The following is a 144,179-nucleotide window of genomic DNA, read 5'->3' as shown; positions in this document are numbered from 1 at the left end:
CTTAATGACTACTGAGGTCACTGATACGGACTACCTGGCAGTAGGTGGCAGCACAATGCACCTGATATGAAAAACGTATGTTTTTGGGGGTGTCCGAATACTTTTGATAACATAGCGTATGACCACCTACCTAATAGCTCTGTGTCCACCTTTGGCATGGATAACAACGGCGACTTGTGACATGGAAGCAGTGAGGCCTTGGTGGATCGCTGGAGGGAGTTGAGGCCGCATCTGGACACACAAGGCCGGCCGAAGTGGCCGAGCGGTTCCAGGCGCTACAGTCTGGAACCGTGCGACCGCTACGGTCGCAGGTTCGAATCTTGCCTCGTGCATGGATGTGTGTGATATCCTTAGGTTAGTTAGGTTTAAGTAGTTCTAAGTTGTAGGGGACTGATGACCTCAGATTTTAAGTCCCATAGTGCTCAGAGCCATTTGAACCATTTGAAGTTCCACCACATTTCGGCACCTGTCCTGTTTTACGGGTCTGCTCAGGCTACGACGGCCGTCATCTGTAATGAGGGGTGGCCGCCCAGCCCCACGATGTCTGGACGTCGTTTCACTTCGGTTTCGCCAAGAGTTGAAGACTCTCACAATGGCGCTCCTCGAACAGCTGACAAGTCGTACAGTTTCAGAAATGCCACGATAACCCGCCCTCAGGAAGGTCGCTCGCTTTGCCCATTCTGCTCACAGATACAACACTCACTGACACTACATCACCGTGCATGTGTCTGACTAGCCACGTCAAGCTGCTATTGTCTGGAAGGATTTATATTGGTAGTAGCTCGGTGGTCACAATGTTCTGGCTGAACGGTGTATACGGCATTTGTGTTTTACACCTTACAGACGTAATTCGGGCACTGCTATTGCGTTTGCTCTCAGTTTGTAGTATACTGAGCTACCGTGATAGTGAAATATCGAAGTCTCCTTGGCTGCAACTACGTGCCTTGAAGTTCCACTGCGATACGAACGAACTTACCTGACCAGCTGAAAATGAAGATAGTACTATCACTGCTTGAAAGCTAAACGTATTTCGTTCGAGTGCGTAGTTCTTAAGTGAATACTTTCAAAAATTTGAATAAAGATCTAAGGAGGTAAGAATTATGTGAATACTGATTATATAAATTGTTCAAAAAATTGATACAAAATCTTACATTTCACGTGTCTCACGGCCGACAACGTGACTTTACATAACCATACGTCTACATCTACATGATTACTTTTCACAATTAAGTACCTGGTAGAGTGTTCATTTCCTCACCATACCAATCTTGAGCAGCGCGCGGGAAAAATCACCGCTCGAATACTTCCCGTGCAAGTTCTGATTTCTCTTATTTTATTGTTATAATCATTTCTCTCCATGTAGGTCAGCGCCAGCAAAATATTTTTCCATTCGAAGAAGAAAGCTGGTGATTGAAATTTCTTGGAATTGGTCGTGCCACAACGAAAAATGCCCTTGTTTTTATGATTACCACCTCACTTGGCTTACATATCCGTGGCACTCTCTCCCCTGTTTCGCAATGATACAAAACGAGCTGCCCTTCTTTGATGTCCTGCGCCAATCCTATCTGTACAGATCCCAAATCGCGCAGCAATATTTGAGAAAAAGACGGAAAAGCGTAGTGCAGACAGTCCCTCTTACTAAATATTCTGCGAATAAATTGCAGCATTATTTACGTGATCGTTCCAAGTTAAGTTATTCGTAACAGTGATCCCTCAGTATTTAGTTGAATTCACAGCGTTTAGATTTGTGTGATTTATCTCTTAACCGAAATTTAGCGGATTCCTTTTAGTAGTCATGAAGATGACCACATAATTTTTATTATTAACGGTCAATTACCACTTTTTGCATCATGCAGATATATTTTCTAAGTCAATTTGTTGTAGATTCTGATTATCTGATCACCTTGGAAGACGATAAATGACAACATCATCTGCAAACAATCTAAGACGGCTGCTCATATTGTCTCCTAAATCATTTATATAGATCAGGAACAGCAAAGGGCCTATAACAGTTCCTTGGAGAACGCCAGGTAATATTTGTGTTTTGCTCGACGAATTTCCATGAGTTGTACGAATTGTGACCTTTCTGATAGGAAATCACGAATCCAGTCGGACAACTGAAAACATACCCTATAGGCAGGAGTTTGATTAGGAGTCGCTTCTTAGGAATGGCGTCAAAATCCTTCTGGAAACCTAAGAAAATGGAATCAATTTGAAATTCCCTATCGATAGCATTCAGTCATTATTTCGTGCGGATAAAGAGCTATTTGTGTTTCACAAGAACGATATTTTCTCAATTCGAATGGGCTGTTTGTCAATATTTTTTTCTTCGAGGTAATTCATGACGTACTAATGTATGTTCCAAAATCGTACTGCAAGTCGGTGTTAGTGATATGGGTCTTCAGTTCAGCGGATTACTCCTATATCCTTCTTGAATATTAGTGTTACCTGGGGAACGTTCTAATCTTTAGGTACGGATCTTTCGGCGAGCGAGCGGTTATATATGATTGCCAAATATGGAGCTATTGTATTAGATAGAGATTCAGCGATCACAGGCGCTGCAGACCACACGCTGCTTCCATAAACTGCCTCCATTCCTTCCTGTTTTGTGGCCGTTTCCTCCAGGTGTCTTCAATCCTCAGAGCTGCAAGGTCCTTCGCCAGGTCGTCCATCCAGCGCTGCCTCGGTCGTCCAATGGGGCGTTTGGTGTTTGGTTTCCCCACTAGCACCATCATCGCCTGTCTTCCATCTGGCATACGGGCTACATGGCCCACCTGTTGTATTCTTTTGTTCTTTATCTACTGTAGGATAGTTGGTTGTGGCATCAGAAGGTAGATTTCTTCGTTTTTCTCCTCCATCCTCCGTTATCTAAAACTGTTCCCCATATTTTCCTCATTACTCTTCTTTCAAATATTAATAGTTTTTCCCTTTCTCGCTTAGTCATGCTCCATGTTTCTGAACCGTACATTATTGCTGGACATATCACTGTGTTTTAGATTTTCATCTTAGTGTTTACTGCGATCGATTTAGAGCCAAGCGTCCCTCTGAATGAATGCATGCATTTCGTTCCCACTGTTACTCTTTCCTTGATGTCCATTTTTATGTTGTTGTCCGTGGTAAACCAAGATCCCAAGTATCTGAACTGGTCTACTCTCTTGAACCTCTTGCCATCTATCTCAAGAAATTGTACCTGCTCTTCGCTTCTTCCTAATTGCATGAACTCTGCTTTGTCTCAATTCACTTTGAGCCCTACTTTCTGTGCATGATTGTCCATTTTCTGGTTCATTTCTTTCAACTCGTGCTTTGATTCACTTAATATTACTATGTCATCTGCATATGCGAGACAACTGAAGTCGTATATCTCTACTCCATCCCACTCCTGTTGCCTACACTCTATTGTATTAGCATACTTGAAAGGAACCTAAACGGCATACAATTTGTTTCCGAGGCCTTGCTTTGTTAAGTGAATTAAGCTACTTCGGTATACCGAGGATATCTACGGCTAATCTACTCAGTGTGACAGTTGTTATTGATTCGAATTCTGGAATATTTACTTCGTCTTCTATGGTGAAGGAATTTTGGGAAATTATGTTTAGTGCAAGTCTCACACTGAAGTTACTAAATGTTGCTACTGAAAGACCGTTTTAAACGTAATAGAGTGAAGGGTAAACCTCTCTCAAAGTGTTATTTTTTATGTTGTTTGCTGTATAATGTTAATTATTATTGTATTTATTAACAAATATAAAATTAGATGAATATGATTTACGGAATTCTATAAATTCATCTTTTAGTGTCTATGTTAAAAGCATTGGTTTTTGGGGTCGGTTATTATCGTCAGTCGGTATTTAGACATCGGTGGTGAAATGAAAATCAGCGTAGTTTACCAACATCAGAAATCCCTAGTATGAAGTGGTCAAAGATGGAAAATTAGCTCTGTTGTGTAAGCATAAAAATGGGACACATCTGTAGCAAAGTTGTAGGAACCGTTGTGGGATTCATTTGAAGTGAATCCCCTAAATACAGCATGAATTATCTACGACTTGCACTCCTGTATTTGTTGAACAGTTGAAGATGTTAGAACGACGTTTCTGGCAAATGGTAATCGGCAGAGCGGTACGTAATTCTGTTGCATGATTAATACTTTTAACTCTTGTATCAACCGATTGGACTTTTCTTCGTAGTAGTGCGGCTGAGTGCCGGACGCACTGCAAGCAACACAGATACGATCTCATGTAGCCACCAGCGAACTTTTCACGACTTAAAAGTGGAAAGAGAAGGGACGGTGTTTTTAACAAGATCCATGAAGAGACTACTCTGCGCAAAACGTAGAAAACTGTGTTGCAAAGACAACACACCAGATGGTATGGATGATAATTAGAAAACAGAGTGTGAACGTGTAGTTTTGCAGCGCCTTTGAAAGAATGGGACGCTTCCGATGGTTGACTTCACAATAACTAAATATTTACACAAAATAAGAACTGCTGGGAATGGCTATTGTAAACAAACTGGAAGCTAGAAAGAAAAACTCGACTGTACTAGTGAGGACCCTCTTCATTGGCCACAGAGCGAGGTAGAAACAGTGTGTGACGCCTTTTTCAAGACTGGTTAACAGCCTGAGGTAAACGCCAGTGAAGGGGGTCCAGTGCCTTCTAAGGAATGCTTTTACCAGTCGGAATATCTGTAGTACAGCCAATCTCAACAGGGTAAAGAACGCAAAACACCGAGAAAAGGATTTTCCTTTTGGTAAACGTTTGGTAGAAATTTACTTCATCTCTCGATCTGCGGGAGCTTCCACCATCAGACTTCACCTAACACGACCTGCGACACCACCAGACTCCATCTCCAAGCAGATAAGCTGAGAGAGAAAGAATTTGGGGATGACTTGAATTTAGCCGCTGGCGAGGGTCGATGGTGTGCCGTCATTCACTGCTTCGGCGGCCGCTTCTGCCTCCACCTACAATTCGACATGGTGAGATCGCGCCGCGATCGCGAGATGATGCATGGGGACAGAATAGCCATTTTTACAGAATTTCAGTAACTTCAAGTTTCTTGTTTTCTAATGGCCATTTGCTTCCAACTCTCGCCATAAATTCAACATCTTCCCTTTTCTAGCACCATCCGTCTGTTATACTAACATCATGACAATCACGTTACAGCTTCGTGACTAGAATTGTTTCATTTTATATGACTATTACAGTCATACCCCAGACCCTTTCCCAGATGTTTGCATTTATTCTCCTACTGTTTGCTGTACCCACAACTTTTAAAGTTTGCCATTTTCATTGTTGTAATTATTCATTATTTTTATAATGGCGTGTTATTTTGTTTCAGTGTTAAAAGTGGTCTTTCTTTCATCATCTTAAAAACTTCAAACCAAAAATCCAAGCTCCCTGCAATTTCACTTTTCAAATTAGTCGTACCAATTTTATTTACATTATCAGCTTTCATCGTGTGATTCAATTTCAGCATTTAGTCTCCTCTTCGGAAATTGTCCCCAGCATTACTCATACTCGATACCAGAACCATCACTTATTCGCACAGACGTAACAGTTTTGCGAAGAATAGCTTCGAACTATTCCCACAAAGCCTGACGCAAGAGCACTGCCCAGCTTACGTTTTGACTCCTTCTTTAAAAAGAGATCTGAGATAACGAATTATCAACAGTGAATGTACGAGGGCATGCTGAAAAGTAATGCCTTCAAATTTTTTTATTCTGCTCCCAATATCGGTTGAGATATTACAAGTCATGGTTATTACTTGCTCGATTTCCTCGCTTCACTGGCGGTAGTTGCACAATACTGCCGATAGGGGGCCAGAATTGTAGCATGTAATATGGCGGTATGTCGGTGCGTCAGCAACAGCGTGCTATATTCTAGTTTCTAGTCGCAGAAGATTTCGTCCGCACATGTAGCACCCTCTTCTTCAGCATGACAATGCCAGACCACACACTAGCGCTGCGACATTTGCAAGAATCAGACGCCTCGGGTCCACTGTTCTAACATTCTGCGTGGTGTCTGTTTGTTCTAAGTCGTGTCTCCCTTTCGCGCAACGACGCTCTGAGCGTGTTTTTTAGGGAATTGACTATTTTGAACCTGGGACCTGTTGCTGGTAAGGAGACGCCAGACCACACATAACATGTAGAGTTCAGAAGAGTTCAGTGAGACTAGCGATGATATAATCAAATACTTAATGATTTCAGTGTCAGCTCCACTGCACTCCCTGTAAAAGAATCTTAATACTAACTAAATTTAGTGGAAGGGGTTCAAGGCTTTCCTATTTTTAGTTAGCTGGTAAAATAACGTCGAAAAAGCAGTTAAGTATACCATTGGAAATTTTATTCTACTCACAAAACTTTGTTTATAAATTGCACTATTGATAAAAGGAAATGTTTTAATGCAGGATGATAAAAACCAACTGCGTTCAACAAAAATGTGAACGAATAATCCCTGAATGGGTTTTCAAGTTTTCCAAGATAGAAGGATGACCTATGCCATATCACATCTATAATCTAGGTTTAAATTAAGTTTCACAAAAGAGAAAACTATCAAAATGGTCTACAGTGACCCTCAATTATCTTTAATTACTTATTTAACTTATCGTAAATTACAGTGGCTGATGTGGCTTCTCAAAAATTATATAACAGAAAAAATCATCGCGTTTCAGATTTTAACTTACGTAGCAAATGTGAATTCCATGAGCTTTAATTGACGATCGCCACTAGAATTACGCAAAAAAGGGGGTGTAACAGATGAAACTTCTGCAGTTCTGAGTGGAGCTTTATGCGCTGTTATGCGGCATCGCATGCGTTCATTACCTTGTCGTTGGTTAGGCAGCGTCAGGGGGCGGCGGGCAGCGCAGCTCCACACCTCGCCGTCTCGGAAGCAACAACTCTCCTAACTTCTCCTTACTACAATTTACCGAAGTTGGTTTAAAAAAGCTATCTGGCTGTGTTTTCAACTGATCAATCAGGGTCTCAATGTTAACATTAAGCTCTACCTACAAAAATTCTGTCTATCCAATGAGAAACGTTATACTTTTCGTGGTGGGGTAATGTTTTTAATGTTTGCAACGTAACAGAAACGCGAAAAAGTCTTACGCTAAAACTTGCAGCTTGTGTGGTCCTTTTAGTGTTATTGTAAGATCTATACTGTTCTTCTGCAGGGCTCTATCTTTTAACATGGGCTGGGGGGTAGTCCTGGCGGTCAGCTGGCAACGTGGGTGTCCGTCCCTTATCGTAGGGCTTCCTAGCCTACACGATTCTGCTCTCGGCTTCTGTTCTCGTTTCTCCCCTCGTAACTGCGTCTGTTTCACGGTGGGAAGGTATGACGTGCATTTAGGCTTCCTTGTGTTAATCTGTGGTATTCCATTTGCTCACTCGTGGATCGTATTACTTTGGTTAATTTAATGTCAGGATTTATTCGGAGCTATGTGACATACTGCCGGATTTGCTTACCATGTCAGGGTTTTCATGGAAGGTGTTGGATTTGCCAGACACCTTACACTGTCTTAGATCATCTTCCATACAGTCCCGACCAGACCACATCCGATTTTCGTCTGTTTCCAAAACTTAAATATTACTTTCGAGAACTTCACGTTAACATTGGCGAAGCGGTGTAAGCAGAGATGAAGTTGTTGCTCCGTTAACAAAGTCCAACACTCTCTAGTGACGGTATCAACAAACTGAACACTCGCTGGGAGAAACGTGTTCGTCGCCACGCTGACCATGTTGAGAAGTAAGTGGGTAGTCACGAAGACTAAAGATGTAGAAAGTTAATCGAGTCTGTTTTCTTTAAAAATCTTCAAGGGTTTTCGCAAATAAAATTCTGTGGCATTACTGTCCAGCACGGCCTCGTACAATATCAGAGCACTCCTATACAGGTAACTTGTTAAATCTGCAACACCTTATCGTATTTAATATTGGTTAAAATATCGATACGAATGCAGTGATAAATTATGAAATACTTTGCCTTGGCAAGATCCGGCTACGGGTTTATATTCTTGCAATTGCAAACATGCATTTAATGCATATGATGTGCATATTCAAGCGCATTTTGTTCAGTTTTTACTTTGACGTTTTACAGTGATTTTAATTTTTGTGAATTTTTAGCCCTTGTGTTCCCATGTTAATCAAGTTCAACAACGTGTTATAAACATGATTTGTTTGTGAAGAGATCCAGTAATATGAAACATAGAAATAAAATCTTCAACAGCCAAGATGATTAATTATAATGTTATTATTGATGACCAGTTTCGTCAGATCTAAGTTTCTATCATAGGCTCTCATGCAAATACGGCACAGTACATCTCCATCATATGTAATATACACTACTGGCCATTAAAATTGCTACACCAAGCAGAAATGCAGATAATAAACGGGTGTTCATTGGACAAATGCATTATACTAGAACTGACGTGTGATTACATTTTCACGCAGTTTGGGTGCACAGATCCCGAGAAATCAGTACCCAGAACAACTACCTCTGGCCGTAATAACGGCCTTGATACGCCTAGGCATTGAGTCAAACAGAGCTTGGATGGTGTGTACAGGTACAGCTGCCCATGCAGCTTCAACACGATACCACAGTTCATCAAGAGTAGTGACTGGCTTATTGTGACGAGCCAGTTGATCGGCCACCATTGACCAGACGTTTTCAGTTGGTGAGAGATCTGGAGAATGTGCTGGTCAGGGCAGCAGTCGAACATTTTCTGTATCCAGAAAGGCCCGTACAGGACCAGCAAAATGCGGTCGTGCGTTATCCTGCTGAAATGTAGGGTTTCTCAGGGATCGAATGAAGGGTAGAGCTACGGGTCGTAACACATCTGACATGTAATGTCCACTGTTCAAAGTGCCGTCAATGCGAACAAGAGGTGACTGAGACCTGTAACCAATGGCACCCCATAGCATCACGCCGGGTGATACGCAACTATGGCGATGACGAATACACGCTTCCAATGTGCGTTCACCGCGATGTCGCCAAACACGGATGAGACCATCATGATGCCTGGATTCATCCGAAATAATGACTTTTGCCATTCGTGTACCCAGGTTCGTCGTTGAGTACACCATCGCAGGCGCTCCTGTCTGTGATGCAGCGTCAAGAGTAACCGCAGCCATGGTCTTCGGACTGATATTCCATGCTGCTGCAAACGTCGTCGAACTCTTCGTGCAGGCGATTATTGTCTTGCAAACGTCCCCATCTGTTGACTCAGGGATCGAGACGTGGCTGCACGATCCGTTACAGCTTTTCGGATAAGATGCCTGTCATCTGGACTGCTAGTGATACGAGGCCGTTGGGATCCAGCACGGCGTTCCGTATTACCCTCCTGAACCCACCGACCCATATTCTGCTAACAGCCATTGGATCTCGTCCAACGCGAGCAGCAATGTCGTGATACGATAAACCGCAATCGCAATAGGCTACAATCCTACCTTTCTCAAAGTCGGAAACTTGATGGTACGCATTTCTCCTCCTTACGCGAGGCATCAAAACGACGTTTCAGCAGCCAACGCCGGTCAACTGCTGTTTGTGTATGAGAAATCAGTTGGAATCTTTCCTCATGTCAGCACGTTGTAGTGTAGTCACCGACGCCAACTTTGTGTGGTTCAAATGGCTCTGAGCACTAGAACGTAGAACTACTTAAACCTAACTAACCTAAGGACATCACACAACACCCAGTCATCACGAGGCAGAGAAAATCCCTGACCCCGCCGGGAATAGAACCCGGGAACCCGGGCGTGGGAAGCGAGAACGCTACCGCATTAGCACGAGCTGCGGACATCCTTGTGTGAATGCTCTGAAAAGCTAATCATCTGCATATCACAGCATCTTCTTCCTGTCGGTTAAATTTCGCGTCTGTATTACGTCATCTTCGTGGTGTAGCAATTTTAATGGCCAGTAGTGTATATAGTGGGTAAACGCGGATAAAAAATTGATCATACAGAAAAGCCAATTAATCATTCATTTAAAAATATAGAATATTTACATATATTTCTTCTCAGAGAATATCGGCTTCTTCTTAGAAATGTTCACCAACAGATACGATGTTGTTATTTTTTCAGCTGTTGCTAGCTTTTGTTGTCATAGGTTAAATCACGCTTTTGTCGCGAGCCATTGACAATGTTGCGACCTACTTAGTCAGGAGGAGAGGGAGAGTGGGAGTGGAGTCGTAGAATTGGTCAAATTGAAGTGACGCTATATGTCTTGACTAAATCCTGTACTTAGACTGGAACAGTTGCTGATATGTTTAACGATGTGCAGTAGGCTCCTGCTTTAATATCCCAAATTTTTTAAATGATGTGTTCATTTAGCGATCAGAAGAGAGTTTAACAACACTAATACATTTTTATTCATCGTATGTGACTAGAAATAGCGAAATCAATATTTTTTTGTGAATTGTCCTTGTCCGGATTCCTACCTGAAACACTCGCAGTGTGGTCTACGCCGAGGCGTTTGCCAGGAGAGTGTTGCGCTCCAGGTCAACCACTTAAACAGAGTCCTGTTGGCACGTGTGTTGTATTACTTCATATAGTTGTGATTACGTACTCTTTACCGGCGTAATAAGTCTTGAAAGTCTCTTCGGGTTTGCTGCCGGATCCTAAAATCGACTCAATATTTCGGCGATCCAACTGGTCGCCATCTTCAGGAAAATGCTGCTTCTGCTGATGAGTCCCTCTGAGAACTGACACCAGGTTGCAAATCGACGTCCGATATAGGCACCATTCAGTACAGGGCGCATGCGCCGCCCATCTCCCTGTCTTCCAAGACAGGGAGGTGGCGCCGCCCTTAGTGAAACACTGCTGGCAACGATATATCGTAATCAAGGCCGCACCGAAGAACGTTCAGTTTTGATACGAGATAATACAGGATTCCACGTCTTGCTAAGAGGAAACCCATTGCCTCTGTTGATTAAATTATCAGCCAACCTAATTTCAATCGCCTCTTTATAGACACTGTTCCAAAAACCGGAAATGTTGGCAACTACCACAGTTTCATCAAATTTCATACGTGTCCCTCATTTAGGCAGTGTTCTGTTACTGCCGATTTTTCCGGCTGTTGTAGCCTCGTATGACGGCGATGTTCCACACACCTGTGATGCACTGCTCGAATCAAACGGCCAATGTAAGCTTCCCCACATTAACACGGAAGTTTGTACACCCCGGGTTTCCTAAGCCCCAAGTCATCTTTCACAGAGCCAAGCAGTGCCCTAATCTTAGAAGGTTGACGGAACACACTTTTAATGTCAAAATTCCTTAAAATTCGTCCAATCTTAAACGATAAGCCACCAGCATAAGGAAGAAAGGCCACCGATCTATGTTCTTCGTACACCTCCGGAGATTGTCCAAACTCCATAACCCGACGAATCTGCTTCTCGGTGTATCCATTTTCCTTAAAAACAGCCATCAAATGCTCAAGTTCTTGGGTTAAGCTGTCTGCGTCGGAAATGGCATAAGCTCTCCGTACCAAAGTCCTAAGGACGCCACTGAGTTGGTGTGGTGGATAACGACTCTTAGGATGCAGATACCAATCTCTGTGTGTCGGCTTTCGGTGAACACTGTGTCCCAAGGTACTATCTGGTTTTTTATAAACCATCACGTCTGAAAATGGAAGCATCCCATCATTTTCAACCTCCACAGTAAATTTGATTCGGGGATGAAGACAGTTGAAGTGGTCCAAAAATCTGTTAAGAGCATCACGTCCATGCGGCCAGACGAAGAAGGTATCATCCACGTATCTCCAGAAGCACGTTGGTTGCAAAGCTGAAGTCCTCAGTGCCATGTCCTCGAAGTCCTCCATAAATAAATTGGCGACTATGGGTGACAAAGGACTACCCATAGCCACTCCGTCATACTGTTCAAAAATGTTACCGTTAAATAAAAAATACGTGGACGTTAGCAGAAGCAGTATTTTCCTGAAGATGGCGACCAGCTGGATCGCCGAAATATCGAGTCAAGGAGTCAAGTTGATTTTAGGATCTGGCAGCAAACCCGAAGAGACTTTCAAGACTTCATATAGTTTACTACGTGTTCGTACTCGGCACGGATCGATCGCTCGATTGCGACAGTCGTTCGGAAACTCTGACGGTTCACCACGCTAGGTGCTTTCATCCTCTCGTGGGCAGGCGATTCAAGATTGTTAGCGAAGGCGGAAAGAACACTTGGGGGTGCGAGGACGGTCTGCCGCCATTCGGCCCTGACGTATTACACTCTGCCCCGGCGGGAGGACACCTGATATGTGCGAGGACGTTGTTTAGGCCAATTGTGGAGCGATGGTACACTCAGGGAATTTGCCTGAGTGGAGCATTTGGAGGCCTTGAGTGCCCCATCGCTATTGATTCAACAAATATTTTGGTGAGCTTATTATTGTAAACTGTGTGCTTGGCCCTGTAACGTCGTGGTACTACGACCAGTTTTACCTCAACCATATTGCTGTGTTTGTGTTCTGTCGGGCTTCATTCCAAAAGGAGTGAATCTATTTCAGTGGTGAAGCTTACTTTAGTAAGAACTGACCCTTTCAATGCAATTATTATGGACAATTATTTGTAAAACGATTTATGGGATTGAAATTTTGTCTTGTCTGCTATTTAAAACCAGTGAAATTATTTTAACAGGAGCTGCCCTATTCACTGCAATTATCCCAGGAAACCATTTGTAAAACATTTTTTGACATTGACAGTTCGTATGGTCTGCTAATAAAAATAGCGAAATTTATGTTACTAGGAACTATTCCTTTCAGCGTAATTATTACGGGCAATCATTCGGTAAAATAATTTTGGGGTGTCGAAGCATTTGTCTCGTCACCAACTACTGTAGCTGTGGTCTTACTCATTTGCTAAGGATTGTATACCCCATTGTAATTCTGAGTTGCATGTTTTAAAAGTTCGATTACTACCATATGTAGTAATTGGGCACTTGTTTTGCTAGTTTATGTTGGGGTTGCAAGTACCATAATATGTCCTTCTTTTATTGTAAAAACAGTGCACTGTTATTAGTTTTTCAGATTAGTGTGTCGTTTGTTGTAGTTGATCTTGCATAGGACCCGCCCATCTACCAGTACGACCGTAGGTGAAGAGTTGCTCCGACCATCCCCTCCGTTGATTTATCACCGCCAGTAGCGGTATTTGAATTCTATTCAAATAAATTCGCTTTATTCTAAACTTACGTCATCAACGGGTGCAAAGTATTTTTTTGTGCATTTACTGTCGGCTTGGGATGAGTACCATTGGCATTGAATTTTATGTCCATAGACAGGTCAAGATATTTTGAAGCCTATAAAAAAACTGAATTTTCTCTCTTCGGCAAAGTTTTATAGCTAAAATGCAGGTTTCGGCAATCTGAGAAATTTTTCTTTTAAGAAATCTGTAAAAAAAAAAAAATAAGGTGGGACAAAGAATTTGTGTTGATGTTCTACTGAATAAAACAACATTGGTGCTCTCAACTATGAGCGCTGTTCCATGTTGTTGGGCCCCGTCCTACCACTCATCAGCGTATAAGGCTACTTAAAGGGTGTGAAAGAACATTACAGGCGTTTATCAATACACTATGTGATCAGAAGCATCCGGACACCCCCAAAAACATACGTTTTTCGTATTAGGTGCATTGTGCTGCCACCTACAGCCAGAGACCGCCGACAGTTGAGGAGGGTCGTAACGTGTAATAGGCAGACATCTATCCAGACCATCACTCAAGAATTCCATACTGCATCAGGATCCACTGCAAGTACTATGACAGTTAGCCGGGATGTGAGAAAACTTCGATTTCTTTGTCGAGTAGCTGCTCATAAGCCACACATCACGCCGGGAAATATAAAACGACGCCTCGCTTGGTGTAAGGAGCGTAAACATTGGACGACTGAACAGTGGAAAAACTTTGTGTGGAGTGACGAATCACGGTACACAATGTGGTGATCAGATGGCAGGGTGTGGGTACGGCGAATGACCAGTGAACGTCATCTGCCAGCGAGTATAGTGCCAACAGTAAAATTCGGAGGCTGTGGTGTTATGGTGCGGTCGTGTTTTTCTTGGAGGGGGCTTGCACCCCTTGTTGTTTTGCGTGGCACTATCACAAAAATAGGCCGACATTGATGTTTTAAGCACCTTCTTGCTTCCCACTGTTGAAGAGCAATTCGGGGATGGCGATCGCATCTTTCCACACGATTGACCACCTGTTCATAATGCACGGCCTGTGGCGGAGTGGTTACACGACAATAACATCCCTGTAACTGACTGGCCTGCACAGAGTCCTGAACTGAATCCTATTGAACTCCTTTGGGATGTTTTGGAACGCCGACTTCGTGCCAGGCCTCACCGACCGAAATCGATATCTCTCCTCAGTGCAGCATTCCGTGAAGAATGGGCTGCCGTTTCCCAACACAACTTCCAGCACCTGATTGAACGTACGCCTGCGAGAGTGGAAGCTGTAATCAAGGCTAAAGGTTGGCCAACACCATACTGAATTCCAGAATTACCGATGGAGGGCGCCACGAACTTGTAAGTCATTTTCAGACAGATGTCCGGATACTTTTGATCACATAGTGTACGTAATACGACTGATCAGCCAAGGCATCCTTTTTCCTTCGGTGTACTTGCCAAACTGTGAGATGGAGGAGATTGTTGCAATCGAGATAGCCGTCGGCATGAAACAACGCACATCGCTGCACGAACAGCACACGATCCTTATAATCGGCACTTTTGGTGACGATCTACTGGTGAAGAGACCGATTCAGTCCATTGCAGTCAGAGCTGCGTTTACCGCCCCCTACTACACCTTCTGGCACTACAGAGACTTCTTTCTGTCTGGAGATGATTTTTTGTTACTGTTGTTAGGGGTCTACTTGTACGTGGATTTTGTAATATAATTTTGTAATATGAGACGATTGTCATATGCAGAAGAGATTGTACTTTTGACACCATTGGACCAAAGATGTTGCCTGAGTGGCAGAATCGATTGTAAGCAGGTGGGTGCGGAGCGCAGTAGCAGTTGCCGTTGCACTCTGTCGTAGGTAGGATACAAGACTTAAAGCTTGTGGCTATCTGGGAGAGCTTAGTTGTTGGTGTATGGGCGAATGATACCGTTTATACTCACACAGAGCCAGTAAATGTTAGGTCGTAGTTATTTCTATAAAAGTGTAAAGTGTGTTATTAATTTGTGACTCTGTAAGATTATCAGGAATTGAAGTGATACTGATCGTTAAGAAATACTAAGCATTGGCCATGGTAATTATAGAAGAGTAATAAATTTATTCTGTAACTCAAAGTTAGAGCAACTGGAACAAATTTCTAAGGTAATGAAATTTTGTATATTTGGTTTTAAGTGTGCAGCAACGCAATGTGGATTTCGTTAATTTTTGCTGTGATGACCCTTGAATGTTGGAACCAAGTATTTTCCAACAGATTTCATGTATATGTTGATTAGGTATACCTGATTTGTAATATTTTGTGTGTTTTGTAATCCTGATACAGGGAAGTTAAATTTTGGAATCTATTTTCCAAACGATGCCAGACTTTTCGTTATGTAACAATCCAAGTGTTTTAAATTACGACAGTGAGAATTGTGGAACAGTTGAGAAGTTCATTGAATTTGATGTTAAAGTAAAATGTTTCATATCAGATTTTTGTGAAGATGACACGTTATTTAGAATACAATTTTCAAACTGAAGCGTTAGGTCATAGCATATCCCACTATCAGCGCCTAATCCTCTTTCATCTCGTGTTTATTTAAATCCAATGAACATTTTTTAAAGAAATGATTTTTCATTCAGAGTCAGAAAAATATTAATGTGCCAGAATCAGAAAAGTATTAATGTTGTAACAGTTCCAATGCGGGCAGCATTGTACAGAACAGAGCCAGTATCGTGTATTTTCACTGAAGGTTATTCATTTATCAGCCATTCTACCGATATTATTTGTATGAAGTTATTTTATGGCCGGCATTGCACTTCACCGTGCCAAGATGGCATATTTTGTGTGCCTAATGTGGAGAGAACACAATACCAAGATTACATTCGTAGCGACTCTAGAACTAAGGAAAATTTATTTCGTAGTTTATTTGTATAGGGAATTTTATCAGTTTATTGTATAGGGCCATAGAATACGGTGCTTACGAGACTGGATAAATTTCAGAGGGATTGATTTCATTGTAGGCACTGCATATTGGTTTTCCAGAGTAAGTTGTTTAATTTCTTTGGATTACAGTCAAACTGATTGAGCACACCATCTGCTCAACAACATATCACTCAGTAAATTGGCGTGACACAAACATTACGCATTTCATATTCATTGGCAAACAAAAACACAAAACTTTTTTTATGAAATGTGGTGTTTCAAATTGTATTCGCCTCCGTAGCCGATGTCACTTACACATGCCTGTTCTATGGCGGGAGATTCGGAGATGCCCGCTTCGAATGGCATGGAAGAAATTTTCACCGGTAGCTGTTGGTGAGTCTTCCTCGTAATATGACCGTCGTCTACGAAACATTTCCGTTCCTGAAGTTTCGTGCAGTGCTGTGCTGCACATCTTCAAAGGTAACCTGGTTCCTCTGAGTCTTGCCGACAGACGGGGCGGACGTCATAGAGCGACATAAATACTGTAGAAAAGTAACGTCGTCGGCGTTTACACGTGATCGGCCGAAATAATACTGGTCAGATGTAACCAGTGATGTCTATACATCTGGACGTCGAACTCCAGCTGTGTGAACGTGCCGGCCAACGCTGCTCGTATTTCGTTTCTTCCCTAATTACAAAAAGGCTGCCACGAAAAGTCACGAGAACGCAAAATCAAAATACTTTACGTTATGCTCCCACGTGAGCCTATTACATCGCTTTTCGGCAATAAAGTTCAAAGCCAGAAGTAAGTAAAGTGTTCTTTATCAAGTAGAGACAAACGGATATTTGATTTTCTAACTGCAACATGACGGATTACGCAGATGACAAGTGTTTTCTGGCACGGCGAAGTTCCATTCTCTGGGTTCAGAGTTTTACATCTAGGTAGTATAGAGTACATTGAATGTAGCAATTAGCTGTCATTGCCGCCTGTCAAAGATAAAAATGACGTTTCGGTAGAGCCACTATTCGTGTATCACTACGTTTCATGCGTCTTTATTTTCCGTTAACATTAACCCGCTGTCCATATATTTTGAAGCCTTGTTTATATATCCGTGGTTAATAATTCTCCTTTGCGGATAAAGTTTTGGTTTCGGGAAACTTCACTTCATTATATCCTGTCTGCAGAGCATGCTCTGCTACAGGTGATTTTTCTAGTCTACTAATTGGCAAACACTTTTGTATTCCTTCAGCCGTGCATTCAAAGTTCTGTTGGTAGTTCCGCTGTAGATTTTCACCTCAAGTACACGGAATTTTATACACTCCGCATGCCGACAGATGAGGGCGTTTATTCTTTACAGATCAGAGTGCTCTCCATTTTTTTTAGTTGATCTAAAAATCAGTCTGATGTTATGTTTCTGTAAAATCATTACGATCTGATCAGTTACTTCTACATCTACATCTATACTCCGCGAGCCACCTTACGGTGTGTGGCGGAGGGTACTTATTGTACCACTATCTGATCCCCCCTTCCGTGTTCCATTCACGAATTGTGCGTGGGAAGAACGACTGCTTGTAAGTCTCCGTATTTGCTCTAATTTCTCGGATCTTTTCGTTGTGATCATTACGCGAGATATATGTGGGCGGTAGTACTATGTTGCCCATCTCTTCCCGGAATGTGCTCTCTCGTAATTTCGATAATAAACCTCTCCGTATTGCGTAACGCCTTTCTTGAAGTGTCCGCCACTGGAGCTTGTTCAGCATCTCCGTAACGCTCTCGCGCTGACTAAATGTCCCCGTGACGAATCGCGCTGCTTTTCGCTGGATCATGTCTATCTCTTCTATTAATCCAACCTGGTAAGGGTCCCATACTGATGAGCAATACTCAAGAATCGGACGAACAAGCGTTTTGTAAGCTACTTCTTTCGTCGATGAGTCACATTTTCTTAGAATTCTTCCTATGAATCTCAACCTGGCGCCTGCTTTTCCCACTATTTGTTTTATGTGATCATTCCACTTCAGATCGCTCCGGATAGTAACTCCTAAGTATTTTACGGTCGTTACCGCTTCCAATGATTTACCACCTATGGCATAATCGTACTGGAATGGATTTCTGCCCCTATGTATGCGCATTATATTACATTTATCTACGTTTAGGGAAAGCTGCCAGCTGTCGCACCATGCATTAATCCTCTGCAGGTCTTCCTGGAGTACGTACGAGTCTTCTGATGTTGCTACTTTCTTGTAGACAACCGTGTCATCTGCAAATAGCCTCACGGAGCTACCGATGTTGTCAACTAAGTCATTTATGTATATTGTAAACAATAAAGGTCCTATCACGCTTCCTTGCGGTACTCCCGAAATTACCTCTACATCTGCAGATTTTGAACCGTTAAGAATGACATGTTGTGTTCTTTCTTCTAGGAAATCCTGAATCCAATCACAAACCTGGTCCGATATTCCGTAAGCTCGTATTTTTTTCACTAAACGTAAGTGCGGAACCGTATCAAATGCCTTCCTGAAGTCCAGGAATACGGCATCAATCTGCTCGCCAGTGTCTACGGCACTGTGAATTTCTTGGGCAAATAGGGCGAGCTGAGTTTCACATGATCTCTGTTTGCGGAATCCATGTTGGTTATGATGAAGGAGATTTGTATTATCTAAGAACGTCATAATACGAGAACACAAAACATGTTCCATTATTCTACAACAGATTGACGTAAGCGAAATAGGCCTATAATTATTCGCATCTGATTTATGACCCTTGTTTAATAAACGTGAGAGAAACTTACGGAGCAAAAGGATGTCTCCTCGGAAAGATTTATGACTTGTTTAATAAACGTGAGAGAAACTTACGGAGCAAAAGGATGTCTCCTCGGAAAGATGGGACACGATTGCTTTACGTCTCACATCAGGACTCAAACGCCCTCAACTGTCGGCGAAAGAGCTGAAAATAGAAGTTCACCAATAAAACCTAAACCTAATATCTGCCACTAATCATGAATATTCCCCGTAACATAGCTTACGACCGTTAACTTTGCTGAATAAAATGCACAGAGCACAATGAAGCGACGCTGACATGGCTGGATAAATGAAATCAAGTCGCACTTTCAAGAACTAAGTCGAAAAACACAAATAGTCTACACAAACTAAATTTAGCCTCGTATTCCCTTTATAGTTGAATTTAATCACTACATGAATTGCATCCGTTATCAAGCAAATTCCAATCCCAAAGAAAGCAGGGGTTGACCGAAGTATCAGTTTAATAAGCCACAGCTGCAAAATACTAACACGAATTCTTTACAGACGAATGGAAAAACTGGTAGAAGCCGACCTCGGGGACGATCAGTCTGGATTCTGTAGAAATGTTGGAACACGTGAGGCAATACTGACGCTACGACTTATCTTAGAAAATACATCAATTGAAGGCAAACCCACGTCTCTAGCGTTTGTAGACTTAGAGAAAGCTTTTGACAATGTTGACTGGAATACTCTCTTTCAAATTCTGAAGGTGGCATGGGTAAAATACAGGGAGCGAAAGGCTATTTACAATTTGTACAGAAACCAGATGGCAGTTATAAGAGTCGAAGGACATGAAAGGGAAGCAGTGGTTGGGAAGGGAGTGAGACAGGGTTGTAGCCTCTCCCCGATGTTGTTCAATCTGTATATTGAGCAAGCAGTAAAGGAAACAAAAGAAAAATTCGGAATAGGTATTAAAATCCATGGAGAAGAAATAAAAACTTTGAGGTTCGCCGATGACATTGCAATTCTGTCAGAGACAGCAAAGGACTTGGAAGAGCAGCTGAATCGAATGGACAGTGTCTTGAAAGGAGGATATAACATGAACATCAACAAAAGCAAAAGGAGGATAATGAAATGTAGTCGAATTAAATCTGGTAATGCTGAGGGAATTAGATTAGGAAATGAGACGCTTAAAGTAGTAAATGAGTTTTACTATTTGGGGAGCAAATTAACTGAAGATGGTCGAAGTAGAGAGGACATAAAATGTAGACTGGCAATAGCAAGGAAGGCGTTTCTGAAGAAGAGAAATTTGTTAACATCGAGTATGGATTTAGGTGTCAGGAAGTCTTTTCTGAATGTATTTGTATGGAGTGTAGCAGTGTATGGAAGTGAAACGTGAACAATAAATAGTTTAGACAAAAAGAGAATAGAAGCTTTCGAAATGTGGTGCTACAGAAGAATGCTGAAGATTAGATGGGTAGATCACATAACTAATCAGGAGGTATTGAATATAACTGGGGAGAAGAGAATTTTGTGGCACAACTTGACTAGAAGAAGGGATCGGTTGGTAGGACATATTCTGAGGCATCAAGGGATCACCAATTTAGTATTGGAGGGCAGCGCGGAGGGTAAAAATCGTTGAGGGAGACCAAGCGGTGAATAAACAGATTCAGAAGGATGTAGGTTCCAGTAGGTACTGGGAGATGAAGAAGCTTGCACAGGATAGAGTAGCATGGAGAGGTGGATCAAACCAGTCCCTGGACTGAAGACCACATCAACAACATCAAGCAAAACCTCTAACTGGTATCCCGAGTTTTATCGCAAGTGCGCTCCTCGCCACGGGTTGAGCCAACGAGAATTTTCCAGCACTTCGACACGCTCTGATCTGGCACCTCACGCCTGCAGGGGGAGGTACGGAGGCCCAGCCAGTCGTACAGAAGCGACACCGCGGCGCCCGGTTCCCTCTCCAATCGGAGAATCTTAAACATGCCAGTGGCCGGACCAGTTCATATTAGAAAATTTTGAACAAACACTCCGTGAAATTTTCCACTTCTCGCGTGTTGGTCTACCCTACGGATCGCTAGTCGAACTACCTGAAAAGACTAGGACAACTATTGTCTCCAACGTGGTCGCGCCACAACCCAAGTGTGAAAACTAAGAATTCAACAGATGTTACCAACGAAAACAAGAAAGCAGTGCCAACGCAAAACAAGTACTCGAACAACCTAGGCAATGTGCAGAGCGGTGCTGTGGTCCGTGTGACTATGGCGCCTGCTCAACGAAGCTACCAGGTGTTAAGTGCGGGAAGCACCTACCAGGTGCATGCAGCCTTTGATATGAAAGGAACACTGACTGGACCTACTCGCTGTAGAAAACCGTTCCTGTGCCCTGACGTTCTTGTCTCATTACCATCGAGTGATCTAATGTGTTGAGGTTGTTTGTTCGACTTTTGTTTCCTGGCTCCTTTTGAGTTCGCAGTTACTTGCAGATGATTTAACACATCGTCGGTCCGGTGAACCTCGCTAGCTGCGTGGAAATGCTGGTGCCCTTGGTTATTATACAGAAAACAGTTGGTGCCGTTAGATTAAAAAAGGTTCATTGTCTCAACAGCTTATGTCACGGTGGCTGCAGTGTTCCTGTTACTTGTGTTCAATTACAACTCAATTATTTGACAGATCGTGAGCAATATAGCATAACCTTCATTTGCACTGGTAATTGGTAACAGAGTGTTGATAAATGCTGAAGGTTGTTTGGTGAATGTACAATTTTGTGAAGAGTTTAATGTCACTTGTTTTCTGGTATTATTATCCATGCCTAGATATTAGAGAATTGATAGATTATGTTTCAAGCATGCTGTATTATCAAAGAGGTTATTACACTACTGGTCACTAAAATTGCTACACCAAGAAGAAATGCAGATGAGGAACGGGAATTCATTGGATAAATATATTATACTAGAACTGACATGTGATTACATTTTCACGCAATTTGGGTGCATAGATCCTGAGAAATCAGCACCCAGAACAACCACCTCTGGCCGTAATAAGGGCCTTGATACGCCTGGGCATTGAGTCCAACAGAGCTTTGATGGCGTGTACAGGTACAGCTGCCCATGCAGCTTCAACACGATACCACAGTTCATCAAGAGTAGTGACTGGCGTGTTGAGACGAGTCAGTTGCTCGGCCACCATTGACGAGACGTTTTCAATTGGTGAGAGATCTGGAGAATGTGCAGGCCAGGGCAGCAGTCAAACATTTTCTGTATCCAGAAAGGCCCGTACAAAACCTGCAACATGCGGTCGTGCATTATCCAGCTGAAATGTAGAGTTTCGCAGGCATCGAATGAACGGTAGAGCCACGGGTCGTAACACATCTGAAATGTAACGTCCACTGTTCAAAGTGCCGTCAGTGCGAACAAGAGGTGACCGAGACGTGTCACCAATGGCACCCCGTAACACCACGCCGGGTAATACGCCAGTATGGCGATGACGAATACACGCTTCCAATGTGCGTTCACCGCGATGTCGCCAAACACGGATGCGACAATCATGATGCTTTAAACAGAACCTGGATTCATCCGGAAAAAATCACGTTTTGCCGTTCGTGCACCCAGATTCGTCGTTGAGTACACCATCGCAGACGCTCCTGTCTGTGATGCAGCTTCAAGGGTAACTGCAGCCATGGTCTCCGAGCTGATAGTCCATGCTGCTGCAAACGTCATCGAATTGTTCGTACAGATGGTTGTTGTCTTGCAAACGTCCCTATCTGTTGACTCAGGAATCGAGGCGTGGCTGCACGATCCATTGCAGCCATGGGGATATGATGCCTGTCATTTCGACTGCTAGTGGTACGAGGCCGTTGGGATCCAGCACGGCATTCCGTATTACCCTCCTGAACCCACCGATTCCGTATTCTGCTAACAGTCATTGGATCTCGACCAACGCGAGCAGCAATGCCACGATACTATCAACCACATTCGCGTTACGCTACAATCCGACCTTTATCATAGTCGGAAACGTGATGGTACGCATTTCTCCTCCTTACGCGAGGCATCACAACAACGTTTCACTAGACAACGCCGGTCAACTGCTGTTTGTGTATGAGAAATCGGTTGGAAACTTTCCTCATTTCAGCACGTTGTAGGTGTCGCCACCGGCGCCAACCTTGTGTGAATGCTCTGTAAAGCTAATCATTTGCATATCACAGCAGCTTCTTCCTGTCGGTTAAATGTCGTGTCTGTAGCATGTCATCTTCGTGGTGCGTAATTTTAATGGTCAGTAGTGTATTATTGTTACAGTGCTTATCATAAATTTTATTCAACTTGTGTACCTGTATCTGTCGTGCAAATTGCAGAGCCACAGCTATGCAACTGTTTAAAACTATGTTTGACTTTAAATTGTGATAGTGTCAAGAGAAGATAAGAGTTTTCTGGTTAGGAACATTGCAGGTTTTTTTTTTTTTAGAAAATCTTTTGCTGTAATAAAATTGAATTAGCAATGTGCTTTTGATGAAATTCAACTTGGAAGAATTGTAGCACACCCACCCTGACCTAGCTCTTCCACTCATTTAACCTGTTCCACTACGGTAGCTGAGTGTGGTGGTCATCAGCAAAGCTCTACTGATCTCACAGTTGCACATGCACTGCCATTTAATTACGTAAATCACATGCATTTACATCACAGATCTACCCGTGATTATGGGTAACATGAGATGCTGAAATGCAATAAAACGAAGTAAAAGTTAGTAAAGTTGGTTCTCCATGCATTGCTTCTCCCAGACGTGAAATATGAGACGCAAAAGGCTGAAAACCAATCTCCTAAATGTGGTGAATCCTCGTTAATCATTACAAATAATAAGCTCACGAAAGATGTCTGAGACATTCATTTCAAAATTATTTTGTAAGAGAAGGTTTGAGGCTAACCGAAACCATTGAAAGTTCATAATATAGTAATTTTTCTCCTTCAATTTATATTTTGTAGAAATGATTTGTCAAATTTATGCGGCACCGCGATAGTGTCCAAAATGATTCCCGTGAAAACGTCCGAAAACTTCAACCACACCAGAATAATCGAAAAGTGCATGATATGATCATGGCAGAACGGCGTTCGAAGATGCATAAAATTTCAAAGATTGTAGTGATTTCCAAAGAACGTGTCGGCTAAATTTTACTTGAGGAATTGGAGATAAGAAGCATTTGTGCAAGGTGGGTGCCTCAGCTGCTCACGGCGGACCAGAGACGAATGATGATGGAGGCGTTTCTGTACAAACTAGAGCTATTTTCTATGACAGTATGTGGCAATAGAACAACATTCATAACAGTGGACAGAAAATAATTCTTCAGCTCTAAAGAAAGACGAAGATGTAGGTGAAAAAATTCGCGAAAATACACCAGATTTGCGTAAGGAACAAAAACTCATCTGTCATCGAGACAGTGCACCTGCCAAGAAAAGTATCTTGGCAGTCGGAGATTGAGGGATATGTTCCAAAGCGTTAGAACATCAACCCCCCTACCCTGATTCTTCGCAGACTCAAAGCATTTCTTGCTGGTCAGCATTTTTTGTTCAGCCGAACTACTGTAGCTGTAGACGCGTTTTTGCAGCACTTACAGAGTAATACAACAGATATTGATTAACGTCGCTGAATCACGGCTACACGAAGAGTAGTAATTGGGGAGGTGGGGCATACGAGAAAATACAAGGATACATATAAGCCAATGAAACTTTTATTGTTTAAGAGATAACTGAGCCAAATTTTACACATGTTTTCATTATGTTATTGCCTATAATCCGTACTTTTTCACTTGTTTTGTCACTGGTTTGATCAATACGTTGTTGTATACTTCTAGAATATATACTATCAGATGAGGAACATTATCTCAAAGGTGCTTTTCTTTTCACTTTCAAAATTTGGTTCTTAGATTACATAAATTAATATTTGTACTCGTTTTTTAATATCAGTCTTAGAACTCTCGTAAGATTTTTTTAAATTTAAATATATGATACATAGTAACTTTTATTTCACAAAAATTTAAATAAATGTCAAAGCAATGCACTGGTTCACCAAAGAAATGAAAATTGCAGAAAATGCATGAAAAATATTTTACTAGCATTTACGCTAGAAACAAATACCTTAATCTTGGCTATAACCATACGTTTAGTCTTTTTTGGCTTCACATAGCTCTTTTCTTCTGGTCTGCTCCTTCTGGCGTCCCCTTTCGGCAATATTCTTTACTGACATTTCAGAACTATTCAATACGCACATCACCATTCTTCTTCAGTAAGTTTTCAGTGAACCAACTTGCGTCAAGTACTAGTCTCATAAGGGTCCTTCCCGTGTTACCATCGTTGAACACCAGAGAAGTACCGTATGAGGCAGCTTTAAGAATAGCAGATGAGCAAAATATAGTCTTCGGGCGTCTCTTCTAAATGCTATTACCACAGCTTGCGTTCCGGTTTTGTGTAACACCATGAGCGCATATCGTAAATAAATCTTAGTTAATCGTGTCGTAAATAGGCTCATAGATTTCTGCAGTCTGCAGATGTCTTCTCTGATGGCAGTAAATAAAAAAATATTACAAACGAGAACAGAGACGTGTAGTAAAGGGAACGTGGCTCCGTGCACTGGTTGAAACAAGATACCTGTTACATATATTGTAGCACTAATTAAACTCTGAAGATTAGAGTCAACATTTCTAACACGATATTGAACTATCTGGTGGCAAAAATATTTCAACCGTTTTGACCAATTTTACATATATTTCCCCCTTAAAGGAAACTGTACTGAATACTACGTTTGTGTGAACATAAATTTTGATTTTGACTACCAACTCGCAAATTATTCGACCACCCTCATACAACGGCGTGACATCACAATGACGTAACACCTACTATTTCAGCCCCCGCGGTGGCAGTAGCTTTCTCCCTCCAACGAAACAGCCGCCTGTAAATAAAGTGTTCATCATTAAACACGGAATTTGTTGTGTTCTGCACATCAGCTGTGTCAATAATCACTCCATCTATGGTGTACACCATATCAGTGGAACCGCGGGGAATTAGAGTCGTTTCGACTTTTTGGATTGAGACATTATGGAGTCATCAGTTACAGTGGTAACTGTTTGAAGAAACACCCAAGTTTGAAGCCATGTGTACAGATGTAAGCAACACGTTCGTTTTGCAGAATGCGGTGTTGTTGGTGGCACAGCTTAGAGAAACCCCCAATTCACACAAATACCTGTTCTTCAGGCAACAACACCATTTTTTAGTGGTTAAATTTCATAATTTGTCGTTCCGAACCTACTCTTACTCGTGGTATTACTGTGGGGAATCTCGAGACCGACAATTGCAAAACTACTCACGTAGCATCTAGTACCTATTATTTACGGCATGCAGTAGAGGTCTGTACTACTGATTGCTTGTGCTTTCAACAGTGCCGCAGGATGGCTACCCGACTGCAGTAGAGTTCCTGATTTATGTGCTCCAATAGCACTGTTGCGCTTATCGGTAAGGGTGACCGCTTGTCACGTGGCAGCTTCGAGTAATTTATACAGCGTGCAGCGCAGCGCCAATGTGGAAATGTTGTTGTTCCCTAGACCTTGACTATAAACGACTGTCAGTCGACTTGTTTAGTTGTCTCAGTGACGGCGCGCTTTTTTTACAGTAAGCAATCATTAGTTACCTGCCAAGAAAGCCTGGACGACTTTGTCACTACACCAATTGGTACAATCAAAGGGGATTTGCATAAAGTAAAGGTTACGTGAAGAAGACAGAAAATACTCTCGGTATTCGAATAACGCAAGAGAGCACAAGACTGTAAGGTCTACGAAAAGAAAAAAAAATGGAAATTCTACCCCAATCGCGTGATCTCGCTCTCTCAGGTTTCCTCTTCTTTCTAAAGCTCAAAACATAAAGTTTTCCTTTAAATATATGCAGACTGACATACGAAGGAGGTTTTGTGTACGCAGGGTGACTCTGGTAAGTGAGGACAAACTACAGGAAAACATCCGTGAGAGAATGAGCACAAAATGTGATAGGGACATATGGCCGTAAATGAGTTCCAAGGGAGGTATACCCACTTGAAGGTGCAGATAAAAGATCCTTAAGAGTAAACCGGTGTCAGAACTAGGAGGGAAGGGGGGCGGTTGGCTTTGGAAAAACCAGCAGACCGTGTCGAACATTCTCCACAACCGCCGCTATTCGTGGTCACTCACAACGCATGCAGCCATTATTACCTATTGACTTGCGTCAGTGGCGACGGTTTCGCCGCAACTCCAGAAGGAAGCGAAGCTTGACCGCTGCCGGTACATATCATACATATTATAAAAAATGTCCCCTGCCGCATTTTTTCCTTCTGTTTATGAAGGCTGCACTCGAGAACTACTGTGTTTGGTACAGTTTTCGCTAATAGACAGACTGGTTCTCGAGGAAGCTTTGTGTGTATACTTTATTACTACTAAGCCGTACAAACCGTTCGTACGTAAATACACTCCTGGAAATGGAAAAAAGAACACATTGACACCGGTGTGTCAGACCCACCATACTTGCTCCGGACACTGCGAGAGGGCTGTACAAGCAATGATCACACGCACGGCACAGCGGACACACCAGGAACCGCGGTGTTGGCCGTCGAATGGCGCTAGCTGCGCAGCATTTGTGCACCGCCGCCGTCAGTGTCAGCCAGTTTGCCGTGGCATACGGAGCTCCATCGCAGTCTTTAACACTGGTAGCATGCCGCGACAGCGTGGACGTGAACCGTATGTGCAGTTGACGGACTTTGAGCGAGGGCGTATAGTGGGCATGCGGGAGGCCGGGTGGACGTACCGCCGAATTGCTCAACACGTGGGGCGTGAGGTCTCCACAGTACATCGATGTTGTCGCCAGTGGTCGGCGGAAGGTGCACGTGCCCGTCGACCTGGGACCGGACCGCAGCGACGCACGGATGCACGCCAAGACCGTAGGATCCTACGCAGTGCCGTAGGGGACCGTACCGCCACTTCCCAGCAAATTAGGGACACTGTTGCTCCTGGGGTATCGGCGAGGACCATTCGCAACCGTATCCATGAAGCTGGGCTACGGTCCCGCACACCGTTAGGCCGTCTTCCGCTCACGCCCCAACATCGTGCAGCCCGCCTCCAGTGGTGTCGCGACAGGCGTGAATGGAGGGACGAATGGAGACGTGTCGTCTTCAGCGATGAGAGTCGCTTCTGCCTTGGTGCCAATGATGGTCGTATGCGTGTTTGGCGCCGTGCAGGTGAGCGCCACGATCAGGACTGCATACGACTGAGGCACACAGGGCCAACACCCGGCATCATGGTGTGGGGAGCGATCTCCTACACTGGCCGTACACCACTGGTGATCGTCGAGGGGGCACTGAATAGTGCACGGTACATCCAAACCGTCATCGAACCCATCGTTCTACCATTCCTAGACCGGCAAGGGAACTTGCTGGTCCAACAGGACAATGCACGTCCACATGTATCCCGTGCCACCCAACGTGCTCTAGAAGGTGTAAGTCAACTACCCTGGCCAGCAAGATCTCAGGATCTGTCTCCCATTGAGCATGTTTGGGACTGGATGAAGCGTCGTCTCACGCGGTCTGCACGTCCAGCACGAACGCTGGTCCAACTGAGGCGCCAGGTGGAAATGGCATGGCAAGCCGTTCCACAGGACTACATCCAGCATCTCTACGATCGTCTCCATGGGAGAATAGCAGCCTGCATTGCTGCGAAAGGTGGATATACACTGTACTAGTGCCGACATTGTGCATGCTCTGTTGCCTGTGTCTATGTGCCTGTGGTTCTGTCAGTGTGATCATGTGATGTATCTGACCCCAGGAATGTGTCAATAAAGTTTCCCCTTCCTGGGACAACGAATTCACGGTGTTCTTATTTCAATTTCCAGGAGTGTATATGGACAATGGAGAACGCGAGTCTGATTCCCATAACTGCCAATGATTCTTCCTTGGTGGGTGGACTGGTATAGGATACACTGAGCATCATGATGTCAGTTGAGGGGTTACTTGAATGGGCCTTCAAGGCCTGGACAAAGACATCGTTAACAGTATCTAGTGAAACATCCAGCTAGTGAGGAGAAATCGAGTTGAAACGTCATGGGTTGGGAAGGTACGTGATGTTATTTCAGTGACTAAAATGTTTTACCAAGTTTGAAAAGAAACTGGCTGCTGATCCCACATGTCAATATAACGTTGAACCCGCTCTGCCTTTCATAGGTGCACAGATTCGTTTGGAAACGGTGTTATAAGGCCATGATACCTTATCGTGAAGTAAGCTGGTCCACCACTCTTGTAAACGGTCCACTATATCTTGGATAGTGGCATTGCTTCACACCCGAGGTGGTCCCATGTATGTTCTATTGGGGACAGATCTAGCTTCTTGTTGATCAAGGGAGTACCTCAATATAAACCAGACAATTCATGAAACGACATCTGCGGACGAGCATCGTCCTGTTGAAAAATGACATGTCGATACTGTGGTATGAGAGGTAAGACATGAGGGTGCTGGATGTCCGTGATGTACGGTTGTATTACGAGAGTTCCATCAGTCACTACCTGCTGTGACATGAGGTCGTACCAGACGGCTCTCCACACGATGACGTCTGGAGTGACACCGGAGTGACACCGCTGCGTCTCCCTAAAGCATTGGAAGAATGGGACCTCCTTCCCGACGTGTGCAGTGCACGACCGTATTTCGTGGCTGAACACAGTCAGATGCATTAATCAGTAATGCATACTTCCTGGCCGCAGCGCCACTCCAAACGCAGTCGTTCGTGTTTTTGCTTACAAAAATTACGATAATTTCCTATTCTGGCTGCTGGTAGTCTCCATTCAATGGTGCAGAGCGTCGCAGGGAGCACATTACTTGTTCTCGGATGGCAGGTGCACTATGTGAAGGGGTCACGACGTGCCTGGTGCACAATGTGCCGATCCTTCTCTATCCAAAAAAGGCAACGAAATAAAATGCATTTCGTGCTAGCAAGGCTTCAGCTGCTGAACCAAGCATAAGCAAGTCTGGAACCGCGAATGGCCACTACAACAGATTTTGCAATATATGGTGCGTCTCACCATGCCATTGTAACCATAGAATGTCAGACAATTCCAGTAACAAGAAGCTAGGATAAGGGTAGCATGAAATGTTCACGCTTCTTGTCGTACCAGGACTCGGCAACGGTGTACGCTGTTGCCTACCACAGTTACGAGCTCGGCAATGAGAGGCTATACGAGCAAGTGCAGTATTTGTTATATATAAAATAAATAAATTAATAATAACATGCGCAACTATATCTCTTTACGAGCTCAACACTGAGGCGCCAAGAGAGTTCAATGCTCGTTAGACATCACACAAGAAATTAAAATTAATATCTGCCAACAAATCTGAACGTTCTGAAGTGTGGACATCCGTTTTTCAACGGAAATACCTTCATAGGAAGACAACAAAATAAATGTGCAAATGACTTTATTATATTTATTACTTAAGAGTTGGATAATCAGGATAACCTGGAGAAAAATTAGGTTTGGAAATGTAGGACTAATTATTTGCTTAAAGCTACATCTAAACCACAATCAAAGTGACTTATAATGAGTTATTAACGAAAGGAGCATTAATTATCCTAAAATTTACAGCAAAGGGTGGCTCACAAGAAGGTCAAATGATTTATGAGTGTACCGCTAAGACCTCGGAGGCTACCTCAAAACTTGTGGATAACTGCTTGGAAAACACGATAACATCTCCTAACCTGAGCATCTCGGAAATGAGAACCAGACGGATTAGAGATCCATGAAACGGTGCAATTAATGAGGTAACACAAGTTGCGTAGCAGATCACGAAAATTGTGAGCTGCTCAGAAAGCAGTTAGAGCAAATTCGAAGTGCAAAATGTCTTCTCGTGACTGGGTAGAAGACCTCCACATGTTTGTCACACTTCGCTCCACTAGTTTCCACAAAAATAGTGACCAGCGAAAAATTACCTAAATTCAAATAAATGTAGGAGAATTATTTTTTTTAGTCATCAGTGTTCTCGCTGGTTTGATGCGGCTCGACATGAATTTCTCTCCTGTGCCAACCTCTTCACCTCAGAGCAGCACTTGTAACCTGCGTCCTCAATTGTTCCCATCTCTGTCTTCCTCTGCAGTTTTTGCCCTCTACAGCTCCCTCTAGTACTATGGAAGTCATTCCCTGATGTCTTAACAGATGTCCTATCATCCTGTCTCTTCTCCTTGGTAGTGTTTTCCGCAGATTTCTTTCCTCGTCAATCCTACGCGGATACTCCTCATTTCTTACCTTATCAGTCCACCTACTTTTCAATATTCGTCTGTAGCACTACATCTCAAATGCTTCGACTCTCTTCTGTTCCCGTTTTCCCACAATCCAGGTTTCACTACCATACAATGCAGTGCTCCAAACGTATATTCTCAGATATTCCTTCCTCAAAATTACGGGCTATGTTTGATACAAGTAGACTTCTCTTGGCCAGGAATGCCCTTTTTGCCAGTGCTAGACTGCTTTCGATGTCCTCCGTGCACCGACCGTCATTGGTCATTTCGCAGCCTAGGTAGCAGAATTCCTTGACTTCATTTACTTCATGACCATCAGTCCTAATGTTAAGTTTCTCACTGTTCTCATTTCTGCTACTTCTCATTACTTTCGTCTTTCTTCGATTCACTCTCAGTTCATATTCGACTTTTCTTTCCTTTCGGCAGATTATGTAACTCTTCTTCACTTTCATTCAGGACACCAATGTCATCAGCGAATCATGTCGCTTACCTCTATTTTTCTCAGGATTTCGAACATCTGGCAGCATTTCACTTTGTCGAACACTTTTTCCAGGTCGACAAATCCTATGAACGTGTCTTCATTTTTCTTTAGTCTTGCTTCCATTGTCAACCGCAATGTCAGAATTGCATCCCTGGTGCATTTACTTTTCCTAAAGCCAAACTGACCGTTATTTACAAAATCCTCAATTTTCTTTTTCATTCTTCTGTATGTTATTCTTGTGAGCAGCTTCGATGCATGAGCTGTTAAGCTGATTGCGCGATAATTCTCGTAATTGTCAGCTCTTCCAGTCTTCGGAATTGTGTGGACGATATTCTTCCGAAAGTCAGATGGTACGTCACCAGACTCTTGTATTCTACGCACCAACGGGAACAGTCGTTTTGTTGCCACTCCCCCCAACGATTTTAGAAATTCTGATGGAATGTTATCTACCTCTTCTGCCTTATTTGATCGTAAGTCCTCCAAAGCTCTCTTAAATTTAGATTCTAATATTGGATCCCCTATCTCTTCTAAATCGACCCCTGTTTGTTATTCTATCACATCAGAAAATCTTCCCACTCATAGAGACCTTCAATGTACTCTTCCCCATCCGTTCTCTCCTCTGCATTTAACAGCGGAATTTTCGTTGCGCTCTTAATGTTACCACCCTTGCTTTTAATTTCGCCGAACGTTCTTTTGACTTTCCTATACGCTGTGTCAGTCCTTCTGACAATCATTTCTTTTTAGATTTCTTCACTTTTTTTATGCAGGTATTTCGTCTTAGGTTCTCTGCACTTCCTATTTATTTCATTCCTGTATTTCCTGTTCTTTCTTATATCATCAATCAACTGAAGTACTTCTTCTGTTACCCATGGTTTCTTCGCAATTACCTTCTTTGTAGATTCTGTAATTGCCGTTTTGAGTGATATCCATTCCTCTTCAACTGTACTGCCTACTGAGCTATTCCTTATTGCAGTGTCTAAGGCCTTAGAGAATTCAAGCGTATCTCGTCATTCCTCTTACTTCTGTATCCTACTTCTTTGCATATGGATTCTTCCTGACTAATCTCTTATACTTTAGCCTACTCTTCATCGCTACTAAATTGTGATCTGCGTCTATATCCACTCCTGAGTACGCCTTACAATCTAGTATCTGATTTCGAAATCCCTGACTGACCATGATGTAATCTACCTGAAATCTTTCTGAATCATCCGGCCTTTTCCAAGTATATCGTCTTCTCTTGTGTTTCTTGAACAGGGTATTTGCTTTACTAGCTGAATTTTTTTACAGAATTTAATTAGTCTCTCTCCTCTCATTTCTTGTCCCAAGCCCATATTCACCTGTAACCTGTTCTTCTACTCCTTCCCCTACAACTGCATTCCAGTCCCCCATGACTATTAGATTTTCATCTCGATTTACATACAGCATTACCCTTTCAGTACCCTTATATTCTTTCTCTATCTCTTCATCTTCAGCTTGTGAAGTCGGCACGTATACCTGAACTATCGTTGTCGGTGTTGGCTTGCTGTCGATTCTGATAAGAACAAGCGTATCACTGAGCTATTGGCAGTAACGCACTTTCTGCCTTCCTATGCATAATGAATCCTACTTCTGCTGTACCATTTTCTGCTGCTGTTGATATTGCTCTATACTGATCTGTCCAGAAATACTTGTCTTCTTTCCATTTCACTTCACTGACCCCTATTATAGTTTGAGCTTTGCATTTCCCTTTTCAGATTTTCTAGCTTCCCTACCACGTTCAAGCTTCAGACATTCTACGACCCGACTCGTAGAATGTTATCCTTTCGTTGATTGTTCAGTCTTTTTCTCATGGTCACCTCCCCTTTGGCAGGCCCCTTCCGGAGATCCGAATGGGGGACTATTCCGAAATCTTTTGCCAATGGAGTGATCACCATGACACTGTTTCAATTAAAGGCCACATTTCCTGTGGAACACGTTATGTGTCTTTAATGCAGTGGTTTCTATAGTCTGCGGTATCTTCATGCTCTTGATCATTGCTGATACTTCCGCATGTCTACATCTACATGGTTACTCTACAATTCACACTTAAGTGCCTGGCAGAGCTTTTATCGAACCATTTTCATACTACTTCTCTACCATTCCACTCTCGAATGGCGCGTGGGAAAAAGGAACACCTAAATCTTTCCGTTCGAACTCTGATTTCTCTTATTTTATGATGATGACCATTTCTTCCTACTTAGGTGGGTGTCAACAAAATGTTTACGCATTCGGAAGAGGAAGTTGGTGATTGAAATTACGTAAATAGATCTCGCCACAAAGAAAACCGCCTTTGTTTCAGTGACCCCAACTCGCGTATCATATCAGTGGCATTCTCACCGCTACTGCGCGATAACACGAAACGAGCTGCCCTTCTTTGCACTTTTTCGATGTCCTGCGTCAATCCTACCTGGTAAGGATCCCATACCGCGCATCAATATTCCAGCAGAGTACGGACAAGTGTAGTGCAGGCTGTCTCAAATGGTTCAAATGGCTCTGAGCACTACGAGACTTAACTTCTGAGGTCATGAAACATGCTGCATAGAAAATTCGCAAAATCCATTTTGTATTTAGGGTGATGTCGGATGATTTCGTGTTGTTCTAGTAGATGATGCCAATAGTCCATGCCATACATCACGGTCCGCGAGAGCAGGTAGTGCGATGCGTGTCCTGCAGTCCAGCGGATTGCCGACGTTTTCTGTGAGAGGGAAAAGACAGCGTCTGGCAGAAATAAAGAGCCCGTCATGCGTCGGAGGAATGCCTTGGCGGGTTGCGTCAGCCGCCAAACATCCTTTGCCTCACCACGCTGCAGAGAATGTTCGTCGGTGTCCAGCATGCCGATTATAAGGCAGAGCGGGTAATCTACCATGTGAATCTCATACAGTCGTCGGCGGTTCACTATCTTGCGGTCCATTAATGTATACCGAGACGATCTCTCTGCCGTTGTAAGGAGAGGCGTATGGACAGCTCGCCAAATCTGTCGCCAATCCCTCGTTGTGTGTTTAAGTTCGACAGCATTGTTGCCAAGATGAGGCCTCAAATATCAATATATCCCGCTGGTAGTGGGGATCCTTGTAGAAGGTATGATGTCACCGCCAGACACCACACTTTCTAGGTGGTAGCCTTTAAATCGGCCGCGGTCCGTTAGTATACGTCGGACCCGCGTGTCGCCACTATCAGTGATTGCAGACCGAGCGCCGCCACACGGCAGGTCTAGAGAAACTTCCCAGCACTCGCCCCAGTTGTACAACCGACTTTGCTAGCGATGGTTCACTGACAAAATACGCTCTCATTTGCCGAGACGATAGTTAGCATAGCCTTCAGCTACGTCATTTGCTACGACCTAGCAAGGCGCCATTACCAGTTACTATTGATACTGAGTCATGTACAGTCAAGAGCGACGCTCATCATTAATGGATTAAAGTTAAGTATTCCACCAGCTACGTCCGTTTTTTCTAAATTCTAATTTCCTTGTCCTGTTCCAGACCTCACGCCAGCCTGCGTGAGGTAAAACGCGTGCCTTCGGCTTCCTCTAAAATCACGGTGTTGGCTCTCCTGCCAACCCACAACAGAAGGTATCTGTAACTGAACGCAACTAAAATAAACAAAGAATCGCGCGACGTGAGAAAAAGAAGGCGATATTGTGGCTACCGCCACCGACGGTTGAAAGGACGTGGGAAGGAGCACGTCCAGGATCGCCGACTTGTTGGCGTGTTGCCGTTGGTTCCATGTCCGTAGCGTCGCTCGCTGGTATAGAACTAGAGCCTTGTTCTACACATCCTCCACAATGGTGTGGGAGAGTCTCGTATTTGACCTTAAACGCCGGCCGCGGTGGTCTAGTGGTTCTAGGCGCGCAGTCCGGAACCGCGGGACTGCTACGGTCGCAGGTTCGAATCCTGCCTCGGGCATGGATGTGTGTGATGTCCTTAGGTTAGTTAGGTTTAAGTAGTTCTAAGTTCTAGGGGACTGATGACCACAGAAGTTAAGTCCCATAGTGCTCAGAGCCATTTTTTTTTGACCTTAAACAACATCCCCTGACTGACATAGTATCCAAAGGCCACCATTAACCTGTCAGTAATATCATGTGGCATTGCCAGTACCTGTGCCAGGTGCGCCAGTCACGAGGTCAGATGAACATTAGTCTATTCTACCCTTTGAAGAAGGTCGTGGGTTCAGAGGGAGTTGTAGCGTATGTGCAGTCGGACATGCTGAAGCAGACGTAGGTAGTTCGCCGCCGCTGATTGCGGTAGCGATCGGGTGAACAGTACTCCTAAGCATCGCAAGATGTTCACCGTCGTAAACGGACTGCGCAGAACGTCCAGCCCCCGTCCGCTGTGCATAATCTTAGTGCTATTCATGTTGACTCTGCTACCCGCCTCTACGTAGTAAGAACGGCAACCACCTTACGTACTTCGTTCTCCGACCGACGAGCATCATCCAGTCGTCGGCATGTGCACGACACGTGAAGGATCTCGCACGGAGTCGGACGCCTGTAAGAGTCCGCCTAAGAGTCTACATCAATGGTTCAAGCACTATTGCAAACAGCACCATCGACAAGGGACATCCTTGCGTAACTGAGCTGCAAATAAGAATCGTTCCTATCTGCCTGCGATTGACTCTCACCGTCGAAGGAGCGCCACGAAGGAGGCGCATAAAGACGGTAACAAAATTCTGTTGTATCGCCATGCGTCGCATGGTCGAGTCAAGGAAATCGCGGTTGATCCTGCCAAAGGCCCTATCAAAATCCACTGATACGAACGCAAGCGACAAGCTTAAATCAGGGAAATGAAGTCGCGGTATTCGCCTAGGATAGAATGGATGTTGCTCCGAATCTCTAGACAAACCTGGTCTGGTGGTAGTGCCTTGGATATCACAGTATTCCCCTAGACCACCTGATGTACGAATTTAGGGTTACCCTGCCGAAATTTCCCACGCGTAGCGTCCATGAAAGAGGTTGAGGTGTATGCTTTAGCTGGTACTAGTGTCCCCGCCCTTCACACCACGGCAGCCAAGCATATCGACTTATTTGAGTCGATGACAACGGGTGGAATAAAAGACAGCCAATTCTCTCACGTTGCACGGCGTAGCTGCGGCGGCGCTTTCTTACAAGGAAATCCTTGAGCGCGAGGGCGCATGTTCAATCTTTAGCAAGGCTCATTTGAATGTGTTCTGTTTGCAATTATGACAGGAAAATAGTAGGTACTATTGACTCACCATGTGCATCAAAGAGGGTCACAGAAAATGGTTGGTTCATTTCGAGGAGGGGACACACAGCGAGGTCATCGGTCCCATCGGGTTAGGCAAGGATGCGGAGGGAAGTCAGCCGTGCCCTTTCAAAGGAACCATCCCCGAATTTGCCTGAAGCGATTTAGGGAAATCACGGAAACTATAAATCGCGATGGCCGGATGCGGGATTCAACCGTCGTCCTCACGAATGCGAGTCCAGAGTGCTAACCACTGCGCCACCTCGCTCGGTCGGACGTGCAGAGATCAACCTTCTACGGGATGTACGGTCTATGTTTCACATTTCATAAAACGGACATCGGCGACATTCGAGAAATGTTCAAAACAAACTATTAACTTGCACTACGCACACTGAATGACGAATGGCATGCCACAGTTATCACAAAGATTCGCACAATCAAAATCGAAGGCGAACTCCTTGGGAGTTACAAACCGTGCAGGACGTTCAGATAGTTAATCACTCTTAAAAATCGATATGGTATCATATTGGTGTATGGGGGTGATGATGATGGATTGTGATGACATGCAACCGATCGCGAAAGAGTCCGTCGTGGAGTTAAACTGGCTATCCTTTTAAGCGTAGCCCCATATAGCGCGACAATACGATTTATGGGCACGGGAAAAACAAATATCCAGAGGCTGAATTTTCCCATTTGTTCTAGGTGGTATCAACTGTAATGTCAGGTACCTTTCGGGAGTGATATTTTGCTCTAAAGTAATATGAATTTAATACGCAGAATCAACCAAAAACAGTCTATTTCCACCATCTATTGGCCAAAAGCAGACCTCATACCATACTTGTAGTTCTTTTACGCCCATTTCTCCACTCTTGCTTGCTGTGACGTAAGTATTCCCTACTGCCCTTGCAAGACAGCCCACGCGAGAAAGAATCGTAGGGGGAAAACACCTCCAGCTTCTCGCAGAACAATAAAAAACTTCCCATCCAATTTACCATCCAGATTAACAGTCAGCATAATTGTATACGGATGCGTTAAGGCATTGTGTTCGTTGTTCTTCACACAAGTCTCTTGGTGCCTTAATTTGATTGGTTCATTTCACGTGCATTTCTTTCTCAAATCCTGATTGTTCGGAGTTGAAAACAAATTCCTTACTGAACGATGGGTCAAGTTTGTTTATCTGATCTACAAATTCACTGGCCGATTCCTCAATTTTCTGTGCATCGTGAAGTCACGCTTTGTTTGAAATTTTGTTACCTTACATCTTTTCAATTCTGCAGCACTGTTTGAAGTTACGCAACCATCCAAAGCTTCACTGGAAATCGCAGTATTGTATGTCGCTTACAGTTTGATGTGTGTAACGTAGTACGTCACTATCAAGCACATTCTATAAAATGTATCGAACAATCTTGAAACGTGCAAACATCGGTTTTTGTAACAAGTGTGCCTTGTCCTCCCTTGAATATCCGTAGTTTTTCGTATGCACTACACGGTCGTATTGCTGCGAACTTAGTCGAAATCTGTTCATAATTTTTTTAAACTATGCTCCAAATGTTTTTCCGTGTACGTAAGTATGTTTAGCAGGCGCTCCTTGGACAACAATTGTCCTTTACTACGCTCCTTTAGAAAACGGATTTGTGTCTCCCTGACCGACGAGGATCATGAACTACATGACTCGACACCTGTTTCAGTATCACTTTCACTTGCTAAGCACGTATCGTCGTCATTGTTCTCCTTACCTACAGTGCCCGCACACTCGCGCGCACACGACACCAAATACTCCACAGAATCATCTTGTAGAAACGCTAATATTTCATCTGCCACTAATTTCTCTGTGAAATTCCTTGGGTTCCTTTCTGACGAACTGTTATTGAAGGTAAAATGCAATGTTTGCTTTGTTATCGTTGCCATTGCTCTACTGTGTATCGACAGCAATAGCACTGCAACATTGTTGTGATTTACTCGTAAACTGAGCAGTGTAACTGCACTCGCGATTGGATACCTCCAGTCCCGTCTCCTGACGCCATTAGCAGCCAATATTGTGGTGCCATGGTAGAAAATAAGTGGGGTGTCGAACGTCGTAAACATTAATGACCTTTTGCGACTTCGCAGTCAAGTGGTTCCTTGTCTAATGTACCTACAGGAAGGTGCCATAAAAGCGAACACCGCATTTTACGACAAAAGCACGTGGGTGGCCGAGCTCGCGGACTTTTGCAAAACACAGTCACCTGGGAAGCTGCACTGGTATCCAAAATTAAAGCAACAAACCATTATTTCCCCCTCCTGCGTCTAATTCATGATATAATCAAGCAACAGATATTATCGTTTTCTGCAGAGAGGATGGCATTCAGGTCACCAGACAACCACACCAACAATAGTGTCAGGGCACCTATCAGACATCAGACGGGATAGTGTTCGCCAGGTAGTCCCACATCCACAATAACTGTATACACACTCCAGACGGTACAGGATGGCGCAGAGAAGCACCTAGAAGGCGCTCTGCGGTGGAGGGCCATGGGAAGAATGGAAGCAGGACAGTCGCAAACTGATGTGGCCCGATGGCTTATTGTGAATCGTTCCGTTGTTTTTCGGATGTGGCGATAGTTTATAGAGATCGAAACATCCCGAAGACCAGGGCGGGACCCACCACGTCTAATATCAGAAAGAGAGAATAGTAATTTGGCTGTAGTGGCACGTCAGTACCGCCTTTGTACTGAACGGCAACTGGCATCTGCCCCTTCAGCATCCACTGGACGTGTTATAGCGAGGCAAACGGTTTACGGAAGGCTACGGCCGAGTGGTCTTTATTGTCAGAGACCTGCTGCATCTATGAGCCGTCTTCGCAGAAGGGAACATCTACAGTGGAGCCGTCAACATGCCACCTGGAGGGTCGAACAGTGGGCCAATGTTCTTTTAATAGATGAGTCTAGATTTGGTCTGGGCAGTGATTATCGACGGATTCGCATCTGGAGGGAACGGGGAACATGATTTCCGGACCTAGCCGGAAAGAGACTAATATCGAGAGCGACTCCTAATGGTGTGGCCTTGGATTGTGTTGACCACTCGAACACCTCTTCGTGAAATTGTACGGTTAAATCAGCAATGTTTAACTGCCGTCAGGAGTCGTGACGAGATCCTGGGACCTTATGTGTAGTTGTTGCGAGGTGCTGTGGGCACAGACCGTATTGCTGGACGATAATGCTCGGTCTGAAAGAGCAAGCGTGTTTGATGTTCTCTTGGAAACTGAAGATATTGCACCCGTGGCGTGGCCTGCTTGCTCTGCCGATTTGAATCCCGTAAAGCACGTCTGGTATACACTAGGTACACAGGTTGCATCGCGTCAGCATCCACCACGCACTCTCCAGGGCTGGCGAGCAGCGCTGCAGGAAGAATGGGCGTTATTACCTCAACATGAGATTGATGACATCATTCACAGCATGCCTCATTGCTGTCAGGCCTGTATTTGTGCCAGAGGTTATTCCATTTCATACTGAGCGCATTAACCAATTGTCGGATTATGTGTGTAAATCCGTTAAGTTGGAAAAAACGAAGAACATTTTTGTCTACCGTTATGCGTCGTTGTTTACGTTCTGTAGTCCTTGTTTTGTTTCTGCTTTGCTATCACCTGATTATACTGTTCTGTTGCAAAATAAACGCGATCGTGCAAAATTTCGGTTCGTTACTTTAAATTTGGACATCGGTGTATTTCCTGTACACAGAGAGCCCAGCGACTAACCACCAAGAGCAGAAATGCACAATTGGATTTGCTCGTCTCTTCCTGAACTAACAAGCCTCATACTCTCCTCCAGCACAGGGAAAGTAAAGAAATACAAAACAATCAAAAGCTCCATAGCGATATGTGAGTGTAAAGTTGCAACTGCCTTCTACTAAGTACTGGTCGACACGCTGTTGTGATAGGGAAGCTAATCATTTGACAGCTACAACACGGCTATGTTGCCCCGGTGCCACTCGCAACCGTTAAAGCACTCGAGGGCGCTTAAAGTTAAGCTGTCCACAACCTGACTGTTATTTTTAAACACCACAGTGCTTTACTAGGCATGGTTTAACTGGGCTTTGTATGCCGTCGCCTTCTTTCAACCTTTGAAATTTCTAAGCCAGTTATTATGGAAAGACGCAGTTGAAAGTGGAGCGTGACCATGCCGTAACTTACCATTTTCATACACCAGTATACAGACCATCTCCAGTAGCGAAAGAAGTTCCAAGAACTTTTGATTTGAAGTCTGACAGTTGCCCACTTTCACGATTGTAAACCGTGGCACGTCGAGGAATGCATACACAATGGATGGTCCATTTCAGTATATTTTACACATTGCTTTTCAGTCTTCTCAGTCGTTTTCCTTTCGTCTGTCGTGTAGATGAAACAGTCTTCCTATCGGCTGTGGTTGCTTGATTTTCAGGTAATCGTCACAGCCCCTGTGTCACGTTGCCGGTGATTGTAAACTGTCTGCAAAAAATAATAGAATAACCAGAACACATGGTCAGATGTCGATGTAACATACATATACATTCCACCGGTCGATGTACAAATAATCAGAGTTGCTGTTCGCTAATATTGTTCGTGTTTAGTGATAGTACAAGGTCTGGTAGATTATATAAAGTGGCCTGAATAACGTCAAATTTTGAATGACCTCTGTGAAGGACGATAAGATTGCATGCACTCGTGAAGAGACAACGTTATTGGCACCTGACAAGAGTTCAAAGGGACCTCTGTGGGCCCATTTGTTTGGCTTGCAAATAGTGCGATATTTGTGGGGCATTCGGATGTGATAGTGGCCCAGTGTTAGACTGCTTGGGAAGATGAGAGCAAGCATATTCCGTCATTAAGGTATCAGTCGAGAACGTTTGACCACGACAAAGGAGGACTGCCATTTTGTGCATCAAGCACATCGCAATCCTTTCAAATCTGCGCCTGCCAACCTAGAACAAGAAACGGACTCTTTGCAATGTTTTGAGTCATTCCGCAGCATTGGTTGGGGACTAGCAGCACCCTGGCTGGGGAACTACAGTTCCATACCGTTAATGACAAACACTAACGGCTGCATTTGGAGTGGTGCCGTGTCTGGAAAGCATGGACTGTTGATGACTGGAGTTCAGAGGTTGCTCGCGCTTCTGTGCTACCTAGGACGGCCATCGTCTCTGATTATGGCGGCGATCTGGCGAGAGGCTCCGCTCTTCAGATGTTCTGGAGAGGCAATTTAGTGTTACTCTCGGTGCCGTCGTATGGGGACCCCAGTCATATTTCAGGTCATGGATGGCAGTGATTGAGGGAACTCTGACGGCAAAGCGGTACGTGACGGTCATCTCGTGTCATGAGTTACCTCTCATATGAGAGTATTATGACACCATTTTTTATCAGGACAGTTATCGCCCATTCGCGATACTTGTGTCTATAAGCTGTCTGCGTGAGTGTAGATACCTTCATGTCCAAAAGATCTAGCCACAACTGAACTTGTACGTGACCAGCTTCCCGCGCCCGGGATCCCGGGTTCGATTCCCGGCGGGGTCAGGGATTTTCTCTGCCTCGTGATGACTGGGTGTTGTGTGATGTCCTTAGGTTAGTTAGGTTTAAGTAGTTCTAAGTTCTAGGGGACTGATGACCATAGCTGTTAAGTCCCATAGTGCTCAGAGCCATTTGAACCATTTGAACGTGACCAGCTCGGATATTATCTCTGTCCCAGTGTCAGTATCAGGGATATCAGGGGCCAGTTACAACAGCTATGAGTCAGCTATGCTCAGGAGAATATACAGCGGCTTTATGACACCCTTCCGATGCCGATTCATGTCATAAACTCAGGCCAAAGGGGGATGCAGAATCATACAGATAAGTAGGCTCATTCTGACAAGTTATTTGTAAATGTATTTCGATTTTGTAATCAATGAAATAACACCACATATCCTCTCAGTGTGGGGTTGATAGTCCCCCATCGGGCGCCTCCCCAGGTGGCGGATAGGGGAAAGCCTCTCAGATATGGCTGGCGCCGGGGAAATGAAATACCCGGGGTGGACCAAAACTAGCAAAACTAGCAACGTGGTGACGTCTGTACTCTAGTGGAGCGGCCTACCAAAGGCGTCTGTATTGCATGTCAGGGGCGGCCTGGAAATTATATCGCCAATCCGTTCTGAAGCAAGCATGGCGATTATGCTTCTCACCTTCGAGTTTTGTTGTGCGACATTAATATTAAATTTTCCGGAGTAATAGCTCCACAGTCTGATTTTCGGGTGGGAGCAACTTTCATGTCCCAAACACCAAGAGATGCTGAGAAGAAGATACAGACTCTTCAAGTCTGTACATATAACTGTCACTCTCTAATAGGCAACGACAGACTAGAAGAGATCGAGAAAGAGCTTACAAAAATCAACTGGAATATTGTTGGTTTAAGCGAAGTGCGCCGAAAAGGGGAAGACTGTCTCCGTTTGCACTCTGGCAACTTGTTTTACTTTTGTGGCGACCCAGAAGGAAAACCCAATGGAGTTGGGTTCTTAATCAACAAGAATATTGCTGATAGAGTATCTGTCTTAGAAGGAACTTCCAACAGGACAGCTCGAATGGTCCTGAAGGTGTCGAATAGGTATAAAATACAGATTGTTCAGGTGTACGCTCGCACCTCAAGACACCCTGACGGAGAAATTGAATCCTTTTACGAAAGTCTGGAAAGCACCTGTAAAAAAGGTAGCGATTGTCACTTCCAGATGGTCATTGGCGATTTCAATGCAAACAAGGCGACACAGTGGTGGGCAACTATGGGAGTGACGACCGAAACGATAGAGGTGAGAGATTAGTCCAATTCGCTGAGTACACCAATATGTTCATCATGAATACGTTCTTTAGGAAGCACCCTGACAGAAAATGGACTTGGAGGAGCCCAAATTTCAGTGTCAAAAATGTGATAGACTTTATTCTGTCAAACATTCCGCAGATTGTAAAAGACGTATCAGTGCTAAATCAGTTCAACACTGGCAGTGATCACCGTCTTGTGAAAGCAAGGGTTGAACTCAATGTAAGAAATGAAGGGAATAAACTTATGAAAGGGAAGAGAAGGGTAATCAACCTCAAAAACCTGGAAGAACATTTCTCGAAATTCCAAGAAGTCCTCCAAGGCAAGTTCCACGTAAATAAAGATGGTGATTTGGATTGTTTCAAGTGCACAAGAAGTCGGTGGCCTATGCCAAAAAAATAAACAACCAAAGAAATTCAGCGCCAAAACTGAAACCCTTTTACAACAGAGGAGAGAAACGAAAATCCAAACCGATCGTAACATGGTAGCGTATTCCGAACTATGTAAGGCAGTGCGAAGAGAAATGAAAACTGACATACAGAAATTCACTGAAGACACCTTACGAGCAAGCTTGGAGAACAAGACAAGCTTAAAGTCAGCCAAACGCAAACTCAGAATCGGTAAAAAGCAGATTATCGCACTAGATGGAAATGACAGTCGAATCACCGAAAAGGAGGAGGTTTTGAAGTTCATCAGAGACTTTTATAGCAATTTGTATAGCAATCCAAGGGAAAATTTGAGTGTATCTAAATTAAATGATGTACCTAGTGTACCAGATATACTCCCATCGGAAGTCAAGTGTGCTCTAGATAGCATGAACAGTACCGGGTGATGATGAGCTCAGTGTTGACATCCTCAAACTGGCAGGAGAGGTAACAATAAATCACTTGGCACAAGTATTTACTTCCTGCCTGCACTATGCTTCAATCACACTATCGTGGACCAAGGCTAAGATTATTTTGATACACAAGAAAGGAAGTATTCACAATATTAAAAACTACCGTCCTATCAGCTTGCTCTCAATTTCGTACAAAATTTTCACAAAGATCTTGTTAAACCGAATTAGTTCCACCCTAGACTCAGCCCAACCTATAGAACAAGCAGGATTCCGAAGCAATTTTAACACTATTGACCACATTCTGACCGTTAGTGAAGTGATAAGCAGAGCGAATGAATACCAACTGCTTCTCTGCATTTCCTTTGTTGACTTTGAAAAGGCATTTGAGTCCGTTAGCCATGTAGCTGTCCTCCAAGCTTTTAGTGAGCAAGGAGTGGGAGCAGCATACATTGAAGTGCTCAGGAAAATCTATGACAATTCTTCAGCTTATGTTAACATCGGCGAATCTACTCAAGAATTCCGCATCATGAGGGGTGTCAAGCAAGGCGATCCCATCTCCCCAAAACTGTTCACTGCTGTATTGGAAATGGCTATGTCAAAGCTGAGCTGGAAAGGCAAGGGAATTATAATTACTGGAAGAAGGCTTACCAACTTGAGATTTGATTATGATATTCCCTTACTGGCCAAAGACTTCGCAGAGCTCCAAAACTTAGTTACAGATCTTGCATCGGAATGTCAGCTGGTTGGCTTGAACATGAACCTTTCCAAAACAAAAGCAATGTCCAACAAATGAGTCCCAGCTGGAGATGTGAAAGTCAAGGACAGTCTATTAGCAGAGGTCAGTGAATATGTCGACCTTGGCCAGATTATAAATATGAAGGGAGACATAAGGCCAGAAATCTATCGACGCATCAAGCTTGGCTGGCAAGCATTTGGGAAGAATTCAACAGTATTCAGATCAAAAATGCCAGTAAATCTGAAGAAAGCAGTATTTGATCAATGCATTCTTCCTGTGATGACATATGGCTGCGAGACATGGAAACTGAACTCATTTACAAAAGGGAAACTTAGGACAGCACAGAGAGCCATGGAGAGATAAATGCTGGGCTATACAAGAAAGGATAGGAAAAGGGCAGATGACATCCGGTCTGTGACGAAGGTTAACGACATCTTAGAGATAGTAGGTTCCTTGAAATGGCAATGGGATGGCCACGTCTCAAGAAGAAAAGACAACAGATGGACGCAGCTAGTACTGGAGTGGAGTCCGAGAGAGCACTGGAGGCCTAGAGGAAGACCACCAGACAGATGGGACAAAGACATCAAGAAGATTGCTGGTGACACCTGGCAGAGAACTGCCCAAGACCGTCCCACTTGGAGAAGACTGCTGAAAGCCTACCTGAATCCACGACTAGAAGAGACCACATCATTGAATGATTGAATTGGCTGATGATGATGATGATGATCCTCTCAACCTGTGAAGTTCGATTTCCTGTCCTTCTCCCATTATGAATGTTTTACTTCTTTTGTCAGGCAGTATATTTCACACAAATTGAACTTGAACGGATTATTATGTCGTATCCGTATCTGCCAAACAGCCGAAAACAAGATACACGTTTACGAGAAGAGTTTGACCTAACTAATGTCCGTGCTTGGTCGATGGTTGATCCACTTATTAAAACGCTGTGTAGTAGTGACACAGTGAAAGAGAACCCAACTTTACCGCCCCTTTACATATAGAAAGAGAATTTTACATAATTTTTAATTATCTCCTAGAGCATTTTGTTGACAGTACGAGATTGCCAGTTACTTCCCATACATTACGAATATTGCGGTCTATTATGAAACTGGAGATTTCAAAATGGAAAACTGTACACCCCACTTACTACTCTGTACTATAGACTGCGATCCACAATTCAGCATGCAAAACAGTACCAGAGTAATCTTCTCCTTTAGTTAGTTTCGAATAAGGGAAGGCACCATTAATACCTGAGACATACATCACAGTTGGGTAAAAGCTGTGACCAGAATGCGAGTTACTGATGCAGTGAGTTATTATACCAACATCACCATCATCTGAAATTTGACTAGCATTCCTGTTTGTGTACGACGTCGTACGTTATAGCCTCCAGACATACGTATACATATAGCTCCTAAATAATTTTTCTCATCCAACGACCAGCTATTTGGTCGTCATCTTGGAAGCCAGCAAAGAATTCCTTAGAACATCTTCCAATCATTCGCCTGGCTGACTGTCCCACCCATTACAACTTCATTGTAACTACAGTCACGTCGACGTTTCCATCTGAGTTCGCTTCTTGATCCACATGAAGGTTTTCCTGTTTGTAGTAGTATTTGATAATACCCATTTCTTTGTTAATCGCCTAGTAACCATTAGTTTAAAAGCTCATTTGTTACTGTCATATGTCAAAACTGGCAATACATAATAATAGTAAACTTTTCTTTGCACATGCATCTAAAATGCGACTTTTGGAAACACTAACCGGGTTGACAAATCCACGGTGTGCATTTGTAGTTTTCCATTGGATTTGTACCTGAACATCGAATATACACTATGTGACCAAAAGTATCCGGACACCCCGAAAAACATACGTTTTTCATATTAGGTGCGTTGTGATGACACCTACTGCCATGTACTCCATATCAGCGACCTCAGTAGTCAATAGACATCATGAGAGGGCAGAATGGGGCGCTCCGTGGAATTCACGTATTTCGATCGTGACCAGGTGATTAGGTGTCATTTGTGTCATACGTCTGTACGCGAGATTTCCACGCTCCTAAACATCCCTAGATCCACTATTTCCGATGTGATAGTGAAATGGAAGCGTGAAGGGACACGTACACCACAAAAGCGTACAGGCCGACCTCGTCTGTTGACTGACAGAGACCGCCGACAGTTGAAGAGGGTTGTTATGTCTAATAGGCAAACATCTATCCAGATCATCACACAGGAATTCCCAACTACATCAGGATCCCTATGACAGTTAGGCTGGAGGTGAGAAAACTTGGATTTCTTGGTCTAGTGGCTGCTCGTAAGCCACACACCACGCCGGTATGAGCCAAACGACGCCTCTCTTGGTGTAAGGAGCGTAAACATTGGACGATTGAACAGTGGAAAAACGTTGTGTGGAGTGATGAATCACGTACACATCGTAGCGATCCGATACCAGGGTGAGGGTATGACGAAAGCCCGGTGAACGTGATCTGCTAGCGTGTGTAGTGCCAACAGTAAAATTAGGAGGCAATGGTTTTATGGTGTGGTCGTGTTTTTCATGTAGGGGGCTTGCACCCTTTGTTTTTTTGCGTGGCACTATCACAGCACAGCCCTACATTTATGTTTTAACCACCTTCTTGCTTTCCACTGTTGAAGAGGAATTCGGAGATGGCGACTGCATCTTTCAACACGATAGAGCACCTGTTCATAATGCACGGCCTGTGGCGAAGTGGTTACACGACAATAACATACCTGTAATGGACTGGCCTGCACAGAGCCCTGACTTGAATCCTATACAAGACCTTTGGTATATTTTGGAAGGCCGACTTCGTGCCAGACCTTATCGACCGACATCGATAACTCTCCTCAGTGCAGCACTGCGTGAAGAATGGGCTGCCATTCGCCAAGAAACATGGCAGCACCTGATTGAACGTGTGCCTGCGAGAGTGGAAGCTGTCATCAAGGCTAAGGGTGGGCCAACACCATACTGAATTCCAGCATTACCGATGGAGTGCGTCGCGAATTTGTAGGTGATTTTCAGCCAGGCGTCCGGATACATGTGATCACACAGTGTATGTATCCAAAAGCCCTAAATAAGAAAATTCGTCAACCAGTTTTTTGTCTTCATTATTAATTTCTAGTTTTTCCTTTTCGCTGTAATTTATTTCCACTATAAGCAGGCACTAGAGTTCATCCACATAACATAGTTCACATAGAGGGTCTTCAACAAAGGACTCTCTGATTTTAAAATAAAATCACGTGAAAACAAAGGTCGATAGCAGAATCCAACAAATGGCACATTCTTTGTGGAAGAGGTACAAATTTTATAATTTCGATGTAGTAGTTAGAAAAGCTGCTTACAGATGTCGCTGTAATCGCAATACGTGTTGTCGATTATTAGTACTTCGAAACGTGAAGGGACGTTTGCGTACCGAAGGGAAAGTTTGAAATCATCTATTCCACTGAAAAAAAATGAGTTTATAGTACTAGAATATTACAGGTTAGTACACAGTATTACGACAGCAAGTCACAGTTTTCAGACACTATTTAATGTTGCTAAACGCCTCTATGTGAAAACCTTTAGAAAGCTCTTCCCGAAATTCGAACCGACAGGATGTAAGGCTGATTATCTAGTATGAAACTCTAGCTACACATTAAAATGTCGCTAGAGTTTTTGGACTGTGCAGCAACAACCATGGAAGCCTGCCTGAAGAGTTCCAGCAGACTGGTTGGAAGTGTTACAGCAAACGCACGATACTGAGAAACAGTCTACACACTTTCCACCCAGTATTCAAAGTAACAATACAAGCTGTGCGACAAAGGACTGATTTTGCAAACCAGATTCTCACAATAGCTTTACGAAAGTTTCGATGTTGGCTGCATCTGGTTCACAGATAAAGCACCCTTCCATCAGAACTGTTTCGTGAATAAACGAAACTGCTGATCTTGGCGTTCCCAGAATCCCAGTTTGTGTGACGCGAAACCACTACATCCTCCCCAAGTTGTTGTTTTGGCAGCGGTGCACAGCAAAGACATTATCGACCCTTTTCCAGTTCGAGAATTTATAACTAGTGAACATCACGTAGCAGTTTTGGAACAATGTGTCACCACCAAGTGTTGGAGGATCGACTACGCCCAGAATTGTTCATACGACTACATCGCACCTAAGTGTTTCGCTTTCTTGATGATGACTTCGATAATAGAGCCATTGCTTTGGATTTTTCCATTTTACTGGTGAAAGCACGGATTGGTCTCCATGTACATCCGATCTGACTCCTGTGGGACAGATTGAAATGCAACGGCTGCCGCAACTGTTCCAGCACGCTGGACCAGTCTGAACAGTCAGTCGGTATGGAAAGTGAATACATTTCCATTGAGCTACTGCAAGAGTTGATGATATATTTCAGTGTTCGTACCCTTCTACTGCGGACGGTGGGCATTTAGAAAAGACTGTGATGTGATTTCAAAAGCTGCTTGCAGAGGACAAATTTATTTATGCAGGCAGATACGAACTGTAGAGCGTACTACGTCATCTTTTAGCAGCTTTTGTAACTACTGTTTCGAAATGTCTTTATAAAATTCTTGCTACTTTCATATTAAACATACCGTTTTTGCATTCTGCTTTCAATTTTTTTGTTCGTATTATTTTATTTTGAAAACAGAGGGTCCTTTGAACTTCTTACACGCTCCATTAATATATTAATATGTATATTTTTTCGCTTTGATCAGTTTAACAAACGAGAAGCTTCCTGTAAGACCGACGAGAATAGCTTTGGTGGTATGGACTCCTCTTGCCAGAATTCTCTTTCAGTTCTCATTTTCTCACTTGTTGATGCTAACGTGTTATATATATTTTTCTGTATAGTAAGAAATGTTGAACCTTTTCCTCAGTTCTGAAGTGCTGTTGCGACAGATTTTATTGAAAGATAGTGAGAAGCCTTATGAAACGCTAGAAATTACAACCTTTATTCAGAGTTCACAAATGGACAATTGTGGTACAAACATATCTTAAGTCAGCTTGTTCCTTTACCTGATCAAGATCTTTCGTTTTTTTCTGTGTGATAACTGACTAATTCAGAGAATATCTTATACATGATACGGGCAACGTAAACTGGAACGATCGCAAAACTAATGTCAAGGAAGGCAGGTACCGGACTGAGATTTGCTGGAAGAGTCTTCCGGAAGTGTAGTCGACGCACGAAGGACGTAGCTTAGAAAACCCTCGTTCTGTCTATACCTGAATATCTACCGTCAGTCAGGAATCCGTACCAGCTATGACTGGTAGAGTGAATAGGGATGACCCTAAAAAGAGCAGGACCTTATCTTACCGGTTCATTTAGTAAACACGGACGTTTTACGGAGACAGCCAGCCAACTGCGGTGGCACACACTGGTAGAGAGGCGTTGTGCTTCATGATACGGTCTGCTATTAAGATTCCAAAGAGAGTACGTTCCTAGATGAGTCAACCAATGTACTGCTTCCTCCTGTGTATAACTCACGAAACGACAATGAAGAGAGATCACACCCCACGCAGAGGGTTACTAAAAATCTTTCTTCCCGCGGACCTTTAACACCTCCGAAGAGCCAATGGAGCAAGTGGCGGTGGTAGGCAAGTTCCCTCCGTGGATGCTCACAATTATAAGTTTGTAGCTTTCTATGTCTTGTATAGTTCCTTTCTTCCGAAGTAGAACAATTACAGCATTGTTCCAGTTTTGTGGAATTTTCTTCCCCATACATACCGCGACGTGTCCCTTGTTTTGAGGGATACTGTTTTATAAATTTTATTTTTGTTGGGAACAAGCAGATAGCCGAAGTCAATGCGCTGCATTAAGCAGTGCTACAGAGTATAGCCATCAGTGAACAGGGAGCGGGTTCCCGTGGAGGCAGAGGTAGCAGCCGGACCCTTTGACGCGATGATGAGTCACGAGAGTGGAGAGATGAGCGCAAACGTGGAGAACGGATCTTACTTGACAGTCAAGGTTTGGAGGAACCACTGGAGTTATGACGTGAGGCGCCGATTTTACTTTATTAAATATCAATGATTAAAGTCGTCTTTTGGCATAACTGTACCAGTAGGAGTCTACAGGTCATCAGAGCTTTGTCACAGCATTAACACTATGCAGTAAACTAGTAACTTCAGTAAACAAGTGATATTGTTAACCCACAGAAGATGTAAAATGGGATGCAAAGTGTTACGCAGTAAGAAAGTGGTTTCACCTGCGCACCAAGCTGTTCATCTGGCGACAGTGCGTTCTCTGAGCCTACTGATACGTTACGGTTACCGATGGAATGCAGACACTGTTCATATATTTTATTCGGCTATACCGTGCTGTTGGAACTTATTAACGTTGTGAAAGGAACCGTTTCAAAATACTAAGCTGTAATCATTTTACAGTGTTTGAAAATAAACTCATTTTAATGGCATCCCGCGACTCATTTAATAGAATCTGGCTACCTGTAGCACGAATTAGAATCAGAGGTAGCCTATTTGCATCTTATGAAGAAAACAATGCGCTACCAGATTTGCTTTTGGGGACGTCATCTGCGAGAGCTACACAGAGTACAGATAGGAGCAGCCAGTAGTGGTTAGGCTTTAGCCATATACTGTACGTCACCTTTACCAGTTTGCGGTTGAACTGAGAAATTTCTATAGGGGTTCAAATACGCAGGGGGAGTTTGCTATACCCTGTAGAGTTTTATAACTTTGTTCTGTATTTGTTTCTCTACAACTATGACCGTAAGAGGGTGTTTTGAAATGTAAGCTACACATTATTATGGGAGTCCAGCTACTTTTTTTTAAATACTGCACTACACTTCAGAGTGCCACATGTACATGACACTATTTTCAAGCATAGCCATCAAGTTACTGTAAACAAATGTTCGTAACGATATGCGTTTACCTCTATGACAGAAATCTGGTACTTAGTCACGGAGCTGCTCGACAACCGCTATGTGAACGTCCTCATCATTGGAAAATCTGTCCCCCAGATGTTCCTTCAGCTTGCCGTTCAGGTGGAAATCGCATCGTGCAAGAACTGGACTTCTCAAGTATCTGCTGCTTTCTTCATATTTCTGGCACCATTCCACTATTGTTGAACGTGACATTGGAAAAAATGTTCAAATGTGTGTGAAATCTTATGGGACTTAACTGCTAAGGTCATCAGACCCTAAGCTTAGACACTATGTAAGACATCATGGTCTCCTAACCTTCATTGCTTACATATTCCGCCCTCATAATCATTTTCTGCACATCAAGACGCTTCATTCGAACCCGAACTCCATAACATAAAGTCAATGTTGTGTGAATTCATGTAAACGATATACAAATAACAAGTGCGCACCAGGGTTGAAATACTCGAGGTTGGCGTGCACACACACATTCCAGACATGACAGTCACAGGAGCTTTTAGTTCAAGAGAGCCAGACCACACACCGGGAGGCCGGTCCCTTCAGAGGACGAGTCAACCTCGGCAGACAGCATGTGCCTGAGTGATAGGGGAACAACCCCATAATCGGCTTAAAAGCAAATTCCGCTACATTGTGTGGGAGCGTCTAACCTATGCATTCTATACACATAGCACGCAGTTTCAGAGATTTTCATAGGGAGACAGCAATCGCCAAACGCCGATACTACAGATTTCTGGATTGGTCGCCTAAAACGAAAGGTCATCCTCCCGGTTTAGAAGAGCAATGCTGATTGGCGGACGATATTTCTGACGCCTTGAGCTGAAGGAGTAATGGAAGAGACCAAAAGATATACCCCTTCACGTCTGGCATGGAGAGGCGCCGTTCCATTGTCGCTCCTGGAGCGAGGAACAAGTCTCTCCTCAGTACTTCACTGGGAGAGCACCTCAGCTTGCATGCACGCACATTCATTGACCAGTTTCAAGTAGGCTTACCAAACCACTGGAGTGTAGCTCACAAAATTGACGTCATTTGTGCACTCATGTTAGGGACAGTAGCAGAGGTGATGCAAAAGATTGCAGCTACCTGTATGTCTTACCTACAGTTCAGAACAGCATTTCTCGAAAGATATTGGTCAAAGGAGGCGCAAAACAAAATTAAATACGAGTTACTTCAGATGGCACCATATGAAAACTCAGGAGAGAAAAGCATGGTAAAATTCTTTGCTAAAATGGACAAAAAGAATCAATGCCTAGGCAAACCATACACTAACAGAGAGCTGATACGTCTATGTAGAATGAAGTTACCGGTAAAGTATCAACAGGCGACAGTAGGAAAAAAATGAAAATACTGAAGAATTCAAAGAGGTTTTAAGGGAACTTGAATTTATGTTTAAAGAAGATGAGGTAAAAGAAAAAAGGAAGGAAAGGGAATAGCAAAAGGACAGGACTAGGAATGAATATTCCAATAATCATAATCATAATCCTAACACTAATAATTTCAGGCAATTTAACAGACAAGGACAGTGGCACAATGGAGACAATTGCCATAGAAACGATAACCAGAATAATTGGTACCGAAATAGGAACAGTAATGGACACTCATACAGTGGCGGATATGGATTTAGGAATCAAAATGCCAATGGTCAAGGGTACTTTGAAAGAGGTCATGATGTTAGAAACAGCAACAGGCGAGACCAGCGCGCGAATAATTACTGAGGAAATTATGGTCCACAAAGACAAGAACAACACAGAAAAGAGAAACCAGATGTGAAGTTAGGCCACCGAATACTGAATAACGTAAAGATTGACGTGAAAAATCTGGGAGAGGTTAGGCAAACTAACGTCCACCCTATCTCATACTAACCACTAAATAAAAGTTAATTTAAGACTCAACAAAATAACACATTAATTAAAAGAAAAAGAGACACAATACACACTAACAATCTCTTTTAGTATCAAGTACACTACAACATGCACACAAACAATGAATGGTAAACGACAATTAAAAGAACGAAGAAGTGGTAAGACACAATTAAAGTAAAGAAAAGAAATCATATATATACAATAATTTTTGCCACTATCAGAAAATTTTTTGCATTATACAAAATCAGTGTTTTTTTGGAAATAACAAATATATGTAAAACAAAAATTGTAAATATTTCCACGCATCAGAGGGGCATCGCCACCAGCACCAATCACCAGCTCCCTTAACACCAGATGCTTCGAGATAGCTACAGAGAGGGTAGAGACATGTTGAGAAACCACTTAGGGCAATAACAACAACATTAAGACCAACGCCACACTGGAAATGCAGTTTGGAACCAGGTTAGACTTCAGGAGGACAACACGCAGCACGGAAATTTCGTATGTCACAACACTGCTACACAACAGAAGAGCGTGGGGAGAATCATAATATGATGAGACGACAATGAAGGTACAAAAAATTACTAAGATCTACAAACTCATCAAGTAACAGTTGGAAAGGCAGTCAGATCCTACAAATCCTATACCACTTCTACCCTAAAATTCACATATTCCTAGCCCAAGAAGAACAGAAGAATGCAAGAAAGAAGAGAAGAACAGAAGATGCAAGATGAAGAAGGGCAGAAGACAGCAAGATACCTTTCTTTCCTATCCTACAAAGCAAATTGCTTCAAACTTCTTTCCATGAACTTTGAGGCATAGCAACTACAACAACCACCTCTCCAAAAATAAACCTTGAATCGTCAAACAAATACAAGTGAACAGCAAACGGAATATTAAGTAGTACCAACCAACATTATCTAGAAATAGATTCAGTAAAATGAACAGTATTCTCCCTACCACATCATCAAATTGCCATACCGAACCAGGTGTGAAGTACCAAGACATCACAGCACAATGTTGGGTGACGATCGTCAGTAGTCAACTACAATCATCGAACTGCCATACCGTCCCATGTGTGACAGCAAAGGAGTACCAAGACATCACTGTTTATGCAGTAAACCACAGTCATCATCATCGGTTAAAAGTACCACTCCATGATGACAATGTCAACAAATAAGACCTGGCATCGCATGCTAGAGTGCTTCTCTCATGATTTGTGACACCCATACAAATGAGTTGACGCCTTCCAGTAGTTTAGTGGGGATCATTGAGCACAGAAACTGACGCAGCAAAAAAGGAAAAAACTCATAAAACACAAATGTATTAAGAAAATGATATATTTGTAAAAGTACCTTTTCCTTTCTTGTAAAAGTAATTATTTTTATTATGTATGTAAAGTCCACAATTTATAGATACCTTAAACGTTTTGTAAAGAAACTTAGTATAGTTATATAATCTCACAAACTTATGGAAAGTCTATTTATTTCTTTTATATGTAAAATTAGATAAGGATTTATGCAGGAATTTTCTTCTTTAAGTAATATTCAAAAACACCTTTTTGGGGTAATAATATTAATACCTAGGATAGAATTAAGAGGAAACACTCCTTCATTCTTACAAAAACAAACAAAAAAAACAGTGACACATAAAGAAAAAGATAATGCCTAAATAAATAAAACAAACACAACAGAGCTTTTGCGAACATTTACACGAAGCTTAACTAAAGGAAAGACATAACCAAACTAAAACATAATACACTGTACACTAACGACTTTAGAAAAATTAATATTATAAAAACAATTTTTGGAAATGAAAAAGAAAAACAGAGACACGTACTGACAATGACAAAGAATAACAACCTTTGTAAAGTCTATATTTGCCTAACAACAAAACATAAATTGTAGAATTAAAAAATAGAAACAATAGCTATAAAGAAATCATTAGAAATAAAATTGTTAAGTATGGCTCAGAAAAGTTTATTGGAAAATCAAAAAGAACAATTTTTGCCTGACTTTGTCAATGTTTTCCTCGGCATTGACAAACCCCAGAAAAATATTTTGTCAGAAGGAGGGAGGTATGTAAGATGTCGTGGTCACCTGACCATCATTGCTTACATATTCCGCCCTCACAATCATATTCTGCACTTCAAGTAAATATTGTATGAATTCATGTAAATGATGTGCAAATAACAAGTGCGCACTAGGGTTGAAATACTCGAGGCTGGCATACACACATACATTCCAGACACGACGGTCACAAGAGCTTTTAGTTCAAGAGCGGCAGACCACACACTGGGAGGCCGGTCCCTTCAGAGGACGAGTCAACCTCGGCCGCCCATGGAGCAGACAGTGTGTGCCACAGTGAAATGGGGAACGACCCATGTTTGGCTTAAAAGCAAATTCCACTACATTGTGTGGGAGAGTCCAACCCACACATTCTTTACACATAGCATGCAGTTTCAGAGATTTTCACAGGGAGACAGCAAACGCCAAACGCTGATACTACAGATTTCTGGATTGGTCGCCTTAAACGAAACGTCATTCTCCCGTTTTAGAAGAGCAACGCTGATTGGCAGACGATATTTCCTGCGCCTTGAGCTGAAGGAGTAATGGAAGAGACCGAAAGATATACCCCTTCACGTCTGGCATGGAGAGGTATCGTTCCATTGTCGCTCTTGGAGCGAGGAACAAGTCTCTCCTGAGTACTTCACTGGGAGAGCACCTCTGTCGAGAGTGAATCGAAGTGCGGCTCTATATTGAGTCCTTGCAATTGAGCGTTGTTCACTGTGTTGGCCGACACACTTATTGCGCGGTGTGAATGGACAGAGTTATAGTTAAACGCCTGTGAGCGAATTTTTGAGTGGCATCGCGGTGGACTGGTTATCTGACCGGTGTACCATGCCAATAGTTAGACTAAGAGCGAATAGGAATCCTTGACTTCATCAAGGCGTAGGGAGAGTTTCATTGGCGATGGTCAATCCAGATAGAATGAGAGTTATCTTATTTGTCAGCAGCGAGCCGTGCAGACAGCAGTCATCGCAGCTTACGGTATTGTGCGCTACAGCTATTGCGAGCCCCATATTTCCTCCACAACTGTACACTTCACTGCATTTCACACGCGACAGCCTCGATTGTACCTACCAACATTCTAAAGGATAATTATTCAAGTTGAATAGGCGCGCCTCTCAGCCATTCTGCCAAGTGAATAACAATCTTAAACTTCGTATAGAAATTTCATTAGCGAATCCTATCCTTGAGAGGTAACTTCACTTTCCGAAAAGAAACAGGATATAACTTGTTCAATTCATAACTAAAAGTGCCATTGTCATTTCTCAGAATTTTTGCAAAATAAATAACAATTTTCGTTAGTTTCATGTTTTTCTTACACTAACTAACACTACTCCAGTACCAAAGTGTTCCACTAGTTACGTAAGAAATGTTGTGAATTTTTGTGTCATTTCCTTAGAGCGGACGACTCCAGAAGATATTAATTGCTGAAAGTTTTTCGGGCATTTCTCTTTAGAACGTTAGGAGCGTCTGTCTGACTTCTGTAGTAGTGTGGGGTTGGAAATTGCATCTTGCAGGAGCCACAGGGTAAAGGGTACATCTCAGATTAATCCGTTGCGCAGAATAACAGAATATTAGATCAACCCCCCGTTCAGCACAGAACTACTTAACCTAAATTATCCTAAGGACAAACACACACATCCATGCCCGAGGGAGGACTCGAACCTCCGCCGGGACCAGCCGCACTGTCCATGACGGCAGCGCCTTAGATCGCTCGGCTAATCCGCGCAGCGTGACATTGCATTTGATCCATACACGGCCAGAATTTCGGGGTGAATCTATGTATAATCTAGATGTTTTGTCCACAAGAATCGTAATGTCCTGCGTACTCACCTTTGGAGTATGTCTGCAGTACACGCCCCATTTCATTCGCCCACTTTTGACGCACCTGTTATCCGTGACGCAGTAGATCCGTGTCGGATGAAACACTGATCCTGTACTCCCTTCTGACAATGTGCAATGCTTCTCATACAATGGTCTTGGCGCGGGACGACTTGTGTAACTCATTTTCTTAAGTCCCTACGTATCTATTGAAACACTATAATTTCCAGGCGTCTTTCTCTCCTGGATTTCTCAAATGACTTAATATAAGTCAGCGTCCATCGTCTACAGAATGTCGTTATTTTCGCCGTTCAGAATCTGGGTTTCTGATGCAGAATGTCGTTATTTTCGCCGTTCAAAATCTGGGTTTCTCATGCATTTCAACTGACTGAATAGTGTATGAAATCTCCGAATGCTTGCACAGTTTTATTCTGTTTTAATTACTGTACCATCTACTACAAAACGCACACACACGTTCAAGTTTTCTCAAAGGAGAAAACTTTGTACGATATAGGTTGAATAGATAACTTGCACGGGTCGTACAACGGAAAATTGGAATTTTTCTAAAGAATCTCTTACGAAAATGGAATACAACACATTCTTCTCGATTCCACTTTCAAACAATTCTTGAAGGTGGGTGCGTAACCTGCTACGTACTGCTGCCTGGATTTCATCATTAGCGGTCCTTAAGCCGCTAAGCGCTCCTTTCAGTGGTTTAAAAGTGCAATAATCTGGATGTGCCAGATCCAGTGTATACGTGGAGCAGGGAGAGCAGGTGAATTTCAGTTCTCCCTGCACACAACCATGCGCCTTTCTTTCATTTCTGATGTCAAATGTTTTCGTCCTGCCTCGCACACACTTTCTTGAACATCAGTACGTCTTGAAGAATATGGAGCTCATTCGACACTTACTTCTATCGTTGGTGCAATGTCTCACTGTAATACGCCTGTCTTCCCTTATTAACTCATCAACTCTCGCAATGTTTATTTTATTCGTTTATTTCTTAGTTTTAAAATTATATGCACCTAGGTGTACTGAACATTTAATATTCGGTGACAAGTCACATGTAAATATATTCAAGATTTTGGTTTTGACCCATTCTCCACCGACAAGGGCAATTTCATTTGGGTTCTGTGTAGTGTACAATAGCACATCTGCTCTCAATTTGCAAATATTTATTGTGTACTCTTGTTTTCTGACATGTTTCACGTCCCAAAGGATCTCTTCACAATGGATCAATAGGAAGGAAAAGTACAACTAATCTAATCTCCCCAGACGTGGCGTCCTGGGCGTGGCAAATCTTCAACACTTCTTACACCCAATATGAACATACCTGCCAACTTGTACACTTGTGACCGACTCAAACAACTTTCATCATATTGCATTGCTTTCGACGTTGAATTTCGATGGACTTCAACCCTTCAACTAACAAAAGTCTTAATGACAGTCCGATACTCCTCGTTGATCCTTACCTGCAAGGGTGCTGCCCTCTTGTTTCATTGATTCACAGCATCCCGTTCGCGAGGCAGGCGCGTCAACGCAGTCTGATAATAGTTCTAGGATACAACTAAAAAATAAGAAAGAAGCACAAACTTTGTCGAACTTTTGCATTTTTATACTTTTCCGTTTATTTATTGAATGGACCTGTACTATCGTGGTTTATTGAATGTTCAAATGGCTCTGAGCACTATGGGACCTAACATATGAGGTCATCAGTTCCCTAGAACTTAAATCTAAGTAACCTAAGGACATCGCACACACCCATGCCCGAGGGAGGATTCGAACCTGCGACCGTAGCGGTGGTGCGGTTCCAGACTGAAGTGCCTAGAACCGCTCGGTCACAGCGGGCGGCTGTGGTGTTTTATTTTGGTGTGAAGATCAGTACGACATTAGAACACTGTATACACTCTATCCCGTATCACGGATGATGCGCGAGAATTTACGTGATATTTAGAAAACAGTAGAGGAGAGGTGCTGGTGGAACTAAATCTGTGATAGGTATGTGAATGGATATCGCTGTCCGTAAAAGCACTACCCGCGAAAGAAAAGATTCCAGGACCGACAAACAGTTTTATTCTGCCAGTGAGTTTCAAAACAAGCATTCTCCTCGGCAGAGTGAAAGATTCATCCTGGGAAGATTTTTTATCATATTCTATCGCAAAGACATTTCTAAAACGGGAAACTCCCTATCGCACCTCCTTCAGATGTAGTGGTAAGACGGCCCGGTGGACAGCACGTCAAAACCTTAACACAGATCAAGCTTGAAAACAGGAGGACGGTGTACTGAACTGTAAGAAAAAGGAAAACACAAACAGTGAACGGCCCAAGAATAAGAAGTGCCAATAACGAGCAGAATAAAGGGCAGACCGTAACATCAACAGCGCCGTGGGTAAGTGGTCCCGCTGTGGGACTGCCAAGCGGACGAGCCGTGTTCAGAACCCCCTGGTTAGGTACTATGGGACCAAACTACTGATTCAAAACCCTTTCGTGCCACTAAGCCGTTTTTTTCACATGACTATGAACTGTCCGTCCGGTTATTGAAATGTGTATTCTCTTTCTGTAGTATTGGCAGTTGTCATACTATACATTGGTTATACACACATCAAAAAAAGTTTTGCATCACCTCGGTTCCGAGAGTTCCGGAACCTGTACAGGAAATTGGAATAGAGATCAACATAAACATCATTTCCGCCCTTTTTATTGCTCATGGAAACCATACATTGCATTTTGTACCACCATACAGCGAGATCTTCAGAGGTGGTGGTCCAGATTGCTGTAAACACCGGCACCTCTAATATCCAGTAGCACTTCCTCTTGCATTGATGAATGCCTGTATTCGTCGTGGCATACTATCCACAAGTTCATCAAGGCACTTTTGGTCCAGATTGCCCAACTCCTCAACGGCGATTCGGCATAGATCCCTCAGAGTTGTTGGAGGGTCACGTCGTCAATAAACAGCCGTTTTCAATCCATCCCAAGCATATTCGATAGGGTTCATGTCTGGAGAACATGCTGGACACTCTAGTCGAGCAATGTCGTTATCCTGAAGGAAGTCATGCACAGGATGTGCCCGATGGGGGCGGGAATTGTCGTCCATGAAGACGAATGCCTCGCCAATATGCTGCCGATATGGTTGCACTATCGGTCGGAGGATGGCATTCACGTATCGTACTGCCGTTACCGCGCCTTCCATGACCTCCAGCGGTGTACGTCGGCCGCACATAATGCCACCCCAAAACATCAGGGAACCACCACCTTGCTACACTCGCTGGACAGTGTATCTAAGGCGTTCAGCCTGACCGGGTTGCCTCCAAACACGTCTCCGACGATTGCCTGGCTGAAGACATATGCGACACTCATCGGTGAAGAGAACGTGATGCCAATCCTGAGCGGTTCATTCGGCATGTTGTTGGGCCCGTCTGTACTGCGCTGCATGGTGTCGTGGTTGCAAAGATGGACCTCGCCATGGACGTCGGGACTGAAGTTGCGCATCATGAAGCCTATTGCGCAGAGTTTGAGTCGTAGCACGACGTTCTGTGGCTGCATGAAAAGCATAACCCAACATGGTGGCGTTGCTGTCAGGGTTCCTCCGAGCCATAATCCGTAGGTAGCGGTCATCCACTTCATCAGTAGCCCTTGGATGGCCTGAGCGAGGAATATTATTAACAGTTCCTGTCTCTCTGTATCTCCTCCGTGTCCGAACAACATCGCTTTGGTTCACTCCGAGACGCCTGGACACTTCCCTTGTTGAGAGCCCTTCTTGCACAAAGTAACAATGGGGACGCGTCGAGCCGCGGTAGTGACCGTCTAAGCATGCGTTGAAGTAGAGAGAACATCTCCTTCCTGATGGAATGACTGGAACTGATCGGCTGTTGGACCTCCTCTGTTTAATATGTGCTGCTCATGCATGGTTGTTTACATCTTTGGGCGGCTTTAGTAACATCTATGGTCAAAGGGACTGTGTCTGTGATACAATATCCACAGTCGACGTCTGTCTTCAGGAGTTCTGGGAACCGGGATGATGCAAAACGTCTTTTGATGTTTGTAGAATATGAGTCATGCGACAAGAGTACGTTACCATCGCAAGCGAATATGAAGAGTAGTGAGAGGAGGCATGATACCACGTCGATGTCTCACGGAAATGAACAACAAAGAAATGAGTGTGAACTATGTTACGACAAAGGAATTCATGAGTGAAGACTTCGAAAACCGAACGCAACTTCACAAAAGTTAAAAACATATGTTCTGACAGAGCACAGAGAAACTGTGTGTTTGTGAAACTGTTGCGTTCATTTGTTGCAGCTTATGTGCAAAACTATTTTGTTTTCATCAATTTCCTGGGAGTGAACACATTCACATTCATACAAACACTTATATCGGGCAAGGAGGCATATCTCACTCTCTTACGAGTCCTAAAAATGACGTGCGTCGGTAAGAGATGCCTATCATGTGACACATGCACTGCACTAACACCGTGAATGACACACCAGTCTTGTTTTCCGGTGGAGGATCCGATCTGCTTGTCGCCTTGTCATCAAACGTTTGTGGTTCCCATTCGACAGCCACTTCCTTTCGGCTGCCAATAGAGTAGCAGTGCAGAATCAACTGTCCTTACAGGTCCCTACATTACACCACGACACAGACACAAATCTGAATGAAGCGAACAGCGGAAAAAAAATTGACACGAGAGAGGTTGGAACACGGGTTGCCGTTGGCAGTTTAGCATCGTAATCACTTAACGACGACGCAGTTCGCATTACTGTTTGTTCAATGTTGCATTTCTTGTGCTTGGACCGTTCTATTTTGCTTTTTTTCGCGCAGTTCAGTAGACCATCTCCCTGTTTTCACGCTTGAGCTATGTTCAGTTTTGAACGGGCTGTCCACTGGGCACCCTCACCTCTAAATCTGAGGGAGATGCGATGGGGAGTTTCCCTTGTAAGCAATATCTTTCTTCCGTGCCAGCTAAGCTTACAAGGTATGCAGAATTTCTATGAGATGTTGACAGTAGGGATGGCCGGCCGCTGTGGCCGAGTGGTTCTAGGCGCTTCAGTCCGGAACCGCGCTACTACTGCGGTCGCAGGTTCGAATCCCGCCTCGGGCATGGATGTGTGTGATGTCCTTAGGTTATTTAGGTTTAAGTAGTTGTAAGTCTAGGGGACTGATGACCTCAGATGTTAAGTCCCATAGTGCTTACAGCCATTTGAACCATTTTGACAGTAGGAGAGATAAGTACTGACGAAAATGCAGCTGTGGGTGCGGATCGTGAATCGAACCTGGGTACTTCAGTCGATAAGCACCTCACCTGCAGAAAGGGAAAGTCCCGGGTTTGAGTGCCAGGGCATTTTCTGTGGTTGCCGAGGGTATTCCGTGACATACTGGGTGATTATAATTAAAATTTCGCTATTTGAGAGGGCTCCCATAAGAAACGAGTAGTCGTACGACAATGAAACAATGTGGAAACACTTATAAGGAAATGCAGAAGAGAAATAACGAAAAAAACGATTGAAAGAAAAACATTTTAATTGCCGTGTGAGAGGGTAATATTTGTTAATTTGCTTTGTTAACGTTCCAGATTACAAACGTTGCACAATGTGACGGCAATCTGCATCCACTACAGCGTGGAACCCCTCTGCAGATTACCCCACCTGCTGCACGGAACAACGGAATGGAACGTTCAGTTGTCGACAGCTCGTACACTGCTTGAAGATCGCATATTGCCTCCAGCATTCTCAGCCATGGCAACAGTAATTTCTTTAACAATTTCTTCCGCAACTGACCGTCGGCTTCACCTAGTAGCAATACCGAAGTCGCCAACTTCCGAATCATCTCTCTCTGTATTCCTTTAATGCATAGATACTCTAAGAGAGCAGCAGCACTATTGCTGTTGTTCTGATAAAATAACTTTATGCAACTATAATGCACACTGATGGTTGTGTTGCAATCCTAAGTCGTAGAAACAGTACCGGCGCTTAATGGCAATTCATGATGCTAAGATTACTAAAAATGCAAATCCTGCAGCCACCGTCCAGTGACGTAGGATACCCTTATGGCATATAATTTTGCGTCTACATTGGCTCCAGTAACGACAGTTCAATTATAACCAGATTCCCCCCCCCCCCACCCTTCCCCGCCTCAGTGAACCATGGACCCTTTCGATGGTGGGAGGCTTGCGTGCCTCAGCGATACTAACGACCGTGCAACATCGACGGAGGGTATCTCTTGAGGAGGGAGACAAACGTGTGGTTCCTGAAGAGTGGAAGCGGCCTTTTCAGTAGTTGCAGGGGCAACAATCTGGATGATTGACTGATCTAGCCTCGTAACATAAACTAAAACAGCCTTCTTGTGCTGATACTGCGAATAACTGAATGCAAGAGGAAACTAAAGCCATAATTTTTCCTGAAGGCATGCAGCTTTACTGTATGGTTAACTGATGATGGCGTCCTCTTGGGTAAAATATTCCGAAGGTAAAATAGCCCCCCATTTGGATCTTTGACCGGTTACTACTCAGGAGGACGTCATTAACAGGAAAAACAAAACTGGCGTTCTACGGATCGGAGCATGTAATCTCAGAGCCCTCAGTCGGAAAGGTAGGCTAGAAAATTTAAAAAGGGAAATGGATAGGATAAAGTTAGATATAGAGGGAATTAGTAAAGCTCGGTGGCAGGAGGAACAAGACTTCTGGTCAGGCGAATGCAGCGTTATATATACAAAATCAAGTAAGCGTAATGGAAGAGTAGGTTTAATGAAGAATAAAAAAATTGGAACGCGGGTAAGATGCTACGACCAGCATAGTGAACGCATTATTGTAGCCAAGATAGAAACCAAGCCCACGCCTACCACATTAGTACAAGTTTATACGCCAACTAGCTCCACAGATGATGAAGAGATAGAAGAAATGTATGATGCGATAAAAGAAATTATTCAGATAGTTAAGAGAGACGAAAATTTAATAGTCTTTGGGGGCTGGAATTCCTTAGTAGGAAAAGGAAGAGAAGGAAAAGTGGTAGGTGCACATGGACTCGGGTAAGGAATGAAAGAGGAAGCCGCCTGGTAGAATTTTGCACAGAGCATAACTTAATCATAGCTAACACTTGGTTTAAGAATCATGAAAGAAGGCTGTATACGTGGAAGAGGCCTGGAGACACTGGAAGGTTTCAGATAGATTATGTAATGGTAAGACAGAGATTAGGAACCAGATATTAAATTGTAAGACAGATGTGGCCTATTACCACAATCACTTGGTTATGAACTGTAGATTAAAACTGAAGAAACTGCAAAAACGCAGGAATTTCAGGAGATGGAATCTAAATAAATTGAAATAATCAGAGGTTGTAGAGTGTTTCAGAGAGAGCATTAGGCAAAGATTGACAAGAACAGGGGAAAGAAATACAGTAGACGAAGGATGGGAAGCTTTGAGAGATGAAATAATGAAGGCAGCAGAGGATGATGTAGGTAAAAAGACGAGGGCTAGTAGAAATCGTTGGGTAACAGAAGAGCTATTGAATTTAATTGATATAAGCAGAAAATATAAAAGTGCAGTAAATGAAGCAGGCGAAAACGAATACAAATTTCTCAAAAATGAGGTCGACAGGAAGTGCAAAATGGCTAAGCAGGGGTAGCAGAACACAAATGTAACAATATCGAAGCATGTATCATTTAGGGTAAGAGAGATACTACCAACAAGAAAATTAAAGATACCTTCGGAGAAAAGAGAACCACCTTTATGAATGTCAAGAGCTCAGATGGAAAATCAGTCCTAAGGAAAGAAGGGAAAGCGAAAGGTGGAAGGAGTATATATAAGGCAGATGTAAGTTGACGGCATTTTTATGGAAATGGGAGAGAACATAGATGAAGATGAAAAGGAGCGTATGATACTGCGTGAAGAATTTGACAGAGCACTGAAAGACCTAAGTCGAAACAAGGCCCTGGGCGTAGACAACATTCATTAGAACTACTGACAGCCTCGGGGGAGCCAGCCATGACAAAATTCTTTCATGTGGCGAGCAAGATGTATAACACAGGCCAAATACCCTCAGACGTCAAGAAGAATATAGTAATTCCGATCCCAAAGAAAGCAGATATTGACAGTTGTTTAATTAGTCGGAATTGCAAAATACTAACGCGAATTCTTTACAGACTAATGGAAAAACTGGTAGAAGCCGACCTCGGGAAAGATCAGTTTGGATTCCGTAGAAATATTGGAACACGTGAGGCAATACCGACGCTACGACTTATCTTAGAAGATAGGTTAAGAAAAGGCAAACCTACATTTCTAGTATTTTTTGACTTAGAGAAAGCTTTTCGCATTGTTACATAGAATATCTTCTTTCTAATTCTGAAGGTGACAGGGGTATAATATAGGAAGCGAAAAGCTATTTGCAATTTGTACAGAAAACTGATGGAAGTTATCAGAATCGATGAGCACGAAAGGGAAGAAGTGGTTTAGAAGGGAGTGAGACAGAGTTGTAACGTATCCCGCGTGTTTATTCGATGTGTACGTTGAGCATGCAATAAAGAAAACAAAAGAAAAATTTGGAGTAGGAATTAAAATCCATGGAGATCAAATAAAAACTTTGAGATTTACCGACGACATTGTTATTCTGTCAGAGACAGCAAAGGACCTGGAGGACCAATTGAACGAAATGGACAGTGTCTTGGAAGGAGGATATAAGATGAACATCAACAAAAGCAAAACGAGGACAATGGAATACAGTCGAATTAAATCAGGCGATGATGAGGGAATTAGATTAGGAAATGAGACTCCTAACGCAGTAGATGACTTTTGCTATTTGGGGAGCAAAATAACTGATGATGATCGAAGTAGAGAGGATATAAATTGTAGACTAGCTATTGCAAGGAAAGCGTTTCTGAAGTAGAGAAATTTTTTAGCATCTAGTATAGAAATAAGTGCCAGGAACTCTTTTCTGTAACAATTTGTATGGGGTGTAGCCATGTATGGAAGTGAAACATGAAAGATAAATAGACATGACTAGAAGAACGGCTCGGTTGGTGGGGCACGTTCCGAGGCATCAACGGATCACCGGCTTAGTACTGGAGGGAAAAGTTGGGGACAAAAATTACAGAGGGAGACCAAGACGTGAATACACTAAGCAGATTTAGGATATAGGTTGCAGTAGTTGTGTATTGTGTATTCAACCGGGGACCTAGAAACGATGGAGAGGCTTCATCCTCACCGTAGCCCTCAGGGGATCACAACCCCACAACAGTCATCGTCAGATGTTGAAGTAACTTCCGGTGTGGCCCGGGAAAGAGTGCTGGGAACCTTGCTGTTCATGTTGTATATAAATGACCTTGCAGACAATATTAATAGTTACCTCAGATTTTTTTCCAGATGATGCAGTTATCAGTATTAAAGCACTCTCTGAAAGAAGCTGCACAAATATTTAATCAGATATCTCGATAAGATTTCAAAGTGATGCGAAGATTGGCAACTTGCTTTAAATGTTCAGAAATGTAAAATTGTGCACTTCACAAAATGAATAAACATAGTACCATATGATTATATCATGCGTCACTGTTGGAATCGGCCAACTCGTGCAAATACCTGGGTGTAATACTTTGTAGGAATATGAAATGGAATGATCACATAGGCTGTCTTGGGTAAAGCAGGTAACAGACTTCGGTTTTGTTGGTAGAATACTGGGGAATTGCTTACAAATCACTCGTGCGACCGGTTCTAGAATATTGCTCAAGTGTGTGTGACCCATACCAAATTGTCTAACAGTGGACACTGAATGTATACAGAGAAGGGCATCACGAACGGTCACAGGTTTGATCCATGGGAGAGTGTCACAGAGATACTGAACGAAATGAACTGGAAGACTCTTGAAGACAGACGTGGATGGGATGGGAAGAAACCATAATAATTGGTGCAATACGACACACCCTCTGCCATGCACCTCACGGTGGTTTGCAGAGTACAGAAACAGACGTCGATGTAGAAGAGCTGAAGTGTTTTTAACAGGGAGTGTGACGAAGTTCCCATCGTGTGACACGTCAACGATGGCGTTGTGCGGAATTGTAGTGAAATTTTGTGGCAATATGACCTCATTAACCCATCTTATAGCTCACGTGAACTGAGCTGTGGCCCGTTTTGTGGTGACCTGCCCACTCGTCTCATGTAGTGTGCCTAAGGGATGCGGATTTCTCTTATAGCTATACAACACTTCAAGCAAATCACATCAACTTTTTTTATTACAACAAAGCAGATTAACAATACTTAAATTTCGTTTACAGTGTCGTGTCGCAAGGTATTGGAGACATGCAAATAATCAATGACTCGCTGCATAGAATGTCCATGCAAGTAATGGATATGGATCACAAGTAACAGCTCTACTGGTGTCCGTCTTCTACTGCCCCCCCCCCCCCCCCTCCCGGGGCTGGCAAGAGCAGCAGCGCTTATATTTTTTTCAGGTGGAGGTCGCTCCTGCCGTGGTGCGATCCTAATCAGCAAACTAATGGCTGACGTCGTCTCACAGCCTTCTCTGCTCTTGCGTTCTTCATCTTCGTGCCGGCGCCTGTCGTTACGCCGGAACACTTTTTTTCCTTCAAATATCAACACCTAGCTGCTAGGAGGGTCGCCGAGCCTGAGGGCGACGTCACAGGGAGCCAATCTTCTGCACCATTACAGATTAAGACTGCATACGCCTATGAGCGAAATTACAAACTTCTGCATAACATTGAGAGACAATTACTGTGTTGCGCAGTGTATCTATGAGGCGCGCGTGGCAAATAGAGGGAACAAAAGTTACTAACAAAATATCGTTTCTGGTCTTCAAAGTAATCACCATTAGCTATAACACATTTCTGACACCGATCGTAAATCATTATAGGTATTGAGACCTAGAGCTACCAGTACGATCTGAAGACAAAACGATAGTCTGCGGCATTGTGTTCATCGACTCTCCTCCTCCCACAAAAAGACGGCTCACAAAATCCAAGATTAAGACAATGTTGATCGCCTCTTTCTACAGCATTTTCCCATCAGATTTTCTAGACGGAAGGAGGCGGGAAGACGACAGATACCATGCCATTGAATGTCACTTGGTGTCTGGAGCATTTTGGTGCAGGTATACATTATATCTCCTGCAATGATACGGGTACCCAACAATATGTGACCACGGTGCTTCGAGCCTTTTCACAGGAAACGTTTGCTGACAGTTTCCAACAGCTTCACAACCTATGTCAGACGAGTGTTGTAGCTCATGGTGATTACTTTGAAGACTGTTAAAGATATTTTGTTAGCAACTGTTGTTTCCTTCATTTTGTGAGACAATTCACACAATTTTAGACACACCTTGAGGAGAAGAGCATATGGGGTTCTTCATATACCTCATATTTCCCTATACCAAAACGCCGTTTCCTGGAAAGGTAGAGAAGATGATATGAACCTTACTGTGAAATTGACACTTAGTGGTGGCACTTCCTATACAGAATGCAGGAATGACGTCTGGAGGAAGAAGAGCATGGCACATTACACAGGCGAGACCACTACAGCATTGTGCTGAAAGTCAAAAAGGGGAATCTGCCACAGGAGGGCTATCAGACATGGAAATTATTAATATAAGCGACATTTTGCAGCACGATGATGATGATGATGATGATGTTTGGTTTGTGGGGCGCTCAACTGCGTGGTTATCAGCGCCCGTACAATTACCCAATCTTTGCTCAGTCCAATTTCGCCACTTTCCTGGATGATGATGAAATGATGGGGACAACACAAACACCCAGTCATCTCGAGGCAGGCGAAAATCCCTGACCCTGCCGGGAATCGAACCCGGGACCTCGTGCTCGGGAAGCGAGAACGCTACCGCGAGACCACGAGCGGCGGACTTGCAGCACGAAATCAATATCTGAAGTTTATACCCAGCTGAGACTTGAGCTACTAGTATAACTTTTATACCTTTTGTACTGAACGTAGATTGTAATACGATAGTTCTGCATAGCTGTCACGTTAGCAACCGGAAAGCGAAAAGATGGTAAAGAATCCCTTCTCACCACATGCGCGAAAATTATTCTACGTAGTGGAGGACACGCAGATTTATGTCGACCCTGATGACAATCTGCGTTTGTGTGTCCTGTTCATCCAAGGCTACACACACACAACTTCCCAGGATTTGTAACCTGTGTCCGAAGGCCGCCTTCGCGAGGGACATTAAAGATATCTTTCTGGACTTTAAGCTAGACCTCCATATCCAGAAGGGCGAAGCTTCTGAGAAATACTACATTTATACTGAATATACCAAATGGTAAAACATTCAATTTAATACAACTACACAGCTACCAAAAAACATATCTCGTCGTTTATCTGAAGCCATCAAACCAGCGATATTTCTGTACCAATCTGTTTCGGTGGGAGTCTAGAACGAACTGTTTCTAATTCGTAGATGTTCTTGGTTGTCTCGTACATTTTTATAGTGCGTTTCAAATATAAGGAAAAATAACAACTGAAAAAGGTACTTCTCGTAAGAAAGATAGAGAACACATAATAAAGCATAACTCAGAGCTGGACCCACACATTAGAACGTTTCCTTCGAATTGGAACACGATTCCTACGCCCTTTCACTCGTTTCTTAGTCCCAGTCCGTCATACACTTTTTATTTGCCAGGAAGTTTCACAGCAGGACACACTCTGCTGCAACGCAAAAGAAGCAGTCTGGAAGTAACTTTCTAGGCGAATCCTGTCATCTAGCAGTGTATTCACGAGAACGTCTTTGATCGGCTCGCTAATTGTGCATGACTAGCTCAGTCAGTTCGTTTGCCACGATAGATAACGGGTCAGGTTCTACTTCCAATTCGGCACAAATAATTTATTTTGAAGAAATTTGAAACGTGTAAAGTGTATGCCTCACTTTGGTATAGCATACTAATTTTAGTACTCAACGATTATCTAAGCTGGCAGCGACGTACCACTGATCAGCCGGAACTTTATGTCTATCTGCTTAATAGCCTATATGTCCACCTTTGGCAAGTATAACAGCGGAGACGCGTCATAGCTTGGAAGCAGTGAGGCATTGGTAGGTCGCCGGAGGTAGGTGGAACCGCATCTACACACACGTGGCCTGCAACCAGTGTACGATACTCTTGGATCGTCGTAGTGCGTTCGGGAAAATGATCGTCAAGAAGGGGTGTACGTGGCCTGCAACCAGTGTACGATACTCTTTGGTCGTCGTGGTGCCTTGCAGGAGCTCCACTATGCCCATGGTTGCCCATGTGAATGGTCTCCGGAGCACAATGGAACCGCCGCCAGCTTGTCTCCGTGCTGCAGTACAGGTGTTAAGGAGCAGTTACCCGGATTCGCTCCCTCCCATCGGCATGGCGGCGATGAAGATATCGGGATTCATCAGACCATGCCACTTTCTGCTAGCACGCCAACGCCCAGTGCCGATGGTCACCCGCCCATTTCAGTCGTGATGTCGACAGTGATACTTTCATGGGTCGTCGGCTGCGGAGGCTCATCGTTAGGAGTGTTTGGGGCACTGTGTGTTTCGGCACACTTGTGTTTGCCCAGTACCACAAAAAAATGGTTCAAATGGCTCTGAGCACTATGGGACTCAACTGCTGTGGTCATAAGTCCCGTAGAACTTTAGAACTACTTAAACCTAACTAACCTAAGGACATCACACACATCCATGCCCGAGGCAGGATTCGAACCTGCGACCGTAGCGGTCGTGCGGTTCCAGACTGTAGCGCCTTTAACCGCTCGGCCTCTCTTGCCGGCCCAGCACCACAATCTGATGCTAGTTCCGCCACAGTTCACCGCCTGTCCTATTTTACCACTTTGCCAGTCTACGGCGTAAGACGTCTGTGATGAGAGGTGACCGCCCAACCCCATGACGTCTGGACGTGGTTTAAGCTTAGTTTCGCTACCACAGACCTCCTGGAACACACGGAAAGTCGTGTAGTTTCCGAAACCCTCGTGCCGAGCCTACGGGCCATGACAATCTGCCCTCAGGTAGGTAGCGCACCTTCCTCATTCTACACACGGACAGCTCTCTCACTGATACTATGGTATATAAACAGTGCGTGTGTGTGACTAGCAGTCATTTCTCTCCAGGTGACGCTGCTGTCGCCAGGAAGGGTTTATATTATTAGTAGGCCGGTGCTCATTTTTTATGGCTGATCGGTGTAACTCTGATATGCGATGTTCTCAGCGATGATGATGATGGTCATGTTTGGTTTGTGGAGCGCTCAACTGCATGGTCATCAGCGCCCGTACAAAGTCCCAATTATTACATACTCCAATTTTTTCACAATACACTCTAGCCACCGCCACAAATGATGACGATGATGAAATGATGAGGACAACACAAACGCCCAGTCCCCGGCCAGAGAAAATCCCCAACCCGGCCGGGAATCGAACCCGAGACCCCGTCATCCATAGGCAGCAACGCCTTCGTGTTCCATAGAAAGAGACAGGTAGTGAATACTATACTTTCTATAAAACTATTTGTGTTGTGGGTTGGCAGGAGAGCCAACATCGGGATACTAGAGGAGGCCGAAAGACACGCGTTTTAGCTCACGCAGGCTGGCGTGAGGTCTGGAACAGGACAGGGAAATTAGACTTTAGAAAAAACGGACGTAGCTGGTGGAATACTTAACTTTAATCCATTAATGATGAGCATCGCTCTTGACTGTATATTATTCACAGTATCAATAGTAACTGGTAATGGCGCCTTGCTAGGTCGTAGCAAATGACGTAGCTGAAGTCTATGCTAACTATCGTCTCGGCAAATGAGAGCGTATTTTGTCAGTGAACCATCGCTAGAAGTCGGTTGTACAACTGGGGCGAGTGCTAAGAAGTCTCTCTAGACCTGCCGTGTGGCGGCGCTCTGTCTGCAATCACTGACAGAGGCGACACGCATGTCCGACGTATTCTAACGGACCGCGGCTGATTTAAAGGCTACCACCTAGCAAGTATGGTGTCTGGCAGTGACACCACAATTTGTCACCGAGTTCAAACTCGTTAAAACTTTGAACGTTGGTGGAAAGACCACCCATTCACCTACAGTGTACCTGTGGGTGAGAGCGTACAAGTCTCACATATACCAGGTTATGAAGATAACACTGCTCATTACTCTATGGCATCATCCTACTGAGGCACGCTGTTTGGGCAGTTTGTAATTTTCATAGGGCTGTCGTGTAGTTTCATCGCGTGCAAATTAATTTTGTATTAGTCACTCTTGATTGACTGCCATTTCCTAAACAGATTCTGTGAAAATAATATGTAGTGAGAGTCTGTGGACACGAATGGGACAAGTATATGCATGCTATCCATAGTTGAAAGTGTGTTTATGTTGAGTACTGCAGCCGTAACAGATCCGAGAAGGAAACAAGAACAGCTTCTGCCACCGCAGCCGCGTATATTTACAGCTTCTGTCTTTGACTTTCGGCCTTAGCTCAGTTTCAGATGAAGGATAGGGCAAATCTGCATAAGTTACGTTACGTCCGTGATTTTGGTAACCTTCGCATGTTCCATTTCAAAATGAGTTGGTCAGAAACTGGTTGTGAGAGCAGTAAATATGCGCGAACGAGATGGCTAAGGATGTACAAACTTTGTTCGTTTTCTTCGCCTCCGGAGAAGTTTGACGTGCTTCCATTTCATCGTGTCACTCAATTGTGTCCGCAGCTGGTGGTCGTGCGGTAGCGTTCTCGCTTCCCACGCCCGGGTTCCCGGGTTCGATTCCCGGGTTCGTTTCCCGGCGGGGTCAGGGATTTTCTCTGCCTCGTGATGACTGGGTGTTGTGTGCTGTCCTTAGGTTAGTTAGGTTTAAGTAGTTCTAAGTTCTAGGGGACTGATGACCATAGCTGTTAAGTCCCATAGTGCTAAGAGCCATTTGAACCATTTGAACCACTCCATTGTAGTACAGATGGGAAATGATGTTTCAATGGTATTCGACAACATTGACTGTACGAGTATACCTTCATTCTCAGAATATCGATTGGCAAAGTGCTTGAAACATTTATTTATTTACTGGAGGAAACACAATATATTCGCAGTGCCTCTGGATTTTATATGATGATTTTGTCCAGCTTGAATAATAAACTAACAGAGAAGAAAAGCGGATGTAACTATGAGATATAATTATTTGCGCTGCGACAACAGTTTCAACAAAGGTCACGATATAATTAATGACACGCACACTTCCCATCACCGTATGACGCAACAGGAAATTCACCAAAGAGTAAAGCAGAAAAGATACTGTGGTGTACGTACTGTAAGACCTTCGGTACACACACCATCAGATTATTTGACTTGTCGCTCTAACGAAGTAGGCGAGTGTCAGCGATATGTCTCGTGGTCTTATCGTGGCGTGTTGATCTTCTGCCGTTAGGTCAGACGATAGAAATGCCACTTGCACGCTTAGAGTAGCAGATTGACGGTGACCAACTTTAAACAGAACTTGATTAACTTTCACACACATTTATTAAAATAATAAAAATCATAGAAATTACTTAACTTGATTCTGGATGCTGTTTACAATTGACAATCTGAAGTTCCTTTGGTCTTGGTACGTTAATCTTATTCTCACATATCTCTGATACTTGACAAAGTGTCTATTCATTTGTCTTCATGGCTATGTACAGGAATATGATAATCTTATTAGGCACAGACTGAAACTTGACTATAGACTGGTACAGACTAATGCAGACTGACTAGTCGGAGGTCTGTACACTCGTTATAATACCTCGCGCGTTCAGGTATCACTGCGCGAGTGTGATCCGCGAGGAGAAAAGGTTCTACGTTAGCAGCAATCTCATTGGCTGCGCTACATATTAATACGCGGATCGGCGGAAGCAGAATTTGGTCCGTCTCTAAGATTGCGCCATCTCGTAGTGCGGAGACGGACGAGCGCTGCGCCTGCGCTATTGTGCTTATCGGGACGCGCTCTATTGGGAACTATGTACACAACAGATACACACACAAAATTCTCCAGAACCATGGCACTGCCAGTTCTGATTTTTGGCAATAAGGCTTGACTAATTAACAACAAAGACATATCTCACATAGCCTAGCAGTGAAATGAGACTTTCAAGGATTCTTTTGAATTTACTAGAAAAATATATCTGTGCAGAGCTATTGCAGTAACATTAGTCATCTTGCATTGAAAATTTTTTATGTACTCTTGGCTTACTGCAGTTATTTGGGAAGTTTCTGTTATTTGTAGAAACCATCAGAATGCCTGCAGCTGTAGCCGAGGTCACAAAGGCACGCCTATGTGGTGGAGCTCGACTCGACTGTAAGCCAGTTCGAGTCATGATGGTGGATGAAATCTTCACTGCCAGTATTTGGCAGACAAGAAGAGAAGAGGTGGTGGCCTAACGTTCCTTATCACCAGTCTCTGTACAAATTTCTGAACTGTCCGTGCCTCTCTGCAGTGCCTCATGAAGTGAAGGCACGTGACACTGTTCATGATGATTCGTCCGCCGCATGCGGAAGCTGTGTTCGACGGACCCCTTGGAACTATTCGAGATTCTGGCGCTGAGACTCATCCCCTCCCTTCTCTCATCATCAAGATACAGCTTAAACATAACACTACAATATATAGGCACCCATTACCTCACCTGCATTCTAGAAATGCACATACAACACCCCTCTCACATACCCGCGAGGAAAGGGGCAAAGTACGCGGAAGAAGAACACCATTTCTGAGAAGCAGCTGAACCCAACTGCTGGAATATCCCAGCTAACAATACCATACGACGTTTACATTTACCGTTATCATTGTCTACAGCAGTTTTCTGGCAGTAGGTGATACAACAACTAATTACACACATACACAGATAGACGAACTCTTTCAAATGTTCTGAGATAGGTACACGCGTGGGAGGATTTTAAGGTGAAGACTAGCATAGCCACTGCCTATTAGTTGTTTCAACAGTGAAACCTGGGCTGCTGAACAGTGGAATCACATAATGTGATGTGATGATATTATCATTGCAGTGCTCGCTATTGCACGACTAGTGCATAAATGAAAATATCCAAGTTAATAACTCATACCGTCTGTCTCCGATAACGAACTGTGATGATGAAAGTGTTTGTATCATGTTTTCCTATTGGCCTTACCGTCATATTGGCAAGGTAAGTATCCCAGCTCGAAAGGATGAAATCGAATGAAAAGTTTTTAAAATACAGAGCAGTGTCTGTTCTTCCACTCATCAAGGTCGCTTGTCCGTAAATCTCTGCATTTGTGTATAACAGATGTTCGAATGGTAACGACTCGAAAGACTGGAACAGCACTAGTATTTGACGAGACACTACCGAGCAACAGACAACTGTGTTAGCAGCGTGTCAACTTGTGGCAAGACCTGGATAACGTGAAAATTGTGGCTTTTGATACTGGGCTACTGCATTACAGATATTACTTAAATTCAAAACAGGTGATATTTTTCTCACGAAAACTCGGAAAAAATTTACGAAAATGAATAACGAGACTTTAAAATTCAGATCGGTATACAACGGTTTAAGGTTACAAATGTTTCTCATAATAATCCTAGCATAATAATACAAATGTACTAGAAATATTGTAGACTTGAGGATCGAAGCACCCAGAATAGAGTGAGTGGATGACAACAGTGCAATGAAAAGTAGTGTGATAAGCAGTGACAAGGATAACTATAATTAATAGTATTTTATTTGCATTAATTGTATAATTTCCATCTGTTCCTTAGAAAATTGTCAAACTTTTACTTAACATAAACAGAATTTAGTAAAAATGGTAACAGATCTTTAAAAAGTGACAGCTTCTCGTAAGAAAAGGAAAGAAAAAAAGATGCCAATACATCAAACTAATGTCAAAATCGACTAGGTACTGGATAAAGACTTAAAGTGGAAGAACGTTTTGTAACGCGTCTGTTTGAAGAAGAAAGCAAAGGGCGCAACAACAAAGGAACAACAAACTTCAAGTGTTCCTGAAATACATTTACATTAATATATACTATGAGGTAGTGGTGATGTACTGAGACGACACCAATCAAAAATAGTGTTTTCGGGATAACCTGTCAAAATTTAAAAATGATTTAAAAAAAAATGTAGTTGTAAGGTATATGCAGGATCAGATTTGAAAAAAAATATATACAGGCGTGAAGTTTCTTTTATAAAACTACTTGTAAGTAGGCAGCTTAGGTTTCTATGTTGGTAACGCCACGTAGCGCTCTGTATGAAAATCACTGACTGTGCTGTGTGCAGTCTGTGGCTGGTTGGCATTGTTGGAATATTCGCTATTGTAGTGTTGGGCAGTTGGATGTGAACAGCGCGTAGCGTTGTGCAGTTCGAGGTGAGCCGCCAGCAGTGGTGGATGTGGAGAGAGAGATGCCAGAGTTTTGAGAGGTTACTATAGGCGGACGATCTGGACGTGTGTCCGTCGGAAAAAGGACATTTGTAAAAATGGTTGTCATGAATTGATAGATATATATGATGACTTTTGAACATTATTAAAGTAAAAACATTGTCTGTTCTCTATCAAAATCTTTCATTTGCAAACTATGCCTAGTTCTTTCAGTGGTTAGAATCTTTTATTTATCTGGCAGTATTGGCACTCGCTGTATTGCAGTAGTTCGAGTAACGAAGATTTTTGTGAGGTAAGTGATTCTTGAAAAGTATGGGTTATTCTTAGTCAGGGCCATTATTTTGTAGGGATTATTGAAAGTCAGATTTCGTTGCGCTAAAAATATTGTGTGTCAGTTTAGTGATGATCAGAATAAGTAAAGAGAAAACTGTTTGAGTTTTGCTCAGCTGTTTTAAAATCAAATAACGTAGAAGTTTACCAGCACAGTCATTCATAATTTTTCTAAGGGGACGTTTCATACTTACCACCTTGAATCAAGGACAGATTTTGTAAACCTAAGAAATTTACTAATATACTTCCTCAAATATCTTGAACAACTAAGCTTTTAGTGGTAGAAATTTCATTTTATGTATATTTGCTACATAAAGTAGCACTTAAATATATTTAATTCAAATAAAGGTAAGTGATAAATACACAATACGGTAAACATTTTGGTACTTCGCAATTTGACGATGAATGGCAAAAGTTAACAAGGAAACACGCGGCTACAGTACAGATATAATTGATATTCATAGAAAAAGTTATAAATGTTTAGGAAAATTTACGTGTATGTTTATGTATTGCTTAAATGACTATTTATGCAAAGTGTTTGACTTTTACAGGTAAAAACGAAACGGGCAAGTAGAGGACAATAAACAAGCATATAATCCTAGGGAGCATAGATGCGGAAGCCAGTGGTTTTGCACAGTACGAAGTATTGGGACTGAGTTCATGAAATCCTTATAACACACTCCCCGAGTATTGAAACTGTAGATATGCACCTGCCAAACACATTACAACAAGTGTTTCAGATGGTCACTATCCACATGGCGGCAGGCTTCAACGCGTCTCTTAATCGATGCACGTGAATGTTCATAAACTTCCACGTGTTCTGAATGTATTGGCAACCATCCACCTGATGGGGTGGAACGTATCAAAGCTTTTAAATATCCAAACGCAAGGTAAATCCATTGGAATCAAGTGGAGGGGCATGGGAGACACCGGCCAGCCATCACCCATACACTTGTTATCGAAGATCAGTGCTATGTAGTCATTTATAGCGTGCCGGTATATCGTCATATACATACCATATACACATCATGCAAACACTATTTATTAACAGTGTTTTACCACTGACCCGACTGCTCTTGTGCATACATCGTATATGGAAAACCATTGATTTTCAGATCTACGTTCATTATGATTATTTTCTTATTTCATTGTCCTCTTCTCTCCTCTCTCGTTTGCATCTGTATAATCAAACACTCTGTTTACGAGTATATGAACTAACTACACTGTTTGACAACTGCTGAGGAAGAGAGACATTATTGGACCGGAAGAATCACAGGCAATGATGGACGACATGAAACTCATTACATCCGTAAGAGGGATGGAGTGGAATGTTTGTAACGAAAAATGGTACAGGTTTCACCACGTGGGAAAGTAGGATAACAGACATAAGTAATGTTCAGGTTTGATAAAAGTCAGACTCCCAACATGAAGGTCGATATCTGACTCTCACTAAGGAATATGCAATCCTCGGGCAGTAACGCACATTTTTCAGCGGTTATTTATGCTTCTGAGGAGTCGTTGGTGGATATTGTCACAATCCTCTCTCAAGGCGACGTCAAGTACACTGTTCAATCTATACATTGAAGAAGCAACAACGGAAATTAAACAAAGGTTCAAGTGCCGAATTAAAATTCAGGGTGAAAGAATATCAATTATAAAATTCGCTGATGGCATTGCTGTCCTCTGTGAAAGTGAATAATTACATAATTTGCTGAACAAAATGAGCAGTGTAATGAGTGCAGAATATGAATTGAGAGTTCATCGAAGAAAGGTGGGAGTAGTGGGAAGTAGCAGAAATGAGATCAGCAAGAAACTTGATATCTGGATTGGTGATCACGAAGAAAATTTAGGAATTCTGCTACCTAGGCAGCAAAATGAACTGTGACGGACGGAGCAAGGAGGACTTAAGAAACAGACAAGCACTAGCAAAAGAGGCTTTCCTGGCCAAGAGAAGTCTACAAGTATCAAACATAGGCCTTAATATGAGGAAGAAATTCGTGAGAACGTACTTTTGGAGTACAACATTCAATGGTAGTGAAACATGGACTGTGGGAAAACCGGATCAGAAGAGAATCGAAGCATTTGAGATGTGGTACTACAGAAAAATGTTGAAAATTAGGTGGACTGATAAGGAGAGGGGAGGTTTTCCTTGCAGACAAACAGAACTTACTCGAAGCGAAATGTAGTATGAGGAGGGCTATGCGAGAGGCGTTCAATGAATTCGAAAGTAAAGTTCTATGTACTGATTTCGCAGAAAATCCTAAGAAATTTTGTTCTTATGTCAAATCGGTGGGTGGATCAAAACAAAATGTCCACACACTCGTGACCAAAATGGTACTGAAACAGAGGATGACGGACTAAAGGCTGAAATAGCAAATGTCTTTTTCCAAAGCTGTTTCACAGAGGAAGACTGCACTGTAGTCCCTTCTCTAGTTGTCGCACAGATGAAAAAATGGTAGATATCGAAATAGACGACAGTGGAATAGGCAAACAATTAAAATCGCTCAAAAGAGGAAAGGCCTCTGGATCTGATGGGATACCAGTTCGATTTTACACAGAGTTCGCGAAGGAACATGGCCCCCTTCTTGCAGCGCTGTACCGTAGGTCTCTAGAAGAGCGTAGCGTTCCAAAGGATTGGAAAAGGGCACAGGTCATTCCCGTTTTCAAGAAGGGACGTCGAACAGATGTGCAGAACTATAGACCTATACCTCTAACGTCGATCAGTTGTAGAATTTTGGAACACGTATTATGTTCGAGTATAATGACTTTTCTGGAGACTAGAAATCTACTCTGTAGGAATCAGCATGGGTTTCGAAAAAGACGATCATGAGAAACCCAGCTCGCGCTATCGTCCACGAGACTCAGAGGGCCATAGACACGGGTTCCCACGTAGATGCCGTGTTTCTTGACTTCCACAAGGCGTTCGATACAGATCCCCACAGTCGTTTAATGAACAAAGTAAGAGCATGTGGACTATCAGACCAATTGTGTGATTGGATTGAAGAGTTCCTAGACAACAGAACGCAGCATGTCATTCTCAATGGAGAGAAGTATTCCGAAGTAAGATTGATTTCAGGTGTGCCGCAGGGGAGTGTCGTAGGACCGTAGCTATTCACAATATACATAAATGATCTTGTGGATAACATAGGAAGTTCACTGAGGCTTTTTGCGGATGATGCTGTGGTATATCAAGAGGTTTTAACAATGGAAAATTGTACTGAAATGCAGGAGGATCTGCAGAGAATTGGCGCATGGTGCGGGGAATGGCAGTTGAATCTCAGTGTAGACAAGTGTAATGTGTTGCGAATACATAGAAGGAAAGATCCTTTATCATTTAGCTACAATACAGCAGGTCAGCAAATGGAAGCCGTTAATTCCATAAATTATCTGGGAGTAGGCGTTAGGAGTGATTTAAAATGGAATGATCATATAAAGTTGATCGTCGGTAAAGCAGATGGCTCAAATGGCTCTGAGCACTATGGGACTCAACTGCTGTGGTCATCAGTCCCCTAGAACTTAGAACTAGTTAAACCTAACTAACCTAAGGACATCACACACACCCATGCCCGAGGCAGGATTCGAACCTGCGACCGTAGCAGCAGCGCGGCTCCGGACTGGCGCGCCTAGAACCGCACGGCCACCGCGGCCGGCGGTAAAGCAGATGCAGACTGAGATTCATTGGAAGAATCCTAAGGAAATGCAATCCGAAAACAAAGGAAGTAGGTTACAGTACATTTGTTTGCCCACTGCTTGAATACTGCTCACCAGTGTGGGATCCATACCAGATAGGGTTGGTAGAAGAGATAGAGAAGATCCAACGGAGAGTAGCGCGCTTCGTTACAGTATCATTTAGTAATCGCTAAAGCGTTACGGAGATGACAGATACACTCCAGTTGAAGACTCTGCAGGAGAGAGGCGCAGTAGCTCCGTACGGGCTTTTGTTGAAGTTTCGAGAACAAACCTTCACCGAGGAGTCAAGCAGTATATTGCTCCCTCCTACGTACATCTCGCGAAGAGACCATGAGGATAAAATCAAAGAAATCCCACACAGAGGCATACCAACAATCCTTCTTTCCACGAACAATACGAGAATGGAAAACCGATAGAGGTACTCAAGGCACCCTTCGCCACACACCATCAGGTGGCTTACGGAGTAAGGGTATAGATGTAGATATAGATGTTCCTCAGCAATTGCCATGCAGTGTGCTACGCTGTTGGCGGGGTAAAGGTAATGCGCTTGCCTCCAAACCGCGTGATCGAATCCCAGCCGAACCACGGAAGGAACATTGCTAAGTGGCTTTGTAGCATGTGAAAGCGAAAATGCCTAATTTTATTTGGGCGATGAAATCTAGGAAGATAGTCTCTGTATCACCCTGAGAATTAACCATGAGCACTAAATAAGTAATCTTTTGCTTAACGTAGACAGTATGAGTTTGCATGGTATGCAGTAAGTGCAGTCTCCAAACAGCTCCGTTTTTAAATTGTCACGCCTCACCATATGCTACTTCCTGCAGGAAGTCTTCAAAAGGGCAGCTTTCAACAGATATCTCAAGTAACATGCAGCACGAACACACATATGCTGCACAGACAGAGCGCTCGCAAACCAATCGCCTGAATACTCGAGACACGCCGCATAGAATTTTCGATCGAATAAGCAAATTGGACTGTGAGGAGGAGAGAAAATCTTTGGCACTGGCTAACAAAGCTGATAATTTTGAAGGGAGAAGGGACTAACCTTAAGAGATGTTATTTGTAGCGTACGTAGATAGATATTAGCACATAACTACTGCTCCATCACATTTTTAATATGTGTGTAGCTGTACTAAATCAATTAACAGAACTTGATGTTGACGTTTGAAAGCTTTCGATCTCGTTGATGTGTAAGCGAGTTTAGATTTTAAACGGAAGATCAGATATAAATTATCAGTGACTTAGAACCCGCTAGATCATAAACAGAACGTACTAGATTATCGAATTCCGTGTATGAGTGTTATAAACAAACTTGTTCCAAGGAGACAGTTATTCGTAACATATTTCTCGACCAATTTGCTTGATAAAGAGTTTCTCAACACGTCTTCAAACCCGTTAATACAGATATATAGAGCAGTTTTATGAGGTGATACAATATTTGAATCTCCCATGCACTGTTGATCAATAATTATATATTCGTGTTACTTATTTATGGAAAGTAACTTTGACGTATTTCCATTTTTTTTCATTTTTGTTGCCAACGTAATTTTAGAGTTTAGTTCTTAGTACAACAAAGAGTGCTATACGAATTTCACATAACATTCCTACTTCAGTGACATTGACAAGTGCGTTACACTAAGGTCTCCCGATAGGTGTTGCTAGCGAACACAAGTATGTGCTTGTGATTTCGTTACTTCTTCAAATATGGCTTAAACACTCTAACTCGTCCACAAGGCAGCTTTAATAGCTATTGATACAAAATTTCACAGTAAATTTTCCTCATCATCACTTATGACACCTACAAATAATTTGAGACGTCAGCTCCAAGCGAATAGTATACCGCTTTCCGGCAACTATGTAAAGGAGCAGCAGTAAAAAGCAAGGTAATGTTAACGGCGGAAGTTACTCTGACATGGAGCGTTACCATGATGTATAGACAACTTTGATACAATTTGAAGTAGATATAGGACGAGTATTTTGTCAAAATAATGCAAGCAATCTTAAGCAGCTGTATATGTGTCAACCGAGAACATGGCTTAAAATTAGGGAAAAGCCGAGAAATAGTATTAGTTGCTAATCTAAGTCACGCAGAGAAATGTGTGCTACCCGTGTTGGGCACTGTGCACTTCCGTCCTCTACAAGCAAACTTCTTCTGGTCTTATGAGTAGTTGTGGCAGTATGTGAACTATGAGTGTCGCTTTACAGAATTATTCCACTTCAGATTTCGAAATACATTTGATTCGCAGCTCGCATGTATTTCGAGAGAACACCACAACATTAAGAATCCATATAAAAAGTATGTTACAAAACAACATTGTAGTAACCTAATATCAGTAATAAGACGACTCGAGGTAAAAGGATTTAGCACATGTCAGCGACTTTTTTCTCCTTACATTCTTGTGTACAGAACTAGCAGTTTGCGTCACAATAGAATCTTGTAGCTGGGAAAGTATTGTAAACACTACTAGTTACTACGAAAAAGTATATTGCCAAGATTATGTATAGCATTTGTGTCATTCTTGTTGACAATCTTCTCCCATTTTGTAGTTGTAATACGGATTATGTATAACATTAATGCTTCTCTGATTGTCTTCCCCTCACAGACAGAAGTCGTGGTTTGATGTTAAGCTCCTTTCTGTCAAAAAAAATCCCATCAAAATCTTCCATTATATCCACGAAGCTGATACAATAGCCAAGGCGCTTGACGCACTACAAAATCACTGACGGAACGTTATTTTACCTCTAATGTCAATATTTGTAATAATTTTATGACTCGTAGCGTACAGTTATAATCACATGATCAACTTATAAGCATAAAGCAAACCAAGATAATAGTTTTCAGCGATTCCTCATCGATCTATAATAATAATCTGTTAAACTGTCTTGTCTCCCTGTTTAATCTGCTTGAATACACTTGTTCAAAACTACTAGACGAATTTTCATAGGGTTTTGGCAGATAACTTGAGCATATCTTTGGGCACCATATAGACTTCAGCTCATCAACAATGGATGACAGAAAAAAATATCGTTATTTAAAATTGTACTAAAACCGTCTTCTTTCATGTAAACTGGAGGTGGACAGGGGAAGGGAAAAGAAAGGGAAGGAACTACTAAAGTTAGGTGCATCAGGAATTTGTGAAGAATCAGCGGGATTCGAACCCGGGATCGCCTGCTTATGAGGCAGTTACGTTAACCACTGTGCCACCCAGACGCAATGTTGAGCACACATGCGTGGAGTATCTCGGCAGAATCCCCGGCCGACTCGTTCCACCTAGCGACCCCTATCCACAGTCCCCAGCCATGTTCTCCATGCTCACCTGATTTTAGAATCCCGAAGGAGGTTGAACGAAAATGTGCCCCCGCGTTGAAGGTTTTGAATTCATTGCCCATCGTGGAGAATCTTTTATATGAATGGGTGGTGTTTTTTCTTCCGGAAATATCTGAAAGAACAGTCACCATGCGAAATCTGCAGCTCTTATACATGTTATGTAAACTGGTGGTGGAGAGAGGGGGGAGGGGGGCAGGAAAGGAAAGAAAGTAATGATATCAGCTGCATCGGGAAATCAGCTGCGATGACCGAAAATGTGTACGAGACTGGGATTCGAACCCAGGATCTCCTGCTTTTTAGGTGGTTGCGTTAGCCACTGCGCCGTCTTGGCAAAGTGCTTATCGCATATTAGGTTAGATTAGATTAGATTTACTTTCATTCCAACTTATCCGTAGTGAGGAGGTCCTCCAGGACGTAGAACGTGTCAGAAAAACAATAATACATGACACATATTTACAACTAAAACAAATAAGCTAATGTACCTTCCATAGGTCCCAAGTGGAATGATCGTCCTTTTTTAATGAACACTATATGAAAGGACCATTTAACAACACTCATTTACTAAGATCGCATTAATTCACTGAATTTAAAATTTAAAAAAAGTTATTTACAATTACTACACTGAAATGTTGCAGAATTTATATATATGCAGGGTGAGTCACCTAACGTTACCGCTGGATATATTTCGTAAACCACATCAAATACTGACGAACCGATTCCACAGACGGAACGTGAGGAGAGGGGCTAGTGTAATTGTTTAATACAAACCATACAAAAATGCACGGAAGTATGTTTTTTAACACAAACCTACGTTTTTTTAAATGGAACCTCGTTAGTTTTGTTAGCACATCTGAACATGTAAACAAATACGTAATCAGTGCCGTTTGTTGCATTGTAAAATGTTAATTACATTCGGAGATATTGTAACCTAAAGTTGACGCTTGAGTACCACTCCTCCGCTGTTCGGTCGTGTGTATCGGAGAGCACCGAACGTAATGTGCTGTTCCAGTCTCTTCTGTACCTAAGGTCCATCACCGTTCCCTTTGGATCCCTACGTAATTTGGTGCTCTCCGATACACACGATCGAACAGCGGACGAGTGGTACTCAAGCGTCAACTTTAGGTTACAATATCTCCGGATGTAATTAACATTTTACAATGCAACAAACGTCACTGATTACGTATTTGTTTATATGTTCAGATGTGCTAACAAAACTAACGGGGTTCCATTAAAAAAAACGTAGGTTTGTGTTAAAAAACATACTTCCGTGCATTTTTGTATGGTTTGTATTAACCCATTACACTAGGCCCTCTCCTCAGGTTCGGTCCGTGGAATCGATTCGTCAGTATTTGATGTGGTTTACGAAATATATCCAGCGGTAATGTTAGGTGACTCATCCTGTATATATGTGGTTCTACAGAGAAATTCATCAATGGAGCAGGAGTTGGCCCCCAATAAATCCTTTAGGCTTCTCTTAAACAAATGTCATTGATTGTTAAGCTTTCTATGGCTCCTGGCAAGTTATAGAAAATTTGTGTTTCTGAAGAATGCACGCCTTTTTGTACAAGAGTAAGTGACTTTAAATCCTTGTGAAGATTATTCTTGTTTCTAGTATTGATTCCATGAACTGAGCTGTTGATTTGAAAAAGTTATGTAGTTTTAATGACAAATTTCATTAAGAAATAAATATATTGGGAAGCAGTAATTAGGATCCCTAGTTCCCTAAACAGGCATCTGCAGATTGTTCTTGAGTTCAGACCACATATAACTCTTATTGCAAGTTTTTCTGCCCGGAAAACTTCAGCTTGGCTTGATGAATTACCCCAAAAAATAATCCCATATGAAAGAGCTTCACAAACTGACCAGGTCAGTAACGCCCGGTCCACTTCTGGCCCTTCTTCAAGCAGTTATTCGGCTTGAAATTGATCGACACAGTTGTTTGATGTCCTCCTAAGGGACATCGTGCCAAATTACGTGTAATTCGCGATCGAGATCGTCAAAATTAGTGGGCCCTGCCCATAATCCTCCAAAAGTTGTCAACTGGGGAGAGATCCGACGGCCTTGCTGGCCAAGGTAGGGTATCGCAAACATGAAGAGAGACAGTAGAAACTCTCGACGTGTGTGGAGTTGACGGGACCAAGCGAGACGTAAAGCTTTTTGTAGTGCAATCAGCAAGGCTACACGAGTGGGACTTCGGCTCTGATAACCAATATCAATGATGTTTCGTTGAAAGGGTCGCACGCTGAAACTTGTTAATGGCGCAGCATTGAATTCTACAGCAATTTTCGGAAGAGTTGCACTTTTGTCACGTTGAACGATTCTCTTCAGTCGTCGCTGGTCCCGTTCTTGCAGGATCTTTTTCCGGCAGCAGCGATGTCAGAGATTTGATGTTTTACATGATTCCTGATATTTACGATCACTCCTCAAATGGTCGTAAGGGAAAATCACCAGTTCATCGCTGCCTCGCAGATGCTGTGTCCCTTCACTCATGCGCCGCCTATAACACCACGTTCAAATTCACGTAAATCGTGATAACCTGCCATTGTAGCTCGCCTGGGCCCGTCAACGCCGACACTGGACTGTTGAAGACTCAAAACATGTTGCCTGGTCGGACGACTCGCGTTTCAGATTGCATCGAATGGGTGGACGTGTACGGGTATGGAGACAACCTCGTGAATCCATGGACACTGCATGTCAGCAAGTGACTGTTCAAGCTGGCGCAGGCTCTGCAATAGTGTGAGGCGTGTTGGAATGATAAGGGACCCCTGATACGGTTAGATGCTGCTCTGACAGGTGATACATACGTAAGCTTCCTGTGTAATAACCTGCATCCATTCATGTCCGTTGTGCATTCCGATGGACTTGGACAACTCCAGCAGGACAATGCGACACCCCACACGTCCAGAAATGCTACAGAGTTGCTCCAGGAACACTCTTTTGAGTATAAACACTTCCGCTGATCACCAAACTCCCCAGGTATGAACATTATTGAGAATATCTGGGATGCCCTACAACGTGCTGTTCAGAAGAATCTCCACCACCTCTTCGTACTCCTACGGATTCATGGTGTAACTCCCTTCCAGTACTACTTCAGACATCAGTAAAGCCAATGCCAATGGTGTTGCGGCACTTCTGCGTGCTCGCGTGGGCCTTACACGATATTAGGCAGGTGTACCACTTTCTTTGGCTCTTCAGTGTAAATGTTACACATGTAAACAACTTGTGAATCAGTTTGATATGGGCGTGAATACCCTTTAGCACCCGGAGGTGAAGTATAGTGCTTGCCAGTTAAATGCTTAGCTGTCGGCGTATCAAAATGGTTCAAATGGCTCTGAGCACTATGGGACTCAACTGCTGTGGTCATAAGTCCCCTAGAACTTAGAACTACTTAAACCTAACTAACCTAAGGACAGCACACAACACCCAGCCATCACGAGGCAGAGCAAATCCCTAACCCCGCCGGGAGTCGGCGTATCCATAGTTAGTAATTTGGTGTGCAGTCTGTTATAAAGTGATACGTCAGTATCATAGGTACATTAAATGTATCCGCAGCCATTAGCAAAGATGTGTATGGGAGGGTCTGTAATGATTGCCTATGTCCGTGGTTTGCAGTCTGGAAATGCACACCAATGAAGAGCTCGCGACCGTAGACTAGATGTATCGTTTGGTGGATGGCAATGCATTGGATGCACGTCACTTGTACCACAAACGCTACCAATGCTACCCACTGTGCATATTATCAGACAGAAAGACGTTTTAAGGGATTCATCGCTGCCTCTGTGAATACGGGAGTTTCGGACGTCCATCTAGCAGCGGGTGTTGGCTAAAATATACAACACCAGAGGATGAGCAAGATCTACTCATTGCTGTGGCTGAAAGTCATGGAATCACCACAAATCGGCTAGGCTTGCTGAGAAAGGTGCCGCTCGTGACGATATGGAGACGTTTACCTGAAAACGGGTTGTGTCCATACCATCTGCAGCGCGTACAAGCCTTGTCTCTCGCGGATTATCCTCCAAGAGTAACGTTCTGCCAGTGGTTCTCGCAGCAGTCTGCTATGACGCTAAACTTAGCAGCTATTCACACACGAGACGACCTCCACAAGGGACAACATCCAGAATTTGCATAGTGAGCACCAGTGGGCGGACAGAAACGCTCTTTTTCCTAAGTGCTGGATAAGTAGACGTGGACTGATTGCTTGGCCACCCAGTTCGCGTGATTTAAGCACCTTGGACTTTCATCTATGGGCAGCCCCGGATCTACGATATTTCCGAAACTGGGAAAAAACTTGATAGTGACGTCCCCTACCCATCCCCAAGCCCTCGACCGTTTGAGATAGGACTCAAAATTTTTTTAAAACATCGATTTTTCAAAAATGTTTCCATTTTGTAGCACGAATCTTTCTGAGAGAAGATAATTGCCGAGAACATCAGAGGCACAATCGACTTATGTACTCCAACAAGTCAGTAGTCACAGAGCACTATCTGTCATAAAATCACGAAATGGACTACCAACATAACAGGGTCTTGGCACAGACATCTAAATACTGGGACGGCGTCGTTAGAGTGACTATCGAAATTCGTACCAGGGACGGACTCATCAACAGAGATTGCGGCTATAACCTCAGCAAGGCACGGGAAACAGCATTGAGTCTAATGAAAAAGACGCTCAGCAAAGAAAATGAATAGGCGACCAGAGCGGACGAGGCAATTACACCGACGCCACCACAGACGTCGACGCCAGCGTCTCAGCGACCGCCAACGCGCGGCCGCGGGCGCGGACCGCGGAGAGAACGCCTCGCAGGGGGAGGGGATTTAAGACGGTCGCCCGCCCTCAGGAGCTCAGCTCGTCAGCACACCTGACGATGGTGACATGCCTGATCGGCGAAATATTGTACCCGTTGGACACTATGGGCCGTCAGTACACCTGTGGACTGTTCGAGCAAGAAATACGAAGGGAGAAACTGAAGAATCACACCAATATCCCGCGTTTATTCTCCAGTTAGGCCTGTTACGTGTTCGTACAACGCGTTTCCGCTGTTTGAGAGAATAGACCTTAAGCGGCTGCTAACCGGGGACGGTACAACTGGCCCTTAGTAACGTAGCGATCTGCAAAAGTTCTGTCAAAATTTGATTTTCTTGGATACACCGAGAAGTTTAACATGTAACCTTTCTTACCTGTTATTCCTGTTAGTTGTTTATTTTCACTCTACTAGTCTGAATCTGTGGATTTGACTAATAATTTAAACACTGATTATTCGTGCACCCAATCAACCATATAAACCAAGAGCGATTGGCATTCACCCATTCGGGTTTATTCGGCTCAACTACTACAGCTCCTTCCCTTTTTTTCGTATTTCTAGATGCGATGGGATTCCCCTGGCAGAGACATCACATACACTATGCACGCATTCAAAAATCAACTCGTCATTCTTTGAGAAATCAACTTAGAATGTGTTCATAATTATTCAAAAACCTGCGGGAATGCGTTTCAAAATCATATGAATAATCGATAGACCAACGTGTGCTGGATGCATGGCGCTTTGTGAAACAAAGTTTTTTTCCTTCAAAAATGTGAACTTAGCGCCCGCTGAAACTGCTGCCCGTGGCAGATAATCCGATTTACCCCCCCCCCCCCCCCTTCTCCCTAGATTCGGGCCTGTCTGTTGGGACACGCAAAACGTCTCGGCATTCGACTGCTATTGTGGATATATCTACTCTCCACGCATGCAGTATGGTGGAAGCATTTCAGACATTACGAACTACGCCAGGCTTTTTGAATGTGTGTGGAATGCTGTCCCATGATGGGGGAAACTTGTATTCAGCAAGGAGGAGGTTATTTTGATTATTTCCTCTGATAAGTAACAAAAGTGTACCAGGTGGCGTGACAGAGGTACAGTGGAGTGTGTAGGAACTTAAGGTCGAATAAATAAATGATGCATTTCCAGACCCATGTTGACACAGCCCTTTTTTCTTCTTGTTATATGAAGAACCCATTCCTAAAGTCTTGCTGTCAGGATTTAAAACACACTGTACAGTCTCTCCATTAGCACGTATTTTTCAACTGGCGATCCTGCCATGATAGTTTTCTCATCATACGACCTTCCATGTCCAAAGTAATAGATACGTTTGAATGTTCGAAATTCCGTCCTCTGACAGCGAAGTACAGGACAAGGCAAAAAATGCAGTGTGGCACAAGAATCACAGTGTAACACAGAAACAGCTTAGTCGGACAAAACCGCCCTGCTAGACACCTCCATTAACATATGTGAGCCGTGCGTGGCTCGTGTTCCAGCCATCATGTGTTTTAAACTGTTTTTAACGTACTTCCACCTCACTACGTTAGTTTAAATTACTATTGTCACTCAGTTGCTGCTTTGCCTGGCCGTGAGCGGCGTTAGCAGCGCGTATCGATATATCCTCTCTCGTAGTATCTTTGCCGGACTGCTATTACTTCTCGATCGTTGTCTGTCGAAGAGGAATTCGGATCGCCAATTCGCGTCGCGAGTCCGGGTCGCGAGTTCGGGCTGCCAGTGAGTTGGAACGCGTCTGGAGCGCAGTCCGGACCTTCCAGTCAAGGATTTGCAATGTGGCACTAGTGGAGTCAGGTTGGAGCAGCAGTGAGATCTGCGTCGACATGGCTCGCCCGACCATTGCCGCCACCCATCGCTTGAGCCAGGCCACGGCCTTGGTGGATCGTCGTGTCGGTGGTCCTACCGGACGACACACGTTTAGGCTCGCCGATCGTTCGTGAGTTGGCTGTGCGTGTGTGCATAGACTCCCGATTTGTCTTCGTGCGCGCTTAGTTACTGTTGGGTATCGTTCAGGTCTTTGTGCAAGTGTTTGTCAGGTCGCGTGTGTAGTTTGTGTGATTTTGATTGACAAGTTATTTTAAATGTTGTTGACATATTGGCTCTGAGAGGTCAGTCTTCACATCGGGCGACGTGTGACTGGTTCTCTGAGCGCTTCTGGACCCCTTCAATTACCATCTTGAGGAACTAGTGTTTGTCCTTTCCTGGTGCAGGGATGTCGAGTAGCCAGTGGACGTGTTTCCTCTGCGTGGTTGGGTCCAATGCAGTATTTCCGCCGTCGTGTGTCTGGAAGTGAGTCGGAGACGCACCAGCAGTGCAGTCGCGACGGAGCAGCAGCCGCGGACGGATCAGCAGGCAGTTGGTCGGTTGTTGGGGACGAGGGAAGTTATCTCCGCACGGTGCAGTCGGCTTGGTCCGCTGGCAGCCCCTGTGCAGTGTCGGAGCGTGTGTGGAGCTGTCCGATCGCTACGAGCTTCGTGGTTCATCGACCCAGGACGTCAAGGTTGAGCAGTGGTTTAAACTACCCAAGCCGCGTCCATTCATGTTGTGGTGGTTCGTTTCGGTAGTTTGCTGTTGGGGAGGTTTTCCTGTGAGCAACACCGAGTGTTTCTACTGCTGAACGTTAGCCACCTTTCGATGCAATTAATTACACTCCTGGAAATGGAAAAAAGAACACATTGACACCGGTGTGTCAGACCCACCATACTTGCTCCGGACACTGCGAGAGGGCTGTACAAGCAATGATCACACGCACGGCACAGCGGACACACCAGGAACCGCGGTGTTGGTCGTCGAATGGCGCTAGCTGCGCAGCATTTGTGCACCGCCGCCGTCAGTGTCAGCCAGTTTGCCGTGGCATACGGAGCTCCATCGCAGTCTTTAACACTGGTAGCATGCCGCGACAGCGTGGACGTGAACCGTATGTGCAGTTGACGGACTTTGAGCGAGGGCGTATAGTGGGCATGCGGGAGGCCGGGTGGACGTACCGCCGAATTGCTCAACACGTGGGGCGTGAGGTCTCCACAGTACATCGATGTTGTCGCCAGTGGTCGGCGGAAGGTGCACGTGCCCGTCGACCTGGGACCGGACCGCAGCGACGCACGGATGCACGCCAAGACCGTAGGATCCTACGCAGTGCCGTAGGGGACCGCACCGCCACTTCCCAGCAAATTAGGGACACTGTTGCTCCTGGGGTATCGGCGAGGACCATTCGCAACCGTCTCCATGAAGCTGGGCTACGGTCCCGCACACCGTTAGGCTGTCTTCCGCTCACGCCCCAACATCGTGCAGCCCGCCTCCAGTGGTGTCGCGACAGGCGTGAATGGAGGGACGAATGGAGACGTGTCGTCTTCAGCGATGAGAGTCGCTTCTGCCTTGGTGCCAATGATGGTCGTATGCGTGTTTGGCGCCGTGCAGGTGAGCGCCACAATCAGGACTGCATACGACCGAGGCACACAGGGCCAACACCCGGCATCATGGTGTGGGGAGCGATCTCCTACACTGGCCGTACACCTCTGGTGATCGTCGAGGGGACACTGAATAGTCACGGTACATCCAAACCGTCATCGAACCCATCGTTCTACCATTCCTAGACCGGCAAGGGAACTTGCTGTTCCAACAGGACAATGCACGTCCGCATGTATCCCGTGCCACCCAACGTGCTCTAGAAGGTGTAAGTCAACTACCCTGGCCAGAAAGATCTCCGGATCTGTCCCCCATTGAGCATGTTTGGGACTGGATGAAGCGTCGTCTCACGCGGTCTGCACGTCCAGCACGAACGCTGGTCCAACTGAGGCGCCAGGTGGAAATGGCATGGCAAGCCGTTCCACAGGACTACATCCAGCATCTCTACGATCGTCTCCATGGGAGAATAGCAGCCTGCATTGCTGCGAAAGGTGGATATACACTGTACTAGTGCCGACATTGTGCATGCTCTGTTGCCTGTGTCTATGTGCCTGTGGTTCTGTCAGTGTGATCATGTGATGTATCTGACCCCAGGAATGTGTCAATAAAGTTTCCCCTTCCTGGGACAATGAATTCACGGTGTTCTTATTTCAATTTCCAGGAGTGTATCTTGGTTGACTACAATTCGACTGCACCAGTGGAATTTTCTGCCTTTTCGCCTGTAATGTTCTGGGTACCTGCCCTGGGCACTGACGTAAATTCAGGCAGTGTTCTTTTGCGTGAAGTTACCTATGTTACCGTGTTTCAAATTCAAGTGTACCAACGGAATTTTCTGTCTAGTGGTAGTTAGAGTTCCGGTTACCTGCCCTGGCCACTAACGTAATTTCAGGCAGCGTCCTTTCCTCACCTGTTGTCGCTGTCCAACATGGTGTGTAATTTTGACAGCTAATGCATACTCCATTGTGGATTATCACGTTTGTAACCTTTTCTGTTTGAGTTCTCATGTACTGATTGATGGGGAGCAAGTCGTTGTGTCAGTCAGTCCGTGGCTGTAACCTGGCTGTGTTCCGACGGATCAAGTGTAGTTGGGCTCACCACCTGTCTCGAGGACAGACAGACCGACCTCCCTAGAGGCTTCTGAGTGCCACCGGTGTTTAATTATCGGTTTTCAGCTACTTAAAATTTAAGGCTTATGGTTATTTTTCTTTTTCTTAAAAATTTTGCAAAATTAATTCTTAAATTTATCTTTCAAGCTTAAACATTGTGGCCTTCTGCCTCTAAAAGGTTATGGTAATATATTTTAAAATTTTGAAACTTAATTGTGGCCTTCAGCCTTTGGTATTGCACCTTGTATATGTTTGTTCTATGTACTTTGCTGCGTTTTTTAAATTATTTTATTGCTATCTTAATTGGATTTTTATCTTGTTGATTTGTTAAGATTTCTTGTTTGGAGGCCTTCAGCCATGAAAGAGTTACATTCGGTAAAGGTACGGCTATGTGCCGCTTTGGTTGTAAAAGTGTTATTAAATTACAATAAATTACAATTAGAAGGTGAGACTGACCCCAACCTTATTCGGCCCTTTCCACAATCGTAATTACCTGTTCTGCTCAGCGTGTTTAGCGGGCGTTTCAATGTGGTTGCTATTACGAACTTCAGGTCGCTCCTCTATGATTGGCACTGCAAAGGAGCGTTTCCTATTGTTATATGAAAATTTTGCTCCATTCGACGTCCTCTAACCTACTTTGAATTTTTTATCAAGTTGTCTTTCTGTACCATGCATGATATAAAACCTATTGCTATCTATAGGTCTCTTCTAAATTCGTAATTTTCTTTCATGATTCTTAAACCAACTGTTAGGAACGATTATATTACGCTCGATGCATTATTCCACAAGGTGTCGTCTCCTTTCGTTGGTTCCTGCCAGTCCATTTTCTCGTACCATTTTTGCTCCTCTTCGTTTCCCTTCTTTCGAATTCCAGTCTCGCTCCCCACCCCAACCGAAATTATCGTCCCACTTATAGCACAGAATAATTTTTTTAAGCTCATCATACATTATTTCAATCTCTTCATCATGCAGAACTCCTAGGCATATAAACTTGTCCAAGGGAGCTAAAAAGTAATGACTCCGAATTTTTTTATTTTCCTCTCAGTAACGGTTGAGATATTACACGTCATGCATATTACTGCGTCGGATTTCCCGCTTCGATGACGCTAGTTGCCTTCCTCTGCCGCAAGAAGCCTCCGAATTGTAAAGTGTAACATTGCGGTGCTTAGCATAACCATGTCGCTGTATGAGAAACAGTGTACTGTAATATAGTTTCTAACCGTAAAAAACGTGTCCCCAATTGAAGTCCGTAGAGGGTGATCTTATGAACGTCAGTAAAATGCGATTTTCTGTTGTTTGTGCTCATAATGAAGGAAATGCGGTTGCTAACCTCAACGTGTGTTTCAAATCTCCATCTGTTTCCAGAACTTAAAGAAGACCTTCGAGGACTTCACTTTGATAATGGTGAAGCGGTGCAAGCAGAGGTGGTGCGGTGACTCCCTCAACACATTCACACGTTCTACACTGACGGTATCAACAAACTGGTCTCTCGTTGGGAGAAATGAGTTCGTCGCCAGGGTGACTATATTGAGAAATAAATATGTAGATATGAAGAATAGAGATGAAGAATGTTAATAAAATTTACTTTATTTAAAAAAACTTAACGAGTTTTCACATAAAAAATTTAAAGACGTTGCTTTTCAGTTGCCTCCGTACCATACAGGTGGGATATTTCTTGTGGCTACGATAATGGGATCACTATGCCGTTTGGGGCATGTTATGAGCATCAAGGGATCACAAATTTAGGATTGGAGGGCAGCGTGGAGGGTAAAAATCTTAGAGGGAGACCAAGAGATGAATACACTAAGCAGATTCAGAAGGATGTAGGTTGCAGTAAATACTGGGAGATGAAGAAGCTTGCACAGGATAGAGTAGCATGGAGAGCTGCATCAAACCAGTCTCAGGACTGAAGACCACAACAACAACAATGCCGTTTATAGGAACTTACTGAAGTCCTACTTTCTTGTTCGTTATTATACCTACTGCTACATTACGTTTGTCTGATTTTGTGTCTGTAACACTTGTGACTAGAAATCCGGTTTTTCCTATCACCGCTCTTAGCTAATTCATGCGATCTGTTCCTTTCCTCAGTCACTGCGTTGCTGATGCACACGATGCATCCCACCTCGTCAAAATTCTTGGGCGATGAAGTGTATATAGTGATAAACTCCTCCGCTGACACGAAAAAAGCTACTTTATTTAGTCGTTCAAGGCCAATGTCGATGCAACGGGCTATGATTAAGGAACACAACCAATTTACAAACACACGCCTCACTGCCATAGTCACTGAAGACCTTGTAGCCGTCTGGAGTATCATTTACCAACCATTCGTTCCCCATCTCTGTATATTCAATCTAGAATACTCAGTTTTCCGTATAATTACGACCCAAAAGTTTTCAGACATGCTGTATACAATTTTACAGGAAATGATTGCATCAGTCACTGTTGATGCCATTTCTCTCTTCGCGTCACTCTCTCCGCTATGCTTCTCGACAGAACCAGTTTGTCACGAGTACATTAACATGGAATCGTTATTACAATGGCTGACGCTGTATCATGGATATCGTATAAGAACAACCTAAAGAAAACGAGATAAATGGAAATAAAGCAAGTCAACTGGTTATTATTTCAAAACTAATCGGCATGAACGTTAATACATTTACTCCACTGTGAGACAAGGCAATCAACGTCTTAATGGTTGTCTAAGGAACCATGATTGTATCTAAGCGTGTGCCTCTTCCTCCGAAGCAAAATGACGTCCACTAATGTCTCCAAAAGTATGGAAATTCCACGGGGAGGGGTCAGCAGTGTGTAGAAGATGTATGAGGGCTTCCCAGCGAAACTTCTGCATCGTTGCCGAAATAAACTTGGAAAAAAGTGGGCCCAACCATTTTTCGCGCCCTGAAGAAAGACTTTCGTTGCCGTTGATTTTCTTCGGGCGAAGAGATACATGTCTGAGTATAGTCATCGTTCCGTAGTTGACAGGAAACATTTTGCCATGAAGGCACTGACCATCTTGTCTCACGGGTGGGATAAATGTATTAACTGCTATGACGGTTATTTTTGGTATAAGGATGAGTTTAGTTGCTTTTCCATCTGTCTCGTTTTCATTTGGCTGTCCCTTATTCACAGTCTTTTGCGTAGTAGTATTTCCAGCAAGCTGCAATTTCGCGAAATTACTTCCTCGGAAGCTACACATCCGAGCTTTTTGTGACGCGGATGTGATTACTGTGTGCGTCTGTCTGTTACCTGGAAACGGTACGCGGACGTCAGTGCGGAGTGGCAATGAGGACAGCGCTCCGAGTGACTGCCCGGAAAGACGGGAACTCGACACAAGTGGATACTGCTACATGTCAACTGATATATGCGTTAGCGGAGGAAGTCATTTGACCTCGGTCAAGGACTGTCCATGGCATAACAGTAGCTAATATGTAAGAGCAAATCTGGTATTTTTCTTTCAGAATGTACTTTCAGTCTGTTGAGCAGTGTGCACTGATTTGTAACTTCCTCGCAGATTAAAAGCGTGTGCTGGACCGGGGTTCGAAGCTAATACGTAAAGTTTTTTTTGCGGACAAGTGCCCTACCGACTCAGTTATCCGAACACCTCTGACCCGCCCTCCAGGTCAGGGAGCCATAGTTAAGTCCTTTGACATTTTATATAATCTCTTTTCAAATAATTAACAACTACTACACTTATCGAAACAAGCGGTGTTGCTATTGATGACATTCATGGGATCCAGATTGAAGAGCTCTTGTCTAAATACAGGATGGCGCAAAAACCCATTAACATTCGAAAATTCAGTATTTCATGGAATGATGTTCGTAGAGAGGTAAAAATCGAGACACATGCGTGAAATGACATGAGGCTTTACTGAAAAATGACCAATAGAAGGTGCTTCATATGAAACGAAAGGAATAATTAGCGTAATAACTGATTTTTAGCAAGAACTATGTTGACAAACTGGCTGTTGGCTTCTGTCTCTGGTTCTTCAACCGGCATTCCTCTGATGATTTTTCCGACGTTTCGCCAGCACAAGCGACTGGCATTTTCGAAGTTTCTCCCTCCATTGCTAATGGTGGACTGGAGCCGAGCTCACGGCTGCAAACTATGCGTACCTCGCGCGCCGAAATCCATGGGCTTCTGCGCGGTCATTTACAATGCGGTTCTCTTGCTACTTGCGACGGTCATTTGCTGCAGCACGGGAAGCCACGATCCGTTTACCTTGAGGCTTTCTTCTTTCTTGTCGACGCTATCCTCGTGCTTATGTATTTCTACAGCTTCTCTGAACAAGCGGGTGTGATAGTTCCTCTCTACAGACAGAACTTAAGTTCAAGTGGCTCTGAGCACTATGGGACTTAACTTCTGAAGTCATAAGTCCCCTAGAACTTAGAACTACTTAAACCTAACTAACCTAAGGACATCACACGCATCCACGCCCTCAGAACTTAAGTGTCGGCGAATTTTACTACGTGGTCATTCTCACACAGCGTGTGCTCTGCCATAGGCGATTTCTCCACTTGCCCCAATCTCCGATGTCGCTTATGTTCTGTGATATTGGAGTTGATTGATCGTCCAGTAATTCCAACATAAACTTTTCCACATGTGCATGGTATGCTGCATAATCCCGATATTGCAAGTGGCTCCCTTTTCTCCTTTGCCGATCTGAGACACTCTTTGATCTTCTTTGTTGGTTTACCTACCAGCAAGTCAAGACTGTTCACATTGTGTCGTTTGGAGTTCGTTGTCGGCTGTTGGGATATTCCCGCGAGCAACAACGTGGTTTTCAAGTTGGAAAATTCTAGTCACCCTCCGGTGGAGTTTAACTGTATTTGGTTATTTGAATTGAAGTGCACAAGCGGAATCTTCTGCCTTGTGGCCGTTAACGTTCCGGTTATCTGCCCTGGGAGTTGACGTAAATTTCAGGCAGTGTAGTTTCCTCATCGTGTTGTTGCTGACAAGCACGGTTTGTAGTTTGACAGCTCCGTGTATGATTGGTTGTGGGCGCCAATATCTTCTACGTTGTTCCGTTGAACTCCCTGTTGTGCCCTGCTCGGCTGAAGTGGGAGTCATCTTGTCGGTGGGTCCGCTGACTGTCGGTCGCTTGGGTTATCGTCGGATCGTGAATGGTTGGCCCGACACCCTGTCTCATCTAAGCGAGCGTTAGTAGTTGAATTACAGGGCGACCCTCGAACATCTGTGCGCCCATGTGTGTACTGCCTTGATTTTTTAAAAATTTGTTCTTGTTGTTGGAACTTGAATGGCTTCTAGCCGGTTTTGTCTTTTAAATTAGAGGCCTTCAGTCTAGTTTAAAGTAATGTTTCACGTAAGCCCTTTGGCATTTAATTTTTTTTTTTTTTGAATTTTAAGTCTTCGGCCTTCAGCCGATTTGAATTTAACTTGTTTACTTCAACCTATTGAATTTTTAAGTCTTCGGCCTTCAGCCGGTTTGAGTTTCAGTTGTTTGTTCTAAAGGCCTTCAGGCTAAATTAAAGAACTGTTTCACGTAAGGACTGTGGTTCAAAAATGGTTCAAATGGCTCTGAGCACTATGGGACTTAACATGTGAGGTCATCAGTCCCCTAAAACTTAGAACTACTTAAACCTAACTAACCTAAGGACATCACACACGTCCATGCCCCAGGCAGGATTCGAACCTGCGACTGCTTTGGAGTTTTAAGTGTTCGTCTTTCAGTCGATTTGAAGTTAACCTGTTTAGTTCAGCCTAACTAAAGAACTGTTTTAAGATAAGGCTTGCCTTTTAAATTTCTGATTATGTTTGCGTTTTAAGCTATTGGCCTTCAGCCGTTTTTAAATTAAAGTGGCTTCCAGCCGGTAATTAAGTCCCAAAGATTAAAGCTGTGTGTTTAAAAAAAATTTTGGGCTCTTGTAATGTTTCATCAAATAATAAAGTTGTATGTTCGAGTGTAACTGACAGCCCCTTATTTTGGCCCCTTTCCACAATTTATTGTATCTGTCCTGTCCTGCGAGTTAAGCAGGGCATTTCACTTTCTGTGATTTGTCACTTTGCCGAGTATTTGGCTCCGTTATACTTCTAATATATCATGTGGAATACCCAATGCTCCTCAGAACACAAGTGTTGTATTTCGCATCTGAGGTGCTGCGGCTCACACAATCGTCTTGCTCGCGTTACGAGCGTGATTAATACGCGGAGAAGCCCTTGGACGTTGCGCTCCAGCTACATATAGTTCACGGCTGCAAGCTCGTTTCCAGTCCATCACCAGCAACGGAAGGAAAATCTTTGACAATACCAGCCGCTCGTGCTGGCGAAGCGTGAGAAAAATCATCAGACGAACGTCGGCTGAAGATCCTGAGACAGAAGCTAACAAGCAGTTTGTCAACAGGTGTCCACGAAAGCCGTAACAATTTTATAAAAACGAAGCTGTTTATAACAAATTCTCAGCATCTCGGTTGTGATTCGTCAACAATAACAGTAGTGTCGCAACAATGTTGTGAAGACCGCTGTATAGCATATCAGAAGGTATGGTGAGAAAATGCCGTCAAATCTCGCCTTTCAGTATCTCTAATGAGGTCGGACGGTCGCGTTAGACCTACGACTTCGGGTTACGCCACAATGAATAATCACGCCGACTGAGGTGTGGAGTCATTGGAGGTGGAGTCATTGGAGGCAAGGCAAGACGAACGTGGTGGTTCAACATGCGATCCTCACCAACCGATGTCTGAAAGAGATCTCTCACTCATATAGCAACGTGGGGTGGAGCACCATGCTGCATAAGATTTTGTATGTCCATCCTTTTGACTGGGCATTTGAGGGACTTCGGGCTTTCACTTTTTGTAATAAAATGGAACACCTACAGCCGTCATTACGATGTTACTTATTATATGGCTACCAGTTTCGGTGCTTCATTATACCATCGTCAGGCCTTAACTGACGCTGAGGCGTTTAACTCCGATCCATCAGTGACCAACATCTGTGAACTGGTTTTCTCAGGCTACCTGTAACAACGATGTTGTGTCTCCAACCATCAACTACCAGTCTTGCATAAGAGCCGTACCTTCTAGCAAGTGTAGCAAGTGTTTATCGGCCAGGCTAGGGATGATCTGACTCCCTCTCTCATTACAGCTCTAATTATACACGATTCTCATGAAGCGTCACTGATTTGTTGCTGTCGTCCAGCACCATCTGTTGTCCAGCCTTTTCTCTCGTTTTTGGTGCCAATAAAACATATCATTTCAGGCAAGTGCGTCAAGTTATACCTCTCTACGTACATTATTCTGTGAATTAGTGCATTTGCAAATGTTAACAGGATTTTGGGCCACCCTGTACACTTGGTTAAACTACAAGAGTAGTAAATGAATAATGAAATAGTAATTTTAAAATGTATTTGCGAAATACAGACCGGGAAGATGTAGACAACGTACAGGGTGTTTCAAAAATGACCGGTATATTTGAAACGGCAATAAAAACTAAACGAGCAGCGATAGAAATACACCGTTTGTTGCAATATGCTTGGGACAACAGTACATTTTCAGGCAGACAAACTTTCGAAATTACAGTAGTTACAATTTTCAACAACAGATGGCGCTGCGGTCTGGGAAGCTCTATAGTACGATATTTTCCACATATCCACCATGCGTAGCAATAATATGGCGTAGTCTCTGAATGAAATTACCCGAAACCTTTGACAACGTGTCTGGCGGAATGGCTTCACATGCAGATGAGATGTACTGCTTCAGCTGTTCAATTGTTTCTGGATTCTGGCGGTACACCTGGTCTTTCAAGTGTCCCACAGAAAGAAGTCACAGGGGTTCATGTTTGGCGAGTAGGGAGGCCAATCCACGCCGCCTCCTGTATGTTTCGGATACCCCAAAGCAATCACACGATCATCGAAATATTCATTCAGGAAATTAAAGACGTCGGCCGTGCGATGTGGCCGGGCACCATCTTGCATAAACCACGAGGTGTTCGCAGTGTTGTCTAAGGCAGTTTGTACCGCCACAAATTCACGAAGAATGTCCAGATAGCGTGATGCAGTAATCGTTTCGGATCTGAAAAATGGGCCAATGATTCCTTTGGAAGAAATGGCGGCCCAGACCAGCACTTTTTGAGGATGCAGGGACGATGGGACTGCAACATGGGGCTTTTCGGTTCCCCATATGCGCCAGTTCTGTTTATTGACGAAGCTGTCCAGGTAAAAATAAGCTTCGTCAGTAAACCAAATACTGCCCACATGCATATCGCCGTCATCAATGCTGTGCACTATATCGTTAGCGAATGTCCCTTGTGCAGCAATGGTAGCGGCGCTGAGGGGTTGCCGCGTTTGAATTTTGTATGGATAGAGGTGTAAACTCTGGCGCATGAGACGATACGTGGACGTTGGCGTCATTTGGACCGCAGCTGCAACACGGCGAACGGAAACCCGAGGCCGCTGTTGGATCACCTGCTGCACTAGCTGCGCGTTGCCCTCTGTGGTTGCCGTACGCGGTCGCCCTACCTTTCCAGCACGTTCATCTGTCACGTTCCCAGTCCGTTGAAATTTTTCAAACAGATCCTTTATTGTATCGCTTTTCGGTCCTTTGGTTACATTAAACCTCCGTTGAAAACTTCGTCTTGTTGCAACAACACTGTGTTCTAGGCGGTGGAATTCCTCTGTTCTAAGGAATAAACCATGTTGTCTACAGCACACTTGCACGTTGTGAACAGCACACGCTTACAGCAGAAAGACAACGTACAGAATGGCGCACCCACAGACTGCGTTGTCTTCTATATCTTTCACATCACTTGCAGCGCCATCTGTTGTTGAAAATTGTAACTACTGTAATTTCGAAAGTTTGTCCGCCTGAAAATGTACTGTTGTCCCAAGCATATTGCAACAAACGGTGTATTTCTATCGCTGCTCGTTTAGTTTTTATTGCCGTTTCAAATATACCGGTCATTTTTGAAACACCCTGTACTTGATGTTAAATAAAAACGTAATATTTTGTATAACACAGTCTACAGTTCCAGAGAAAAACATTTCAAAACAAATTTCATAAATTTAGATCCCCTTTTATGTTACTATTTTTGGTTGAAATATTTGTCGATACACGGAGATCGACAGCCACCAGTGATAAATATCACTGAAATGACAAAAGTCTTGGGATAGTAATATGCGCGTATACAGATGGCAGTAGTATCGCGTGCACAAGCTGTAAAAGGACAGTGCATTTGCAGAGTTGTTATTTTGCACTCGGGTGAAAAGGTTTCCGACGTGATAACGGCCGCATTACGGTAATTGTCAGGCTCTGAACTCTAAATGGTAGTTGGAGCTAGACGTCTGGCACGTTACACTTCAGAAATTGTTAGGGAATTCACTATTCCGAGATCCACAGTGTCAAGAGTGTATCGATAATACCAAATTTCTGTCACCACCTCTCACCACAGACAACACAGTGGTCCACGGCCTTCACTTAACAACCAAGGGCAGCGGCGTTTCGTAGAGTTGTCAGCGCTAACAGGCAAGCAACACTGCGTGAAGTAACCCCAGAAATCAAAGAGGGACATACGACGAACGTATTCGTTAGAACAGTGCGGCGAAATTTGGCGTTAATGAGCTAAGGCAGCAGATGACGACAAGAGTGCCTTTTCTAACAGCACGACATCACCTGCAGCCCCTCTCCTGTGATCGTTACCATATAGGTTGTAGCATGGACGACTGGAAAACCGTGGACTGGTCAGATGAGTCCCGATCTCAGTTGGTAAGAATTGATGGTATAATTCGAGTGTGGCGCGGACCCTACGGAGCCGTGGATCCAAGTTGTCAACAAACCACTTTGCAAGATGATCGTAGCTCCATAATAATGTGGGCTGTGTTTACATGGAATGAATTGGGTCCTCTGGTCCAAATGAACCGATAATTGACTGGAATTGGTTATGTTCGGCTATTTGAAGACCATTTGCAACCACTCATGGATTTCATGTTCCCAGACAACTATGGAATTTTTGTGGATGGCACTGTGCTGTATCACTGGGCCAAAATTGTTCGGGATTGGTTTGAAGGGCGTTCTTGACAATTCGAGCAACCTAGATTACCCGATATGAACCCCATCGAACATTTATGGGATATAATGGAAAGGTCAGTTCGTGCACAAAATCATACACAGACAACACGTTCGCAGTTATGGACGGCTACAAGGGAGCATGGCCCAGTACTTCTGCAGAGGACTTCCAATGACTTGTTAAGTACATGCTACACTTCGTCTGGCAAAAGGAGGCCGACATATTAGGAGGTATCCCACACCTTCTGTCAGCTCAGTGCAATTCACGACACAGCGCTGTTTCAAATCTTCTTCTTCTTCTTCTTGGCATTAATCGGGCCTAGAACGGAGTTCACTGTACTCAATATTTCGCACATTTATTTTATTTAAATTTTGTTACTGGATGCTCTTGCTTTCCCCACAGGCGTGAGTTACCTAAGACAGCGAAGTCGTGTGCACCACCAATCTGTGAATTGTGTAAACTTTGTTCTGTTCAAATGTTTCGAATGGCTCTGAGCACTATGGGATCGGAGGTCATCAGTCCCCTAGAACTTAGAACTACTTAAACCTATCTAACCTAAGGACATCACACACATCCATGCCCGAGGCAGGATTCGAACCTGCGACCGTAGCGGTCGCGCGGTTCCAGACTGAAGCACCTAGAGCCGCTCGGCCACAACGGCCCTTCTTTGTTCTGTATTCGGTCATATTTTGAACGCTGATGTATGGCATTTTCTGATGCATATATCACAGACGAGTCCAGCATTTGCCTAAATGAGAGTGGGAAACTCCCAAATAATCAAATCCGGGCTGACCGATCCGCCAGCCAAGGTCGTTAATACGGCGCGCGGATTCAATGCTAGTCTGGGTCGACTACCTGTCTTTCAAGCGTTACGCTATACGAGTAGGTGAATGGTTTTCGAAATAGTGGTTAAAATTTCTGGGTAAATTGCTGTTGCGTGGCTAGTTCAGTGCGACCAGGTGATTGCTGGCAATGGGGCTGGCGATATTGCTAGCGACCCATTGCTCGTCTTGTGTGGCCCACAACTAACACTCACCAGAGTCGATGACTCGTTGGTTTCTGCACTAGCGATTGTACTTGTAATTAACATTTTCTAACAATAACAAGCCATAGGATTAATTCCACGGTAATCAAACCTAACTTTTCATCATTAGACAGTTTCTAACCCTTTGCTGTCTTCCTGTCCCAAAACTCATCGTTGAAATATTATAAAGCAAAGTACTTTTCGACAAGAAATTACTCATTGCCATAGAATGCTGTATAACAGTACTGTACAACAGTACATTACACTTGTTGTACTTCACTCCCTGATGTCAGTGTGGAACAAAGAGTTCACGACGACGTGAGTTCATATTAACGACTAAATTATGGAGACATCATTATGGTGTTGTGTAATTCATTTTGAAAACCCATATGCTCACCAGTTAGTGGCACAGATAACTCGTTATCTGAAGTGATCAGTTTTGAAGATTTAGAGGTACTGGGACTGCAGTACAATTTTCTTGACACTGTGATTTATCCCAGAGTAACTAATGACCTCGGATACATACAAATAATGAACATCTGTTGTATTGTAACGTAGATAACAGTATGTATTCACTGAATAAATATGCCTTAATGCATGTCCACATCATGGATTTCCTTTTAACAAATTTAGACTGTCAGCTTGCAACTGCAAGTGAACCTCTAGCAAACAAATTTAAGTAATCAACTCTGACTTTTGTAATTAAATTTTCTTAAATTAGATCTTTAACATCGGAAAAAAGCAGTCTCAAAATGACAGAAAAACCTCGCCAAACATAAGCCAGCCTACTTCATTGTCAAAGAGTAATCGATCGAAGTTGTTGTCATGTTTTTCTTATAACTGCGGAAATAACCTACAATTAAACGGGTTGTTTTCCATATTGTTTACTGTGTCAATGACAAACTGAAGAGACTGATGCAGCTACCTCTAAGATCTTTTTCACCTGAATGTTATCGATGGGTTACGCAGTAAGAGATTCTAGTCATACATAAAGCACACCAGTGGCAAGAAGCAATCAATACCTTCACTGCGCGATAACAACAGTGTAGTCACTGATGACAGTCCCACTAAAGCAGGATTATTAAACACGCTTTTCCGAAACTCCTTCACCAAAGAAGACGAAGTAAATATTCCATAATTCCAATCAAGAACAACTGCCAAGATGATAAACATAGAAATAGATGTCCTCGGTGTCGCAAAACAGCTTAAATTAATAAAAGCAAGGCTTCGGTCCAGATAGTATACCAGTCAGGTTCCTCTCAGAGTGTGCTGATGCAATAGCTCCATATTTAGGAATTATATACAACCGCTCGCTCACAGAAAGATGCGTATCTAAAGACTGGAAAATTGCTCAAGTCACACCAATACCCAAAAGGGAAGTAGGAGTAATCCGTTGAATTACAGGCCCATATCACTGGGTAGATCACATAACTTATGAGGAGGTATTGAATAGAATTGGGGAGAAGAGAAATTTGTGGCACAACTTGACTAGAAGAAGGGATCGGTTGGCAGCACATGTTCTGAGGCATCAAGGGATCACCAATTTAGTATTTAAGGGAAGCGTGGAGGGTAAAAATCGTAGAGGGAGACCAAGAGATGCAGATTCAGAAGCATGTAGGTTGCAATAGGTGCTAGGAGATGAAGAAGCTTGAACAGGATAGAGTAGCATGGAGAGCTGCATGAAACCAGTCTCTGGACTGTACACCACAACAACAACATCACTAACGTCGATTTGCAGTAGGGTTTTGGAACATATACTGTATTCGAATATTATGAAGGACCTCGAAGAAAACGATTTATTGACACGTAGTCAGCACGGATTCAGAAAATATCGTTCTTGCGAAACTCAACTAGCTCTTTCTACTCATGAAGTAATGAGTGTTATCGACAGGGGATTGATTCCATATTTTTAGATTTCCAGAAGGCTTCCGACACCGTTCGTACAAGCGTCTTCTAACCAAACTGCGTGCCTATGGAATATCGCCTCAGTTGTGCGACTGGATTCGTGATTTCCTGTCAGAAAGGTCACAGTTCGTAGTAATAGACGGAAAGTCATCGAGTAAAACGGAAATAATATCCGATGTTCCCCAAGGAAGTGTTATAGCCCCTCTATTGTTGTTGATCTATATTAACGGCATAGGAGACAATCTCAATAGCCGTCTTAGATTGTTTGCAGATGATGCTCTCATTTACTGTCTTTTAAAGTCGTCACTACCTCCCCTAGTTCGCGATAATACAAAACGAGCTGCCCTTCTTTGTATTTTTTCGATGTCATCCGTCAGTCCCACCGGATGCGGATCCCACAACGCACAGCAATACTCCTGAATTTTGGTCATCAGATGACCAAAACGAATTGCAAAATGATTCAGATAAGATATCGTATGGTGCGAAATGTGGCCATTGCCCCTGAATGAGAAAAAGTGTGAAGTTATTCACACGAGTACTAAAAGAGATCAGCTAAATTTCGACTACGCGATAAGGCTGTAAATTCAGCTAAATACTTAGGGATTTCAATTACAAATAACCTAAATTGGAACGATCATATAGATGATATTGTGGGTAGAGCAAACCAAAGACTGCAGAACACTTAGAAGGTGCAACAGGTCTACTAAAGAGACTGCTTACACCACACTAGTCCGCCCTATTATGGAGTATTGCTGTGCGTTGTGGGATCCGCATCGGGTGGGACTGACGGATGACATCGAAAAAATACAAAGAAGGGCAGCTCGTTTTGTATTATCGCTAACTAGGGGAGGTAGTGTCACAGACATGATACGCGAATTGGAGTGGCAATCATTAAAACAAAGGCGATTTTCGTTGCGACGGGATCTTCTCATGAAATTTCAATCACCAGTTTTCTCCTCCGATTGCGGAAACATTCTGTTGGCACCCACCTACATAGAGAGAAATTATCATCACGATAAAATAAGAGAAATTAGGGCTCGCATAGAAAAATGTAAGTGCTCGTTTTTCCTGCGTGCCTTTCGAGAGTGGAACGTTAGAGAGACAGCTTGAAGGTGGTTCATTGAACTCTCTGCCAGGCACTTTATTGTGAATAGCAGAGTAATCATGTTGATGTAGATGTACTGAAACATTCTAGTCATCCACGAGAGAGTGCAAACGAAGTGGGTGCAACATCTACTGCCGCCAATAAAAGAGCATCGCTCTTCCCCATGAAATAATTTTTCAAATCGTGAAATATTGATTCACGTCCACTGTCAGTTGTCACTGTTCTTGAGAAGAGCATGAATTTCTGGATCCATAGCAAGTCGAACATATTCCAACGAAAATATTTCATTGCTACGCAAAGTTGAGTCGTTTAGTTGTACGGAGAAATAGGTCGCTTGCAAACAATTAAACACGATGCTTTCAATATGATAAACCATTTTATCAATACTTCTTTGAAATGTGTTGTTCAAGGGAATTTTATTGAATATGTAATAAGCAGATTTGCGTAGAACAGTTTTTAAAAGCTTTTCAGTGGTTGACAACATTAACTTTTCGTGGGTAGTATGCGATTTTCGGGATTCTGCTGTAAGTAGCGACATACGGCGGTATTCTTTTGTAGTTTTTCTTTGTTTTAAATCTTCGTCTGTTTTATTAGGCTTCTCAGATACTCAGATAATCCTCCGGCTTGTATGGTTTTTAGCATCATTGTTTAATGCTTCGTTGTGTAAAGACACGAAGGTAGTCGTTTGTCAGACAATGATGGAAAGAAGCCAGACTTGAGATTACACTGCACTGTCTACATTTCTTATTACAGGCGACCATGTTTAGTATCAGTCATCTGTAGAAACAAATTAAGCTGTTTAGTTAAATATGAAAGACGAACCAAAACCATTTTCCAATATGATCTCCTTTTAATGCGACGGCCTTACGACAACTTACTCGTCCGCGCGGGGTAGCCATGCTGTCTCAAGCGCCTTGTCACGGTTCTCGCAGCTCGCGCCGTCGAAGGTTCGAGTCCTCCCTCGGGCAAGGGTGTGTGAGTTCTCCTTAGCGTAAGTTAGTTTACTTTAGATTAAATAGTGTGTAAGCCTAGGAACCGATTACCTCAGCAGTTTGGTCCCATAGGAACTTTCCGCAAATTTCTAAAATTTCTACCTTACTTGAATGGTCTGTAATCCCGCACGATACCACTCTGCTGCTCGACGTCTGAGCCAGCGTCTTGCTGCATCGTCAGTAACCACCCCTGCCATTCACGTACTGCTTCCCACGGATGCATCCTTCATTGGGCCAAACAGATGGCAAGGTGCGAGATTCGGGCTGTAGCGTGGACGAGAAAGAGTGGCCCAGTTAAGGTTCGTGAGCTCCTCTTGGCCGCGAAGACTTGGATGAGGACTTGCGTCGTCATGGAAAAGGAGAAGTTCGTTTGCATTTTTGTGGCGGTAACACGCTGAAGCCGTTTCTCCAGGTTCCAGAATGTAACACATCACACTACATAGTTATCGTTGCACCATAAGGAAGGACATCAAAGACAATAATACATTCAGAGTCATCATGACTTTACCGGCTGAGTGTGCTGCTTTGAACTTTTCCTTGAGAGGAGAGGTGGTACGCGGCCAATCCAAGGGGTCTCCGTTCCGTTTCCGGATCGAAGTGATGAGCCCATGTGTCACTATAAGCCTCGTAAGTCGAAAGCTATTCCACACAACTGGTTCTTTTTTGCTCTTTATGGCCTTCTGTTAGGTGGCTAGGAACCCACTAAGCCCACACCACTGAACACCCCAAATGGTGGCCAAATATGCCAGTACTACCAACAGAGACGTCCATTTGGGCGTCGAGGTGTTTGATTGTGCTCCATCGATCACCTCGAATGCGAGTGTCTGCGCGATCCAACATTACAGGAGTCACAGGTCGGACAAGCTTGAACGGCTTGTTGCGAAGATGACAGACGCCTCGCCCAAACTCTTGCCTTCGTTGCCAGATCTCCATAGACATTCTGCAATCTCCTATTAATAACTGCGATGCTCTGGTTTTCAGCCAAAAGAAACTCAATGTTTCTACTTAGAATGCACCTCAGTTACAGACGCCATTTTGAAGGGTACGTATAGAACCGCCACCTACCGGAACTTCAGTAAAATGTAGAAGGCGATGAGGGAATATTCCACAATGTCACATAACAAGTTCTGCATTTTTTCAGCCAAAATTGGCGGACTAAAAGAGGGTTGCGTTACTTACTGAACGCCCCTTCTTCCAAACTACCTGACATTTATTCATTTTAACACGTATGGTGCCTAACTTTAGTCTTTTCACAACGTGATGAACGAGGGCTTCATAGTTCTGCATCGCCAGAAGTTGGTAGACGGCGGTCGATTTCGACCCGCTCATCTTTTGTGTCCGACCGCTGCTAATCTCAGCCGTACGGGATTAGCCGAGCTGTCTACGGCGCTGCAGTCATGGACTGTGCGGCTGATCCCAGCGGAGGTTCGAGTCTTCCCTCGGGCATGGGTGTGTGTGTGTGTTCGTCCTTAGGATAATTTAGGTTAAGTAGTGTGTAAGCTTAGGGACTGATGACCTTGGCAGTTAAGTCCCATAAGATTTCACAAACATGTAAACATTTTTTGCTAATCTCACTACGTAACACAGAACTCTGCGTTTTCGGTCAACAAGAAGTGAGTTTTCTGCCATGTTGTGTTGTTTCGCAAATTAATGCAGTGATTGATGACCGACGAAGCAATTCCTGGCTCTTCACGGGCAGCGTCACAAGCTCTTTCAACCGCTCGGAAAGGAAAGGTGTAGTACTTTACGGAGTGGCGCTAGAAAAATATTTAATAATGTCCCTGGATGTTGCTAGCAGGAGATCGAAAATAAAACTTTGCTTCGCCCCTTCTCTTAGCCGATGAGACGAACAGTGATATACAGTGTGTGGCCGAGCGGTTCTAGGCGCTTCAGTCCGGAACCGCGCGACTGCTACGGTCGCAGGTTCGCATCCTGCCTCGGGCATGGATGTATGTTAGGTTTAAATAGTTCTAAGTTATAGGGGACTGATGACCTCAGATGTTAAGTCCCATAGTGCTCAGAGCCATTTGAACCATTTTGATATACAGTGCCTAAATGGGATCCATTCTCGTGGTCACCTTTTACATCTAGTGCGTCTCCCAATAATTTTCTTCTTTGCAATGGACCCACTGCAGGTTGCAATCGTCCATACTTCCGGAAATCACAGTTTTACACAACAGGTAAGGTCGTCAGGCATAGTGTCTATTCTCATGTTCATCACTTTCAACAAGCTGAGGAATGCTTTCCCCCTTGCCTTTTGAAGGAAGCCTAAAAATACTTTCAACAGAAACTGTAAGCGTATTCAAGAAAAATTATCGCATACTACTGGTTTAATTTATCTTTAGTCGACATCCATAAATACAATGTTCAAAGAACCAGTCTTGTTTTGAACGTCGGCATTTAACTGAATGACAGGCACAGAAACCATTCAGATAACTATTTTGGGGACTATCGCCCACAGCATTAAAAATTCTTTCTTTCATTATTCGTGACTTTATTTGAACATTTTGATGCACAAATACGGTTCACAATTCGCAAACTTGTGGCAGGAATAGTTTTACCAGTTTTAGTAGTGTATGACTCTCCAGTGTTTCTTTTCCGAATATTTTGTTCATACAAGTTAGTTTTCCTAACACCTTTTTCGCTTCGAGTAGGCTCTTTTTCTTTTTACACTGAATATTTGCAGCTGTGCCATCCTCACAATTATCAGTAACGGTAGGCCTATCTACTGTTTTGTCATTTCTAGTATTTTCATCCGAAAGGTCATCTGCAGCAGTTGTCACTATTAAGGAGATACTTTGGTTGCGGACATAACCTGATCAGCCAGAACACTACGATCACCGACGTACTATTGATATAAACCCGTCCAGACGACTGCACCTTCACCGGGGAGGAATGACTGGTAGCCAGACACACGCGTGGTGCATGTAGTATCAGCGAGAGTGCTGTCCGCGTGTAGAATGCGGAAGTCGCGCGACCTATCTGAGTTTCACATAGGTCAGGTTATAATTTCCTGGAGGCTCGGTACGAGGATTTCGGAAACTGCACGATTTATCGGGTGTTCGGAGAGAGCTTTGCTGAGTGTCTTCAACAAATGGCGAAACCAAGGTGAAACGACGTCCAGATGTCGTGGGGTTGAGCGGGCACCCTTCAATACAGATGTCGGACGTCATAGTCTGAGCAGACCGGTAAAACGGACAGGCGGCGAACTGTGGCAGAGCTAACATCAGACTTCAATGTTTGTCAGAGTAAAAGTGTGTCAGAACACACAGTGCATCGAGCACTCCTAACGGTGTTCCTCCACACCTGACGACCCATACCTGTGCCAATGTTAACACCCCGACGCAATGGGCACGTGAACATCGCTGGTGCAGTAGCAGATGTCTTCTTCATCATGCCTATGGGAGGGCGCGTCTGTCGTCTTCGAGGTGAACAGCTCCTTGACACCTGTACTGAAGGATGGAGATAAGCTGACGGTGGCTCCATTATGCTCTTGGAACCATTCACGTAGGCATCCATGGGTCCAGTGGAGCTCGTGCAAGGCATCATGAAGGCAAAGGACTTTCGTATGATGACGACCATGTTTCCTGATGGCAATGGCATTTTTCAACAAGATAACGCGCCACCTCCCAAAGCCACGAGTGTGATGGAGTAGTTCGAGGAACACAGTACCGAGTTCCAATTGATGTGCTGCCCCACCAACTGGCCCGATCTAAACGTGACCGAACAAATCTTGGATGTGGTTGAATGTGACGTCAGAGGTCGTCAGCCGCTCGCAGGAACTTACTGGAATCAGGTGACGTGTGTGTGAAGACGTGGTGGCAACTCCCTCCAGCGACCCACCAAGGCCTCATTGCTTCCATGTTACCCGACGCGTCGCTGCTATTATCGGTGCCAAGTGTGGAAATACCGGCGATTAGGTAAGTTGTCGTAATGTTCTGGCTGATCAGTGCATGTGCTACACATCAGCGTCGGAGAGAACGCTCCAAAGCGTCGACGCTATGCAGTACGAAGCCTTACGTATAGTTACTAGGGCATTCATCTCCAGCCCAATCAAAGCATTACTGATTGAAGCGAATGAGTTGACAAAAAATTTTGCTGATCGGTCTCGTAACACGCAAGCAATTCCATTCCCCATAGGCGCTCTTCCGTTGCCCTTTAAGTTCTTCTGTTACACCTCTGAGTACCACAAAGTGTTCCTCTGAAGGAAATTCCTCCTTGCAGCCGTTTCTCGATGAATATGAGCCCCTTAACTAAAAAATCCGGGAGTTAGCATCATACTGTTGCGCAGGAAATATTGGATAAATAATCGTCTTCCACAGTCACAGCTGAATATATGGAGATGCAGGCATTAAGACGCAAAGTTCTCTTATGCCGACTCCGCCGACTGTTACCAGGACTATTCTAACGTTTCAAGACAAGGGCGCAACGGAAATGGAGTTCCTGTCTCACTATCACGATGCATGCATGGTGTATACAGATGGGTCTAAGTGTAGAGACGGCGCTGGTAATGCCTGTTGGGTAACCGGAAAGCAAACGACAAGGACTATACGAATTGGATCCAAACTCCACTATTATGACAGCCGAGCTGATTGTCATCGTGGAAGCCCTGCTATTTCCACAGACGTCCACAACAGACACAGTACTCATCATCTTTGAAAGTATTTTAGTCCTACAACTGATTAGATACCATCGTAAAAGTTATACCAATCCCATAGTTACGGCAGCTGTCGCCGTTGTGTTTCGGGTGCAGTGGATATATCGCAACGTATGATGGTATGGATCAAAGGCCACTCTGGGATACCTGAAAATGAACAAGTAGACGTCCTAGCAAAATCACTCATCTTTACATGGAACTGTTAAATGTGATAATCTCCTTCTCACAAACATTATTCCAATTCTCAGACAGTGGTTGTCCTCAGACTGTCAAGAAGGATGTCCGCGTTCATCCAAAATCAAAGGCAGCCGCTATGCAATAATCCATCTCACGGTTCCAAGAGTACCATGGTATAATAAGACGCAGACCTCAAGGGGACTGACAACAGTTATACCAAGGCTGAAATTTAATCATTAGAAATTCAACAAACATCTCTACCGTCTCAAATTCAAATGGCTCTGAGCACTATGGGACTTAACATCTGAGGTCATCAGACCCCTAGAACTTAGAACTACTTAAACCTATCTAACCTAAGGACATCACACACATCCATCCCCGAGGCAGGATTGGAACCTGCGACCGTAGCGGTCGTGCGGTTCCAGACTGAAGCGTCTAGAACCGCCCGGTCACACAGGCCTTCCCTACCGTCTCAATCTCAAGGTTATTCCCCTATCTGTTTGCGGACATAAGAAGGCCTAGACTATATATTCCTACAACGTCACAGGAACAAGTATCACATAAACGTCCTTGCAAGTAATCTCCGAGCTTTTGTTCATCAGTTCCCAAACACCCTCCAAACGTTGTTGACATCCAAACATACATCAACATATAAACTACTATACGAGTTTGTCAAAAGTGCGCTGCGCTGCTAATCTAAAGCTTTTGCCAGGGAACGACCCGCGCTCCGTTAGCTGACTATATTCCCACGTGCTACTCAGCAGGACATGGAGTGCGCAGTCTCTAAAGGCATGTCACTGTGTATGTCCTACATGTAGGTGTCTGAATACTCGCGTATCTATATGTGTGGCCAAGTCTGGTTTTATTTTCTGTTGTCATGTTCTGCCTAGATGGTAAGGCATCTGCAGACGTGCACAAATATTCAATTTTTCATCCGCACCTTTTGAAACAATTCTTATCGGACATACAAAAGAAAATATTAAATTAATTCAGCTATATAATCAATGGTAATGTGTACCAACAGCGATTTATCTTATTGTGGTACCAGTAAGATTGTTATAGCATTCTACCTCTGTGTATCCTGGGTAATATTTTCGTATTGTTAACTCGTTACATTATACTGCGGTTATAAGACTTGTTTTGCGTCAAAATCAGTCCTTTGTTAAGCCTATGTAACTTCATGCTATGGTACTACTGTAATTAGTGTCTACTCTAAAGTGTCACAATAAACTGTTATATACTATTTCCAGTGCTGAGATGGATGTATGAACACATTTTCAAAGCCAATAAATTTTTGAAAAGAACTTCATCAGTACTGGTAACTAAAATCTAAAATCCCACAAGTCCAAACGCTCGTCAATGCAGTGTGAGACAGGCAACGGCGTGAAGTACGGGACTGCTGCAGGGGTGAAATACAGTGGGGATCATTGTGTCCCCCGACACTGCTGCGGCAGCTGTGAAGGCTTTACTGGGACCCAGAAAAGTGACGGCCAACGGGGTTCCGGTGAAGCTGCGATACAACCAACAAGCCAATGGATAACCCACTTGCTTCCAACAATCAAATGTGCCTCAGATCTAAACCAGTACCGAAAGTAATAGAGGTTTTGAGCAGATCTGCCAGGTATGACCTCCAACATGGCCCCGACGAAAAAAGAAATTAGGACTATTAAAGTCGTACACTTAGAAAATGATAAAAGAATCCATGAGCTCAAGCGGATAACGGAAGAAAGGAACATGCCGATAATGGGACTAAGGGATATAAGAAAGAAAGGGAATAGTAGAAAGGAGGCGGGAAAAGAATATAAGATGTGGTGGTCAGGAGGAGACAAAAGAAGAAATGTTCTCGCAATAATGGTTACTAAAGAAGAAGCGAACAAATTACCTAATGTGGAGAACGTAAGCGACACAATAAATGCTCGAGAAATAAGTGGATAGTTAGTAATGACTGGTAAAAGAAAAGATATAGCCACAAGTTTACCAGATACAGTTGTAATTAGGAATAGAAATCCATAAAAGACTACATGATAATAACTACAGAAATCATATGCCTGACAGAAGTGGAAGTGACAGCAAGCGTTAATTTCGATGGACACTACAGACTATTGTTCGGGAGTTTGAAGATAAAGTGGCTTCATTTGTTTCAAAATGATGCATCCAGGCTATGGCTGCCCTGACTACAGAGTCTGCTGCATACTAGTAGGGAAAATGAAGAAATTCAGAACAGATACGAAGGAGGAAATACACACAACGATCAAGTGCTGCAAACTGAGATACAGAGAAACTAAACAGGTATACAAGGAGTAGATTAAGACACAGCTTCCTAAAGACGAGAGGAAGGACCTAGAGGAAGAATGCAGGAGGTTCAAACAGTCCCTAGTTAATGTCGAAAAAGAAACATGTGGAAAAGGTCAAACACAAAGAACCTGTATGGAGAACTGATAGTATTGGATGAGAAGATATCTTTGGGAAAATTCACAAAAGAAGCACAAGAAAATTTTAAGGATAGAAAAAGATATTATACCGGACGTTAGGTAACAGAAGAAATCAGGGAAGAAATACTTAAAAGTTCTTAACAAGAAAGGAAAACTCTTATGGAAGGAAGCAGAAGTTTTGGAAATATGGAGATACTTCCGATAACTGTATGAAAGATAGGATGAAACAGACACGTGAGCAGATAGAGGGAGACGAAAAAAATAACACCATCACAGAAGGAATAGGAAGAGAAGATCTTCAGACGTTGGGTGTAGAATATGCTGTATTAAAACGGAAAATGGCAAAGTTCCTGGAGTACATGACATCACAGTGAAGACGATCAGAGCTGCAGGACGTATTTGAACTCATTGACTGTATAGAAAAATGAGGATATTATGGACACATGAAAAAATTCCTGATAATTGGACAAAGTCAATTATGTGCCATTTTTAAGAATGGTAACAAGGCACTCTGTGAGAGTTACAGAAGAACAGCACTACCGCGCTACTGCATGAAAATTTATGAAATGGAAATTTTATAGAAAATCAGGAATAAGATGAAACCACAATTAAGGGAACAGCAACAGGGATTTTGACTTCGAAGTTCAACTATAGACGTCATATTTATAGCCAGACAGGTTGCAGGAAAGACTTGGAAATTGGGGAAAGACGTCGTAGTTGCATTCATAGATATGGAAAAGGACTTATGACACTTATGGAAGGAAAGAGATATGGCAAGGTCTTAATAGACTGGAATTGTCAAAAAGAATGTAACTGGAAATCAAAAACATGTACAAAAATGACTGAACTGTGTTAGAATAGACAACAAAAAATAATAATGGTTTATCACAAACAGAGGGGTTGGCAAGGAAGTGTGCTCTCATCAGTCCTATTTAATACAGTAAAATCGTTGCATATGCAGACGATGCGACGATTTGGCAAGAAAATGAGCAGGAATTGGAAGAACAACTAAATACCTAGCAGTGAATAATTGAAGAAGCAGTCATGGAAGTAAACTCAACAAAAAGAGAAGTAATGAAAATCACCAGGAAAAATGATAAGAATGAGGGATGTAAGTTGCAATGGAAAAATTATTAAAGAATTAGATTCCTTCAAGTATCTAGGAAATAAATTAAGCAAGAAAGGGAACATCAAGGATGAAATATCGGAGAGAATAGAAAATTTCAATCCCGTATCTAGTAAAAGTGAACCTAAATTTCACATTAAAGATTAGAAAATTATTCAGAGCTTTATTATTGTGTAACATACATTGAAATTGGAAAATACCTGCCAAAGCAAAGGTCATGATAAGTTAATCATTATCTATTTTGACTTTTCGATCAGAATACTGGATGAAGACAGATCTGAGCAGAATACAAGCAACAGAGATCTTTCTCCAAGAGATCCTGGGTAAGACGAGAAGGGACGGGTTAAGGACTGAAGCAATACGAAACACTGCAGATCAAGCCCCTAAAAGAAGTTATGGAGAGAAATAAGCTTAAATTCTTTGGCCACATTTGATGAATGAGACCAGAAAGACTTCAAGATGAGTCATAGAATGGACAGAATCTGGATAAAGTCCAATTTGAAGATCATTAACAATATGGAGAGACTGTAATATCTCTTTATATTCGATGAATTATTCTGATACAATTCTACCCTTGAATGACGTTTACAAATTTTCTATCTTCATACTCGCAGAATCCATGCGCAAAATAGTTTCATACAATAGCTATGCCTTGAGCGCATAAGTATTCTTTGTAGTACTCTCTCTGGTGATTGTTAAAAAAAAAGTAAGGGAGCTTCCGAGATTGTCTTCGTGCCGATTAGCATGAGCTTGGTTTGGAAGAACTGTAATTTGATTATTGAGATTATATTGCGTAGTTGTTAATCAGAAGGGACTTCCGAAAGACTGGATACGAACTTGCATTTAATAATCCAAGAGCTCCATTACTTCTTCGGAAGGTTAAACTTAATCAAAGCCAAATATCCGCTTGATCTGAGGTTTCTCGACTGATTATACAACGCTCCAAAAATTACGAGGCATTTTATTTGTACAGATTAGCAGACTGCCGCAAAGCACGAGCCTGCAGAGAAGAAGAATCATCGCCTGATTTCATTCTAACAAGTAAAATTTCAGAATCATTTTGAGTGACTGAGCTATGACTGTGTTTCCTATCATGAATGATTGATTGCTTGAACGAATTGAAAGCTACAGAACTACGTAGATAAGGAGGAAAAATTACAGTGGCGACAGTGTGACAGGACTCTCTTGGATTGTTATATAATAGATATATTTTTTGTTTCATGAAAACCAACAAAACGAGAGGTAACTAATCTGAAGAGAGATTCGGTGCCCATAGTAAAAGATTGCTGATACCAAGAAACGATTACAACTATTGGACAACACCGAGACTACAGAACAAGGCCAGAGAAATCTAATTTTTTTATGCTGTAGTTAAAATAGTTTGAAATCAATTTAGAAAGAACTTTTTTCCAGATAGTAGTTAGATTGTAGAACTGTATATTGTGTGATTTTCGTATCTGGACATTGAACTTTATACCATCTGTGAAGTAATTTGAAAGTTAAGTGTGTCTACGACAGTAAATTGTATTTAGTGACTAGAACCTGATATTGACAGTTATTTAATGGTATTGACTAGAGCGGCATTTAAAATGTCATTGAATCAGCAACGAGACGTGCAACAGCCTTCAGCTGTTTGCGCAGAAGCAGAGGCCACGGATAGCAACTCTGAGACTGTTGTGGCTAGCGGTAGCAATATAAATAATCCCGCTGGTTCAGAAAACATTCATACAACAGCTGATCAGACTGTTGTTGACACATTAGTTGTTATTATGCAACAGTTGTCTCTATTAGCCGAAGGCTAAGCGGAGGTAAAACGAGACTTATTCGTTATACAAAATGAACTCCAAAATCAATTAGCCGATAATCAGACAGAATTACAAAATCAGTTAAGAGCAACCTTTACCGAATTAGATCAGAGATTAAATACCCAGACACAGGAAATAAAAGAACAGGCAGTAAGGACCGAACAGAATCTTATTGCTCAAATTGAGCAGGTTCGCCAACAATGCCAAGAAAGCAATAGTAAATTAAAAGCGGAACTAACCGAATATGTATCCGTCAAAATTGACACGATACAAAAACAAGTAGAACTGTTTCCTCAAGTAATACAAGCTCAAGAGGACATACAGTGTTCCGTAGCTACGATACCAGAAATTATAGAATCCCAAGATAATATAAAGAAGCAATTTAACGAAGTGAAGGAAAAACAGACGACAGTGGAACATAGAATGAATGTACTTGCGGGAAAGTTTTCAGAAATGACATTAGAGCGGCAAAATTTTCCTTTGGAAACGATAGAAGAAACTGTGAAAGTAGCTTTACAGTCAATTTCGGAGAGTTCCGAGGAGAATTTTTTCAACAAAGGGTTAAAGGAAGTTCGTGAACAGCTTGGCGAAGAATTCTCGCGTCGGAAAGAAAATATCGAAAGATCACTAAATCTCTCGCAGGAGGATTTAGAAACAGCGAGAAGTAGGAAACAAAATTCTCAATCTGTGCGTGACATTCCGTCCACGTCAAGATCCGATGTAGACAGAACTGGAACGTCACAAGTTAGATTCGATATAACGGAGAGCCACAGGGAAAAGTACGAACAGGATGATTTTTGGAATCGTAGTACCGTTGAGGAAAAGATGATTAAACAGAGACAATTTCAAATCTTTAACCCTGACAAAAAGAATGTTCATCCTGTAGTCTTTATTCGAAGTTTCAGAGGTCTATTTCCACGATCTTGGACTGAATGGCAAAAGATTAGTTTTGTATCTGGATATATACAAGGGTCAGGAGCATTGTGGGCATCCGAACAAACATCTTCTTGTAAATACTATAAAGAATTTGAGCAGGCTTTTCTAGCTAAATATTGGTCTGCTGGAATACAAGAAAGACTTAGGCAGGAAGTATTATATCCTGAGCCTTTCTCATTTTCTAGAGGATCTCTAAAGAGATATTTTGAGAAATACATTAATAAATCTTTGTATTGGGATGTACCGATTCCTTTGCCGGATATACTTAGGATACTCAAGTCCAGACTACCCACCAGTATAAGGAATCAACTGTTATATATAAATGATAAGGATATAGACTCATTTATGACTACGCTTGATCGTATTGATATAATTGAGGAGGACAATAAAAGGGCAAGAGAAATGTCATATCAAAGAAGAGCAGTAGAAGCGAATCCGAGCTGCAACTCGAATGGGAATGGCAGTAATGGTAGCAGTAACAATAATCATAACCAACTACACTCTCCGAGGAGACTTAGAAATGGACAAAATGCAAACAATAATTATTATCATAATGAAAACTTTCATAGTGGTGCAGCGAGGGGCTATTTAAGAACAATAGGAATTTTAATCGATATAATCCAAGGTATGGCAACACAGGACAGTTCTACCAACACCAGCAGAACAACAACAATAATTACACGAATCAAGCAAGACAATATAGACCGAATTCATCACAACAACCGATAATCACTGAAGTAGCTGAAGAGACAAATACCAATCGGACCAACAGTCAGTCAAACTAAACATGACCGCATCGTGCCCCGGAGGAGCGGTCAGGGGATCTGTTAGGGGCGAAACAGTAAAATTACAATTGTTAAGGTATAATGATGGTGAGCTGTTGACTGAAGAGTTAACAAAGGATTTAATAACGTGTCATAATGACTGATCGAGTGTTCCGGTATCGGAAGTATTTGTTGAAATAGAGCAAGTTCCAACGAATGTGATATTAGACACCGCTGCTTCCGCCAATGTCATCTCAGGCGCTCTTTTTCGGAGAATTATTAGGAAGAAGAAGGTACCAATTTTTCCAGTACAGAATTGCAAAATCATCGTAGCTGTTGGAGCACGCTCTCCCAATGTCAAAATACAAACACAATTAGAGATGAAAATGGGAAATGTAGCAATAAAATGCACATTCCTTGTAGTGGAGAAGTTATTAGTGGACTGTGTTCTTGGTATTGGGAGTATGCAGGAGTACGATTGTCAGATTGATTTTTTGGAAGGAATAGTTAAATTTAGATTAAATGGAGAAGAGATAGCACTGGATTTAAATAGAAAGGAAACGGTGCATGAGAAATATTGTCGCGGTGCCATAATTCAATTAATTGACACTACAAACGGTCGTTGGAAGGAGCTTTCAAAGGATTTGGTACAACAGGAGGACTTTAACCAAACAACAATGATAAAAGCTAGTGAATCAAATCAGCTTACCGGAGAACAAAGGCAGCAGCTTCAGTATTTGTTAGAAGCATATGAAGAGATTTTTGATGAGAAACCAGGAATTATTAAAGGGTATATTTGTCACCTACAAGTGAAGCCACATCAGACTTACTGTTACACGCACTATCCGATCCCCTGGCGTTTAAAACAATCCGTTCAAAGGGAGATAAATAGAATGTTAGAATGGAACTTGATTGAGCCATCAACTAGTCCATATTGTTCTCCGCTCTTAGTCGTTCCAAAACCTGGAGGCAACGGAAGAAAAGTATGAAGACCAGAATTTAAAATGGGAGGAAAAGATTCGACTCGCACTTGTCAATTTAACTAAAAAGGCAATACAACGGAAATTGACATATGATAAACGGATTCACCGGATTCAGACGTTTCATCTTGGAGAAAAGGTTTTATTGAGGCGACACATCCATTCCTCGAAACTGATGAAGAACATAAAGAAATGGAATCTTATTTATACCGGACCATATGTTATTGTAAATATACCAAATCCTGGATCATACTTGTTGGCATATCCAGAATCGAAAAGAATAAAGGGATTAATCCCGCATAATGATATTAAGAAATTTTTTTAAGGATCGTAGATCTGTGATACCAAATATGGAGAAGAATTTAGAGTGGAATTTGACTATGAGTCGAATGTGTATATAAATATCAAGAAGTTTATGTTGTCTAGAGGTTAAGAGACAGTGAGATTACTCCTGTGATAGGTTAAGAGACAGTGAGATTACTCCTGTGATAGGTTAAGAGACAGTGAGATTACTCCTGTGGTAGGTTAAGAGACAGTGAGATTGCTCCTGTGATAGGTTAAGAGACAGTGAGATTACTCCTGTGATAGGTTAAGAGACAGTGAGATTGCTCCTGTGATAGGTTAAGAGACAGTGAGATTACTCCTGTGATAGGTTAAGAGACAGTGAGATTACTCCTGTGATAGTTTAGCACAAAAATTTTAAGATAGGTAGAAGAATTTGTTAATTACTAGTGTTTGTAAGTGTGGACTATGAGCAGAAGCCACAGTGATATACAATGAAAGTGCATCTACATTTCCTCAAGACACGGCACTTATGTGAGAATTGCGTGTGAAACTTGAACAGTGTGGGATATGAAGGTAAATACGCTGTGTGTATGATGTGCGCTGTTCGCGCAAGAAAACAAATGAACTGTGAAATGAAGCAACAGTCGATAATGTCACTGTTGCAAACAATTGAAGAAACTCTCTGGTTGCGCGAGAGAAAATTATTATAATTTTTAGATTTTTCATTATGCCTTCTTTACCAGGAGAATTAATTTAAGAATTTTAATTAACATTTTAAGAATAGCAGTTTGTGTGTTTCATATTATGGACATAATTGTTGAAATATATTTCCATAAATGTTCATGAGAGGATGAAGAAGATTCTGCGAGTGGATGATTTGTTAAATGAACATACGTCATCATTAATAATATTTATTTGCAAGTGGATCTATAAATCAATTAATTATAAGAATAATGAAATTTTTTCAAATTATTCCTTTTGTGGAGTCAGGTGTAAACTTAAATTTTATCCATAATTTCGTAATTGAAAGCAAACCTCGGACAGATTCAATGCTCTACTTCCACCTGCACTATAACAAACCGAAGATTAGATCTAAAAACTTTTTTGAGAGGAATACATTCGATATGAGCTACAACAAAATTTAAATGCCCACAGTCTATTTGGCAATGTTTTGGACAATCAGCAGTTGTAATGCAAAACAACTTTGGTATTGAGGACTACAAAAAAATTCGCGATTGTCAGGACTGATGGATGTTCCAGTCTAGTACAGATGGAAGAATGTGAGAATCCACTCCGATTTTGAGTTCAACGATGAAATATGGACTTCGTTGCCTTAATCCACTCTCTTCCAGGGATTTATTCAGTCAGAACCTTTTCTTATTCCACTTTATACCTGTTTCATGTTCCTGAGATCATCTTCCTGTTCTACGGCACATTACCAGCTTCTATCCTGTACCATAAGCCATCGCCTGTCCTCCGTGCCGCCTTCACCAGACGCTGTACGTCGCCTACCCGGTGTCCGTACCCAGTGTTCCTGTTCCATCGACTTCACAACGAGATCGCCGGCTACATCGTCGAAAGAAGAATTTAGAAAAATTTTTTTTTAGCAATATTGAAAATTTTTTTGGCTATGAGGCACTTTTCCTTCGATCTAATCTATGGAGCTTCTATATATTTCAAAATTACTGGATTTAGGCTTTCCTATCTTCTTTATTGCCTGAGCAGGGGTCTATTCTTCCGGGTTTTCCAGGGTTTCCCTGTGAAGGCCAGTTCCCAAATGGGTAGACCTTTTTCGTAATTACATCAATCTACAACTTCCCTGGTTATGTACTCGGGATGCGGGTATACCCCGGTACATGTAAAAGCTACAGCTTAGGTATTCTCGTAACTTACTGTCTTAACATGATACCCATACTCTCTATAGTAAAATTCTATCAATTCAAAATATTCCTCTTTTGAATAAACAACCCAGCAAATTTTTCCTGTTAGCTCGCAAAGTGTATTATCATTAACTTTGCTGGCTGCGAGGGGCAATTGTAATATCTCTTTATATTCGATGAATTATTCTGATACAATTCTACCCTTGAATGACGTTTACAAATTTTCTATCTTCATACTCGCAGAATCCATGCGCAAAATAGTTTCATACAATAGCTATGCCTTGAGCGCATAAGTATTCTTTGTAGTACTCTCTCTGGTGATTGTTAAAAAAAAAGTAAGGGAGCTTCCGAGATTGTCTTCGTGCCGATTAGCATGAGCTTGATTTGGAAGAACTGTAATTTGATTATTGAGATTATATTGGGTAGTTGTTAATCAGAAGGGACTTCCGAAAGACTGGATACGAACTTGCATTTAATAATCCAAGAGCTCCATTACTTCTTCGGAAGGTTAAACTTCATCAAAGCCAAATATCCGCTTGATCTGAGGTTTCCCGACTGATTATACAACGCTCCCAAAATTACGAGGCATTTTATTTGTACAGATTAGCAGACTGCCGCAAAGCACGAGTCTGCTGAGAAGAAGAATCATCGCCTGATTTCATTCTAACAAGTAAAATTTCAGAATCATTTTGGAGTGACTGAGCTATGACTGTATTTCCTATCATGAATGATTGATTGCTCGAACGAATTGAGAGCTACAGAATTACGTAGATAGGAGAAAAAATTACAAGACGATGTGAAAGATGTGAACTGAAGAGGACTGAAATAAGAGGAGATACCGGTACTGAATGATAGATTGTGGGAAGAAAGAGAAGCTTAGAAGGGGCTCTATGACCGACCTGGATAGGCAAAATTGTCTCGGGAATAAGAAGAAAAAGACAGTGTTTCGGTTTATAATATGGCACCCATTTATTGTATATATGTATACAATGTAAATGCATGAAGCAAGTAATATTTTCCTGTCGTTGTTGTCAAAAAGACCCAACTTTGTGAGCACATTTTCTTATAAAAATATGTCTATGCAACCGAGAAATTAATTTTATTTATTATCATTACTTCAAATAACTTGATAATCTGGATGGTTAGTCTCATCAGAGCCACTTAACACCAGGCATCCTTAAAAAGATTCAAAACACATCAAAAGATTGCGAAGCACATGAGGCAGTACCGCTACTGAAATGATTTCCTACTTGGCTTCTCTAACTTGTATGTATTGTGGTGCACCCTGATAGCAGAAGAATGAAGTTGGAGTTGTATCAGTTTTAAAATAAGACATAAATAACTTGTGTGAACATGGAGTGCGATCAACTCCATTTTTGTAAAAAAAAAAAAAAAAAAAAAAGCCACAGGAGGCATAACAAAAGAAAATTCTGGAAGAACAGCAGCATCAGAATATACTGTAGCAGCACATCAAATGCAAAACAACCACCACAATTTGCAGCATACGTAAGCCAATGACTGAAGTAGTACGTCAATGCACTACCTGGTTCACTTTTGTTTACATGGGTGACTCTGGTGCAGTTTATTTAGCCAATATGATCTAAGACATTCACCTCTCCTCGACCCGAAACGAATTACGTAATCATGCCCCTTCTTCTCCACGTCTCCGCTTAGGGTAGTAATAAAGTGAAACAACTAGTCAAAATCCAAGATGATGAATATAGCTCAATTGTGCTACCATGATAATTAAAAATAAAAGAGCAAACTCCCAATTTCACCCTCGCCCTCCCACTTTCCAGTCAATCTCAATGTATTGAAATGAAGCATAAAAATGACAAGATCAGAGACATTATAGCATAGATATTACACACACACACACACACACACACACACAAGCAAGATTATATCAAATACTGTAACCTCATCAGTAAATTTCGTGGTGTTGATGCCCTACACGTTTTCATACTCAATATTTACTTAAAACGCTGTACCGTTTTGCCAGTAATTTCATCTCTCTCTGTCTCTCTCTTCATACTGCACTAATGTTTATAGCGAAATAATGTACTGCTATGTCATCAGTATATTTCGTGTCAGATACTGTACTGCCTAAAATTGTCAGTCTCAGTAATGTATTACCGTAGGAATGGGGAAAAAATCCAAAACACATAAATAGGTACAAAATTTATTACATTCCATAGAAACTTAGAACCACACTTGGTTGGCTGTGAATAATTATATACAAGAAGGTACAGTCAGAGTTTGAAATGTTACGTTTCTTCACACTACAAAAATACTTTTAAAGTGTGGTTCCGCATGAGCAGGGACTGCCGCTATTAGAGACACAGTTCTCTACTAGCCAAATATTGTTTTTTTATCACTATTTTCGAAATCAACTACGTCCATGTTTTTCAGTCTTCCAAGATATGTCATGGACACATTGCATCTGTTGAGGAAGTGAAGTTCATCTTCGCTGATAGCTGAGACCTTGATGGTGGATATATTTCGCAGTTTTTCAGATAGACGATAACGGCTGCTAACAATTGGTAACAATGCATTTGCACTCAAGATCGAGATAATGCTCATCCTTCTCCAATGCACTTCCACCATCACAAAGATGCTTCAAGCTCTGCAACAGGAAAGCAAAAGAATCTCTACATTTCTGAACTATGACATGTAACTGATAAATTACAAATTTTATTACTAATAGTGCTTATTAGACTTGCACTTTTCCTAGTTCAGTGATGCACACACAGAGGACAGTAGCAGCAACAGAAACAGCACCAATGACTTACTAGTTACATAATTTCCTGCTGAGACAGCATCTGCTTGCAGTTTCCGACGAGCGAAAATACCTAGACCACGAGTGAATACTTTCCTAATTTTCAAGCTTGATTTATATAAACGACTACACAAAAATGCATGTGTACTTTAGTCAGAACAATTTAGGGCTCGTAAAAATGTATAGCATGCGAGTTCAGGCTTGTCAATGCATAAATTACTCATTATTGCACTGACTCCAGATGTTCCATACAACCAGATTATGTCGGAGAGTTCAGGCTTGGTGCTGCCTAGTAGACATCTGTCACATTACGCCAAGGTCAGTCAAATACGACGTCAGAAAAGTATAGAATCATCAAGCATTATTTCGTCACGTTAACCTACATTCATAGTCTGGTGAACAACGGGGTTGCATTAACACATTTTAATGAAATGTGGACACATTAAAGTGACACAGTCGAAACCTCCTTCCACATTGTTCTAACAAAAATTTGGATTACGGAACAATTCTTGAAACACTGGACCACAGCCCTCACCCACACACTACACAAGAGTGGGGACAGCAGCAATCTGGATACTACAGACGAATCTTTCTCCTGGACTGCACATACAAGATTTTATCCAACATCCCACACGGAAGTCTCAAGAGGCAACTAAATCCGGAACAAGGGGAGTACCAGGGAGGTTTCAGACCCTGGAGAAACTATGCAGAGCAGATCATTATTTTTAATTTAATTATGGCGTAATACAGGAAATGAAGCAAACATCTGGCAATAACATTTGTAGACCTAAAGCAGGCATATGCCTGTCTCAATTGATCTTCAGTATTAAAAATTTTGAGGAATCTATGTCTCGATCCAAAACTAATTAAACTTACTCTGGTCAGTACCAAATCGAAAGTGAAGTTTAGAGGGCAAATTTCTGAACCATTCATCATAAAATCAGGCTTAAGACAACGTACCTGTCCAAAACCATTACAGTTAAATTGTGAACTGGAATACATAACGAGGGAATTCGACAAGGATAACGTAAAGAACATAAGAACTGGAAGTGCAGAAAAAAGATATAAGCTTAAATTGCCTAGGATTTCATGATGACCTTGCTCTCCCAGGAAATAATGTTCAAGAAGCCAGACAACAATTTAAATCGCCATTAAAAATAGCACAGATAATTGGCCTTAGAATATCATTTGAAAAGATGGAGATTGTGGTAACTGGCCTACCATGTTCAAGGGAAAAAAACTTGCAATAGATGAACAGGAAATCGAAATTGCTGATCAAGATAAGTATGTGGGTGAAATCATAACATTCATTATAAGTGAAACAAAACAGAATAAAAAAGCGAACAAATCAAGTTACATTACAAAAAACACAACAAAAAAGCCTATCTACAGCTGCAAAACTAACAAGTGATAAAAAAAGTTACTCAGCTTGAAATAACATACTGACGAAATACTAAAAATACAAAAAAAAGTATTATGTCATGCATAAATAAACAATATCAATAAATGGGCGTTGGAGAATAACTTCAAATGAAACAATATACAAGAAAATAGAAGCAGAAAGGAGCACAATTAGGAAGAAATGCATCACATTCTTTGGATGTTTGGCTAGAAGACCAGAGAACAGAATTAGTAAGAGGGTATAGAAGAATTGTTGAACAGTAAGACCAACATTAAATGTATCACAGATTACAGAAGATATTTAGAGAAGTCCAAATTACAATAGATGACCTAAAAACCAAAACAGAGGAAAGCAGAGTACTGCAAGACACACAGACCAGATTGCAAAAAAGGCCAATAAAAGGACTACAAGAAGAGTGATCTCAGATGAAGACAGAAAGAAAATATCTGAAAGAGTGAAGAATTATTAGGCAAAGAAGAGGGCAAAGCACTGTTCGTATAATAATGAATTATAACAATCCTTGTAAAACAACTGTTTTATTGACTTGTCTTATTGAATTATTATTGAACTAAATTCTGTTATTGTGAACAACTACTACTTGTACAAGCCTTTGTGTAACTGACTAGAGCAGCCCAAAGAAGCCCATGAAATAAATGATAATAATTACAATAAAACAATGAACAAATCGTTCAGGAAACTTTTGAACATATACTCAGATACTTTTTCTCGTGACTGCCTGCCAGACGCGAATGATTACATAATACGTCCAAGGTCAAGGTCAACGTCAAGGTCAAGTGGACTACATTTTGTGTTGCTTTAACACAAGTTGTTAGATCCAAGGTGTAGAGGTTCTGTCTTTGAATAGTAATCGAAACCTCCTCGGTCACTGTTTCCAAACCCGCTATCTTTAAATTTTGAAGACTAATCAAAATGAGGAAACCTATGCTCGTATAGAAAAGGAAGTTTAAACATCTGCAGCCAATTCTTTTGCATGTAATTTATTTATGCAACCAGTTTCGGTATTCCACTACACAGTCTTCAAGCCTCTTGACCAACATAAATTGAGAAGAAACCAATCTCGTGTGCAGTCATAACAGGAGCCAGTATTAAACAGTCAGTGCCCATAGAACTCTGGTTTACTCGACACTGTCGCTTTGCCGGTTATTTAATATTGGAGGCCTTTTAATTTTCATTTCGAACTAGAGGAGCAGCTACTGCCGTATCAACCGTATCAATGATACGGGGCCCCGACATGTGTTAGCAAAAATTCGTAAAATGTTTTCCACACTCTCAATCAAGGCGAACTCTTAAGTCTGAGGACGTACCCTAAACGCTTAATTAACTGGACGTCCAAATACTGGCAACACTGAACGTCTCAAATTTCCCGCGGTGCACGTCGGAACACAACAATACGGTGTTGCTCCTTTTCAGTTGAATGAGAACAACCAATACACGTTTATTTCAGTCTGTGCACGCGGTTCGTGACGTTCCAATGTCGTAAATTTAGTGATTATTTGTTCAGTAGTAAGTTTAAAAGTGAAATAAATGAGCGAAAGAAAGAGATATTACACCAGTGGAGCTATGAAAAGAAGAAATAAATGGAAGAAGGAGGATGTTATAAGGAAGCCGCCCCAAAATTTCTTAATTTTTGCAACAAGCAGATTCTGTAAGTGATTTATTTTGCAACTCTAAGTACTAAAAACTTATCGATCGCCACGGAAAAAAATACTTCTTGTTTATAATTTTGGTCACGTTATGCAGCGTTCTATGCTGTGTAATGTAGGAATCGTATCATTGCACGTCGTCGTGGAAACGTGCAACATACATAATTTTATTTGGATTATGGTAATAAACCATAGAGGTAGATTAAGGGCGCAGATGTGATGCAATATCGCTCGAAAGCAGCGGCGTGTGGGAAGTTGCATCTACTCGTAGGTCTATCGTTTAGTCGAAAAAAATGCACTAGGTAAATACATGTAGGCACCACGTTCGCTAGATTTGTACACACGCAGTATGCACCTTTATAAGAAAAGACATTCCATGAATTTATATACCCAAGTTTTCCCACATTAGGTGTATGTTCATGGATGTTTCATCTTACGCACTTCGTGCAGAATGTATTAACTAAATAAATTTTTTATCGTACACAATTAACAAGATAGTGATACACTACATTTGTTTATAACAGTGAACGTATACCAGGAAGAGAGCTCTTTCAACCAACATATCTGGTGTGGGAAGGGCGATGAAAAATAAAATTAGTCAATGAAGATTTTATTTAGTATATATTTAATAAAATAAAAATATAATCAATATAGTACGGCGTTACTATTTAACCTCATTAGCGCGAAATCCATGAAGACGAACTCATGGTTAACGTGAAAAAAAATTGGTCCTGGCACGAATCCATTAGTTCAAATAGTAAATTTTATCGGTTAACACTAATTTCGGTTAAAGTGAATTGCGAAATCTTTTTCTGTCTCAAGCATAATTAAATGTCATTTTAACACATACTTCCAATGTTACAGTAAGTGTTTTCCCGAAATGAATGCGAGAAATATAACTACAGTGCTAACTAGTCGTGTTGACTCGTTTCTAACGTTTTGTAGGTCGGGAGCTGATATTACCAGCGTGTGCGGTAAATTTATCCAAAGATTATAAAAGTATTTGTTACAGATATTTGCGCTTTGTCACTCGTAATCAAAACAAAATAAGAGCTGACACCTCCACCAGCAAAAAATCGTTCATTGGGAAAAGTGGCCTGATGGAAAATTCGTTAAAAGTAAGGACGATAATCGAACTTTTCGAGTAAAATCCACGAATTTGTGGACTATAGGCTGGACGTAAACTCTGAATCGGCGATATAAATTCCAGGATGGCATGTTACATGTGTTGACTTTACTGGTTACATATTCCCCAAGACCAATAATTTCGTTTTAGTGCTGCTACAAATCTACATAAACATTTACATAGATACTCTGCAAATTACATTTAAGTGTCTGGCAGAGGGTTTATCGAACCACCTTCACAATTCTCTATTATTCCAATTTCGTATAGTACGCGGAAAGAATGAACACCTATATCTTTCCGTACGAGCCCTTATTTCCCTTATTTTATCTTGGTGATCGTTCCTCTCTATGTAGGTCGGTGTCAACAAAATATTTTCGCATTCGGAGGAGAAAGTTGGTGATTGGAATTTCAGTCGCAACGAAAAACGACTTCCTTTTAATGACATCATGCCCAAATTCTGTATCATTTGTGTGACAATCTCTCCCATATTTCGCGATAATACAAAACAAGCTGCCTTTCTGTAAACTTTTTCGACATACTCTGTCAGTCCTATCTAGTAATAATCCCACACCGCGCAGCAGTATTCTAAAAGAGGACGGACAAGCATAGTGTAGGTAGTGTCCTTAGTAGATCTGTTACATTTTCTAAGTGTCCTGCCAATAAAACGAAGTCATTGGTTAGCCTTCCCCACAACATTTTCTATGTGTTCCTTCCAATTTAAGTTGTTTGTAATTGTAATACCTAGGTATTTAGTTGAAGTTACGGCTTTTAGATTAGACTGATTTATCGTGTAACCGCAGTTTGAGTTCCTTTTAGCACTCATATGGATGACCTCACACTTTTCGTTATTTAGGTTCAACTGCCACTTTTCGCACCATTCAGATATCTTTTCTAAATCGTTTTGCAGTTTCTTTTGGCCTTCTGATGACTTTATTAGTCTACGAACGACAGCGTCATCGGCAAACAAACGAAGACAGCTGCTCAGATTGTCTCCAAAATCGTTAATATAGATAAGGAATCACTTCTGTTTTACTCCATGAATTTCCATCAATTACTACGAACTGTGACCTCTCTGACAGGAAATCACAAATTCAGTCAGATAACCAGAGGATATTCCATAAGCACGCAATTTCACTATGAGCCGCTTGTGTGGTACAGTGTCTAAAGCCTTCCGGAAATCCAGAAATACGGGATCTATCTGAAATCCCTTGTAACTACACTCAACACTTCATATGAATAAAGAGCTAGTTGTGTTTCACAGGAACGATGTTTTCTAAACCCATGTTGACTGTGTTTCAATAGACCGTTTTCTTCGAGGTAATTCATAATGTTCGAACACAATATATGTTCCAAAATCCTGCTGCATATCGACGTTAACGATATGGGCTTGTAATTAAGTGGATTACTCCTACTAACTTTCTTGAATATTGGTGTGACCTGTGCAACTTTCCAGTCTTTGGGTACGGATCTTTCACCGAACGAACGGTTGTATATGATTGTTAAGAATGGAGCTAATGTATCAGCATAGTCTGAAAGGAACCTAATTGGTATACAGTCTGGACCAGAAGACTTGCTTTTATTAAGTGATTTAAGTTGCTTCATTACTCCGAGGATATTTACTTCTACGTTTCTCGTGTTGGCAGCTGTTCTCGATACGAATTCTGGAACATTTATTTCGTCTTCTTTTGTGAAGGTATTTCGGAAGGTTGTGTTTAGCAAATATTTGTTTTTAATCTTGATGCGCCTTGGAAAACATCATAGGTTAATTGCTTACATAGTATTTATTAGAACATTCATTTGCCGCGAATGGAGAGTACGAAAAAATAGCTCACCAAAGAAAAGAAAGACAAATTTTGTATCGGAAAAGAACAGGAACACTGCAGTATACGTACATAAGTGACACTTTGGAAAAGTGTAACATAAACGAACAGAAATATCATTCGACATACGCCAAACACACAGATGATTACAAATGGGAAGAGCACAAATACAGAAAGGTCAGTCAACGCACATCACAGTTTTGTAGCTGTAGCAAATCGATGCTCGTGTGGAATGTTTTCTGCAAACAAATTGCTAACACTCTTTCGTAACACACAGGCCAATCATTGTTACGTTCACCGGTGCCGGCGCGGCGGCGAATTCTATTTTTTCACATTACGTTTTAAAATAAGTGTACTACTTTCAATTTCCGGTGCGAACTTGGTCCACTCGATTACAAAAAATCTTATCTCGGTCCAATTTGAGTCCTGTACTCTACTATTTTATTCACATTTTGACTTTTGACTTCCCTAAGTTCTGAAGGAATCTCGCCCGTGATGCTTAGAACTTTCGTACTGCTTTGAAACATAAGCTAGTCTATGCAGTGATCATCTGTGTTGCGCTGTAGTATCAAATGGCTCTGAGCACTATGCGACTTAACTTCTGCGGACATCAGTCGCCTAGAACTTAGAACTACTTAAATCTAACTAACCTAAGGACATCACACACATCCATGCCCGAGGCAGGATTCGAACCTGCGACCGTAGCGGGCACTCGGCTCCAGACTGTAGCGCCTAGAACCACATGGCCACTCCGGCCGGCGCTGTAGTATCAGTTACGCCATGTATGTTTTATTGTTGTTATTATCACTTTGTTGCGCTAAGTTGAATTTTTAATATTACTAGATGGGCGAGGAAAGTTTTCCTGGCACATTATTACTCAACGCCTCAAGGGTACGTAACAGGATTGTATAAGTTTAATAAGTACCGTATTTTAAATGTCAGTCTTCTCTTACTCATGAAATATCTGTATCAGAACCGGCTTACTTTAACGTTATATTCTTTGGTAGAAAAATGTACTACATACGACTATCAATGACTCTGCAAAGAAAGTGCTTCCAAGAAAAATATCTTGTATTCGTCGGATCTCCACCATAGCAGTCGGGCAGCAGGACAGGAAAATGGTGTGCGTGTTGCTTGCACCAGAATAAGAAGGCGCAAATTATGCCAATACATTTCACTCCATCCACCGCACCGTTGTTCGTCCTCCTTCTACAACTTGCGAACCCCACATCGCAGCGATTTTTAGAATGAACGACCTATAGGACATGGCCTGCTTTGACGTTGCACGTCATCAAGAGGCCGGTGAATCAATTTGGAATCGCCTGGCCTGGTTTAAAGATTAATTTAAAAAATTAAATTACAATGAAATGAACAGTCTTAGCTGCATACAGGCGTTGATATGTCAACGGGGATAGTCGAAAATGTGTGCCCCGACCGCGATTCGAACCCAGGATCTCCTGCTTACATAACAGACGCTCTATCTATCTTTTTTTTTTCTAAGAAGTACCTGTGACTCATTTCTTTCTTTTTTTCGCTATTGTTCGTTGCGTTTGGTCTAGGCGGACGTCGCAAGACATCCGTTTAAGTCTATCTTTGATTCCTTTGCTCAGTTTGTTTATCACAGTGGGCGAGCAGCCCTCTGACCGAACACGCTGAGCTACTGTGCCGGCTGTTTATCTCTGGCACGCCGCCAGTGAGACCCACATTAGCAACTTATTGCCCCGCACTATATTCATAGTGCCCCTGCTCATCACACTCATCACTCGCGGCTTTAGAGCCGATTTCCGTAAGAGTTCGGGCACTGTTTGTGCATCCGCACAGAAGAAGATAGTGAAATCGCCGATGAGCCTTAACTATACCGGGTGGTCCATTGATCGTGACCGGGTCAAATATCTCACTAAATAAGCGTCAAACGTAAAAACTACAAAGAACGAAACTTGTCTAGCTTGAAGGGGGAAACCAGATGGCGCTATGTTTGGTCCGCTAGATGGCGCTGCCATAGGTCAAACGGATATCAACTGCTTTTTTAAAAAGAGGAACACCCATATTTTATCACATATTCGTGTAGTACGTAAAGAAATATGAATGTTTTAGTTGGACCACCTTTTTCGCTCTGTGGTAGATGGTGCTGTAATACTCATAGACATATGGCTCATAATTTTAGACGAACAGTTGGTAATAGGTAGGTTTTTAAAATTAAAATGCAGAGCGTAGGTACGTTTGAACATTTTACTTCGGTTCTTCCAATGTGACACTCGTAGCTTTGCGAACTTATCATTTCTGAGAACGCATGCTGTTACAACGTGATTACTTGTAAATACCACATTAATGCGATAAATGCTCAAATGATGTCCGTCAACCTCAATGCACTTGGCAATACGTGTAACGACATTCCTCTCAACAGCGAGTAGTTCGCCTTCCGTAATGTTCGCACATGCATTGACAATGCACTGACGCATGTTGTCAGGCGCTGTCGGTGGATCACGATAGTAAATATTCTTCAACTTTCCCCGCAGAAAGAAATCCGGGGACGTCAGATCAGGTGAACGTGCGGGCCATGGTATGGTGCTTCGACGATCAATCCACCTGTCATGAAATATGCTATTCAATACTGCTTCAACCGCAAGTGAGCTATGTGCCGCACACCCATCATGTTGGAAGTACCTCGGCATTCTGTCACGTAGTGAAACATCTTGTAGTAACATCAGTAGTACATAACGTAGGAAATCAGCATACATTGCAATATTTAGATTGTTGTTGTTGTTGTTGTGGTCTTCAGTCCTTAGACTGGTTTGATGCAGCTCTCCATGCTACTCTATCCTGTGCAAGCTTCTTCATCTCCCAGTACCTACTGCAACCTACATCCTTCTGAATCTGCTTAGTGTATTCATCTCTTGGTCTCCCCCTACGATTTTTACCCTCCACGCTGCCCTCCAATACTAAATTGGTGATCCCTTGATGCCTCAGAACATGTCCTACCAACCGATCCCTTCTTCTGGTCAAGTTGTGCCACAAACTTCTCTTCTCCCCAATCCTATTCAATACTTCCTCATTAGTTACGTGATCTACCCATCTAATCTTCAGCATTCTTCTGTAGCACCACATTTCAAAAGCTTCTATTCTCTTCTTGTCCAAACTATTTACCGTCCATGTTTCACTTCCATACATGGCTACACTCCACACAAATACTTTCAGAAATGACTTCCTGACACTTAAATCTATACTCGATGTTAACAAATTTCTCTTCTTCAGAAACACTTTCCTTGCCATTGCCAGTCTACATTTAATATCCTCTCTACTTCGACCATCATCAGTTATTTTGCTCCCCAAATAGCAAAACTTCTTTACTACTTTAAGTGTCTCATTTTCTAATCTAATTCCCTCAGCATCACCCGACTTAATTCGACTACATTCCATTATCCTTGTTTTGCTTTTGTTGATGTTCATCTTATATCCTCCCTTCAAGACACCATCCATTCCGTTCAACTGCTCTTCCAAGTCCTTTGCTGTCTCTGACAGAATTACAATGTCATCAGCGAACCTCAAAGTTTTTATTTCTTCTCCATGGATTTTAATACCTACTCCAAATTTTTCTTTTGTTTCCTTTACTGCTTGCTCAATATACAGATTGAATAACATCGGGGAGAGGCTACAACCCTGTCTTACTCCCTTCCCAACCACTGCTTCCCTTTCATGTCCCTCGACTCTTATAACTGCCATCTGGTTTCTGTACAAATTGTATATAGCCTTTCGCTCCCTGTATTTTACCCCTGCCACCTTTAGAATTTGAAATAGAGTATTCCAGTCAACATTGTCAAAAGCTTTCTCTAAGTCTACAAATGCTAGAAACGTAGGTTTGCCTTTCCTTAATCTTTCTTCTAAGATAAGTCGTAAGGTCAGTATTGCCTCACGTGTTCCAGTATTTCTACGGAATCCAAACTGATCTTCCCCGAGGTCAGCTTCTACTAGTTTTTCCATTCGTCTGTAAAGAATTCGTGTTAGTACTTTGCAGCTGTGGCTTATTAAGCTGATTGTTCGGTAATTTTCACATCTGTCAACACCTGCTTTCTTTGGGATTGGAATTATTATATTCTTCTCGAAGTCTGAGGGTATTTCGCCTGTTTCATACATCTTGCTCACCAGATGGTAGAGATATTTAGATTGCCAGCGATAAAATGGTGGCCAATTATCCTTCCTCTCATAATGCCGCTCCATACATTAACCCGCCAAGTTCGCTGATGTTCCACTTATCGCAGCCATCGTGGATTTTCCGCTGCCCAATAATGAATATTATTTCGTGAGATATTTGGCCCGGTCGCTATCAATGGGCCCCCCTGTATATAACATATGTCCATCTGTCCTACGACCCTTCTTGAAACCGGGAATAACATGAGCTTTTTTCCAGTCTCTTCGCACCTTTCGTTGCTCCAGCGATTTACGATAAACTGCTGCTAGAAGGGAAGGGCGTTCTTTCGCGTAACCTTTGTAGGAACTTACAGGCATTTCATTTGGTCCTGATCCCTTTCCACTAATTATCGATTGTAGTTTTTTTCGTACTCCGCGATCGGCTATACCAATACCTGCCATTTCAACGTTCGTACGACGATTAAAAGGAGGGACCGTGTTACGCTCTTCCGTGGTGAAAGAATTTCGAAAGACCTAATTATGTATTGCGGCCTTCTCCCTGTTATCTTCTGCTTCTGTGGCAGTTTGGTCAGTGATTGAATGAATAGACCATTTTGACCCACTTACTGATTTTACAAGCGACCAAAACTTCTTAGGGTCTCTACCCAGATCTGTTGAAAAAGTTTTAGTTTGAAAGTCACTGAACTCTTCCCTCATTGCTCCCCTTACCCTCATTTTACGCCAATGTTTCATTAGTGCTTGTCATATCTTACTCATTCAGAGTTTCCTCTTATTCTGTAAGTTATCCAATTGTCGGTATGCATGCAACAGCATGCGTACCTAATGTTGTCCACAACTCTGCGCATGAAAACTGGATTTTGCGGAGCTCATATTTCGGGCTCTGTTGGTGGTAAGAAGGTAGGATCAAGTGTTTCGCATAACCCGTGGGCTAGGAACCATTTGTATACCCAACAAAAGGATCGTCTTATTGATACTGTCCTATACTACGGGTTCAAAGTATGAATATGACACGTTTCCCCCTGCTCAGAAAGTCGGCAGCTGGTTTCCTGTGGTCTATGGTGCGCTTGATAGGACTTATGGAGCCACCATTAATTCTTGGGGTGTCGCACGTAAAATCGTCACCAACCGTCAAAACCCAGGCAGAAATTCCGAAACGGCTTTGGACAGGAAATGACAAATTTTTACTATATATTCCCAACATTGGTTCTCGAACAACCTTGAAAATTTTCTTCATATTCTTATCCAAGACATACTGTTTCAAAGATAACCTTCTTGTACACGTAAAATTTGATACGAGACGAAATATCAATAGTAAATAACAGCAGCACACTGCTCAAATTTTGACTGTATGTTCTCTAGGTTTTTATCTAGAAGTGCCATCTCTCCGTTTTCAAAAATCTTTATCTGTTATAAAGAAACACAACAAAAACTTGTGTTTAGGATACCAAAAACCAGCCTCAGATTTCGAAACGACAATGCAGAGCAAAAGGATGTAATTTCTACGATATATTCCCAAGATCACGGCCTCGAAAAATCATGCAAATTTTCTACATATCTTTTTCCCTTTCCCAGTAACACAGATTCAAAATTACCCTACTTGCTCACGAAAAAAAGCACGTAAAATGCGGAGTAAGGCGGAAACCTAATTTGTAATGTGACGGTAGCACGGAGAAATAAGCTGTATAGTGTCTCCATTATCATCTGGGAAAACCATGTTGTGGTACTGGAGCACATGCAAATTTTTTTGCTACGTAAAATCCGATCTAAGGCGTAAAATCAGTTTCACGTTATTTCAATTTCACGTAAGGAAACTATCTAAAATAGTACTGACTAATTTATTCCTCTCATGTGAGTTACACTCCCTGATGCAGCAGAAATGCCGCAAATTATTTGAATAATGGGCAAGTGGCACTACATTTGTAATGTGTGGACAAGGTGAGAATTTGGATCTGACGAGTGGTGTACTAGGGTAGACAGTGTAACTATAATGACCACTGTGTACAGATGGCGTAGTGGTAGAAGGCACGGTAGCTCGGCGTGTTCGAGCAGAGTGTTAGCTTCTCTCTGTAATTAAAAAAAAAAAAACTGAGTGAACAGATCGACGATGAAGTTGAATGGGTGACTTGGTACGTCCGCTCCGAACAAATACAACGAAATAAGTGGGTAAAAAAAAGTGGTCGGAGCATGTACGAGGGTCACTCCAAAGGAGATACACACTATTTTTTAAAAAATCTATCTTTTATTCTACATGTTTCAAAGTTTTACAGTGTGTAGATACATCATTTAGGAAAAATATTTTCATTTCTCCACATAATTTCCATCCCTCTCAACTGCCTTACGCCATCTTGGAACCAGCACCTGTATACCCACACGGTAAAATTCTGGACCAACCTGTTGGAGCCACTGTTTGGCAGCGTGCATAAGGGAGTCATCATCTTCAAACCTTGTTACACGAAGAGAGTCTTTCAGTTTCCCAAAGAGATGATAGTCACATGCAGCCAGGTCAGGACTGTAAGGCGGGTGTTTCAGTGTTGCACATCCGAGTTTTGTGATCACTTCCATGGTTTTTGACTGACATGTGACCGTGCATTGTCGTGCAACAACAAAACATCCTGCTTTTGCCGATGTGGTCGAACACAGCTCAGTTGAGCTTGAAGATTCTTCAGTGTCGTCACATATGCATCAGAATTTATTGTGGTTCCACTTGGCATGATGTCCACAAGCAAGAGTACTTCGGAATCGAAAAACACTATAGCCATAACTTTTCCAGCAGAAGGTGTGGTTTTGAATTTGTTTTCTTGGGTGGATTTGCATGATGCCACTCCATTGATTGCCTCTTCGTCTCTGGTGAAAAATGATGGAGCCATGCTTCATCACCTGTCATATTTCTTCCAAGAAATTCATCTCCACCATTCTCGTACTGTTCTAAAAGTTCGCTGCATTCCATTTTTCTTGTTTCTTTGTGAGCCACTGTCAACACCCTGGGAATCCACCTGGCACAAACCTTTTTTAACGCCAACACTTTCAGTATTCTGCAAACACTTCCTTCCCCTATCCCAACGTAGCGTGACAATTCGTTCACTGTGATGCGTCTGTCAGCAGTCGCCAATTCTTCAACTCTCTGCACATTGCCTGCAGCGTGTGTGCAGCACGAGGCCTGCCACTGCGAGGACAATCCTCAATATTGCCGTGCCCGCTTTCATCACGTAACCTACTTGCCCATCGACTAACTGTACTACGATCGACACCTTTTTGAACCTCTTGTGGATGTTTCCCACTGTCTCGTTTTCACTGCACAGGAATTCTACGACAGCACGTAGCTTCTGACGAACGTCCTGTGTAGCAGCCGTCTTGAAGACATGCTGTGATGGCGCCACTCACGGGAAGAGGTTGAACTAAGTTAGAAAACAAGCGGGAAGGATGTATCTAAACACTGTAAAATTTTCACACATGCAGAATAAAAACTGTATTTTTACAAAAATAGTGTGCATTTCTTTTGGAGTGACCCTCGTACCTAGTAAGTAGGAGACCTGGGTTCTAACCCCAGTCCTTCACGAATTTTCAAATTCCCCCGTCGATTTCAATCAACGGCCGTAATTCCTATGTATCTTTAAAAATATTCTCAAAAATTTTGGTATGCGAAGGTATTCGCGCTTTTTTATGCTGCGAGAGAAGAAGACAGTGGCAGTGGCAAAGCGATGGAAAAGTGATAATTACTGGGAGATAGTAGACAGTGTTTTTTCTATAGAAATAGCGAAGAATAAAGGACAGTGTGAGAGAAAGAGAGAGAGAGACAGTGGCAGTGGAACACAGTGACGGAATAGTGTTAGGAAATGGATGGTGGGAGGGCGGGGAGGAAGGAGGAGGTAGGGGTGTATGGAGGAGAGGGGGAAAAGGAATAAAGAGAAAGAGAAAGTAAAAGTGGATGATAGCCTGTGATATTATGAGACGGCGTATATGTCATAATGGTTCAAATGGCTCTAAGCACATTCGGTTCAAATGGTTCAAATGGCTCTGAGCACTATGGGACTTAACATCTGAGGTCATCAGTCCCCTAGAACTTAGAACTACTTAAACCTAACTAACCTAAGGACATCACACACATCCATGCCCGACGCAGGATTCGAACCTGCGACCGTCGCAGTCGCGCGGTTCCAGACTGAAGCGCCTTTAACCGCACGGCCACACCGGCCGGCCTATATGTCAATGACAAAGCGGAAGACAGAGGTAGTGACAGGGATAAAACAGAGCAGCATAAAAAAAGCGCTAATATGTTCGCACGCCAAAATTTTTGGAAACGTTCTTAACGGTGCTGAGGAAGCACCTGGTACCCCAGTTTTTAGTCAGAGTCCTTTAAATAAAGATCAACGTATCCGCATTTTTTGTATATAGATAGGGGCGTTTTTTCGCTGGTAGGTATTTAGGTGATTTTCCTTTCTGTGTAGAAACCAATGTCATTCAGATAACCAAAAGAATCCCATGCACGCCCTAGTATTGCACATATCTCGGAGCGTTGGCGTGTGACGAGAGCAGCGTTTCACATGTGACCGTGACCGGCGATGACTACACAGCCGCGATAGCGGTTCTGTTATCCCGGCGCGGCGCGGCGCGACAAGCTATCGCGAGGAGGCCGCGGCCGGGCCGCAGCTGCGTGGCGCCGGAAGTGCGCCGCTCGCCGCCTGGTTGGCTGAACCAGCAGGCGGCAGGAGGAAGTGCACGAGCAGAGGCGGCCGGGGCACCGGCGAAAAGCCACCGTGACAGTAGCGCGCACGGGGCGCTTCACGTGGAAAACTGCCGTCAGAACTAGTTCACGATGTAATCGTACAGCTGTTACGGAATAACAGGGAACGGAATGCTCTAAAATACTTGCGTCCTAGCAGCAAGACTAACTACAGTTGCGATCGATCCAGATGTGCATCATGTGACCACTCCTTTGCCGATAAGAAATCGTAATTTATCGATCTAAATAATTGTGACGTACAGAAAATTACACTGAAGCGGCAAAGAAACTGCACTACTGGCCATTAAAATTGCTACACCAAGAAGAATTGCAGCTGATAAACGGGTATTCATTGGACAAATATATTATACTAGAACTGACTTGTGATTACATTTTCACGCAGTTTGGGTGTATAGATCCTGAGAAATCAGTACGCAGAACAATCACCTCTGGCCGTAATAACGGCCTTGATACGCTTGCGCATTGAGTCACACAGAGCTTGGATGGCGTGTACAGGTACAGCTGCCCATGCAGCTTCAACACGCGATACCACAGTTCATCAAGAATAGTGACTGGCGCATTGTGACGAGCCAGTTGATCGGCCACATTGATTAGACGTTTTCAGTTGGTGAGAGATCTGGAGAATGTGCTGGCCAGGGCAGCAGTCGAACATTTTCTGTATCCAGAAAGAACCGTTCAGGGCCTGCAACATGCGGTCGTGCATTATCCTGCTGAAATGTAGGATTTCGCAGGGATCGAAAGAAGGGTAGAGCCACGGGTCGTAACACATCTGAAATGTAACGTCCACTGTTCAAAGTTCCGTCAATGCGAACAAGAGGTGACCGAAAGATGTAACCAATGGCACCCAATACCATCACGCTGGGTGATACGCCAGTATGGCGATGACGAATACACGCTTCCAACGTGCGTTCACTGCGATGTCGCCAAACACGGATGCGACCATCATGATGCTGTAAACAGAACCTGGATTCATCCGAAAAAATGACGTTTTGCCACCCGTGCACCCAGGTTCGTCGTTGAGTACACCATCGCAGGCGCTCCTGACTCTGATGCAGCGTCAAGGGTAACCGCAGCCATGGTCTCCGAGCTGATAGTCCATGCTGCTGCAAATGTCGTCGAAATGTTCGTGCAGATGGTTGTCGTCTTCCAAACGTCCCCATCTGTTGACTCAGGAGTCGAGACGTGGCTGCACGATCCGTTACAGCAATACGGATAAGATGCCTGTCTTCTCGATTGCTAGTTATACGAGGCCGTTGGGATCCAGCACGGTGTTCCGTATTACCCTCCTGAACCCATCGATTCCATGCTCAGCTAACAGTCATTGGATCTTGACCAACGCGAGCAGCAATGTCGCGATACGATAAACCGCAATCGCGAGAGGCTACAGTCCGACCTTTATCAAAGTCGTAAACGTGATGGTACGCATTTCTCCTCCTTACACGAGGCATCACAATAACTTTTCACCAGGCAACGCCGGTTAACTGCTGTTTGTGTATGAGAAATCGGTTGGAAACTTTCCTCATGTGAGCACGTTGTAGGTGTCGCCACCGGCGCCAACCTTGTGTGAATGCTCTGAAAACATAATCATTTGCGTATCACAGCATCTTCTTACTGTCGGTTAAATTTCGCGTCTGTAGCACGTCATCTTCGTGGTGTAGCAATTTTAATGGCCAGTAGTGTAGTATATGCATGCGAGACATGTAAACAGGCAAAATACAGCGCTGCGGTCGGCAACGCCTATATAAGACAACTACTGTCTGGTACAGTTATTAGATCGTTTACTGTTGCTACATTGCCAGGTTGTTGAGACTTGAGTGAGTTTGAACATGGTGTTATAGTCGGCGCACGAGCAATGGGACACAGCGTCCGAGGTAGCGATGATGTGGGGATTTTGTGTACGATCATTTACGAGTGTAACGTAAATATCAGGAATCCGGTAAAACATCAAATCTCCGACATCACTGTGGCCGGGAAAAGATCCTTCAAGAACTTGACCAATAACGACAGAATAGAATCGTTCAACGTGACAGAGGTGGAACTCTTCCTTAAGTTTCTGCAGATTTCAGTGCTGGGCCATCAATAAGCATCAACGTGCGAACCATTCAATGAAACATCATCGATACGGACTTTCGGAGCTGAAGACCCACTCGTGTACCCTGATGACTGCACGACACCAAGCTTTACGCCTCGCCTGGACCCGTCAACACCGACATTGGACTGTTAAAGACTGGAAACATGTTGACTGGTCGGACGAGTCTCGTTTCAAATTTTGTCGAGCGGATGGACGTGTTCAGTTATGAAGACTATCTCATGAATCCATGGACCCTGCATGTCAGCAGGAGACTGTTCAAGCTGGTGGAGGCTCCTTAATGGTGTGGGGCGTGTGCAGTTGGGTTAATATGGGATCCCTGATACGTCTAGATACGACTGTGACAGGTACTTAAGCATCCTGTCTAATCTCCTGCATCCATTCATGTCCATTGTGCATTCCGACGAACTTGGGCATTTCCCGCAGGACAATACGACATACCTCATGTCCAGCTTTGCTACAGAGTGGCTCCAGGAGCACTCTTCTGAGTTTAAACACTTTCTTTGGTCACCAAACTCCCCAGACTTGAACATTATTGAGCATATCTGTGATACTTTGCA

The sequence above is a fragment of the Schistocerca cancellata genome, chromosome 8, assembly GCF_023864275.1.
Source record: "Schistocerca cancellata isolate TAMUIC-IGC-003103 chromosome 8, iqSchCanc2.1, whole genome shotgun sequence".
Classification (NCBI taxonomy): domain Eukaryota; kingdom Metazoa; phylum Arthropoda; class Insecta; order Orthoptera; family Acrididae; genus Schistocerca; species Schistocerca cancellata.
This window is presented reverse-complemented; position numbering follows the sequence as displayed.